Source organism: Brassica napus, chromosome A7, assembly GCF_020379485.1.
Source record: "Brassica napus cultivar Da-Ae chromosome A7, Da-Ae, whole genome shotgun sequence".
Lineage (NCBI taxonomy): Eukaryota > Viridiplantae > Streptophyta > Magnoliopsida > Brassicales > Brassicaceae > Brassica > Brassica napus.
Window position 1 is genome coordinate 8850929 of NC_063440.1, and position 121071 is coordinate 8971999.

The 121071-nt window shown below is 33.5% G+C and overlaps 11 protein-coding genes, 1 non-coding gene and 1 pseudogene across 21 annotated transcripts; 2 read left to right on the forward strand and 11 right to left on the reverse strand.

Moving 5' to 3' along the window:
* Positions 1–17892: 17892 nt before the first annotated feature.
* LOC106356241 (adenylate isopentenyltransferase 7, mitochondrial) lies at positions 17893–19601 on the reverse strand. Its single transcript, XM_013796031.3, has one exon. It carries the CDS (start codon positions 19223–19225, stop codon positions 18227–18229), a length of 999 nt encoding a protein of 332 aa, XP_013651485.2. The 5' UTR covers positions 19226–19601; the 3' UTR covers positions 17893–18226.
* Positions 19602–38041: 18440 nt separating this feature from the next.
* LOC125576850 lies at positions 38042–38148 on the forward strand. The gene has a single exon (XR_007315273.1). It is a non-coding gene; the product is annotated as a small nucleolar RNA R71 (small nucleolar RNA).
* Positions 38149–47375: 9227 nt separating this feature from the next.
* Positions 47376–49110, reverse strand: LOC106357866 (ribosome production factor 2 homolog). Its single transcript, XM_013797576.3, has 6 exons — positions 48931–49110; positions 48629–48832; positions 48192–48437; positions 47875–48117; positions 47722–47787; positions 47376–47650 (listed from the first exon to the last, which is right to left on the reverse strand). Exons 1-6 carry the CDS (start codon positions 48997–48999, stop codon positions 47531–47533), a joined length of 948 nt encoding a protein of 315 aa, XP_013653030.1. The 5' UTR covers positions 49000–49110; the 3' UTR covers positions 47376–47530.
* A 3002-nt stretch (positions 49111–52112) lies between these two features.
* On the reverse strand, positions 52113–53806 carry LOC106356243 (dual specificity protein phosphatase 1-like). Its single transcript, XM_013796033.3, has 5 exons — positions 53542–53806; positions 53058–53347; positions 52857–52977; positions 52637–52782; positions 52113–52379 (listed from the first exon to the last, which is right to left on the reverse strand). Coding segments are annotated over exons 1-5 (594 nt in total). The 5' UTR covers positions 53544–53806; the 3' UTR covers positions 52113–52344.
* A 954-nt stretch (positions 53807–54760) lies between these two features.
* Positions 54761–56742, reverse strand: LOC106357868 (endo-1,3;1,4-beta-D-glucanase-like). Its single transcript, XM_013797577.3, has 7 exons — positions 56408–56742; positions 56265–56286; positions 55865–55991; positions 55625–55715; positions 55433–55522; positions 55219–55319; positions 54761–55124 (listed from the first exon to the last, which is right to left on the reverse strand). The coding sequence occupies exons 1-7, from the start codon at positions 56553–56555 to the stop codon at positions 54984–54986; spliced, it is 720 nt and encodes a 239-aa protein (XP_013653031.1). The 5' UTR covers positions 56556–56742; the 3' UTR covers positions 54761–54983.
* Positions 56743–57190: 448 nt separating this feature from the next.
* Positions 57191–63465, reverse strand: LOC106357869 (non-lysosomal glucosylceramidase). Of its 2 annotated transcripts, none has more exons than XM_048736563.1 (19): positions 63127–63465; positions 62930–63040; positions 62739–62849; positions 62619–62675; positions 62450–62526; positions 62259–62358; positions 61951–62024; positions 61753–61853; positions 61568–61671; positions 61263–61316; positions 61132–61187; positions 61007–61045; positions 60175–60316; positions 59817–60001; positions 59453–59520; positions 59220–59292; positions 59036–59097; positions 57755–58955; positions 57191–57675 (listed from the first exon to the last, which is right to left on the reverse strand). In XM_048736563.1, exons 2-19 carry the CDS (start codon positions 63011–63013, stop codon positions 57423–57425), a joined length of 2841 nt encoding a protein of 946 aa, XP_048592520.1. In that variant the 5' UTR covers positions 63014–63040; positions 63127–63465; the 3' UTR covers positions 57191–57422. The 2 variants fall into 2 exon arrangements, with proteins under 2 accessions (XP_048592520.1, XP_013653032.1); XM_013797578.3 differs by having other exon boundaries at positions 62930–63045.
* Positions 63466–64482: 1017 nt separating this feature from the next.
* Positions 64483–70268, reverse strand: LOC106357870 (mediator of RNA polymerase II transcription subunit 33A). Of its 4 annotated transcripts, none has more exons than XM_048736562.1 (12): positions 69788–70268; positions 69574–69705; positions 69054–69398; positions 68613–68932; positions 68427–68518; positions 67849–68161; positions 67533–67743; positions 67169–67283; positions 66923–67084; positions 66193–66850; positions 65901–66107; positions 64483–65797 (listed from the first exon to the last, which is right to left on the reverse strand). In XM_048736562.1, exons 1-12 carry the CDS (start codon positions 70057–70059, stop codon positions 64680–64682), a joined length of 3945 nt encoding a protein of 1314 aa, XP_048592519.1. In that variant the 5' UTR covers positions 70060–70268; the 3' UTR covers positions 64483–64679. The 4 variants fall into 4 exon arrangements, with proteins under 4 accessions (XP_048592519.1, XP_013653036.1, XP_048592518.1 ...); XM_013797582.3 differs by having other exon boundaries at positions 69574–69684; positions 69788–70267; XM_048736561.1 differs by having other exon boundaries at positions 64483–65800; positions 69788–70266.
* A 12370-nt stretch (positions 70269–82638) lies between these two features.
* LOC106357872 (ribonucleoside-diphosphate reductase small chain A) lies at positions 82639–85149 on the reverse strand. Its single transcript, XM_013797586.3, has 9 exons — positions 84938–85149; positions 84619–84779; positions 84462–84510; positions 83892–84018; positions 83733–83798; positions 83548–83664; positions 83318–83480; positions 83150–83220; positions 82639–83031 (listed from the first exon to the last, which is right to left on the reverse strand). The coding sequence occupies exons 1-9, from the start codon at positions 85098–85100 to the stop codon at positions 82917–82919; spliced, it is 1032 nt and encodes a 343-aa protein (XP_013653040.1). The 5' UTR covers positions 85101–85149; the 3' UTR covers positions 82639–82916.
* Positions 85150–85225: 76 nt separating this feature from the next.
* On the forward strand, positions 85226–87483 carry LOC106357874 (endo-1,3;1,4-beta-D-glucanase). The gene is made up of 7 exons (XM_013797589.3): positions 85226–85707; positions 85850–85871; positions 86178–86304; positions 86523–86613; positions 86733–86822; positions 86912–87012; positions 87168–87483. Exons 1-7 carry the CDS (start codon positions 85560–85562, stop codon positions 87306–87308), a joined length of 720 nt encoding a protein of 239 aa, XP_013653043.1. The 5' UTR covers positions 85226–85559; the 3' UTR covers positions 87309–87483.
* Positions 87430–93859, reverse strand: LOC106357871. Of its 5 annotated transcripts, none has more exons than XM_013797585.3 (16): positions 93577–93859; positions 92476–92520; positions 92263–92323; positions 91324–91405; positions 90939–91042; positions 90655–90781; positions 90320–90414; positions 89873–89996; positions 89690–89770; positions 89493–89591; positions 89225–89380; positions 89081–89135; positions 88936–89006; positions 88607–88651; positions 88215–88394; positions 87430–88116 (listed from the first exon to the last, which is right to left on the reverse strand). In XM_013797585.3, exons 3-16 carry the CDS (start codon positions 92268–92270, stop codon positions 87673–87675), a joined length of 1671 nt encoding a protein of 556 aa, XP_013653039.2. In that variant the 5' UTR covers positions 92271–92323; positions 92476–92520; positions 93577–93859; the 3' UTR covers positions 87430–87672. The 5 variants fall into 5 exon arrangements, with proteins under 5 accessions (XP_013653039.2, XP_048592521.1, XP_048592523.1 ...); XM_048736564.1 differs by lacking the exon at positions 93577–93859 and adding an exon at positions 92860–93481; XM_048736566.1 differs by lacking the exon at positions 93577–93859 and adding an exon at positions 92856–93481.
* Positions 93860–94060: 201 nt separating this feature from the next.
* On the reverse strand, positions 94061–96735 carry LOC106355092. Its single transcript, XM_013795105.3, has 10 exons — positions 96715–96735; positions 95668–95941; positions 95474–95588; positions 95261–95382; positions 95093–95156; positions 94888–94999; positions 94655–94812; positions 94466–94586; positions 94166–94366; positions 94061–94078 (listed from the first exon to the last, which is right to left on the reverse strand). The coding sequence occupies exons 1-10, from the start codon at positions 96733–96735 to the stop codon at positions 94061–94063; spliced, it is 1206 nt and encodes a 401-aa protein (XP_013650559.3).
* A 1677-nt stretch (positions 96736–98412) lies between these two features.
* On the reverse strand, positions 98413–100434 carry LOC106355093 (annotated as a pseudogene).
* Positions 100435–103135: 2701 nt separating this feature from the next.
* LOC106357875 lies at positions 103136–109140 on the reverse strand. Of its 2 annotated transcripts, none has more exons than XM_013797591.3 (22): positions 108826–109140; positions 108137–108318; positions 107011–107334; positions 106822–106923; positions 106686–106745; positions 106369–106598; positions 106164–106287; positions 105858–106067; positions 105622–105770; positions 105432–105534; positions 105265–105360; positions 105102–105157; positions 104881–105004; positions 104721–104783; positions 104583–104642; positions 104344–104505; positions 104196–104269; positions 104020–104113; positions 103793–103929; positions 103642–103722; positions 103446–103551; positions 103136–103339 (listed from the first exon to the last, which is right to left on the reverse strand). In XM_013797591.3, the coding sequence occupies exons 2-22, from the start codon at positions 108311–108313 to the stop codon at positions 103259–103261; spliced, it is 2613 nt and encodes an 870-aa protein (XP_013653045.1). In that variant the 5' UTR covers positions 108314–108318; positions 108826–109140; the 3' UTR covers positions 103136–103258. The 2 variants fall into 2 exon arrangements, with proteins under 2 accessions (XP_013653045.1, XP_013653044.1); XM_013797590.3 differs by having other exon boundaries at positions 108137–108356.
* Between the last annotated feature and the right edge of the window lie 11931 nt (positions 109141–121071).

Here is a 121071-nt window from a genome sequence, read left to right on the forward strand (position 1 = left end):
TGGCCTATAAAAATATGTTCCGTAAAAATAAATATATATTTTAGATGTAAAATGATAAAATCACATTAATATATGTAGAAAAGTTTATTATAAAGTTAATTGTGAATAAAAATAAACTATACAATATATTATGTATATTTATATAAATAAAGTATATTTTAATATAAATATTTATTATTAACACTTCCTACTCATATGATTTTATTAATATTTGCATATTTATTGTAACAAAGATTTAAATATTTAATAAAAAAACATAATGTTAAGATCTCAATACAAATTTGAAAATTAAAAAAATTAAGATCTCAATAATTTTTCAATGCAAATTTTTAAATTAACATATTAAATATATTTTATATAATTTAATTTAAGTGATATTAATATATATAATATGAATATCTATTAATGAGACTTTATATTCATATGCTTTACAATCATTTGTATCTTGGTTGAACAAAAAATAATGTTAAACCAAAGATGACAAAATTTTCAATGTGAGATTTTTACCATTTTTAATAATTTATAGCCATTTTAAAAGTTCAAAATAAAAAAGTATAAGATAAAATCTAAAAATTTTTATTATATGCTTAATGTGATTTTTCTATTTCTTTTAGTAATATATAATTAAACAAAAAAAGGAGAGGATACAAAAATTGTTATCAAATATGTATTATTCATAATCATTAATTGGTATATATATGTTAATCATATTAGCTAATTCTGTAGCTTTTATTTAAGGAAAGAATTGAGAAATTCTTTCGTACACAACTAATCAATTTAATAGTTAGTTTAATGAAAAGTATAATACATATTTATATGGACCAATTTAATTTTCTAAAGATTATAAAAATCATTTTAATGATACGTGGCTATGGAAACATGTTATAATGCTCGGATATTAATTTGTACGGGATTTCAATACTCTATTAGTTCTTATCACTTTTAAGTTTTAAAATGGGCTTTTATGTTAGCAAGAACTTTAGACATTGTTGGTCATGCTCCAATATGAAAATTTAATTGAACTAGTGACTGAGGAAAGCCCACCAGTAGAAACATCGTAGGCAGTGGAAAGTTCAGTCAACAATGAAAATACATGATCGTTAAAGGTATGCCAACTGAACTAGTCTGGTTCAACCCGATACCTAATTCCTTAAATGCTGTAGATATTAGAGTATGGATTAGTCTGGGCCGAAGTAAAGTTGAGCATATATTTTAAAGTCAGGTTCAATCTTAACAGGACTATAAAGTTTTATGTGCTTTTGATTTAAATATCTAATGAAAATAAATATAAAAACAAGCTATTTATCAAATAAATCTACATCAAAATTTCAACAAATTAAATAATTTCAAAACAAACTTTTAACTAAATAAATTTAAATTAACTATATTATCAAATAAATAAAAATAAAACACATTAAGTGGTGGAATATAGGTTGGAATTTTCTTATTTTCAAAGTATTAATTACCGAATACAAATAAAATATAAGATTGTCAAAACATAATTACAGAAAATATAGAAAAGCATCCCAAGCCCTTAAAACATTAAATTCTTAAACAATTTTTATTCAATGAATATTTTCAGAGTTTTGGACTGATCCGAACCTAGTTAGATTAAACCAAAACACATTTATCTCAAATAGTATAATTTGAGCTAGATATTTTTGAGGGTCGAGCTAGACTAGACTTTGTGTTTTTAACCCTAATTAGCATTTCTAGCTTCATTTATAGAGAATCAAAGTTGCATAATCTCATACCATTTATTTTTGACAATTACCATTTATTTTTGACAATCAAACAAAATTGACTAGAAATCGAGTCCCAAGGTTGCCGGTGGCAGTTTCTTATGGCGGTGGCGTCTTGAAAATTGTCAAAACCCTCTTTATGTGAAAAGTGTACTTGAGAAACAAAATTTGTGACTGGGTCAGATACGGACTACGCAAGATTAACACAGATGATATACCAAGGATTTTACCACTTTTAGACTATGGTATATGACCTATTTAGATTATATTATATAGGTTTGGAGTATGTTTTAGAGTGTTTTCAGATTCAAGTACGTTTTGGAAAACTTTGGTGATTATGGAACTTTTGAGGTGCAGAACTGCATAGATGCGTCAGATGTTTAGATATGAATGGAAACCTTCCCACGGTGACATTGAACCCATCTTTTGATACAAGATAGATATTTGAGTTAGCTTTCCAATTCCACCGGTTTGAAGTCAATCAGCATCCTATAGCAGAAGTTATGTTCGTTTTACTGAAGAGTGGTACGTCTGCCTCGCGAGAGAAAGTTGTCGAAGAGATGAAGGAATGTCAATCGACGGTGAACCCTTGGTGTCGATCCCGTCGATTGACAGTGATTACAGAATGCGGACTAAGTATATTTCATGACCGACTTAAGCCCATAAGAAACCATAAATTACCAGAATACCCATGGACGACCTAAAATCATATTTATGTGTTTTCTAGGCCATTGTTGACGGTTACGGTTTATATTCATTGTTCTTAGTTCTAGGTTAGGAGAGAAGAGAGGAAATCCTTCATAGTCCTCTTGGAACTCCATTGGTTTGGTTTTATAATTTATATCTATTCATCTATTCTTTCTATGATATATGTGACAACTATCATGTTTGGGTAGATCCACCTGCTAGGTTTAGGGATTTTCTAGGATTTCTTATAAACTTGGGATTTATAGAAATGCTAGGGTGATTTATTGTATCCTTCACATGATTGTTCTTACTGCTTGTTTCTAGAGTAATTAACTAGAAACCTGATCATAGGATAGTTAGGCGCACACGAGAGCTAGTCTACTACCTGAATAGAATCCTGCTAAGCTAGGTTGTTAGATATACGCGAGAGCTGGTTTAGTTAATATAGTGAACATATCGATTAGGTAGTTAATGCTTGTCTAAGGAAGTGTCGATTGACACCCAGACATTTGTATCGATCGATAACTAGTACACTCGATCCTTGTTCACATGCGAGAGCTGAAACATAGGACTTAGTCATCTGATTAGTAATTGCATGCGAGAGCTAGATTACTTGCTTATTGAAATCGAGTTCTAGAACCAACCTTTAGCATCTTTATATTGAGCTCCAATACATGATTGAAACCCTAAGTCTAGCAACCATCCTTTCATTACAAACAAACTCTTGATTTACTGCTTTATTATTTCCTTCTTTATATATTATTTGACCTAGCATAGTCTGAAGTTTAAGTCTATTGTGTGAGATATCGAGTCTCTGTGGATATGATCCTCAAGTACTACATCGAACCTCTTATTTGAGAGAGTAGGTTGAAGGTTAATTTGATCATATCAACAGAAATGCAAGATTATAATAAAAAATAACATCCAAAGGACTGAGATAGATAATGACCATAATATGTAGGCAGTGAGCCTTAAGCATTTGTTTGAAAAGGACTTTTCAACGGGTTAGTTAGAACCGATTTCCCTAAGAAGTTTAGTAAATATCGTTCGATAAATTGATGAAAATTTACGAATTATAAATATTAGTTACTCTCGGCAGAATTTAATTACAATATGTATATGTTTATGTAGAGACAAATCTAATTTAATTTAATTAAAATATACTATATTAATTTCATATTCTTATATATTATTTTCAATTTTTTATTCTTTTTGATCTTCATGTTTCTATAATTTTGATGTGGTCGATCTTTTTGATTTTTAAAAGCCTTTCTACAAGTTCATATATGTTAACATATGTGAACTTTGACAAATCTTCAAAATATTGGAAATATACTGCACATCCATCTCATCAAATCAAGGTTTATACTTGATTGTAGAGTCAAATTGGCTGTTACACCTGATTGTTTGATCAATTATACACTACCATAAATATTTTTAAATGGTAACTTGGTAAGGGATAAAACTTGAGACTGCAAAGTTCAAATAGTAATTCGTGTTACTATAGAAGAACATTTCACGTACACGAAAAATCAGGTAAAAATAATATTATTCACAAGGACGATAAAACATTATAATGAACGCATAAATCAGTAGTTTCAAGTTTAAAAATCACAAGGAAATATATATATATATAGTAAGACAAAAATTCCAAAAACATAGAATTTCCAACAAGTTCGTTTGTAAACCTTGTTGCAAAAACACCCTAAAACATGTAGACGTAAATATATTTTAAGTCCAAACTTAAAAATAAATAAATGAAAAAGGAAAAGTATATTTTAAAAATATAAATAAATAGATATCTCAAGAAAATTATAAAAAAACAATTCTCATTATAATTGAGATTTTTTCTCTCATATCATGATAAATTAACATGAGTTTTAAAATTTAAATAAATATGAATTAAGTTATCATAAACATATGTTTATATAGAGACTGATCTCACATCATTTAATACAAAATAATATATTAAAAATAATTTATAATTTTATTTCTTAGATATTATTTTAATCTTCCCAAATTCATTATAAATTTTTAATCTCATAGGAGAATATTTTTGAGTAAAATATTGAAGTAATATTTTTTTCAGTTGAGTTAAACTTGAACAAAACCAATCAAATAAAATTTCTATTATTTGATGGAGGTTATTTTTTCCATTTTGTTAATTTTTGGTATAAAATTTTAATTCTCTAGAATAAAAAGTTACTTTCACTTTTTCTCTTTCATTTCTTTTACTCATTTTCTCCAATCTTTATTGAAATTTTTTTTAAATACCATAAGTTAACTACCACCTTTCAAAAATACTAACATTTATTTAAAGGTTTAGTGATTATTGTTCAGGTTTTAGTATTTAGGGAGTGAGACTGAGATTTTAAACCTCTATAAATATTTTTAAAAATTCTTAAACATTTATAACTGATTTATGAAGGTTTACTTTAGTCTTTTCATCACATACTTAAAGTATTTATGTAAATAGTTATCTGTTAATGGTAAATTTAAAAAGTGGTATCAAATTGTAGCAACATTGAAATTCTCCCATCTTTATTCCTCTCAATTACGGAACTTTTACCTATTATACCTTTATCTGACCATAATTTTGAAATGGTTAATCTTTTCGATTTTTCTAAATATTTCAAGCAAATACTATTTTATTTCTATTCTTTTGTATAGACTTTTTTAATTGAGGGTGTATACTATAGACTGAAAAGTTCGGTTACGTTTTAGTTAAGAACACTAATCTGATCCAAAGTTCTTAGTGAAACTTAAGATATCCAATCCCAAGTTTTTAATAAAACTTAATATAGCCTAATTCCCTTATGGTTAAGAAACTGAAATTCAAAAATGATGAATTTACCCCTCATCCCTTTTTATCAGCAGAATACCAATGCCTAGTAGGTTTGAGCATTCGGATACACATTCAGATACACGTTCGGGTTCAGGTTGGGTATTTTGGGTTTTCGGATATTTGGTATAATGTGTAGAACCCGTTTGGATAATTTTACATATCACGCCGGGTTCAATTTTTTAGTTCATTTCGGGTATTTTCAGGTATAACCAAAATATTTTATTAAATTTCAATATAAATATTTGAAGTATACACATATTTATAGTGTATATATTGCAGATAAAATAAGTACTTTGCAGGTGCTTAAGAACGTGGAGACATGGAATATCGTAATGGCCAACACGAACACGAGAAGAAGTTACTTAGGATGTACCAACGAGATCTTCTTACATATCTTCATTATTTCTTTATTCATCTTAAGAATTCATATCACACAAACAAACACACGGTTTGATCTCTCTTGCAAGCAGATGCAGAAGAAAAAACAAACATAAAGAGACAAAAAAGTTAGAAGCTTTTCAATTTTTAAGTTCTCTCTCTCTCTCTCTCTCTCTCTCTCTCTCTCTCTCTCTCTCTCTCCCTCTCTCTCTCTCTCTCTCTCTCTCTCTCATCACTAGGAAAAATTTGCTGCAATCAAATTCTACACAACCAAATCAATCTCAATTTCAACTAGTCTTTGGCTTTGAAATCAACTATTTCAACCGACTGCATAGTCGGCTAAACTAAATGGAGAATGGGAGATGTAGATTTAGGGTTATATATATGTATGTTCGGGTATTTCAGATAACATTTACAGTATCGGATATAACTGATTGGATTCGGTTATCCGGACATGCTCATATCAAAATCCATTTGGGTATTTTACTATTTTGGTTCGGATATTGGTTCGGATATTTTGGGTCAGTTCGAATTTGGGTTCGGGTATCGGATAAATGTCCAAACCTATTGCGTACTGCGATATCACTAGATTAACGTATCTTGTGAAAGAAACTGAGATGATTATATAGACCTTCTGACTTACAACAAAGACAAATAAATGACTCTAAATTTGTGTCTATAAACCAGGCCAACTCAATTTATTATCCTAAAAACTTTCAACAAATTTGACTGATACAAACGCAGATTATTTGTGAATTTAACTAAAGCAACTAAAGGTCTTTATATCCTCCCCTTAATTGGAAATTTTCCTCCTTCTAGTTTAATTTGTGTTAAGCATATTTCCATCTTTTTCCTCTGTTTCTCATCACCGCCTTGGTCACGATGTCTGAGACTTTTTCCAGAGTTGAATAATATTCAAATTTGATAACTCCATCATTCACCAAGTCACGAAGGAAATTATATCTTACATGAATATGCTTACTTCGCCCATGTAGCACAAGATTATTTGAGAGTTTGGTGGAGCTGTTGTCATAGTAAGTTGTTGTTCCTTCAACCTTATGCTACACCGATTTCTTCAAATATATTTTGCTGCCACATGATCTGACAAGACCCAAAAGCTGCTGCTAAAATTTTTGCTTCCGTTATTGATAGAATAACAATCGGCTGATTCTTGGATGACCATGAGACAGCCCCTTCTCCCATCATAAACACATTGCCTGCTGTGCTCTTTTGGTCATTAACATCTTCTGCATAATCACTGTCTACATTATACCCAAGTAATCTTGTTTCATCCCCTTTCATGTAACAAATTCTCATTGAAATTGTTCCTTGTACATACCTTAGTATCCTCTTTGCTGCCATCATTTAATTCTCATTTGGTTCTTCTGAGATACCAAATTCACTGGGTACATAAATTTTGGCCTTGTCGAAGTGAGGTACCTCAGAGTTCTTACCAGCTGTTTGAACTGAGTTGAATCCACTGCATCATGGGCTCCCTTCTTTGATAACCTCTGAACATGGACCGTTTGATTCCTCACTGGATTTCGTTTTTCCATATACCAAACCTCACTAAAATATCTTATGCATACTTCCTTTGATTGATGAAGATACTATATTCATCTTTAATGATTTTTACCTCGATAAAATACTTCATTCGCCCAAGATCAGTCATTGCAAATTCTTTCATCATTGACCTCTTGAATACATCACGCATCTCCCTTGAGTTTCCCATGTAGATTATGTCATCTACATAAGTTCTCAAGACTAGGACACCTTCATATTTGATCTTTACAAATGAATTATGCTCACAATAGCACATTTTGAACTTGTTCTTCATAAGTATCCCTCTATCTTGATATACTTGTTGGATCTCCTGAAAATTCTAGTTCATTTTAAACCTCATCAGCACACTCACTTACCATACCTTCTGAGTGATTTTGTTGTCTACATTTTCCTCCTACTTTCATACTTTACTTTCATCAAATTTGACATATCTACTGATTATGATCATCTTTGCTTTTGGATCATATGTGCGGTAGGCCTTTGATTCCTTTTTCACTCCAAGCATCACATATTTTTTCTTTTCTCATCTAACTTTATCCTCCTTTCATATGATACCATTCCGTAAGCTATACACCCAAACGCCCTAAGATGTTTAACTGTGGGATTCAGTTTGCTCCACTTTTCTCCTGGTATGGCATCTCCCAATGGAGATACTGGATTTGGACTCAAGATATGGAATGTGTACTGAGCCGCTTTAGCCCAAAACCTCCTAGGTACTTGAATTTTCATCAGCATACATCTTGTCATATTCATTGTGGTTTTGCTTTTCCTCTCATAAACTCTATTTTGCTGAGAAGTATAGATTGTAGTGAGTTTTCTCCTTATTCCATGTTGTATACAATAGTCCTGAAAAGCTTTAGAATTGTACTCCTCTCATCTATCATATCATAAACACCAAGTTCTCTTTCTGTTGCAGCTCTAAACTCTTTAAACCTTGAATGGCTTCTAATTTCTGAGATAAGAAAAATGTCCAGCACTTCCTACTGAAGACATCTATGAAGTTGATTATGTACCTTTTTCCCACTTTCTGAGGTTGGTGAAATTGGCCCGTAAATGTCAGTGTGCACTAACTCGAATCCTCTGCTTGCTCGCCAACTACTTTTCTTTGGAATTCTTTCACGGTTTTGCTTCCCCATCATGCACATTGTTGTGAATGCAAATAAAGTCTTACTGAAATACCCTTCAAGTTCGAAGTGTTCCACCAGCGATGGGAAGGGAAGATACGTAGCAGAGACTGTCCGGAGATCCTGGAAGCTTTGGTTGTGGGAAGAGCATCCTCAAGATGACTTCGCGATTAAGGGTGTTGGAGAATTGTTTCCAAAGTCTCTCCCTAATGACGATACAAAATATTAGGTTGATATTCCTAATGGTGCTGCAAAGATTAGGTGGTGAATGTCCTAATGGTGAAACAGGGTTAGGTGAATAAATCCTAATGGTGTAACAGGTTAGATGAAGAGTATGGTTGGTGACTACGGCAGTACAAGATGTGTGCCAGGTTTCACTGGAGGTTGGAAACCAAGGGTTTGTGTGGTACTTGGTTTGAGAGAAGGTTTGTTGTGAATGCAAAAAAAGTTCCACATTGGAAATTTAGACAAATAATGTCTAGTATATAATAGAATGTCCAACTCTAATTAGTACGAAGCCTTTTGGGTATGAGTTCAAAACCAAATCTATGAGGGCTTTGCTTGTTCGGTCCAAAGTGGACAATATCGTACTAATCGGACTTTAGCAGAGTTGGACATGGGCTTGAAAAGCCCAACACACACTTCACTTACTGCAATATTTATGGAAACCAAGTTTAATCCATCGACCATTTCCTTCTAAATAGGAGTTTGTATTCCCATATTACTCCAGGGGTCAATCTCATGTACCATAAATCACTTCGATCATCATTGTATACTTGCAAGAAGTTTGATTCAAGGTACTCTTGAAGCTCTTTTATAGTTAAAAATACCATAAATATTATGTTCTTATACATACTAGAATGCATGATCAGTATTTTATGATATTTGTGTCATACCTTGGAATTATCTTCCTCAATGATAATTCTTAGTCTCTTTTGTTGAAGTTTCCCCACACTCAGCAAGTTGTTTTTTAGACCATGATCAAATGAAACAAGCGTAATGGTTTGAACATAACCATTGATTTGAATTCAGAAACTTTCCTTTCCTTCCACTATTAGTTTACGATCATCTCCAAACTTCACATTTTGGCGAAAGTTATCATAAAAATACAAAAACCATTTCTTGGTTCCACCCATGTGATTAGGCAACCAGAATCTAAAAACCATATTTTCTCATCTTCAGATTTCTTCGTGTCAACATGTGCCATCAGCGCTATGTATTCTACTTCTTCCTCGGCCACAAAGTTTGTTGTTTTCTCCCAGCTTGGACATCCGTACTTAAAATGCTTAATTTTATGACATTTGAAACATTCAAAAGTGTATTTGTTGAAGCTACTACTTCCACAGCCTCCAAAGCTTCTTCCATGACCTTGGTAACCTCCTCTTCCTTGGTAGTTTACTCAGTCTCTACCACTTTATGGTATGTAACTCTCCTTCTTAAGTGCATGCTTTTCTCATGTCCTTTTGTTCAGTTTCCCTCATGGCCTAACAAGGAACTTTAAAACTTATCTACTGAGAGTTCTCGCATGTCGTTTGACTCTTCAATTGCACATACAACATATGTAAACACGTCTACCAAGGTTCACATGATCTTCTGCACCATCTTAGTATATGGCATATCTTCACCTGAATTATGCATGTCATTTGCCACCACCATCACCTCTGAGAAGTAATTAGTGATTGTAGCTCCTTATGTCATCTCCAAGAACCCAAAGTTTCTCCTTATACGTTGAAGTTGTGCACTTTGCACCTTTTTATTCCCTTGAAAATTTGTTCTCATTGACTCCAATATCTCCTTAGAAATGTCCTTCTTGGCGATTGCCTTATCAGTGGAGGCGAATAGGTAGTTCTTCACTTTAAGATCTTTGAAATTCAGTTCAGCTAGCTCTCTCCTCTGAACTCTGGTTAGTATCACGTTCCTCTCGGGTTGGTTGAATGAATACAGTTTCAGTTAGATCTCCCCATTCCTTAGATCGCAACAATTTTTTCATGAACATTACCCAATGCTCGTAATATCCATCAAACTTGGGAATAATACTCAAATGTTTTTTTTTTCACTCATTCTTCCTCACCAAGATCTTTGTGCTCTGATACCACTTGAAAAAAACGGAGATAAAAATAACAATGATTGAGAGGTTACAATTTCTCTTATTAAAGCTCAATCTCAATCAAATCTATTATATAGACCTTTTGACTTACAAATAACACAAATGGCTCTAAGTTGTTTGCCTACAAACCAGGTCAACTCAACTTATTCTCTTAAAAACTCTAGAGAAACTTGACTGATACAAACCCAATTTATATATTAATTGAGAAGCATTACAACATTTTTTGGTAGCCACGTGTCATCACTAGGATGATTCTTAGAATCTTTGAAAAATAGGTTGGTCTATCTAAATATATATTGTATTTTTTATTAAACTAATTATCGAATTGATTAGTTGTGTACAAAATAATATTTTCCATTCTTTCCTAAATAAAAGCTACATAATTACCTAATACGATTAACATATTTATGAAAATTAATGATTATAAATAGTGAATATTTGATAACAATTTTTGTATCCGCTCTAATTTTTGTTTAATTTGTATATTTAAAAGAAATTAAACAACTACAATAACCATGTAATAAAAAATATATTTTTTCTTATATGTTATATTTTGAATTGTTTTAAACGATTATAAATTACTAAAAATGTTTAAAGTCCCACAGTGAAAATTTTGTGATCAATCGCTTAACCTTTTTTGTCATAACAAAATGCCAATGATTATAAAATTGTATGAATATGAAATCTCATTTAATAGATACTTATGTTAAATAAATAAATAAATATATATATGTCTATTTAAATATATTTTAAATCAAACTATATACAATATAAAATACACAAATATGTTAATTTTGAAATTTTCATTAAAAATGTATTGAGACATTAATATTTTTATTTTGAAATTTGCATTGATAAAATCTCACATTAAAATTTTTTTTGATTAATGTTTAAATTTTTTTGTTACATCAAATATACAAATGTTAATAAAATCATATGAGTAGAAAGTCTCAATAATAAATATTTATATTAGAAGATACTATATATCTATCTCAACGTCATTGAAATTTTATTATATACTATATAAAATAAATAATATAATTGTTTTGTTTTACTTATCAAAAAAAATTTGTCAATAAACAAGAAGTATTATTTTGATTTATTTGATTACTGTAATTTAATTATGTCAATTCTACATAAATGAACATAAAAATATTTAATATGTAAAAATTATTTGTATACATAATTTTATTCCGCATATAGCACAGATTTTAACCTAGTTCAGATTATTTGTGCATTTAACTAAATATATTAAGGATCTTCATCTTGGATGACTTATTTATTAATTGAAGTTTCATCTTGTATCTTGAATTTAGCTTCTTCTTCTTTTTTTCGTGTAACACTACGGTACTTCGGTTCGTATAGTTTTACCCCATGTTCGAAACTACGCTAGGCGTGAGTCGGGCGGCTGGTCCAAGCCTAGCGAGTTAACAGAAAAGCGGAGAGTAATCGGACATTAATCGGCGCTTAGTTTTAAGTGATTAACCAAATTATATAAATAAAACGGATATTGTCTTGTAGTCTGGTGGAAGGTTAGCTGCTTTAAAAGCATTGTTTCACGTCTTCAAATCCCTAGAAGCGTGTTTTTTAATCATTTTTTTAAAATAATGGCAAAACTGTAATTAAACCTTCTTCTTCCTTTACTGTCGTTTGGAGTTTCTGCAACTTTCACCATAGACATTAATTTAGATCCATCACCATTCACTCAAATCTTGCATTTTTCTTATTATTTTTTCATCAAACTCGTAGATCTAGCCTGTACAATTCGATTTAAGCATTTAAAATCTTCAAAAATCGAATTTTTTTGGTGAACCCGATTTTTTAACCGATTTTCATGAAATCGCCGCGGCTGACCTCCGCCGAACGCTTCGACGCTGCGTAATCGCTCTCCGCGCCCGCGTTTTCGAACGTGGGTTTTACCGAGTGTGAGAATATTATATTTAGTAAACTTAAGGAAATAGTATTTTCGAAATACTGACTTTTTTTTTTTTTTGAAAATTAATACTGACTTGATATACCAGGTTATTCTTGAGGCTGTTTATGCTAACTTTGAAAATTATTTTGAACGCGTTAGAATACATAGAACTGTTCCGACGCCCTTGGGGTCGATTTAATGATTAATGTGAATATTAAAAAAAATACATAGGACTGTGACATGCATGATAAACAAAAAAAGGTAACATGTACTCGTAAAATTATGATAAGAATTAGATGCCCACGGAATACACACATGCATAAGGACGTAACAGTGTCTCCAAGGCTCCCACAAAAGGAGAAAGATTACAACGTTACATGGAATATTTCATTCTTTGGTATAAATTGTTTTTGAAATAATTATTATCTCTACTTTTTGTATTTTTCTTGCATAGAACTGAAATTTCCAAATTGATAATAAGCTCCATTTGCAAAAATTGATGTTGACCTTTTAAATTCTTCTTGCACGTATGGAAAAGCTAATAATAATAATTAATAACCAGACTCATAAAAGCACAAAATGGGCTTTAAAAAGAAAAAGGCACATCTAAAAGAGACAAAGACATACAAAATCGAAGGCCTACAATTCTGCAACTGTTAGATTCCAGATAGCTGCGAACGTTGGGTCATATATTCATATTCCAATAATTTCATATTAGTTTCTTTTAGGTTTATGATTTTTATTTACTCATAATGTTGTTTTATATGTTCACTATCAAATTTCTTAAATTTTTTAATATATTACTCAGTGATATAAACTATCTAGTGTTATTTAGTTATATAAAATAATATTATAGTGAATAAAAATCAATTTATATAATAAGTCATATACCCACTTAACCTCTAGGTTTAGTAAATACGAACGATATATATCAAAATGAAAATTTTGTTGCAGATTCTTACTCTTGTAATAAAATAAGTTGGTTTGGAACAACAAACCACATTGAAAATAGTGGAAAGAATTTAAAGATAACTAACGCATGGTCCGACAAAAAATTAAAAAAAAACAAATAAAAAGCATGGTCCGATAAGGAATATGTAGAATGCAATACGATTATGAAAAAGATTATAAGGAAGGAATAAAAGAGTAACTCATTCAAGTTAGACCACTAAAATCTGAAAATTAATACCTAGCGCACCACAAAAAGACTGTTTATTTTTTATAAACGCTTTTTGGGAAAGATTCGTCATTTTCTCCAAAATATAATAGCACATTTCTATTTGTGTTACAATACGATAAGTATATATATATATATATATAGTCTATTGAGAGGTATATCGGACAAGAAGAGAAGGGAATAAATAAAGAACAGCTTTCGGTATTTGCAAGGCTCGATTTCAACCATTAGTTTGTCATTGTTCATGTTTTAATCCACATAACAATTCCTGTCTCGTTTTTCTTATAGTGGCAACATGGAGCCATCATCGTATAGTCATAACACTATCATCCTTATTTTTCTTATTGTTTATTAGTAGTATTAGTGTTTATTTTTTATCATCCTTATAAACGCTTTTAGGGAAAGATTCGTCATTTTCTCCAAAATATAATAGCACATTTCTATTTGTGTTACAATACGATAAGTATATATATATAGTCTATTGAGATTTGAGAGGTATATCGGACAAGAAGAGAAGGGAATAAATAAAGAACAGCTTTCGGTATTTGCAAGGCTCGATTTCAACCATTAGTTTGTCATTTGTTCATGTTTTAATCCACATAACAATTCCTGTCTCGTTTTTCTTATTGTGGCAACATGGAGCCATCATCGTATAGTCATAACACTACCATCCTTATTTTTCTTATTGTTTATTAGTATCAGTGTTTATAGCTAGAAACCATTTTTATCAATCTTATCAGAATTAATACTGTCCCGTAATACTTTCTGATTTAATTACTGATAGCCGACTATAGTCAAGTCACTAATGCGAATGAGAATCCTTCTAATATTATTTTTAATTAGTGCTTAAAGCTCCTCTCAAATTATTCACCTTACTAAATTTGAGTTTATTATAGATTTTTAACTTGAACTTATTGTCAATATTTTTTTACCATTTCCATATTATTTTATTATTTATCAAATTAACGATGTATATATATTTTTTATTTACCCTTCACTCTTAGGCATAAACATCTGAAGTGTAGCAATTGTAAGAAATATCAATTGAGTCATCTTGAGTGATTTTGATATCATATAAAATGTAGGTTTATCATGATTTCTTAATTCAGATTCATATTACAATAAACAGTCCGGTCTTTAAACTTTCTATATATTATTTTCTTACTTCCAATTATGGATACGAATATTTTTAAACCAAAACCATTTTTCTCAAATAAAGAAACAAAAATTATAATTTGTATCCCGATCTCACAGTGAAGTCACTTATTGATCCCACTTCGCGAAGATAGAATTCGCAAGCCCTATGGGATTTGATAGACCCTCAGGATGTGAAAATTATAGAAAGTATACCACTAAGCAGAAATCAGATGGTCGATAGAGAAGGATGGCATTTCACAAACAATGAAAAATTTACGGTCAAATCAGGATACCAAGTGGAGCGGATCTATCCGGATAGGGAACGACCATCATTATTGATGGGACCAACAGTTGATGTTTTGAAGGCATTTTGTTGGAAAATTCGGTGTCCACCAAAAATAAAACATTTTCTTTGGCAATTGGTTTCAGGGTGTGTGGCAGTTAAGAAGAATCTGAAGGCGCGAGGGATGCAAGGTGAGATATGTTGTGCAAGATGTGGAGCGGAGGAGGAGTCGATTAATCATGTATTTTTTGAATGTCCTCCAGCACTTCAGGTTTGGGCTCTTTCAAAGATCCCAACAAATCCAGCCATTTTCCCAACGAGTTCTCTTTTTATGAATATGAATCATCTTTTTTGGCGGGTTGTCCCACAGATGGAGGATCATCAGTTTGTTTGGATACTATGGTATATTTGGAAAGGAAGAAATAATAAAGTTTTTAGTAATTTGGATATGGATCCTAAGGATACTTTTAAGTTGGCAGAAATGGAATCTACACTCTGGGCAGAGGCACACGTTTTGAATGAACAGAAAATGGGAACACATGTACAAGTTACGTCTCTTCCGTCAATTCCCGGTCGATGGTGTTTTACAGATGGATCATGGAAAGAGGGTGATATTTTCTCTGGTCAGGGTTGGTTCAGTACTTTAGAAGGATTTGAGGGACTGTTGGGAGCAAGGAATGTACGTGCTACTCTAACTCCCTTGCATGCAGAGATGGAGGCGCTACAATGGGCTATGAAATGTATGAGAAACTTACGATAATTTCAGGTTACGTTTGCAACGGATTATTCTCAATTGGTGAATATGGTTTCGGAACCAGAAGAATGACCAGCTTTTGCAAGTTATTTGGAAGATATTAAGAATCTGAAAGAGAGTTTCATACGATCAGAGATTATTCATGTGCCAAGAATGCAAAATACGAAGGCGGATAAACTAGCACGCAGTGTCAGGATACAACCGTCTTTCGTCGTTCATATGGATCAACATCTCCTAATTTGGTTTACAGGTCAATATAAATTTCTAATGTTGTTGACAAAAGAAAAAAAAAACAAAAATTATAAACCAAAGGGAAAAAGGAAAAGAAAGACATCAGATGCTGCCTCCTTGTGACATTTGTTTAGTGCTACTTTCAGTTCATCACCTCCTTCCTTCTCCAAAGATGCCTTATGACTTGACGTCTGTACAATCAAATTTAATACATGGGTCCATGAATAATAAGAAACCAAATAATAATACTGAATTTATAGTATATATAGTTAATGGATACCTCTCATTCACAACTGTACGAACGTCATTTATGATTGATGCAACCTTCTCCACACGCTTTTGCTCTTGTGTACGGAAGATCTTAAACTAACTGCGCGTGCGATTTTCTCCAACTCGCTGATACAGACTCCTTAACTCACTTACAAGCCACGCGCCCTCATACCATTTCTCTTTTATTTCCTTATTCTTTCTTCGAATCTTCCCTTTCCCAACTTAAAGATCCCTCTTGTCACTTTTATACTATAATCGTTCAAGAATTTCATTTACTCTTAAGTCTTAACTGTCTCAAAGTTTGTAGCTACACGCGTGTTAGGTTAAATAGACATCTCAAAATCAGGTTGATTCACATAATATATGAGTATGTAACTTTCAAGTTCTAATGTCAAAGAGTGATTTGGATAGGATGCGAGGCCTTCTCAACTCAAAATTAGCAAGATGTTTCTGTCACTTTGACATTTTTCACAAAGATTAAGAAAATTATGTAATAAACTAATATATTTTTATTTAATGTATAATTAATTAAATGGAAATCATTTAAATAAAAATCTATTGGTTATTTAAAAAGATAAAATGTAAATTTGATGAACAAAGTTACATTAAAATTATAGAATGATACTATTTAAATAAAAACTAAAATGATACATTTATGAAACAGAAAGAGTATTAAATTTACCAAGATATTATTCATTTATATTATATATTTTAATGAAGTTAATGGATGAGTTTTTAGCTGAAATTACACTCCTACATCTATCATGGAAAACATTTGTTTCCCTTCAAAAACGAACTAGATCAAAGAACTGAATTTATTAGAACTTTAGAAATTTTCTAAAACAGATCAAACCTAAGTTTATAGTGTGTAGTTCGGAAAAAAAAATCTAAAATCTAAAATATTCTTAGTATAAATTTGTAGTACAATTACGTTTCAGTTAAATTAAATTATTTTTACTGTTCATAGAAAGGCAATTGTCTTGTGTGTATCTAATGAGTTTCTCAAGAGTTCTCATTTTGAAAACTATGTTCACTCTTTCTCTTCCCTTTTCATTATTCTCTTCTTTTTTAAAATTGTTAAACATTCATGTGAGAAATTTCTAATAGAGGTGGTCTTAGTTTGGACCATTCGAAAACTTATCAGAGCTGATTTCAATTCAGAACCACTGAGATATGTTTGATCCCATTACGGAATTAATCATTTTGTAACATCACAATACACATGGTCCCATTATATTACATTTAGGGTTACTATTGTCAGAACCATTAACACACAATTAGGATTCATATTTGTAATATTAACATGGTTTGTATACTATGCTAGAATTATTGATCTAAACTTGTTTTCTTATCTTTGTTTTGCATTTGCGTTTACAAAATTCTTCAAAGAGATTACCCAAAAAAAAATTCTTCAAAGATGTTTAGAACCACTGAGATATGTTTGATCTTAATATTGACGATACTTCTAAAACGTCACAAAAGGATACAAATTATAATCGAGGAAGGTCATAATATATATGCTTATAGCTTTTTTTTTTTGCTTCAATGCTTATAGCTTTGTTGTTTACCTTTCCTCAATAAGGCTTCATAATAGTGGCATATATACTAACTGTAAAATCCAAAAAACGTTTTCTTAGCTTCAACCAATTACATGAATGCGTAAATGTAAGGCCAAGAGATACCAAAAACAGCAAAAAGCAAATTAAAATATTGCTTTTATATTAAACGATACACATAAGTTTGATATCGTGGCACAAGGAATGATAACTTTCGGTTATCGTGAGCTCGTAGTCAAATAGGGGTATCAAACAATTAATATAAGCGAATATCAACTATACAAACATTAAAAACAGAAGAAAAAAAAACAGCTTTTCGTTATTTGGTTCCCGAGGTACTATATGTCACACACCTGTACGTTGCAAAAAACCTCCGGCGAATCACCACCACACACACATACGAAAATCTCACTTTTACACTCCAAAAACCATCACACGACCAAAAGACAAAACCTTCTCATACCATATTGTGAGCCCTACTTCCACTTCCTCCGCCGTAAGACGCCGCTCCAATGGAGGTCAAACAGTGCTCAACATCATCATTTTTCATCACTTGGTTATCGCAGAACTTATCAACTATTCTCTTGGTCTGTCTCGCTACTAGATTCTCCCAAGCCTCGTCTGCTTCTTCCTCGGTACGTTTCAAGAACACTTCCGTTGCGTCCACGCGGTGCATAGACAACTTCCACTTCTTGCTCAGACGTTGAATTTTAAGTAACTGTCGACAAGCTAGAATCTCTGTGTTCTCTTTAATCTTTTTAACCGCTGCGTCAAGCATCTTTCTCTGTGTACCACGGTCCACTAGAGATTCGTAGCATAAGTACTCGTGAAGCTCGGGGACACCGATAGCTCGTCGTATCCCGACAGAATAATCAGCTTTCGGATCGTGTACTTCTCTTACTTCCTCGAGTAATCCTGCTTCCATCATGCGATCGACACGTTTTGAGACGAATGAGTTAAGAACCGGTAAGGAAACGTCGACCCAAATAAAACAGCATTGGTACTTGTTTAACAAGAATCCAGACGAATGATTCGCAAGTGCTTCGATGTATGAGTTTGATCCACCGGCTACGATAGGAAGCTTGTTGTTAGCCGAGAGTGTTGAGATTTCTTGTGACGCAAGGCGGCAGAAGTCGGTGGCCGTTAGGTTGCCAGCTTCGGAGTCAAACACTCCGAGCAAGTGGTGAGGCACGCCTCGGCATTCTTGAGGTGTTACTTTATTTGTAAGGACGTCGAGGCCCTTGTAAACTTGGATCTTGTCGGAGTTTATGATCTCTGTCTGAAACCTAGTTGCTAGGTCGATGGCGAGCCGGGACTTACCGGAACCAGTGGCTCCCATCACGAAGACGACTTTTTCTTGGGGACGGAGGAAAGAATTGACGTTGACCATCGAGAGTTTGTTCTTGAAGCTTAAGATTGGTTGTACCTGCTTCATTGCTGAGATTGAGAACTTCATGATGTATTTTGACTTTTGGGTGGGAGAAAAAAATATATGTTTTATTGATTTGTCCTTTTGTAAAAGCACCTCAACGAGTTGTAACAAACTTAAAAGATCTGCTTCGAAAGATCAGACTTGAGAGAGAGAGTGTTAGAACAAATGGTGAAATGTACAAAATGATTTACAGGTTTGTAAGTTTTAAGGTGCACGAGGGCATATATATACACACGTAAACATACCGTGTTTTCTTTGACTCTTAAAACAACGTATTAAAAATAGATTATAGAGGCCCCATCTATAATTCCACCTAGCAATTTTTTTTTTAACGCTGATTTATTATGATATTACAATTATGATATGAGAAAGATTACACAGACGAATCGACAACCGACAATACCACCTGCCTTATGAAGACCTATGCCTAACTGCATCACCTGAGCCGTTCTATGAAGATCCACGCCTGACCAGATTTACTTGCACCATGTTGAAGATCCCTTGTAAGCCTTTCTTCCGTAGTCTGCATAATTGTTTTAATAAATCGCTCTTTCCGAAACTTGAAACCTGGATTTCCTGTAATTTACAAGAAATTACGTAGTCTGGGATTCGAACCCCAGACCTGGATGTAGAAGCCTTTAAACCTTAACCACTAGGCTACGGTGCTTCCAGAAATTGCATAGCAGTTTCTTTTTCTTTTCTATATGATAAATATCTGCTTAGTAGTTTGCAACTAAAATTTAACAAAAATACCGGAAGGAAAAACAAAACATGTTGGAGTAAGCTTGAAATAGCTCGGAGACCAAGCTATCCTAATCCTTAAGAGTTATGGTTTAGGAAAAGGATAAGGAAAAGGATATAAAGAAATAAAGAAATATGTTAAGTTCATAGAGATTGAGAGATTATCTATTCTTATATAAGGAGTTGCAGAATTGTTGCATCCTTTAAAATTTTTAGATTGTTTGAGAGAGCTTAAGGTTTTGAGAGATTTTTCTTAAGATTAATAAGAGAGCAAATTCTTATTAACGTGTTTTTACAATCAATTTGTGAAACTATAAAACACAAAACTAAAAAAGCCCCGTATAGATTTATTGTTGGTTTTTCTGACTATTAAAATACAAGTTCAAGCATGATTGTTTCTAATAAAGTATTTTAGTCTCATATAGTTTGAGAAAAATGTCTAAATTAGAAGTGAACATACAACAATAGTAGAAGCTAAAAGAGAAGAGATAACTCAGAGCAACATTATTGGATATGTTCTCAAAATGAGGTTCTTAAAATATCATTATTTTAATACATTGTAAATTAATAATGAATTTTTGATTAAAATTAAATAATTAGAGAAAATTGTCACAAATACCACATTCATAGTACCACTTTTCATGTTTACACTAATCATTTTACCTTTACTTTTAATGAATGGTAAAAGACACTTATACCCTAGGGTTAACTAATCTAGACTTAGGGTTTAGAGTTGAGGGGTGGGGTAGCATTTTTGGAATGTGAAATTTATGATTCTAATAAATATATAAATAAATACGTAAAAAATATAAAAAAATTTTAAAAATAGTTTCAAACATAATTTTTCGATTTTTAAAAAGAAATTTTGAAAAAAAAAGTTCGAATTTGAAAAAGTATAATTCGAAAACTTAAAAAAATTATTTATTTATTTATTTTAAATTATTTAAATAATAATTTATCATATATATAAATAGATAACAAGGGTATATGAGTCTTTTGCCATCTAATGAAGAAGATATTTTTGAAAATGCCTCTTTTGTGATGGTAAAGATGAAAAGTGGTATCCTGAAAATGGTAAACATTAATTTTCTCCAATAATTAGACTAATTGATTGCTGCCAAGTGGAGCAAGAGGTTCACATGAGTCTCTTATAAAATCTAATTTGAAAAATTATTGTTACTTTCTCTCCTAATTTCATGTATCGTCCATAATCCCCTATATATTAATAGGGAAACATTTAAAAAGTTATAACATGTAGTTTGTACTAATTAAAAAATTATCATGTTAAGTTGTCACGTAATTGGAATGCTAATTTTGCTTACATGGCGGCTTGAAAATCAATTGAAAATTTTGTTAGTCCAAAATTAAATTGCTAGAGAATGTTATATTATATAGTATGTCCATTATGGACCATTCATTTATCAAATTAAAATTATTATATATTTTTCCTTAAATAAAACCTACGGAATTACCTAATTTGATTAAAATAGATAAGGCAATTAATGATTTTAAATAATAAATATTTGCTAACAATCTGTATACTCTCTATCATTTTTGTTTAATTATTTATTATTATAATAAATTACACAATTACATTAATCATATAATAAGAATTTAGATTTTTTGTATATGTTTTATTTTGAATATTTCAAAATGAGTATAAACTACTAAAATTGTTAAAAGTTTCACATAAACTTTTGTGATCAAGGTTTAAATATTTTTTCTATAATAAGATACAATGATTATAAAATCATATGAATAAATAATTTTATTTTAATAGGTGTTTATGTTAATATATATATATATTTCATATCGTTTAAATTAAGCTATACATCATATAAAAATACATGTTTATATTTTGATATATGCGTCGAACATATATTGAAAAGTTAATATTTTAATTTTGAAATCTTCATTGTTTTTTTAATGATTATAAATTATTGAAACCACTAAACATTCCACAATAAAAAAACATTGGTGTAAAATTTTGTTACATAAATATGCAAATAATCATAAAATCATATGAGTAAAATCCTCATTTATTAAATAAAAATATTAAAAGTATACTATATATCTATGTTAATATCATTGAAATTTGATTATATATCCTGATATATGCGATAGATAAAATTGATTTTTTAATTTATTTACCCTAAAATGATTACGAATAAACAAGAGCAGTCATTTGATTTTTATGCGCACGTCAATTTATTACATAAAGTAACTGATTTCTTAGTTATTTAATATATAATTATTATTTTATTATTATTTCATAATATGCATAAAAACATAAAATAAGTAATGAATATAAATATTTATTATGCACAAGACACGGATCTTAACATAAGTATGTATCTCTTTAATAATTTTAAATCTTAAACATTTTCTAAATCTTAGGCCAAAATAAAATAAAAAAATGAAAATAAACTCAAAAATCAATATTTATATTGAGAAATAACAAAAATAAACCACGCTCACCGCAAGTAATTTGTTTTTCCATCTATATTCATGATGATAAATAAATTTAAGATTTCATCAAAAAAATAACCCAAAAAAAAAAGCACACAAAAATGAAAAAAATATTGAAGATAGATAGGATTGACACGTGAACATAAACTTCTCATCACCATAATTTAACCTTTAAATTGCTAAATCATGATATAAAACTGAATTGACATAGTTTCATTGTAACCAAATAGTAGGCCTGAGATTCTTCGGCCTAAACGTTAGGTTCTTATGTGATAAGTGATTTTTTGGCCTAAAATATTTTTAAAAATGAGATTAGCTCATCAGTAAACAAATTATGTAATTAACAAAAAAAATTTTAAAAATTGTTTAAGGGCCAAAAATATTAATTCGATCAAGAATATAAATTTTATTTTTCATACATATTTATTAAATAATTTTCATATAAATTCACTATGCACTTGGCCGCAAGTAGGCTCGTATGTTCTGATGGCCACACACGAATGATCGAGACAGGATGGTCAGGAAGGGGAGAAAGGCCACAACTGACAAATTTTGAACTCTTGTCAGCGATATGGAATAAAATTGAGAAAATATATAGTACACACAAGTTATGAGGCAGTAAGGCAACTAGGAACAATAATGCACAACACAACACCCCAATTATGCTATCGAAGGAATCATATCAGGTATTATAATATAACTCATTAGATCGAATAAAACTATTCAGTTTTGTAAATTTTTCGCCAACTGACAAGTGAAACTTATTTAAACTTGTGCCCATACTTCACACAATTGAATGAAAAATGTATAGAAGATGGTCATGCCACACCCAATCAGCTGTTCAGGTCGGTTCACATATTGAAAAAGATTAGGTCTTGTCGAGCAGCTGGCCAATATAACTAAGGAAAATATGTTTTTTTGGTCACGAGGGAAGTATGTATAAAATCAAGAGAGTACACTAGTTTAAGACTCTTTCAATGAATTGCTTCTTGTATGTGGGTGAGTTAAATCAAAATTGCATAGCTCTATTCTTCGTCGCAGATGTTTTAACTCTAACTAGATTTTGACCCGCGCTTAAAAGCGCGGGTTTGTTTTCAAAATTAAATATATATTTAAATGAATTTCTACATAATATATAGTGTATAGGTTTGTGTACATTTATCCCAAACCGCAAACTAAACAGTAGCAAACTGAAGAAGAAAAACGAAACCTACATTAAACTGACTTTCATAAATAATCGAGCAAATCCTATATCTCTAGAACCAAAAAACTGAAACCAATCGTGAAACATTGAAATTGTACGAAAAAAAAAATTTATTTTTGAAAATGATTTAACTCCTTTTAATAGGAATACATATGTAGTTTATTGACGAATTAAGATATAAACATTGTTATCATAATTGATTCGGACCAGTAAACTGGTGGCCGTATATAATATAAACTGGCTTATATTCTTCATGTAATATTCTATCATGATTATACCAACTGATATGTTTCCACAAAATTCAGATTTAAGGAAAACCTATTAATTAAAAATCTAAAAAAAACGAAAATCATGCCATTAACCCGTGAACCGACACAGGTTGACCCGATAAAAACTTTGTTAATATTTTTTAAAAAATTGATTATAATTTTCATATATTTTATAATAATATGCAAAACTTAAAAAACTATTTGATTTGTCATCTACACGTAAGATTTGTGTAGATGAGAATGAGGCTTACCAATTATGAATGACAAAATCTTCAATAATTTTAATGATAATGTGAATTCGCAAGCATATTCTCGTTTAAAAATATTGTAAATTATATAATTTAACTCATAGAAGGAGTAAAAATAGGTGAATGATATAGTATATAATGTTATTGAATATTGAGTTATTTATTGTTAGAGATAAATAAGGGAATACCAAAAAAATGTTAATCTAATGGAAGGGTCCAACAACCTTTTATAAGTAGATTTTTTCAGAATGTTTCTCTTTTAATAGTATAGATTTAAAGAAAAACCTGAATACCTCCATTCATTTGTATAAAATATATTTTCTAAGACTGATTAAATATTTGAAGCAATAGAAAATGTTTTGAAAAAAGGACAATGTCAAAAAAATTTAGAGTAAGAGCCCGGTTTTCTATTATTTCTTGCACTTTCTATCTAAGAAATAAAATAATTTTTTCATTGTATTGATCAAGTTTTAGTCATTTTGTAATTTATTAGTTCCTGATCTGACTTCAATAGATAATTATATTTGAAACTAATTTTTTTACAACTTAAACTGTCAGCAAATATTACACACTATTTGAATAAGAAAAAAAAAGTGAATAATATACGTTGTGTGGGCAGCGTGGGTCACTTTCGCCGTCCTAGTCGAATCTTGAACACATGTGTACCTGTACGCGATCAAAATTTTCTTAATTTTTAGTCGATGTTTCTTCGAGCAACTTAAATCGGAACATGCAACTGGTTGTGCGACATCAAAACGAAAAATAACTTGCGACTTGCGACCAATCGCGGATTACATGACAGCAAAGCGAACAACAACATGGTCGCAGGTAGCGCGACAGGTAAATGAATGGCCTATATACCCGTGTGAATATGTCACCATGTTTGTTTTAGTTCCTTTTCTTTTCTTTTCGACCGCACAAATTTGAAGAGGAATTAAAAGAAATTTTGATCTTTATAAAGAAACAAAAGACGGTGTCGTCTTCCGTCATAATTTGGAGGCTTTACGTCATATCGAACGCAAAGCTGTTTTTCCAAGCTAGAGTGGGACACCACAAAAGATTAATCAATCAACGTTTAATAATATATAGATCTTTAAAAACTATTTGGATTGTACTTTTATATATTGTTGTCACACGAGCGGCGACGGTGCGTACCTCATCCTATGGCCTGTATGCAAGAGTAGAGAGGTGATGGCTACTTAGATGACTACAAATCTCAGTCGAAGAGTTTAAAGCTCCAACACCAACAAACTTTAGTATTTTTGCTACAAAAAGAAACATTAGTATTTTTCTTTCAACCTTCCGGCCAACAAACTTCAATTCTCATAAACCAATATATTACCTTGTTTGGCTACTCTTTTTGCTGTAGTGTGCTAACCATTTTTACCATTTGAAAGTAATCAATAAAAAATATTAAGAAAAGTTCATAAACGTAATATAAAGAAAGGAAGGTAATACAATATCCTCAAGGAATAAGATTTTCTTATGTTCTTGCCATCAATTTTTGTTGTGAGGCAGTGAATCTATTTATGAACCAAACAAAACTGAATCCTAAAACGTCTACCATTTTTTTTAACTTTAAAACATGTACCAATTTGAATTGAAGGGAATTCAATTTATATGGTTGGTTAAATCAACCGGATAATTTTTAATTTATCAACTAAAACAAGGATTCTCAAGCTCTCAATGGATATTTTTATTACTAGTTTATTCAATTTTTTCTTTGTTCTATCCGTAGAATGAAATTTGCCTACAATTTGGCTGGACTTGATATATTTGGAAATAAGTGGAAAACGAGAATCTAATCTTTCGTTTAGTGGGTTCTGATGCTTAATTATTCTTATGAAAGTTAAGTTGTTATAGTGTATGTTTTATAACAAATATTAAATACTTTTACATCAAAGTTATATATTATATTCTGGCTAAAGACAAAAACAAGACATAGATTCTCTATATTTCAAAATAATATGTTTTAGAGTTTTCATACATATTAAAAACATTAAATTTTAACTACAAAAATATATTATCCTATATAATTATCTATTTTCTGTACCTTACCAATAAAAATTCAATAATTACAATTATATTTTCAAAATTTACTGTTTATTATTATTACTTAATAAAAATGCATACAAAATATAAAAATCTGCTCACTACAATAACTCATGATCTCTTCCGTTGATGTTTTCCAAAGCTCCAGAATTCCTCCCACAGTTTCACCGCTTATAATCTATGTTTAGACCTTAATTCACACATCATTGTGAAGACACTTAAACCACCAAAGATCCAGCCAATAAAATTCCAACATGAGAAACACTAGAGACTAGCCATATGCCCAAGACATAAGAGAAAGTTTCATGCAAGCCGTGGAGGTTATGCTCGCCTACCCAAACACCCAACTCAGTTTTGAAGTTCACCAACGGCTCTACTAGATTGCCATCTCAAAAAAGACAACCGAACCAGGACAAGAAAAAGAACCATATCCTATACAAGTCAGTCCATATGAAAATACAAATGGATGGCCGATTCTCAAACCAAGGAAAGAAGTTTCCTTGTTCACCATCCTCCCACTTAAGTGAAACTAAGCACTTCACCTAGACATCACATAACAAAACACAATACTTCAAGATGTCTAGGTCAGTCTCGACTCATTCATTGCATGGTCAACTACCAAAAATATTAAGCCCAAGGTAAAGAAACCGTCAAAATTAATATTTGAATTGTTTTGGCTAATCTCTTATGATTTCTTTGTTTACCTTTGTGATTTCCGATACATGTGTAGCCAATTAGCTTCTTAGAATCTAGTTTCTCTTTAATGCTATTTTGCTCGAAATACCCCAAGAAAGACAATACTGATCGAACCATTATATAAGGTTCCTTTACTAACCATGTATTCCTGACCTTTTTATGAAATAAACAAATCAAGTTTTTGCCATTGCAAAACATTATTATCAAGTGTTTTGTGTGTGTGTGTGAAGCACCTAAAGAGCAAACGACTTATCAAGTTTTTGTTCATAGAACCTTGTGGCATCATTCTTTCCACCCATCAACCATCATGGCATCATCCATCCATCGACTTAGGCTTAGGAGTGTTGAACAATCAATAGGTATGATCCCATCTGATTATCCATCACTCACCCACTGGAAAAAAAGGAGAGTATTGTATAACCAATGTTCCATTTCCCATTGATCATCGGCTCTTGGTAAACCAGCTCCTTCATCCATCGACCACAACCCGAAACCTCGACCATCAACAAGTCCGGCTTGGATCTCACTTTGCTTATATCTCTCTCTCTACTTTGTTTTTTTTTAATGATTAAAAGGTTTTGTGCACATAGGTCCATACATTTTCGTATGACGCGCGAACCCACACCATATAATTTAACCTTTTTGAAAAATAGATCATTTCCAACAAAATTTTAAAACCTGTGATCTCCAAAATTCCTACTAGAATAGGATTTAATGTGACGAAAGTAAATATATACCCCAAAATAAATACCAGCTAGCAGGGAAAAAACGACTCAGTATTGTTGAATTTCAAAATCGTCTAATATGTTCGAATGTGATGTAGCTATTAGCATCTTGTCCTGACAATTTTATCTTATCGCGACAAAAGTGTAAGCAAGGTTCACTTTATTTTGTACCAATTTAATTATTTATTCTTCCAGTACATTACATTATTTTTATATGTACTTTTTAATTGGTGGTCTAAGTCAACTCGTGTAGACTTGCTTAAGATATTGCACACTCGACATATATAATGCGACTCCGACACATTTCTTTATTAATGCTAAGTATCATTTCAAAATTAGCTATAACAAATATCATATTAAACTCGTAATGGAGCATAATCATTAGCTTATGAACCGTCAAAGGAGTGGTTCTAGTTACTTAAGGCTGTTTGCTTTAATTAAGATTATCTTCTAATCTGATGGTTTGTCCTCCACCTCAAGAGTGATTATTATGCCCTTTCGTTCGATAAGCCACTTCTTTAAATCCCAATTTTCTTTATAATTCGAAAAGAAGTTTTTGGTCTATTCAACTTTATAGAATACTGGAAAAGAAAATCATAAATTAGGATTCTTCAACTTCGAACGATGAAATTCAAACTCTAAATTAAATATTGAATATCAGAGAAAAATAGATTGTGATGGTCCATATTAAACAAAATAAGAAAAGCGTCGAGAAAACCCATTCGTTAGGCACATAACTATTTTAGCAGAGTAGTAACTTTTCAAGATTTTTCAGTTTAGCAATAATTTACAAATTCTACTCTTAATCGATTTAACTAATCTATTATGAGGGAACTTCGGCTAATCGATTTAAAAAAAAAATCTAATGAAACCAATTGCTTAACTATGATCACAAATGACGTAAAACTATTACTTTGCATAGCATCATATAGTAAAAACATGAGAAACGAAAAAGGGTAAACCAACATCCAGTAAATGCAAAACATGAATCATACTTAATTTGAGTTCAACTTGCAATTGAGAAGCTTAACATTTCGACCCCAAAAAAACTTGCAATTGAGATTGTGAGTCGTAGAGACACAAACATGTTGATAAGTTATGGAGTTTTTTTTGGATTGGCTGCTAAATTTTAATAATTACGAAGGGTTAAGTTATATATAACATTTATCAGAAATTTAGTCTTTTATTTAAATCTTGAAGACGTTTTAGTTAAAAACATAGATTTAATTTTCACCAACAAATATTAACAAAATATCAACTGAAATCATTTAATAAATCGGCAAGAAATGTATAATTGTCAAACCACAAATTAACCTAAAAATATGAAAACATCTTATATTTTTGAACACTAAATATTTCAATTTAATATTTTTTTTTAAAACAGAAAATGTAGATTTTAATGGTATATTGTTTTAGAATTTTATCCATCGTCATTATTGTTGCAGTTTGTAAAGTAAATAATTTTTTAACGCTTCAACTTTTATCAAAGTCATTTAAATAAAAACTGTAGGCATTTCAGATCTCTGGTCCATAACCTTTCATATTATTTGAAATTAGTTTAAAAAAAATTCTGATTTAAACAATAACACTTCTTAAAAGAATTTGAAATCAGGATTGAAAAAATAACTCATATATTACCTAAAGGGAGGCAACATTTTGATTTAAGGTGAAAATTGCAATGTGGAAAATAAAATTACTCTTACATAATGAACCAACATAAAAGAAATGTATTCTTCTCATTTTTACTTGTTTGTAAGTATTGGTTGAGATCTAAATCTTTACAATATTAGTATTGGTAGATTTTCACAAAATTAAAAATATAAAAATAAATAAAAGATTACAGAATCATTTTATATTTTTAATCCTAAAATGTTGAGAGACTCTTCAACAAAATATTTTTAATTGATATAAATTTTAAAAATTAAATCTTAATTACATAATTGAAATATCTTGAATATTTATATTAATATTTAGAATATATTTTTAAGAACTCACCAAAATAGGCTCTTAGATTCTGAAATAAAAACATTTTGTATTTCCAAAGTTATATCTTTTTGCATAATATTTTTTTCTCCAGCCATTGTTAGGCTATCCCTACCAGTGTACCTAAAAGAATCAGTAAGAAATGTAGTTATGCGATTGAGGTACTAATTAAAGTTTGTTATAATACATAGATTGATTAATTAAATACAAAAAAAAAACGAGAAAGAATGGATGCAAAAAGCACAAATGATAGTATCATACGTGTAACCACACAATCTAAGCATTATGATTATTAGTTTCTGTGCAAAAAAGTATTCGTCTTATATTTCTATTGGAAGAATCATTAGGAACCTTTTGCAACATCATCTATATTATCTATTCAAAACAACTTGGCCAAAATAATATACTTATCCATATAATATACTTCTTCATTATATTATTTATACAAAAGGCCTATCAGTATTTTAGGTTTTATATCGGAGTTTTGGGGAAACAAAACATGTAGTTTATTAGCTTCCTTGAGGAATAATCAATAAGGTTGTCTCAACATTATGTACTGATGTTTAATTTTGTATCACCCCTCTTTGAATTATTTAAGCTACTATTTACAGTATAAATATATCATGACGAATTTTTATGGCATTGTGAAAAGAAAAACTAAAGTGGAAGTAACATTATATTGCTACTATATTGTTAGGCGATTTTTAGAAAAAAAATATATTGTTAGGCGATGATATTGATAATTGGAACGATAAAGATCCATTATACTGTAATAACATATTACATATCTAAATAAAGATTGCTTAACTTTTGAAGGAAAAAAAAAACTCTGATGAGAATTGTTGGTGATCATGATAATAAACAACTTATGATTGCGCACGTCTTTGCTCATTGTTGCTATGAGCGTGCGGATTAGTCATCATTAACGAGTCAAAAGTTTGAATTTTGATAAATTGCTGAAAATTTGTGACAAACTAAAAGTGATGATGGTGATAGACTGATAGTAACAACATTCTTAATATATGTGTGGAGTATGAAATTTTTCAATGTTCTTAACACTTAGACCAAAAAAATTTCAATGTTTCAAATTTTGCATGAATAAACCAGTAACCAGAATTTAGAAAAGTGAACATATACAGAGTAACAATTTGTACGAGTGAGCACGGATCAAATATCCAAGTTTTTGGAGGTATTCCTGATCCATTATGTTTTGTTTGAAAACTCATTTATCTAATTCGATTTGATCCGTAGCCATACCAAATATCTGCAAAATTTTAGATTTAAAATCGGATATCTGATTCGATCTGTGCAAATAAAATAAAAATTTAAAATATAAATAAAAGTCCAAAATAATATAAAATAATTATATTTTATTATAAAAAAATATTTACTTTTTAAAAATTCTAGTAACTAATATAATAAATTTAATAAATAAAATATTGTAAAAATTATATAAAATATAATATTTATATACATTATATATAAAATTCTTTAACTATGTTTATAATGGATCGAATATATGATTTTAAAAATACTAATATTTATGATTTGCTTTATTTCTTATGGATATTGCATATTAGTGTTTGATTTTATTCATAGAGTTATGGATATCGGTTCAATTCAAAACGAATAACAAATCCAATCAAAATTTACGGATATTTTGGCCAACCCTAACGGTTAGTGTGTAATTTACTATTAAAATTTTAATGTTAAACCAAAGATAATAGCTCATGGGTTTCTAGAAATGAAAATCATCAACATAAACTTTACTTAGACTCTTTCTAACCAATCAGCAGTGAGATTTAAAAGAATAACAACATTTTGATATAAATTTCATTATTTTTTATAATTTAAAAATATAAGATCTATATATATTAGAGCATCATTAGCGATAAGTCTCTTGTATAAAGTCTCTAAACAATATTTAATATACTATTTTAAAATTAGTTTTATCATCCAGTTAATTTTTAATCAGTAAAAATGAGATAAACCAATTAAAACTGAACACGTGGTAGAAAGTCTCTCAACGTTTGGGTGAAAGTTTCTTGTAGTAGGTATGTTTCTTACTTTTTTCTATCATCTCTTTCTTGTTTTTCATTTTTATATTATTATTTGGATGTGAGAAACCCTTTGAAAATCTATAACTGCTGCCCGTCTCAAAGCAACTACAAAAGAGAGTTACCGTTGAGCATTAAAAATATAAGAAAAATTAAAAAGTATGAAAGAGACTAAAATAAAATTCTCAAACTATTTTTTTACCTCATTGGAATTACATTATACATTTGGCAAATTATGAATATATTTTTTTAGATAAGAAAATTAAAATTTAATTAATTATTTGTATTAACTTAAAATAATAATAAAAATTTCTTAAGAATCTTGAAATCATATATGTGTTGATAAGGCAACCTTATATGTGAAGTATCCAAACCGAATATCTCAACCAAAATATATTGTTATTTTAATACGTTTTCATTTAACAGCAAATTTTTATTTTGTTTTTTAAAGCAACACTAATTGAAAGTTGACACATGGCGAGATGAGATTCTAAAAAAGGTAAATTAGTTCGTCTGCGAGAAACAATCTTATTTTGTTTCTCTTTCACGCTTTTTATATTTTTCATTTATTTTGAAACTTTAGATACTCTAATACAACTTTTCAATAAAAGTTCTCTAAAGATGTTTTTAGTTCTTAAAATTTGAGAAACGAAACTCATGGTTCATTGGGCTATATGTCAATGACCGATTCTGCTAATCATATAATTAGCATGACACATCACAGAGATATAGAAATCCAATAAACACGAGGTTCACCGAGAGTTAGAAATCCAATAAACTTCAATTTTCTAATCACTGAAATTTTAAATTTGATTAAGAATCCTTATGAAAGAGATGTTTTATTATATTTTTCACTAAGCTAATTATTTGCGCAACTTTCTATAGATTTTTTTGTATAATTGTTAAATTTTATTACTAAGTTTTTTTTACAGAAGAACATAGATGACAAAGAAACAAAAAATGCACAAATGAACTAAACACATACTAATACTAACCTAAGACCTGATCTAAACTAAGCATTGCTTACTACAAGCAGCGCAACAACCTAGAGGATACAACAAAGTTGGAACAACCACTTGCCACAAAAGAGACAGTGCATTAAGCACGAGAGCTGAATCCAGTAGAATTCGACAATATCCGATGACCAGCTCTAAAGATCAGCTCCTCAACAACAGCTAGCTTGTGAGAGACCTCCTAATCAGCAGCCACCATGGAGAGAACACCCGAGCAAGCACCAATTCAAGCCGAAATCCCTCACAGAACACAAAAAATAAACACGGGTTGAGAAGAGGCTGCTTCGCCTGGTGGTCAGTTTTGACAAACTTTTGAATGGGGTCCCACTTAAAAAATCTTATATATGCATTTGTGTTTTTGGTATAATAACATATAAATATTAATGGTAAACCAAAACTGAATAAAAAATTTAGTTGCTAAAAATGTTTAAAATATATTAAATATGTTTGACATTATATAATTCAGATATAAATGAATAATATACTATAATTATGTTTTTCTAAATAAAAATTTATTTACAAACTTTATAAAAATATTAAATAATTAATAAATAGTTTTTTAATGGGACTCCGAAAATCACAAGACAGCTATGTTGGTGGTGATGAGCACCTGCAACCAAGAAGAATGGAGACCCTCCTATCGAAGACTGCCGAGTGATGTTAAGAGTTTTCAAGGCTCCTAAGACAAATGTTGTAGTATAAAAGATTGTCGAACCAGTTCTGAGGGATATCAAAGCACCGAGAATGCAAGTACTCACTTAATCTAAGTGCAACCAATGATTTAGATGGGTTTTAAGCTATGACTAAAACTAAAAAGCAATAACAGAATGATACTTTCTTGACTAAGGGAAAAGAGAATTCATGGGCATAGGGATTAGACCTTGGGTGATCAAGTATCGAACTAAAGATGGCAAATGATCAATCAAACTATCAACCTTAAGCCTAGACACAATTCTAAGCAAGCTCTATGTCTAGATGAATGCTCATTTGCTAACACATCTCAAACATCAAATGTCTTTGGTTGAATAATATGAAAGCAATCATTACTAACAAGTCTATTAGCTATCTTAGCACCTTTAACAACAAATGTCTTTGGCAAAGTATACTAAAAGCCTAGGAGAGTTGTCTCGGGCATTTCATCGAACACCTTTCAGGTGAGAAATGCCTAAGGATCAACAACTGAGTGGCCAACTCAGAAGATGCATTATGATTACTCTACTAGCAAGGAAATATGAATGATCTACACTAAAACATCCTAGCTCTAACCTAATCACCCTTAATCTCCCTAACCCATGAATTCACAAAGTGATTACTCACTAATCTCCATGATTCCTCTTAAACCCATATTGGATTTCAGATTAATCATGTAGAGAAATAGATAATAAATCAACACAAGAACATAACAATCAAAATCCAAGAGATGAACTTCTCAAGAGAGTTTTTGTGTATTTCTCAATAGATAAAAGATAATCTGCCTCTGGTGGCTTACAAAGTCTTAAAACATAGGTTTTTTAGAAGTGCAAAACGTGCCTTCAAATTGCAAAAAGGTCCCCGAGAAATTGTAATTTTCGGCAGCAAAATAACGCGGAGCGACTTGCAGGTGTCGCTCCAGCAAGTCGCTCCAGAGCCACTTTTAATGTCTCCGACGGCACAAACGCGAGCGACCTTGGTGTGTCACTCCAGCAGGTCGCTCTGAACATCGGGAGCGACTTCAGCACGTCGCTCTGGAAGGTCGCTCCAGGGTCAAATATGTGTGTCTCCGGATGTGAAAACGCGAGCGACTTCGTGCAGTCGCTCTGGATGAGTCGCTCCGGGATGTGGTGCACAGCGACCTCATGTAGTCGCTCCGAGAAGTCGCTCCAGGCAGTGCTCGTCCAAAGACCACTCTAATCACCTCCTTTGAGCTCCAAATGCACCCAAATGTCTCCAGAAACTCTATGTGGTACTCAAATACCTGATAGAGACATATGTATGCAAAATGCAACCTAAACATGTCTAAATCCTAAACTATATGATGAAAATGTTTATGAATGAATGGATAAAACAATGTAAATATGCAAGATATCAACTCCCCCAAACTTGTTCTTTTACTTGTCCACAAGTGAACTTTCTAGAACTCATAGGGAGAGAGGTTGAAGGAGGGAGCACATAGCCAAAAGAAACACAACTAGCACACTCTCTTATTACACTCTAGCTTCTCTAGGCCTATCTTAACTCTTTTTGTTCTTACACTCATCATCAAGCATCCACACATTCAAATCAACCAACTCTCACATTCATTAAGCACAAAACATCAGGTGAATTCTTGCAAATGGTCAGTTGGTCCAAGTCATTTGGTTGGGTAAGGAAAGGCTTTTATTCAAGTGATTCAAGAGGTTCAAAACATATGATCTTTAAGGTGGTTTACTCTCAAAACAAGTAGCCTTGACATTGCACATAATATATCTAAGAAAGGGACCAACTCATGCATACAATGCTCAATCTCCATTGTTCTACCCTTTTCCCAAACATACAAATCACACAATCATTTCCCAATGTCAAACCCAACTCACATCTCTCACCAAAAGATCCTAAGAACTTTAACTCCTTCTCTTTGAAATCTACAAGGGATTTTTCACAACCTCAAAACATTTCTTAGCTCCTAACAACTTTGCTAGCCCCCTTTTTCTTTTCTATTTTTTTTTTTTTTTCTTTTCTCTTTTTTTCCGTTTTTCTTTTTCCTTTTTTTTTTTTAGGCTGGGGGCCAAGACTTTTCAAAACTTGAGCTAGAGGCTTCTATACTGGTCCCAATAAAACAATTCACTTAAGCACAAAGAATCTATTCTTTTCCTTTTTCATTTCTCCCAAATCATAATCACAACACTCACCCCCACCTATAGCTAGACAATAGAGTGCCCAATCTAGCAAGAATGAAGATCAAGCATTGTCGTTCCCGATACTCTCAACATTATGCACATGTAAGACTTTCCGAAAAAGGCCTCACTCATCAAACAATGAAAGCTTAAAAGGAGGAAAAGGTTTTGGGAGTGGTCTACCACTAGAGTTTGTCAAAAAAGATTGGTATAAAAGATGTGACAACTCAAGTGTGTATAGCCATGACTCAGTACACAAGGGACCATGAGCAAGAAGCATTAAGTTCGTTCAGTTCAAATAAGGTCGTAGTTGGCTTCAAAGACTGAGTTTCAGCAATCAACAAGTTTCAGGAAGAGTTTTCAAGGCTCGAAACATACAAGTCTTTTTGAGAGGTGCAAAAGCTACTCAGGTGCAACGTAGTGTTCTTTACAAGGCATTCAAAATCATTGCTCCCAATGCAAGTGAATGCAACCTATATGCTCTAGACTCTCCTAAAAATGCAAATGATGCAAACTAAATAATTGATTTTTTTTTTATCTATGCAAATAGGTATGCTATGCATGACTCAATGAAACAACATCAAAGCAAATATGATCAAATACTTGGTACCTCCCCCAAACTTGAGTTACACAGTCTCTGTGTTGTCAAGTAGAGAGAGAGATACCGAAAAGAAGACTAATATGCAAAAATAAAATGGTATATACAGGGGAGTGTGGTGGGTTACCTTCTATGGGGAATGAGTAGAGGGAGATGCTCCCTCCTCGTCGTCTTCAGGTGGTAACTCTTCAAGGTGCTCATCAGCAGGAGTGGCCATCTCTTCAATGTAGAAGGCTTGCCCGAACACAGTTGGTTTCCTCATTTTCCCTTTGATGTCAAAGTGGAGGATGTTCTCTTTACCCAAATGGAGATCAATCGTGCCTTCCTTCACATTAACAATAGCTCCTGCTGTAGCTAAGAATGGCCTTCCTAGAATCAATGGGTCTTGAGCCTCCTCACCCATCTCAAGCACCACAAAATCTGTAGGTATCTCATACCTTCCAATCTTCACAGGGAGGTCCTCTAAGATGCCCACAGGATACTTCACTGAACGATCAGCTAACACCAGAGAGAGTCTACACTTCTTGTACTGAGTGAATCCAAGCTTCTTTGCAACAGACAAAGGCATCAAGCTGACACTAGCTCCCAAATCGCAGAGACTTTTCTCAAATACCATAGGTCCAAGAGCACAAGGTAGTGTGAAGCTTCCTGGATCCTCTAACTTCTCTGGAACATCAAGCCTCTGGATGATGGCACTGCACTCATGGGTAAGAATCATCATGCCTTCCATCTCCTTCTTCTTTTCAGCTACAACATCTTTCAAGAACTTGCTGTATTGAGGAATCAACATAAAAGCATCGATGATGGGCATTGCAACCTGAGCTTCACTCATTTGCTTCTCAAACAGAGCCTTGTACTTCTCTAGCAGCTGCTTCTTGAATCTACCAGGGAATGGAAGTTTGGGTTCATAGGGGGGAGGAACAAAAGAACTCTCACTTGCTGGAGTACCAACTTCATAATCTTTTACTGTCTTCTTCTCTTCTCCAACCTTTCCTTTACCTTTGGCTTCCACTATCTTCTCCAAGATCTCGTCATTGATCTTCTCATCAACAATCACCACTTCATCATCTATGTTGATGGCAACCCCCTCACTTAGTTTCTCAGCATCCTTGGTGAGGGTTCTAGGAGGTAACTGCTTACCACTCCTAAGGGTGATAGCCTTGGCCTCCTTGGAGTTTTGGTCAGACTTTCCAGGTAGAGATCCTTGCTGGCGATTCTGGTGAGTGTTCAAGGAAGCAAACTGATTCTCTAAATTCCTGACTGTAGAAGCAAGGTCTGAGAATTTGTTGTTGAGCTCATTGTAACTCCCATCAATCTTGGTATGAAGGTTCTTCAACTCATAACCAACATGCTTCTCACTTCTAGTCTGAGACTCCAAGATTTGTTTCAGTAAGGTATCAGTGCTGCTCTCTTGAGGAGCAGAGGAACCAGACAAGGGGTTTTGCTGAGGCTGATAGCTGCCTTGCTGGTTGTTTCTAGGCGGATAACCACTCTGTTGGTTGTTGGGATAGGATTTCTGTTGGTAGTTGTTGTACTGAAAATTTGGCTCCTTTTTGTACCAGCTAACATTGTTGTTGATGAAACACAACTCCTCTTGACCTTCTAAACCCTCAACCTCATTGACAGCAAGTGGATCTTCCTGCTTGGAGTTACCAACAAACTTCAGCTGCTCTTGGGTTGCTTTTTCAGCAATGAGTAGGTCGATCTTGTCTTCCAAAGCTTTGATCTCTTTCCTCGTCTGCTTATCATCTGTTCTACTGCCTCTGTCGTGGTCTCCACTGTAGACTGCATCACTCTTTACCATGTTGTCAACCAGCTCTTCTGCATCCTCCTCAGTTCTCCCCAAGAAGAACCCATTGCTAGCTGTATCCAGTCTGGCTCTGTACTTAGGAAGAGCACCACGGTAGAATGTGCTCAGCAAGCTCTCCTTAAAAAGCCATGGTGTGGACATTGAGCTTGGTAGCCCTTGAATCTCTCCCAGGCTTCACTGAAGCCTTCCAAGTTCTTCTGTTGAAAGCTGGAAATCTCGTTTCTCAGCTTAGCAGTTCTTGAAGTATAGAAGAACTTCTCCAAGAATGCTTTCTTGCAGTCATCCCAAGTGGTGATGGAGTCGCTGGGTAGAGACTTCTCCCACTGACGTGCCTTATCCCCCAAAGAGAAAGGGAATAGCTTGAGCTTTAAGGCATCTTCGGACACACCATTGGTTTTTGACAACCCGCAGTAGCTGTCGAACCTGTCCAAGTGATCAAATGGATCCTCTAGAGCCAAGCCATGATACTTGTTGTTCTCGATCACGATGATGAGTCCTGATTTGATCTCAAAGTTGTTGGCTGCCACAGCGGGTGCTCGGATTCCCAATCTATGACCATGAATGTTGGGGCGGTCATAAGTGCCAATGGGTCGAGCTGCTCGCTGTTGGTTTGGTGGAACGTTGTTAGCTCCATTGGCGGCAGCATCATCCTGAGGTATGTCTCCCATATCAGTATCCAATCTCTGCAAGTGAGCCTGTTGCTCTTCTTCTCTTCTCTTTCTAGCACACTCTCTCTCTAAAGCTCTAATGTCTGCAGCTCTTGGAACTAGGTTTGATGGACCCCTGCTCCTCAAGTTCTTACACCTGTAGAGTAAAGGGAGGTGAAGAAAGAGAATCAGTAACAAAAGAAAATAAAAATGACTTAGTCTCAAGCAAGTGACTAAATCTCAATGTTTAAATCTACTCAGAATTTGGCAACGGCGCCAATTTGATGTTAAGAGTTTTCAAGGCTCCTAAGACAAATGTTGTAGTATAAAAGATTGTCGAACCAGTTCTGAGGGATATCAAAGCACCGAGAATGCAAGTACTCACTTAATCTAAGTGCAACCAATGATTTAGATGGGTTTTAAGCTATGACTAAAACTAAAAAGCAATAACAGAATGATACTTTCTTGACTAAGGGAAAAGAGAATTCATGGGCATAGGGATTAGACCTTGGGTGATCAAGTATCGAACTAAGGATGGCAAATGATCAATCAAACTATCAACCTTAAGCCTAGACACAATTCTAAGCAAGCTTTATGTCTAGATGAACGCTCATTTGCTAACACATCTCAAACATCAAATGTCTTTGGTTGAATAATATGAAAGCAATCATTACTAACAAGTCTATTAGCTATCTTAGCACCTTTAACAACAAATGTCTTTGGCAAAGTATACTAAAAGCCTAGGAGAGTTGTCTCGGGCATTTCATCGAACACCTTTCGGGTGAGAAATGCCTAAGGATCAACAACTGAGTGGCCAACTCAGAAGATGCATTATGATTACTCTACTAGCAAGGAAATATGAATGATCTACACTAAAACATCCTAGCTCTAACCTAATCACCCTTAATCTCCCTAACCCATGAATTCACAAAGTGATTACTCACTAATCTCCATGATTCCTCTTAAACCCATATTGGATTTCAGATTAATCATGTAGAGAAATAGATAAGAAATCAACACAAGAACATAACAATCAAAATCCAAGAGATGAACTTCTCAAGAGAGTTTTTGTGTATTTCTCAATAGATAAAAGATAATCTGCCTCTGGTGGCTTACAAAGTCTTAAAACATAGGTTTCTTAGAAGTGCAAAACGTGCCTTCAAATTGCAAAAAGGTCCCCGAGAAATTGTAATTTTCGGCAGCAAAATAACGCGGAGCGACTTGCAGGTGTCGCTCCAGCAAGTCGCTCCAGAGCCACTTTTAGTGTCTCCGACGGCACAAACGCGAGCGACCTTGGTGTGTCACTCCAGCAGGTCGCTCTGAACATCGGGAGCGACTTCAGCACGTCGCTCTGGAAGGTCGCTCCAGGGTCAAATATGTGTGTCTCCGGATGTGAAAACGCGAGCGACTTCGTGCAGTCGCTCTGGATGAGTCGCTCCGGGATGTGGTGCACAGCGACCTCATGTAGTCGCTCCGAGAAGTCGCTCCAGGCAGTGCTCGTCCAAAGACCACTCTAATCACCTCCTTTGAGCTCCAAATGCACCCAAATATCTCCAGAAACTCCATGTGGTACTCAAATACCTGATAGAGACATATGTATGCAAAATGCAACCTAAACATGTCTAAATCCTAATCTATATGATGAAAATGTTTATGAATGAATGGATAAAACAATGTAAATATGCAAGATATCACCGAGCAGCAAGCTCTGTTATTGGGATGGAGGAGATCCAAGGACGCCGTCACGGAATGAAATTGAGCTTCATTGACCACATTATTCTCCTCGAAAAACACCCACGCTATTCTCCTCTTAGAACAAGAGGAAGATTCTTCGCGGGTTGAGATGGAGAGACTCGGTGACAGAACGAGATCTACAAAAAAGTGAGAACGGGTAACCAAAACCCGACAACCAGAGAGGCCAACCTCCTTTGTGGGCTCACCGCCAGACATATCCGCAAGCCAAACCGAACAAAGACCAAAGCAGATAACACCAAACCGACAACACCAAAGCTATGACAGCTCCACGTGCCTTCGAAACCGCGACCTACACGCACCGCCGAGATACATATCCTGACACCGCCAAGAAGCTCAACACGACGCACGCCATGGTGTAGTCAAACACTGAGGTCCAGCTTGAGGGAAGGCAGCTCCTTGACGAGACACCAAGATGAAGGAGTGAATACCAACCACCTACCACACCGACAGAGACCCATCATACAGATCCAAGCCGGGTGAGTTTGATATGTAACTCACGCGCCTACACCTCTGGACAAAAGACAGATTGACGAAGAGATCTGAAAATTTCAATCCGCTTGAGAACCACCCTAAACGCCGACTGCATCCATGTCTTCCACGCCTCACCATAACTCCAGCAAACTGCCGTCAAAAGGATCCTTCTCTGATGCCCGGGTCTAGAGAACTAAAATCGAGCAGTCTGACCAGAGGATATATCGGAGAGGAATCGACGTAGCGGGAAAGGCAAAGAAAAAAATAGAGGAGGAGGAAGAGCCATTCCGGCGACAGCGAACCACCGAAGTTGAAAGAGACGCGATTTCACGATTTAGATCTAGAGAAGTTTTAAAGAGAGAAAAAAAAAAGAGGAGAGAGGCTTTTTTCTGAACAGGGGGTGTCCGCGCGTTGATAATTATTTTTCTTGAAAAAATGTTTTTATTTTATTTTTGTGTGCCATTTTGCCATTTTGATGCCATTTTTATTAAAGGTGGTATAGTACACTATCAATAAATGTTACAATTAGGAATTCACTAAATTGGTCGTTTTGTAAAGTTGATATTATTAGATTGAAATCATATTTAAATAATTATATTTTTTAAAATAAGTCAAATGTAAATATAATGCAAACCGAAGAATGAATGGTTAATAATATAATATAACAAATGGTTTTTTAGTATTTGTTTCCTCCAAAACCTACTAATTATTGGTTACAATATCACAATACCAATGTTTTCTATTTTATGTCAATCAGTTTACTTAGTAAATTCACTCTAGAATAAAATAAATATATAATTTGTAAATAAAATAATAAAAAATAGTAAAATAATGAAATAATAAAAATTTATGTTATTATTAGTTGTGAATAAATTAAATATTTAAAATATATTTTTATTAATTTATTTACTTATTATTTATCTTGAATTTTAGGGAACAATAAAATTGATTATTAAATTCATATAATAATAGTTAATGCGAAAAGGATTAGATAGTCCACAATTATTTTATTTTATTGTTATTAAGAGTATGACTTTTTGGATAATGTAATTTTGTGGTCGTTTTTATTTGTTAAGAACATTATTTAGTGTTTTTAGTGTGTTATATAGTAGTAGGTGATAGGTTAACATATTTTGTGTTTTTTTTTCCAGTAATGTGTTGTTGTTTGTATAGTACTTGTTAGTAGTAAATTGAGCATATAATGTAAAAGCATATTGAACTTCAGTAACTTCCATTTAGGCTTTGTCGATTTTAAGATTAATGGTTTCAGCGTAAAAATTGTATTTTATTTTTTTCATATTTTTGAACATTATAACTTTTAAGATGTTTTTTTTCTCTCCCCATTTTTGACCTTGAGCCGTCACCTCTCTGTTTTTCGTATATCTTTCTAGTGTGCGGTGCTTCTCACCATCACCGAAAAAGACTCACCTCATGTTCTTATTCTTCTTCACCTTCTTCGTCGGTGAGATTATACGAAATTTGTTGTAGATCGAATTTATGAGTTCCCAGTTGTGTGGTTGTTTCACAACGTTGTAGGTTTTTCCGATCAATATTGGTTGCTCCTCTTCTTCCTTAGATTTCGGTTGATGTTAGAACTGCATCTCCTTGGGTTGGGTCAGATTTTAGTCGTTTTTGATGTTGTCTTCCTCGTCGTTGGCTTACCGTCAATAGTCCTTGTTTGTTTTGGATTTCAAGATCTAGTTTTTGGGGATATAACTTATATGCTCTTTTTCATAGCTCGAGGACAGCTCCACAGTTTGCTGATTTTGTTTTGTCTCCCAATCCCTCTATGTTTTCTCATCTCGTTGAAGTTTTCATCACTGCTCGCATCTTTTGTAGGTTTCCCTTTCACCATGCTTACCACTCTAGGTTTGGATAATGTTTTCATTCGTGTGTATGCTATGTGAGCTTTGAAGGTTATTTATGCTCTCAAGCTTATTCTCTGATGTCACGGTGGTTGGTTTCTATTATCCCTCCCTCAGGTTGTTTCTCTTCATCCCATGTTTCTTTTGGTATAGGTGTGTGGAGTTAGTCTTTTGGAGCTTTGGTCCCTTCTATCAGAGCTTTGTGTTTCTTCACTTGCATGTGCGCCTTGTCTGTTCTTATTTAGTTTGTGAGGTGTTTCTTACCTTTTTGCTAGTAGTTGTGCTTCTGGTACTTTAGACATATATCTTTCCGCTTCTTGGTGACGTTGGCCTTCCGATTATTACTCCCTCTCTGATCCGCTTTTTTGGTTCTTTACGTTGGTGCTTGATCACGCTTATATTTGTTCGGGAGATTGCTTTGTTTCAGATTTTATCTTTTTATCTTTTTTTAATTTTTACTTGTTCTGGCCAAGACACTTCAATGAGGTAAGTTAGTCTTCGTGTTTGATCTCCTTTCAGCTTTAGACCTCTATTGAATTAGTGTTACTATGAAATTTTGTTTTCCGAGTGATAATGGAGGTTTTATATTTAAATTTTGTGTTGTATTCTAGTTTCTTATTTTTAGTTTGGTTATTTTATAACTTTAATAGTAAAATAAATATATAATTTATAAAAGAAATAATAGAAAATAGTAAAAATAATAAAATGATGAAAGTTTATGCTATTTTTAGTTAGGAATAAAGTAAATATTTAAAATATATTTATATTATTTTACTTATTTTTCAAATTTTAATGACCAATAAAATAGATTCTCAAACTATAATGATACTTAATGTGAGAATGATTAGATAGTGCACAATTAGAAAGTGATGAGACAAATTATAATAATTTAAAAGAAAAAAGATCTAAAATACAAAAAGAAAAAACATGTGGACACATGTTAACAAACCTCTCTTCCACATGTCATAAGAAGAGAACAAAGTCTATTATATATATATATATATATAGATTTACATTACGATTCTGTATGGTGACCATTTTGGAAACAAGGAGAACGAATAGGAAAAGAACGTAGAAGAACAAAATTGCAGGAATGAAAAGAAATAGTTGTTTCATCCCATATTTAACAAGAAACTAATTTAATCTTTATTTCTCTATAAAAAAGGAGTGGTAGGGAATAAAAAGAAAAAATTATTCCTTATGAATAGTGACTTTTTAAAGGAATATTAGGAAATGCATTTGTTCCTCGTCGTTCTTTGGTCACCATTCATACCTTACATGTTCAAACATACGTGTGTCTTGTCGTTGGCTAGAAGTTTATAAACAGGTAGAAATTATCATTTTTTGACATTAGAAAATGAGATGGAAGTCAAATTGTTTTCAAGTGACCACCGATTGTTCGTGTACGGTGCATGCATTAAGTCGAAACTTGTAATACGAATAGACTTGTCTTTCTACGTATACGCGTATAGGGAATAACAATGTTCCAAACAGCGTATTTAATACATTAGGGACTAGAGAAGGTGTTTGTCGCAATACTAGTTTATTATTATACATAAAATAGAATAGAATATATATCTATATTATTAAAATTAAAATACCTTTTGATATTGTTTGAAAAACTTATATACTAAATTAAATGAAAGTTGTTTAGAAACAAAGATAGCAGATTAAATATTTTTTTATTTACATATTTAGTCACTATATTTCTTTCTCATTTACAGATTCTATCGTTTGGAAACTTGGATAGCAGATTAATGAGAATTGTTTGGAAACACGGATAGCAGATTAAATATTTTTTTTTTATTTACAGATTTAGCCATTATATTTCTTTCTTATTTACAAATCGGCCACTTTACCTAAAATCAAAAATTTAAATTAATTAATTACAATAAATTGTTATTTTTTTTTGCTGAAAATAAAAACACAAACTATAATATATAGTATATATTAATCTGCTACAATACAATTTTCAAGAAAATCAAATATCATAAAATTAATAATAGATAAAAACCTACTGTAAAAATTAAATCATTTTTAAATACATAAACAAAAAAATCAATAGGTTAATATATGAAAATATTACAATTACATCAAATTGCATCAAGTTATAAGATTATAAATATAATATTACGTACATATAAAAAATTATTATCAAACATCTATATTATAATATAATATATTCTACACTAAATATATTTTACAAAACATAAAAATATAAATGAACATTTTATAAAATCAATGGTTTATAAATTTACGTTGAACGCAAATTAAATCCAACATCCGCGTGTGGGGGTACGGGTCTAGATCTAGTATATATATATTAATTAATGAGTAAATATTCTAAACTTTTAAGTGTGGATAGGATAGGGATTAGTTTCTGTCATTACAAAAATGGCTAAACATATTCTCTGTTTGTGTAGGTACATATAATTAATTACTTACGAGGCTCTCATAAGTCGATGCAAATTATAATACTTAATCAGGATAATTGCATTGTTTTACATTTTTAAGAATATCTCATGTAATTTTCTTTGTTTGTTCAGAAAAAAAGTGTGTTTATCATTCCTTATAACACGTAGTTTATTGAGGATTATTTTCAGTTGTGTGAATTCTCATTTCTTTCCCATCCATTTTAAATTTGAATATAAGACTAAAATGGGACAAATATTGATTTTTATTAATATTTTTTCTAATGAATATATATAATTTCATTTTCAAATTCATATTTTAACAAATTATGTCCTAAATTACCATTTACCAACCGCTAGATAAAAACAATCCAGTTTTTCTCCATTTGCAGCTCTAAACAAAAGCCTTGCTTCTGATTATTATATAACAAGAAGCAAGACTGAGGAGGCGTTCTAAGCAAATCGAAAACTGTTTCATCCGGCAGTCTAAACGAAAAGCCTTACTGAGTAAAGAGAACCTCATCCAAAGATTATCCTCAACGTGTAAGCAACAACGCTCATCTAACAAGTTTAGATCAAACACTAAGATGGGACCACACTAATAACAGAACTAATATTCTCAAAAACACTCTACCAACACTATGATATTGGTTTGTTTAATCGTTTTACTTGCTAAATTTTGTACTTTTCTTATGTATTTGAGTTTTGTTTGAAATCATGGTTCAGTTCAATGTTGTTTGGTTTCAAATGCGTCATATAAAACTTTTTAGAGAAACGGTGCTTAGGGGTAGGTTTAAATTAGGGGTGTTCAATCCGGATATCGGTTCGGTTTCGGTTCGGTTTTTTTCGGTTTTTGGTATTTCGGTTAGTAAAATATAACTACCATTCTAAATCCATATTTACTTCGGTTCGGTTCGGTTTATATACTGTCGGTTTTTGGTTTATTCGGTTTTATACCAAAAAACATAATTATTTTGTTTGAGATCATATTATATGAATTTTAGAGTCATATTGTCAATACAGTCATTTATTAAAAATATATTACATGTTCAAATAAATGAACAAAATAGTAAAAATGCCTCTACCATCAAATAAAATAATCAAATCTATAACTAAAATCAAAGCTTGAAATTTTGAAAATAAAAATATGAAACAAAATAGAAACATGAAAGAAAAGTTTTTCCACTCTTTCATATTTAGTGTTCATTAAAGTTATACTTTTTCAATTGAAAATTTCCATTAATTATTGTCTATCAAATTTATAATCTTCATATTAATTTAGTGAAGACTAAAATAAATAAAAAATATCAAAAAAGACTTAGAAAATAAGATGTATGAATTGCGATGTATTGTTATTTAGTTATAGTTAAAACGTTTTACAAATTAAAGTTTTTTATTACTATAAAATTATGGTAATAGTTATTAACACAAATTTAACTTAATGTAACAAATAGATTTTCATGTATTGTTATAAAATAGATACATATTTACATGTTTCTACTTTTAATCGGTTTTGTTCGGTTTATTCGGTTTAATCGGTTATATACCAAACCATATCCAAATCCTACGGTTTTTATAAAATTATATCCATTCGGTTTATATGGTATATACCAAAACCAAACCATATTGTCTATTTCGGTTCGGTTCGGTTCGGTACGGTTTGGTTTTACCATATTGAACAGCCCTAGTTTAAATTTAAAAGAAGGTATATATAAGCCTAGTGCGGAAGATGGAGACATTTAACTGAATAAAAGCTTTGTTAGGTTTTGAACTCGAATACGGATCAGTCAATATCATTTAAAAGTTGGTAGGTAAAAAGAACATACAAACTAATCATCATTTTAACATTTTGGACTTTCCCTCCTACTCTATTATAAAGCTTTGTTTAGGTTCAATTCTCTTTGCCTAAATGATGAATAATTAATTATAAGAACATAAGAATATTCACCCTAAAAGTGAGGAAAGGACGTGTTCTTATCTCCCATTCTTTTTACTTGAATCAATTTTACAACTCTCACATATTAAAAGAAAATGATGCTAAATGTGAACAATTTCAGCAGTTCCACTGGAAACCAAGTTATTGATGTTTGTGAGACCACGAAAATAAAACCATATCTTACATTTTTCTTAAAAATTTAAAACCGTATTAGTTATGAAAACTATCTTGTTCAAAGATTAGTTGAAGTTCGATACATACATTCCCTTTACCAAAGACAAAATTCAATTTCTATTGTAGTAATCAAAGAGAAAAAAAAATGTGTGTTTCAACTCTTAATAATAATAATACTCTTTCTTTGGCTGCGGCAACTTACCAAAACAAAACTATCTCGATTAATATAAGCGTATAATAAAACATTTAGAAATAGATTCTCATGAAGAAAAAAAACACATGTTACATTGCAAAATCGTCTCATCTTCCTCAACGTTGGAACACTGTCGTTTGATGCAGTGGGTAGTAGTGAGTTACTCAGACTCTTTTAGCTTTTTGGAAGCAGACCCTTCTTCCTTATTCTTCTTCACTTTACCCTCCCTTCGCTCTCTCTTCACTCCCTTGGATTTATCCGGCAATGGAATTTTCCCGACCTGCAAACAAAGAGATTGAAACAATCAGTTTTGGGAACCTGCTATGCACATTATGTATGTTCATTCTTTACCTCCTGCTCAGGAATATAAACCCTCCCTAACTTCCCTAGCACATCATCTTGATCAACATTCTTCACCTGTAGAATAAACAGAGTCGTTGGTCATCTGTTTCTACCAAATTCAAGGACACATGACAACAAAAGCTACGAAAATCTTAAAAGTACCTTCTTCTTGGGCTTATCTTTAGATGATTTCATAGCTTCTTTCCTTAGGCCTTCGTTGGGAAGACGGTTACGACGGATAACCAAGTCCATGGACGGACCTACTTCGACAAGCTCTATCCGAGGCACGATGGTCCCTGACTTTTTTAGCTTAATAGCGCAGTGAGTAAGGAAAACCTTAGTTGGTGATACCGCTGTGCATATGTAAGCACGGTCTAGTCCCGTAAGATTTAGATTCTCCACAACCTGCAGACCAAATAATCCAACTTCTTTCAGGTTCTGTTATAAGCAAATTACAATCACAAGAAAACAATATTCACCTCGCCTCGAAACAGATCAGTGAGGACTTCTTTAAGCTGCTTGAGCTCGGGTACATTCTCAAAACCTTCTCCAGTAAAGCAAATAAAAGGCTTTGATCCTTCATGAGGTGCTATCTTCTTGTCGTAGGAAAACGATAGCAGAGATTTGAAGTTCTCAATCCCAACTTCAATTAGATCATAGACATGGTGATCATACATTCTTCCGAGCACTAGATTGTCAGGCCTTTTCTTTGTGTGAGAGCCATACTGCCACATAACAACATTCACCCAAACAACTACAGTCAACATATCTTTAGCATATTCACATCTAGACAAGATGGCAGACGTCTAAGATAATTACATAACCAAAACCCTATGCAGAGAGATCCCAATTGTGACAACAACAATAACAAACAAGCTGCAACAGGCTTTTTTTTAAAACAGGACATAAAACTTACCACAAAGATGCTACAATCTGTTTTGAGAGAGAAGAACTCTAATGAGGTTTCACCTCCACTCTCAAATGGCCTAATGTTCTCATTCCTCCTAGAGTACTTGATGGCACCTCCCTTCTTAAGACGGTACAGCTCCATCAAGACAGAGCTAACTGTAGCGCTCGTCTTTGTTCCATGAAGTATCAGTGTCTTCTTCCCATTCTCAACCTGCACAGCCAATCAGATAACAAAGTGAGTAACTTTACAGAGGCCCATCCACAATAAGACAGCTCAAACGTATACGAAGGAGCTTTGAGAGAACTCACCAGCTTAGGAGCTCGCTTTTCGAGGACACGCTTGGCTTTGTGGGTCTTGGGAGTTCGTATTTCCATCATGACTGATGATTTTCCGGCAACTTCTGCAACGCGACCGACGGCTCCGAGGAAGAAGATGAGGTTTTTCAATTCAAGTGAGGAGAAGCCTAGGGTTTTAACTTCAAATCGTTTCCTCTTTAAATGAGATCCAAATGTATACACGATGGGCTCAGTCCAAGTATTGACGGCCCATTAAAGTTTTACCCAATTAGCATTTAGAATTTGTTTTTCTTTTGTAATTAATTTTATCATAAAAGATCACATATTTCAACCTACACATTTTTCACAGATATTATGATGATTTTTCTGTCTGAATTAAAATTAGTTTCAAACAAATTACATTAGCTATCAAATTTAAGTCAAAATTAGCATTACCCGAAAATGATTGTGGTCAATTATGTTAACGATAAAATGTATTGATGGCGAAATAGGCAATAGATTTGTCGGTATGTATATCTAGGTTTTGATTTTTACGATTTTTTTTTTGTTTCAGTAAGATCGATAAGGTTTTGGTTGATGCAATTGTTGTTTGGTTTTGGTAAGATCGATTCGGTTTTCACTTCTGAGATTGTTGTTTGGTTTGGTTAGATCGATTAGGTTTTGACTTATTTGACAGTTTCTTTGGTTTTGGTAAGATCAATTGTATGTTCTGAAAATTTTACAGGATAGCAAACTCTTGAAATTGTTGGGTCACTACAAGAAAACATGTGATTTCCGACCGACTGAATAAATAGTCGTTGACATGTACGACTGTTTGGCGACTGATGGACGACTGATTTGCAACTCAGAAAAATCAGTCATAAATCGGTCGCTAAATAGCGACTGAAAAATAGTCGTCATTTAGTCGTCAAGTTACGACTGATTTGCGACTATTAGCGTTGTCGGAGTTGCGTAGTCGCAATGTAGTCTGTATATGGACTATTTAGCGACTGATATCTGGGGTCATAACGTCGTCGCTAATCGGTTGGTGAAAACCAGTACAAAACAAGTTGTTTACGTTTTATGGTTGGTGTAACTAACTTGGAATAATTCAGTGGCCATATAGTCAGTATTTGGCGACTATTTAGCAACTGAGTTTTAGTGGTCATAACTTAGTCGCTAATCGGTTGGTATAACTAATTGTTTCTGAGTAGTCGGTAATTAGTCGCTAATAAGTCGGCAATTTTTCTATAAAATCTAAGCAATATCTTCCATACATTTCTGCTCAGAAACATATAAAGAAAGTGAACCATTACTAAATTACTCCCTATTTGAGACTATTTGATTCTTTCAACATGAATTTATTTTCAACACTTGAGAGGACCATCAATACCAAATTACTCCCTATTAGGGAATCATTACAATCTTTGGAGGAGTCAACGCAAAAAACTCTTGCAAAGACACTATCAAATCTTAAGCAGCTGCAAACTTTCTTGGGGTATAACCTCTGATCAACCTCGTATTGTGTTTGTGTCAGTTTGTTGTCGCGATCTTCGGTTTGTTCACATATTTCACCTTGTATTATATTTTGGAAGACATGAATTTTAACGAGGACCATAATCAATTGTGAAGTTGTGAACATTCATAAATCATATATGTATAAGATGATAAAAGTAATATAAATTTCTTCTAAATATTTTTAAAGCATGAAATGTGTACTCTTTGTTATGCTTACTCTGTATATTCATTAATTAGAGGATGAATGAAAAACTGAAACAATTTAGAAAATTTTATGACACTTTTTACCAACAAGACAAAAGAATGTTGAATTTGTTTCTTAACTATTTGTTTTGATTTTAGGCTGATATTTCTTGAAAAATAGAGCAAACAGTTACAGATTAGATAGATATATATATATATATATATATATATATATATATATATATATATTATAATATTGCATTGTTTCACAAATTTCTAACATGAATCTAAAACATGGATATATAAGAGCAATTAATCTATAGAAATAAGTTATTTTCCGTATATGAAAGCTCGATCTACGAAACTGAAAATTGTTTTTGATACTTGTATGTGTGGTGAATCCATCATAAAATCTAATCTTTATGTTTCATATTTTGGTTTTCTGAGGAGAATGCGTCTTTTATGAAACTTTGTATGATTCAAAATACTTTGACCTTTTGTAGTTCTTTCATCATATTTTTGAAAATTAAAATTATAATGATTTAGGGATATAAACTGAATTGGAGGATAATATCATCCAAATGTAAAATGAACATAAAATTTTGAAATTTTACATAATTATACATATATAAGAATATTATTATGTTTATAAACTTAAGGACCACATTCATAAAAGAAAAGAAAATTTACAAGTTCATAAAACTGATGTTGGATTGTTGCAACATAGAGGGACAATAACAGCTGTAGGCAATCTCACTAATAGCGTGGCGTAAACTCCAGTGACGGTAAATAATATGGACCAAATATTGGACTGAAAGAAGCCATATATACTAAGAACCTAAATAGCGCTTGTAACTGGTCAATCATAAGAATCTCAGCATATGTTTACTACTAATTAACATATAATAGAATAGTGGTTAGACTAAAATGAAGAATTTTACAAAAATTTTGGTGTCTCGCGGGACTTAGCAAACGCCATCCATTATTATCAACTGAATGTCTCCATATAATTATACAAGAATATTATTATGATCATGAATGTATCGTTATGTTTATAAGCATAAGGACCACGTTCCATTTCTCATTTCTTGAATACATATTGGATAGTTACATGTGTATTAGACCAAGTAGGATTCCAGCTCTAGAATTCTCTCTAGATATCTCCTTCGGCATTACACGCTCTGAGGAGAACGGTCCAAAAACCAACACGGTGTGAGTTTTACAAGTTTCTCTCAAAAGGTATCTTTGTGCTGACATTGTTCAATCCATTATTTCTTTACTGTTTTAGAGAGAGGAAGATCCAAGTAAGATGTATTTACATGAACTGTTGTTCCTCCACAACACTTTAACTTTTTCATCCCTCAACTTTGAAAGAGTGTAATGTAAAACTATTAGAGAATCTATATGTATACTGCTCAACAATAGAGAATCCAATGAAATGACTGCTAAGTCTTTCTCTAGTTTTCTATTTTCTGACAGTATATAACACAACACTATACATATATAGCATATGAAGAGAGGAGATGTATGTGGTTTTGTTATAATTCAAAATATTTACAGGTTTTTTTTTTATCTTTTTCTTTTAGTTCACTGAATAGACTATGACATTCATGAAACAAAGAAAATTTACAGAATCGTTTCCATGTTTTTCTTATCAAGTTGTCAAGGAGAAACAACAAAACATATGATGATGCTTCGTGTGAGATTTACAAGTTTCTCCTAAAAGGTACGATCTTGGTGGGTTCTTCACGCTTGAGATTGTGCAATCCGTTCTTGCTTTCCTGTTAAGATGCAAGTAACTAGAGTTATAAACATGAATGAACGGTCTTGTTCCTCCACAACAATTTGATTTTCGTCCTACGAGTCAGGTCACTCTCAGATCTTCATCTACTATTGCACTAGACAGACAAAGTAAAAGAGCCTCTAATTTAGATTCACCACCACAGACATGGTAAGAACAGAAGACCCCCAAGATGCCATAGACACAGTAAGTATGCATATGACTATATGAGTTGAAATACAGAGAAGGCATTATTACCTTGTAAAGACTTTTCGAGGTCTTGTAATTGCTTGATGAAACCGGCGTTGGGACTTGCCACAGGTCTAATGCTCTGAACATGTTGCAATGCTTGGGCTAAAGTCATTCCGTGTTTCTTCATGAGGTAAGCAACAACTACAGTGACACTACAAGGAGCAAAACATTGAAGAAACAGAGTGTCATAAAACAAAGCAAGTTCAAATTTCAATGAGAACCAAACCTGCGTGACTTGCCAACGAAGCAATGGACAAGAACGCTACCACCTAGCTTCTTGGCTTCATCAATGAAATCGAAACACTCATCGAAATACACTTCCAAATTGGTGTCTTCCTTATCCACAACTACAAGCAAGAAAGCAAGCAAATCCCATCACAAAGAGGCACAAGAAGGTGAGAACTTTAGAATATATATGGGATCATACCTCGAACAACCTTGTAGAGGAAATCATCAGGGTGAGCAGGTCTCAAGGAGGAAGCCACGGTTAAGATATGGGTAACGTTGTAAGATTTCAAGAGGTTCTTGTTGCAAGCTGCAGCGACGGATCCAAGATAAAGACCCTCTTGGATAAGGGAAGGGACGTTGTCTTCTCTATAGGCACGAGCGACTTTGATAACACGAACAAGGGCTTGTATCTGATTCTTGACGGTTTCGTTATACTCATCCATTGCTGGTAAAGATGATGATGATGATGATCCTCTGCCCCTAGAACTCCTGAAATTGGAATTGAATCATTCGTTCAGTTTGAAACCCAATGAACAAAATCAGGGTTCCTCAATTCGATTACATGGCACAATCAAAATCTAACCGATACGAAGCTAAGAGTTGCATTGTCCCGAGAAAGTCTGATAATAGATTGTAAACTAAAAACGAATTTTAACATCAACAGATGAATTGGAAGATCTTACATTGGAAGAGATGGCGAACAGGAGAAAACAAATCGTGGTGATTGGAATTAGAGAAGGTAGAAATTGGCAAACTGCATGGTTCTCCAGGTTTTGGGGAAGGAGAAGGAGGAGGCAAGATGGGGACAAATGTTAAATTGTCTTTTTTTTTCCAAGGACGAAAATATTTAAATATTTTTATCCAAGTCCTATAATTGTAAGAATAAATATTGGACTGCGAACCCATTGTAAAGAGATGTGAAAGTCTTTTTTCGAACCGAACTGAAATTTTCAGTTCCAGTTTACTACGATTAGGAGTTTAGTTTAATTCGGTACATCTTGAATAAATTTCGGTTATCAGTCCGGTTTGGCAATTAGATAAACGAAAGCATACCAACTCTAACCAAAATTCTGAACCAAGTTACAGTTTCGAACCCAACAATGGAAAACCCGAAAATCTGAATTTTTTATCATAACCATAACCAAAAACTTTAGTTAATTTCGGCAAAATTTTCATCAACCAAATAACATAAATGTTGAACCGAACCGAATTTTTGCTCTGTTTAATTCGGCAATCGGCATAATTTTGTGCTAACCAAAACTATTCATAATTTATTTTTTATTTTTTTATTGTCACTGTGCACAAGGGTAATGCACAGGAGCACAACCTCCATATCAATCCTCAGTGACTACAATGCGACTTTTGACATGAAGATAAGGGATATATAATAGAATGCAACAGTAATATGAGCATATATGAATAAGTGATTACCAATTCTCTGGCGTATATATGGAAGAGCAGAAACCTCTTGTTTTATAGGGAACAGTATTCTCAAAGGACCTCTTTAATCAATGGCAGCACTCTGATTTCAAGATACAAAAACACCAGCCACAAGGTTTTGTTAAGTGTGATTATGATGGATTAGCAGTAAGAAAAAGAAAAGAGAAACGAAACAATGGTTACAGCGGGATGGTTGGTTAGTTACAAATTCAAGTGGATGTCATAATGGTGCATGACAGATCAATCAAAAGATTTATGGAGGAATCTTGAGCTGGGAATTGAAAGCTCTCCTAATAGCAATGCAACATACATGGTCAAGAGGATATCGCAATGTTATTTCTGAAAGAGAAGTTAAAGTTCTTCATGTTTCTCTTATGATGTAAAGCTCCTGAACGCTGTTTCCCTTTCTTTGAAAATAGATTTTATTTTTTTTTAAAGAAAAAGATTTATATAGATATTTTCTTTTTCAGCAAATTAAGTTTCTTTTTTTTTGGACAAATGTTCGGCATCATAAACCAAAATCACAACATAGCAACATGCTTCCAAAGAGGCTATAGCCTAGCTATAGAGAGTAAAGACACCAACAAAGAGTTTCATAGTTCATCTCTCTCTTTATTTTCATTTACCAACACTATTAGTAGTAGTAGTAGCAGCAAATGTGATCACGTTAGACAACCTTTCTCATTCACTTAACGTAAGTCACAAACCAATCAAGCATCTCCTTGTGCGCTTCTTCTGCAGCTTTAACCGCCTCTGGGTCATCCGTCTTGTACCTAACTGTCCAACCGTGTGTCACTTTCGGGTGTATCTTCACATAACTATTCACCTACACATTCCCGTTTTTTCAAGTCAATTAGTTTTGTTTCTACAGTTTGAAAGAGATAAAACTCGTTGAGTTGCAGAAGAAGTAGAGGCTTTACCTCAGGTTTGGAAGCAAGAATCTCCTCAAATTGCTTCAAGAGTGCTGGTGGAGACAACTGATCAATCTCAGCTCCTAGTATAGCAATTGGTACCTTCCCACCTGCACCAAACCATTAGGCGAGGCATGAAACTCATTGTTACTCATGTAACCATGTTTATGTGAGGAATCAAGATGGAAGTATCTATGTTATCAAAGTACTAATAGTCACTTACCCTTGATATCGTCGACCGTGACAAAAGAAGGATGAAGCAAAACCGCTGCTTGAACAAGCTCTTGCTTAGACAATTCCACCACCACTTTTGCTGAAGATCCCATTAAGACAAGATAAGAAACATGCATTAGACACTTCCAGATGTTAGTAGTGAAAGATAAGAGAATGTCACATATTTTCACTACAAACTCACCACCCCAACACATCCCTGCAGCTCCAATAGCAGTTATGCCTTTGCTCTTTATGGCTTCAATTACTGGCTTTGTGTCTTCAAATCCCCTATCCTGGGAAAAGAGAACATGAAATGATTCTCAGATGGAATCTATCGAAACAAAAAAACAAGAAGACCATAACACCTAAGTGGATCCACTTGTGAACAACGACGTTATGGTAGAACACAACTGAATTAAGGATAAGGGATAGAGAAACAGACAGCGCCATGGTCTTTGAGCCAGAGAGAGATGGGTCTCTCCTGATTAGAGGCATCAAAAGGATCTCCATAGAAGTAATCAGGAACCACAACATAGAATCCAGAAGCTGCAACCTTATCCGCAAGCGCCCTTAAAACATAACATAAAGAATTCAAACTCCATAGAATCTCGAAAACAGCAAAGTGACTTGCAGAGTGTGCAACCAAACAGTGACTCAAAGCTTTTTTTCAAAAAAAAAAAAAAAACTGCAGCCAGTGAAACAGTCACATCTTATCCAAATGATATCAGATCAGATAACGCAAAGTTCGAATTCGTAACACTTTAAAAGACTTTCAACTTGTAAAGTGCAAAGCCAGTAAACCTATTTATGCAAAATCTAACGAGAGTGGAACAAACTATTACCTCAAGTTTGGAGCTTCATACCCTGAAGAAGAAAATAAACGAAGCACAAGTCAGAACACAGAGATCAAACGGGTCCAATAAAAATCATGTCTATGACTAAAACATATGAGAGTTTGAGATAAGAGCAAAGAAGAATGATTTACCAAAAACATCAGAGATGAGGATGACGCACAACTTGGAATCAAGAGAGCCAGAGACGTAAGCATCGAGCCCACCCAGCTTCTCCACATGACCCGACCCGGAGACCGGGTTGAGAGCCGGCGGGTTTTCGCAGCACTGAGGTCCCGACATGTGTTCTTCAGTTCAGATAGGTTAGAGAGACAGACAAAAATGACCAAACTCAATCATTACGTTTTCTTTTTGTAGCCTATTAAATAATGGCTATCGTGGTCATGATCTAACAACTACAGACAAAGTGACGCAGCCATTCTTCTCGATTTATACCAAATCGGTCTAAAAAATGGGATGTTTTTCTAACCGCTTTGACGACCGTTTAATCTATTTATTATTATTATTATTATTTTATTTTTAATAATATTTTTATTTATTTATTTGATTTAAAAATTGATAAATATAATTTATATTCATAATTTTGATGAAATTACACTATATTAAATTTATATATTCTATGTGTGTTTATATAGTCCTATACATCAAAATATATTAATGTTATATACAATTAAAGATCAACATGTTTTATAACATATTAAACAATCTAAAAATTCTGTCCCGAATAATTTTTGGTTAATTCCCAATTTTCTCTAGGTGCTAGGTCCAACTGGAGACAGAGTAGTGATTGATCGAATATTCGTTACAAGACAAAAAAAATTGTTAGCAAATAACACGAGATATATAAGTGATACATCCATTGGCTAAACTGAGAAAGAACCTGTCCTTAGCTTTCTTTTCTCTATGTACGAAGCAAAAAAGTCTTTAAAGATTCTGCTAAGGAAACTTGAATACAAAATGTTCTTCTGAGGTTATTAACCATGAAAAAAAGCAAACAAACTTATCATCTTCCTGCAAAACATTAACTCTCTCTCTATGAGCAATTTGTACCGCAACATTCTAGAAACGTTTCCATTATTTTTCATGGAAATATTTCCCACCTGTTAATTACATTACAGTTACAATCCAGAACATTCTATGTCCGAGTATTCAGCAGGAACAGCTTAAAGAAGAATCTCCAAAACACTTAGCTTTGTGTGTTACAACTCTGGAGTTGTGAGAGAATCTGCGGCTTCTAGGGGACATGTGAACTCTGTCCATCATGTTGATCTTAGGAGCATCAAGGATTGCCTTTGGCAGCGACAACGCCCACTGCATTCCCCATATTGCGAGAGGCCTCATGTATATCAATGACCTGTAATGCCCATCCATTGTCCACCCTTCCGGTGTCTGGAACCAGTATCTGTATCAAGTTCAAAAACAGGTCAAATCAAATCAAAATCTCCAATAAACCATCATGATCATGCTCGAGATAAACTTACCCGAAACCTTCTTCTGACCAGCCAGCTGTGAAGATTCCCTCAGCAGTAGTGAACCCTTGTTCTTCCATGCCAGAGAGGATCATAGTAGCTGCTGCTGCATACGTGACACCTGTCCATATCTCACGTGACTGCATGCATGTCTCATCCACTTTCCCATCAGGATGCATCCCATTTACAGCACCCATTCTCCCTCCTTTCGTCTTCATCACATTGAAATCAAAGATCTTTTGCAAAGTGCTTTTGATTTTAGAATCCTCGAAAATAGGAGGCAGGCCTGAGGATGCAGTATACCACTGACCCGCAAGCTGATCCGTCTGTATCGACTTGCTGTTGCTGCTCGCCCCGCTGTCATAGTTGAAGTACGTTCCGTTCCAGAGTTTCGCTTCCAATGCTGCCTTCGCATTCAAGAACTTGTTCTTACACAATTCCGCAAAGAACTTATCACCGATCTGGAGAGCCATTGCTGCTGCTGCCTGAAGAGCAGCAAGCCACAGGCAACCACAGTAGGCGCTCACGCCATGAACAGTCCACGTATCGTACGTCTGATCAGGGAAACCGTCGTTCTCTATCAGATCGTCGTTGTCTCTATCAAACTGTTCCATGTACTCCATAGCAGCACGAACCGCTGGCCAAACGTCTATACCAAATTGGTAATCCCCTGTAGCTGCGAAATCTCTATACACCTGAAGCACAAACTTTGGGTTAAGATCTTTCCACTTGCTTGTGTCGTGTATGTTGTAGGCATTCATTTCGTTCCACGGATCATGCATCCCTAGATCGTGAGGAACAGCACCTCTGACCTTGCGGATCCCCAAGTTCCCCTCTGCAAGGAACTTAACCTTCCTCCCATCCTCAGACAACACGGCTTTAGCGAAATCACGCTGGATGTTCAGTTCGATCTTTGGGAATAGCATAAGGAGCGCATAGGATGCGTAAAAGTGCACATCGTACGTGTTCCACATCACATACTCCACACCTTCCAAGTACAGAAACCTACCAACATCATCATCTACGTGCGAAGTGTCTACAAATAAACCATTGCTTTTGTCAGTAACTGATGCTTCCCCATTGCTTTCTATTCCATTACTGTCGCAATCATCACGGTTATTCTGTTGGTCTTTACTGTCAACTCCACCATCTGAATTTCCTAAATCTGATTGTTGAAGCTGACTATTCCCATTGGCACGGACTGAAGCAGAGTCTGCAACAGAACATGTTTGAGAAAGTAAATAACAAAAGAAGCAACAAAATTTTTAATCATATAGGCATATAGACGGGTACCTATCCAGACTGTACCACCGGCTACCAAAAAGTAAAGCTCATTGAACAGAGTGAACTTGTACCTAAATATCAAAAAACAATTCAGGGGGCAACGACAAGAGATCCAAGCATTAAAAATTCATCTATTATGGGGTACATGAATATGCATGAATTGTGATACAAAGAAAGGTTCCAAAGCAATTACCATTCAGGGAGCCTCTCATCTCTGAGGATGGGATTTTGCCATGCCTCAATATCTTCCTCCCACCTCTTATAATCTGAATTTGAAAACCAAAGCTAATCACTAATATGTAAGCACCGTTCTATGTATGTGTAACATGGAATAGTTTCAATTCAACAGTAGTATGCATCCATACAGAACAGTGGCAACTCAAGTGAAGCATAAGACGTTAAGAAATTGATAATATAGATACATACGTGTTAGTGCATCATGCACAAGGTCCACAGCTGCTCTTGGCGAAGTTCCATAAAATTTAGTATATCTCCTGCAAGACAGAAAATACAAATCAGACAGTATTTGGCATACCACAATGATATATTGGCTACATATCTTATATTCGAAAAGTACTTAATTGATACACCCAAGTCAAGCACAAGGTTTTATTTTTGCTAACAAACTGATACCACATTTCAAAAGATACACAGAAAACTTACGCAATGGAAGGATAAATAGCAATTTTCACGACAACATTATGAAACTAAGTTTGAAATAATAATCGACAGCTAAACAGTTCAATCTCTCAATTTAGGAAAATACCATAAAATGCTGTACTTTATTTACCTGTCATATGTGCTTCCTTTTGAAAATTTCACTTTTGGGGATGACCATGAAAGAGCAAAAGACACAGTGCACTTGCCATGAGCCTCTACCCATGCAGTAGCTGAGACTGCTGCACAAATAGTATCTCCAGCTGTTGAAGGCACGCTCGGCCCACTATTGAAGTTTTCTTGATCAAATTTCCCATCCTTTTATATAGAATATATATATGTCAGTCTCATTTATAAAACACTCCAGACATATATAAAACAAACGTTCTTCTACTACGACTGACGATTCAGAATAGAAAACACTTATAGTCAATAGCATGGTATGAAATCCACATGCAAAGTCTGAAAACGATGATGGAACGAAAAGTTACCTTTTCCATTTTATCCCACATATCCTTTGCTGTAAAAGAACTGTCTTCAGACAATCCAAAGCATGGCAAAACAGTCACATTCACATTCTGAGTCTCACAAGCAGAGATCGCAAATGTAACAGGAGGGTTTCCCTTGCCTGTCCTGAAAAATTATCAGCACATTAAAAAGAAGTATATTCGCTTAGAGAAAAAAACACAGCATTCTACTGTACCAAAAATATTCTACCAGATCAACTCCATTAATCGAGCGTGTGAACAGATATGCCAGTAAAAAATGTCAAACATTCAGAAAAAAAACAGCTTAAATTGGTTTAGCAAGATGATTTACTTGGAGATCCTTCATTTATTCAGAGAGTCAAGATAACGTGCATCCCACCCATTTAATAGAAGACACAGCAGAAACAATAAGACTACAATAAACATTCCATGCAACCAGGCACAACACAAGTACATGCTTCGTACCAGAAGCAAATTGCAATGGACAAGTTAGTATTTCGAGATCAATTGTCAAGTGTCAACTACTCACACAATCACATTACAAAAGAGTTCAAAAGATAAGACCGGGACATTAATAGTCTAAATACTAGTCCTAGTAGGAAACATTGTGGTGCTAAGAAACTAAAAAGGAATATTGTGAGTTGGTACAATCTTATTCACCGGATCAGTTATTTGAACACGTCAAGTGTAAGGAATGGAACGATGCTTTTAACAATAACACTTCCGGTATTGTCATTTCCTAATTGTCCTCCACTAATAAAGAAAGAATGGCAATGTCGACCACTACATATATGCATACCAACAGCTTTATAGCTATTAAGGTAAAGTTACTTACTTGTGATGTAAGAGGACGCCAGAGACCCCATCCTCGCCTCTGAAAGGAAGAAGGACAAAAAAAAATTACATTTCGACTTGAAGCCATAACCACTTATAGAAAAGAGGTCATATATTTCTCCTTACACAAATGGCTCATTCACATGACCCCCTAACATATGCGAAGTCCCACCAATTGAGTTCTGTAAAAGACAAAGCTGGTAAACATCTCCTCTTCTGGATATAATGTAATAGAAATGAATCAGATGCCAACTCACCGCCCATGTAAAAAGAAGACTGACTTTTGCCCTTTCCTTTCCAGTGTTCACCAACTAAAATAAAAGTAAAAACTCTTAGAAATTCCTCAGATTCTGGTTGCAGGAGATTAATACTCCATAAGTGCTACCACTTAAGACATTGAAATATAAGAATATGTAGACGTTCATCAACTAAGTCAAAAGTATCAAAACAGACCCATACATGTGGAAGGTGCACAGTCTAGATATTCCAAAGATTGTTTGACAAAAACATACATCCTTTCTTTCCATATTATGAATATCCACTAGATGAGTAGAATACTTACAGTATATACGAAAACAGCTGCTGGAAGACTACTATCTCGGTAATTGTTTGGTATAAAGGGAGATATTTGTCGACATGAAATCTTTAACTCTGGGTCAGGCTCACCTACAAACAGAAGCAACATTACAATTAATATACAGAGAGAGATATTATAGCCTTACAAGAAAAGGTTGTGTAGGTAGTTACCATCATATACAGTCCATGCCCGAGGAAATAGCGCATGATAAGTAGAGTGCTGGCCATTCAGATTCCAACCCCATGAAGAAATACCTTTATCACGCGTTTTTCTGAGACCATGAAACCAGTGCAAGGTACGTGAATTAAGAAGAAGAAAAAAAACTTGCATCGTTGAAACAGAGGATACTTTGTAAAACTGATACTTACCCTAAACTTCCATGCTGGCCTGGAGCCAAAACTGATGCATATTTTTTGTGCCCACCCTCTCGAGAAATAAAAATCTGCAAGGATGAGCCACGGAAATGTTACAAGTAACAAAAGTAAGGAGATTTGCAACTAAAGTAAGAACAACTAATGGGTACTTTCTCTGTTGCAAGATCCAGAAAGAGTAAAACAGTAAAAGAATAAAAGGCTATAGAGTATGGGAAGAAAAAAACAATGAAACAGTGGAAGTAACAGTCAGCGATTCCAGAAGCATAGATTCCAGGTCCACTAGTGTCAGTAGAAAGACTTACAGAAAACTGATTAGACATCATAGGTGATGGATCACACGTTCCAGGAGTAATTTGCCATTGCTTAAACTCGCCCCTGAAGCCCCTAGATATGCTTCCACTTCTGCAATTACCAGTAGCAGCACTGATCAAAAACCTAAGCTATGGATGATAAAAAACCAAAAGACAGAGAGAGAGTAGATGCTATATGGTACCCCATTCCTCCGAGGGGAACACCTTGGGATGCAGATGGTTTACAATTCTCTTTGGTGAAAGGATCGATAGGTGCTTTCTGCAGCATATATGAAAAACAAAATCTATAAAGTAACATTCACAGACAAAGGAAGAAGGTAGTAAGGAGCAGCGTGAGATAGAAAGAGATACCCTTCCATGGGAGGCTTCTTCTCTGACATAAGACCATAAACGTATCCCCAACCTTACCTGTAATCCCGCATTTAGCAAAACTCCAAAAATAAAATCACATAAAAAGAAAAGTATTAATACCATTTTGATGGCTTCTCGAAAGGTGATAGTGAACTCTTTCAAGATATTGGCATGGCAGTTCAATCTCCTCCTCCATGCGTGCGGTGGCGGAGCAGCACTATCGAAATCAAGCTACAAAAGCAAATTATATATACAAAGTCAAAATCCAAAAGGATTCTTCATACAAAAAAAGAGAGAGAAAGTGGAGATACTAATTGCAAAGTAGTTTTGGTGATGAATTCCTCAGGAGGCCATGAATGCTTCCTCCGGTGAAACAAAGTACTTGGCCCCACCATTTCCACTCTAAGTCAGTTCCTCAATTTCTACACTGATAAGATCAATATAGATTAGTTTTCACAATACGAACTCATACTGAAACACTTTGGAAAGAAAAAAATCGAATTTTTACATGGAAGGTGGTCTGTCTTTTCTCCTGATTAAAAGCAGAGCTTCAAATCGAAGAAGCAATCGCAGACTCAATTGTTGCTGTCAGATTCAAGGATTAAGCAATACTTTTGCAGATGATTTAAACGCATCGGAGATTCAGAAACCCAAACTGATTTTAAGAAGAAAAAAAACGAAACGATGATGGATGGATCGAAACAAATCAAATCGAATCATCAAAGAGGCGAATCTGGAATCAGAGTTGTGTAGGAAGGAAGGAATGGGTCGGTGATTCTTTGCGTTTGGTCAGAGAAGTCTGTACCTTCCTTTTAAGCGGTAATGAAACTCAACACTCCGGATGAGATGAGATCCACACTTTTTATACATATATCCAACGGTGGTCTCTTCTGGTGTGTAACTTAATTACCCTAAACACCCCTTCCCCCCTTATTTATTTTATTTATTTAATCACAAACCCAAAGCATCACTATTTTAAAAGTTGCCATTCATTATTAAAAGAATGGAAATTGATTATATAAAAGTATAGTGCTATCTAAAACGTTTTCGTATATACTATATAGTCTGCTCCACGCTGATGCCGCATTCATAATTTATTCCATGGAAAATTGTTGAAATTATGAATTTTGTTCAAGTAGTTATTTGACTTCTCTTCGTTTTACTTTCAACGCTAAAATTGAATCACATCTAAAATTGTGTAGAAAATATAAGTTTAAGATCAAAAGATTTTTGTTAATATAAAATTTCATATTAGATTATAACTTTCTGTTAATTATAAATTGAATGTAACTAATTTTATTTAATGTCAACAGTCAATCATATGATTACAAATATATTAATGTTATTTTAACGGATAAAACCATGTGGAACTAGACGTTCACGGTTACATATGATTCTTGACATTTACTTGACATACATATATGAAAGTCCGAATGTGCGTGTTCTGATGCAAAACAAGGGTTTGGAATTTTGTGAGGTAGAAGTGGAGGTAAGATCACGGATGCTCAAAGCCGCCAGTGATGGACTTGGTAAGCACCAAATTCTCTTAGTTAGCCTCTTTGTGGTAATGGTGCTTGATCATGGAGGTTTATGCCAATGTCTTCAAATAGAGGAGAGAGCATCCCTCTCCCTCGGATGCGGACTTGAGGCACTCTATTGCTATTTGCTATCCCAGCTGTGCTTGTAGTTGATGAGAGAAAGAATAAAAATATTGTACCAGGATTGTTTCGAGGATGCTGTCTTGTTTCCTAACTTTTAGAAACAATGTAGCAAATAACACAAAACCTCTGTTTTTTTTTAACTGCATTGTAGCAATAGACAGAAGGAGAGGGAGATCAGAATGCAAATTGCAGACTCAACAATCTTGCCAGAAAAAAATCTTATTTCTTTACAAGATTTGTCTTTTTTCCATTCCCTATACATGCTTGTTAGATTCATCACACTATGCTACAGCTAGAGGACAAGGCACAAAAAGGAAGCAGCACTAAGCAAAACATCTACCATCAAGCAAATCAACTAAAAAACTATCTGAAACCTGGAATAGATCAAAACCCTTGGAAGCTAGGAACGCAAATGAATGATGAAATCAACTGCATCTCCCATTGTTTCAACGCCTCCCATAGATAGCAACAAAATCGCCAGCTCATCTTTCCCCCACTGTCTCAGTCCGTTGCTCAGACTCTTCAACACTTCTGCATCTATCTCTGCCACCCAACGTGGCAAACAGCTCACCATTAGACTCACCAAACCGGAGACATAAGCCCGCCAAGTTGCTGTCTCGCATCCCACTGATATTTTACCGTCCAAGGCATTCGCGAGGAACTGCAAGTGGCTTCCCAAGATCCCTTGGCGGCGTTTTGATGCAGCTGATCTTGAGTCCACGCCCCAAGCGAATGCTCCACACAGGACCACAAAGTAGGCAAGGGCATGCCCTCTTAGCTCTGCAACTAGATCCGATGGTCTTTGTTCTTGGTCTGACTTGTCAACCGATAAGAACCAAGACGGGATGGTTTCTTTGATGAGTAGGTGGACCACACCTAACCCGCCGGTTAGCCATACCAATGATGCACTAAGCGAAGCAGCAAGCTTGACTTGAGTCATTGCCGTTGCTAGTGAGCTTTGTCCATATCTTGATCCGTTCTTCACTGTCTTCAGCCTTTTCAGATTCTCCTTTGAGAGCCTGTTCTGTGCAATATCCTCCACGGAATGTATCAGGAGGGAGAAAATCTCTTCCGTCACAGAGACGGTATCTCTGAGAGCACGGTACATGCGGAGATAGAGAATCCCTGGTGCTACAGGAGAGATCCCTCCGTAGAAATGAGAGCCAAACCCATGGCCAAGAAGAGCTCCAACACCACCATCATTTGACATGGGTGCAGCGTTTAATCCGAGAGTGGCACTGAAGCAGTTTCTGAGGAGCTGAACCACAGCGTCTGGGTTGTGAAGAAAGACGGTGCGGGAAGCAGAGAAAACAAGGAAGTCAAACCAACGTTTCGCCTTTTGGGTCCACAAGGAAGCTACAATGGGCATGCAAGGCCAAGGGCAGCCTGCAGCCAAGCACTCCAGAGCTGGACCAGCCAGATTGAGAAACCGCTCTGAAGCTTTGTCGATTTTGTAAGTAATAGTTAGGCTTACAAAAGCGGCTAGAGGTAAAGGAAGCGTTGCCGGAGAACTCCCTCCTGCTATAACACAGCAAGAACCAACCATAAGTTCAAAAGACAAGTGTGACAAATCTAGACAGGTAAAGCCACTCGTTGGTTAAACATGTTGCATAGTTTTTACCTGGAGCAAGGCTAGGGATGTCAACGCCTGTTGTTGCGAGAATTTTCTTTATAAATTCCTCAACGTTGGATAGATTTGCAGCAGGATTTGGCCAATCCATGCCGTTCATGAATACTGGCTTCCAAACACCTCTACTCACCTCAGCCGAGAAGTAGCTTACTATCGTTGCTAATGATGCAGGGAGAAAATCTGTTAAATCTTTCAGACCTGAAAGAACAACACAGTCAGACATCTCTTATTCATCTTTCTCTCTGGGGTAACAATAAAACAAAAGAAGGCACAGGACACAAACCTGTTGCTAACTCACGAGGAGAAAGCCTTCCATGAGTACAAGCTGTTAAAGCAGCATCTACAACATATGGAACGGCTTTGAGGATATCCCAAGCAGGAAACTCAGGTCTTGGAACGACATCTTCACTAGCAGCTCCCGAGGAACTGCTTGTGCCGGAATTAACTGGATTTAATGTCTGACTTCCCCTGACCTTTCTGAACATCATGCTGAGAAGTGCTTCAACTGTCTGGTGGACAGGAGATCCAGGTGTAAGTCCAGATAACGTGGACGCTATGCATCTCTGGTGCTGCCTATACCAGATCTTCAGCTTGGGGAAGGAGTCAACAAACACGGGTTGGCTAGATGCTGACCTTGCAACTTCTGAAAGTCTCTTTCTGTTGCGGTCTCTGTTAAGGGTCTCCGAGGAAACGAGATGAGAGTTACGCACTGAAAGAAGATGTTCAGGAGTGAGTTGGGATCCAACTGTGGGCACATCTCCTACACCATGCTCAATAGGAGGATGATTGAATCTCCAAAGCTTTAAAAGAAGAGTGAAAGCATTGGAGAAAACAGAATATGCTGAGATTTCTTCTCCAGAAGGTAGAGTCCAGGATACACTTGGGGTGTATGATCCAAACGCTTCACAGATTGGCATTAGTGAGCAAGCAAGTTGCGGAACCTAAAAAAGTAGTCATCAAAAACACATATTGTATATCAATTCCAAATAAAACATGAAGCATAACTTACTTACCATGCCATGTAAAGAGAAAATCTGAATGCTATCAACAGATCCTATCCCAAAAATAACAACATTCAGCATGCAGGCATAACCAATCAAGTGACTTTCAGCCCCGGAATAATCTGCTGGAACGGGTGGGGATAGTAATCTTGTAAGAAACTCAACAGTGTGTTCCTGTACATTGAAGAAGAGAAACAGATGAAGCAAACTAGTGTAGTAAACTCAACGGGATTTTCAGCGGTGGATGTAAATGCTAACCTGTATGTTCCAACCTCGTGTGAGAGATGCCCCACAAAGCACTGTAGCAGCAGATATCTTCTCATCATCCGATCCTTTGACTGCCACCTCATATACTTTCTCGATCTCTACTAAGCTTCCATCAAATTCATGAGCTTAAATTTCAGTTGCTTTACTCTCAGTAAATTAAAACAAAAAGACCATCTTATTATTCCTGGCTAAGAAACAAAAGGAGATCACTGACGAAAAGACAGAACTTAAGTCAAACTACAATGCATTGAGGCTTTGAAACTTGTCAAGATTTGCAGGGAAGACTGTGGACGAAGATTGTGTAGAGCTAATCGAGCAACAAGAAACAAAAAAAGGAAATAAGAACTCATTCTACCTTGAAGCAGGAACTGAAACTAAAGCATTCACCATTGCAGCATTTAGAGGGGCCCCTTTCACAAATGACGACCAGCAAGGTACTTCATTCGGAAGATTGTGAGGTATTTGGTTGATTCGACCATTAACATAGCCAGCCCACGAGTAGGCCGATGTATCCAGTATGTTTCTTGCAATACAAGCCTCTACTATCAGATGGCGCATGTTTCCAGCTACGACATGTACATACAAATAGGTTAGGTAAGAAAGAGAGCTACAACATCAACAAATAAAAACAAGTAAGAGAAATTAACAGAGCAAAATTTTGATTGACTTACAGCAGTTGATAGGCATGTCCTTCAGGTTTATGACATCAGAACATGACTTCCCAACATTTCCACCTGACAAAAACATGATTGCTTTTGTGGCAGCCTTGTTAGCAGCAGAAACAACGCACTGGGGAGGAGCCAGCAACCCAGGGAATTCACCAAGGACCTGCAAACTTGTAATAAGATCGTCTCGCAGCTTTTCCATGACAAATTCATTCTCTCCCTCTTCGATAAGGTTTGCGACCACGAGAGGTACAATACATAATGACATGCACAGCCTTGTGTCCAGTCGAGGAATAGGTCCTTCAATAGGATCCCTTTCCTGGAGATAAAGAAAGACCAGAAACTCAGACAAGCCATTGGATAAGGAAGGTCTAAATTTATCATGAGATGACTGACTAACAACCAAATTACACAGCTTCAGTATAGCCTAGTTAACTCAGGACCAAGTGAGTAAAAATGTCCTCTGAAACTGCAAGTTTTAGGTAAAGAAAAGGTTGGGGATCATCACAAGAACACCGGTGTAAGTAAATTTTGCAAGCAAGACCAAGTAGTGATGAAACCAAACAGTAAGAGACTAGTCTAACCCTTTGAACAAGTCTGAGAGCTGCTATCCAAAGACCCAAGAAGGTGTCATGCCAAGTGCTCCCATTTATTTCTTTAAGTGTTTTAGCTAGACCTGAAAATTTGAGTCATTTCATTACCAACTTGAGAGATGTCTGCTCTTTAGTACTTAAAGCCACAAGTGAAGGAAGAAGGAGTCTGCAAATTACCAGTAATGATTTCAATAGCACTAGTTGGGTTTACTTGATATCCATCCATAGCATCTTCAAACACCAAATCAAGAGGAAGCCAGAGCGAAGAGAGACTTGCTCCATGGCATAAGCCAGCAAAAGAAGCAAGAGATCCAAAATCCACTATTGCATTGGACTTGCGTAACGAAACTACTTTGCTGTCGTCAGAATACCCAAATCTTCTATTCGAAATCAACTGCAATAGGTCCCCAGAAGTCAGAACCTTTGAACTCCTTAAGGCCATTGAATTTTCTCCAAGCACCTGTACTCTCCGGACAAACTCATGCCAACTTGAAGCCCTACAAAAAAAAATAAATGGATAGCAAACATATAACACAAAATGATGATGATGAACCAAGCTTTACTCTCATGACTAATCATTGTGGAGATGATTTGAGATTAACTAACTGTTATGCATACCTGTTGGAGGACACCAAGTACAGTAATCTGGAGATCACTGTATTTCTGAGAAACTCTGCAACCATCTCAATAGCCATGATGGTGTTTAAAGTCTGTAACTTCTCGTGAGATCCGTTCTTTTCATTAAACCTCTCAGGATCATCAATTTCCATATCTTGAGACTTGATTAGCCACTGGGAACTCGAGTCTTGGCTTGGCTCTATCAAACCTTCATCCCTTAAGCATGCATCTAGCAGCAGAGACACCATCTTAAAGACAAACTCTACTAAAAGTACACCAGGTTTGCTTGTTTCCAGACGAAATAACTCTGGAAGACGAAGAATGTTGGCTACTGAATCCATGACACTGTGCAAAGAAGAAGGAAGATAAATTACCAAATCTATATTTCCATTTCTTCTAGGATCCAACCATGTTGACTAAACAAGTCCAAGATCAGACAAGATGGTAAGATCTCCAACAGAAACCAAACATACTAATGAAACAGTAGTAGCAAAGCAAAGTATGAATCAACAAGTCTCACTTCTCATAGTGAGGTCCAGTAATATGATCTTTAATCCTGAAAATATTTCTCTTAAGAAGCTCCAAGTAAATCCTATAAGCCGCTGATTGAGTAGACCGGTTAGGAACAACTCTGCAAGAAACCAAAGATGAACTATACAATAAAGATCAAAGCTTTAACATGAGGATTTGTCAGAAAACCAAGATTGAGTTTAGATAAGATTGAAAAGAGAAACCTGTGAGCGAGGAGAGCAAGGAGGACGAGAGGAGAGACAAGGTTCAAAGACATAGCTCTCTCAAGGAACTTCCAGAGAAGAGGGAGGTTGTTATCCCAGCAAATGTACGAGACGAGAACCTCCGCTAGCTCCGTTGACGGGAACTCAACGAAGGGTTTCAAGGTCGCTGATAAATGGGAAGCCCAGAGACGAGCATCCACGCACTGTTCTTGAGCCATCTTCGTCAGCTCGATTACTCCGTCCCAGACGGTTCTCCGTCCGGGAACCACCATCTTTTCCGATCAATCTCACTGTGAGGGAGAGAGGGCGGTTAAAAGACAAAACAGGGAAACTCTTTCTCTCAGATTTGATTTGGCAAAAGAGAGTTTGTGTGTGTGTGTGTGTAAGTAACTGTGTGGACGCGCCTTCAAAATGACTGAATAGTCCCTCTTCAGTTCGAGAAAGAGAGAAGACAGATTCAGACTTGGTGCGTGTGTGTGTGAACGTCCCAGTCTGTGCAACCTCCAAGCCTAGTGACTTTATTAAAATTTTATTAATATTTTTACATTGGAAAATTTTAGTTTCTGAATATGCATTTAATTATTAATTAGTGTATAGATTTGCGCAGAAAATCTATAGAATGTTCAGTAAATAAAAGCTTCAAATGTTATATGTAAATTTTTTTATAAAACAAATAAAATTGTTGGCTGTAGAGATACCTTATGAAAATTTTCATATTTCGTAATATGTATATAAACCAGTGTTTTAAAATATTATTCGCTAAATCTTGATTTATTTTGTGAAACTGTTTAATATTTGAAAATTTTAGTTTAAAAATGATATGGGAACCAAATATTGATATTCCCTTATCATTATGGGACTACATATAAATTTTATGAATAAATGAAATATGTAATAAAATTTAATGACCTTTGAAAGTTTATCTAACCAAAGAAACTTTTTTAAGAGTCAATCACTATTTTGACACTAATAAGTTTAGATAGATGGTGCTAATTAAGAGGTGGGTTACAAAGTGATAATGATTCTGAAGTATGACTTTTGGGGGCAAATTTGCATGAAAGACTAGTGCAAGAAGAGCCTTCATGTAATGATGCAAGAAAATTCCATTTTAGTCAAAATTTCCAGCTTTGGTTATGCGTCTAGTGGATAAACATTACCATTTGTTGCCAAGGAAAAAAAAAGCATTACCCATGTTCTATGGATCTTACATTTTCAACATATGGTATAGTCAGAACTTATAGAGTGATAAAGACTGGACAACAATATGATTTAAATGCATCTAACTTTATTTATAAAGATGAAAAACTTATCCATGACATTTTGAAAAGCCAGTATTTTAGGAGGTTTTAAGTGGGTTTGCCTGAATTTTATTCAAATATACAAACGATAGTTAAATTGGTAAAAATAGTTGCCTCTAAAAAAAAATCGTTGCCACTATGTTGGTTTTCACTAGCTTATATTTAGATATGATAATTTTATAGATGATAACAAAAATAAGTGACACATCGAATAGTGTTGTGGAGTCTTAAGATAATAAAGTAAAATTGTATAACAGGAACACAAATTTGCATAGTAATTTAAATGTTCATGTAAATGATAATATGTTACCAAATGTATATGGGTCTTACCATGTTTCGATCACACATATAAAAATGTAGTAAATTTTGTTTACTGGAACACCAAAACAAAAAAAAACAGAAATCGTTGCCAGTAAAAAAAATAAAAAAAAATCATTGCCACTATATTGGTTTTCAATTTTCAGTATCTTATTCCACACATCAATTTAGTGAAATTGGATGAGTTTGGAAAGATAGCATGGGGAAGATCCAACTTATGGGACACAGAATTTAAGAAGGCGTGAGACAACATTATATTCGGAACTGGAAGCGCTAAAATGGATAATGGAGAGTATGCTACATCATTCGACCTGTCAAAGATTTAGAACAGATTGCAATGACATGATTGCAATGATAATGAACCCACAAGCTTGGCCAAATTCTCAACTGAGCTGGAGGTCATTCAAATTTTCCATATGTGTTTTTCGGACTTCAGGATCAGCTACTTCCCAAGGATGCAAAATGAAATTGTTCATTTGTTAGCTAGGAATGTCCGTTCTTTTCATAAATCTCTTTGTTTTATTGGTTGTTATATTCCGGTCTGGTTATCAATGTCACCTCAAGTTTGATTAATAGAATAGTCGTTTGCTGCAAAAAAAAAAAAAAAACAGAATTAGTCTAGAGACAACGCATGTTAGGTCTATAGTTCACATAGGCTAAATATACAACTTATAAACCAAATGGATTTTTGTAATCCTTCATGATATTATTAGTACTGGATCATAGATGTGCACATGCTTGACCATTTTCAAATTCATTAAACATTATATCCTGACATTGGTTAGACGAGGATAAGACCTAAAGATTTAATTACTTGAAAATAATATAAAGTTGATATAAAATTTATGAACTGAGAACTTTAAAAGAAGAAAAACATTTCAAGTCACGTAGCTAAGTACTGGCGAGAGTTAAAGAACTAATTTAACTCATTTTGCTTCAAAAACATATTACAAAACCCAAGTGGTGGTAGTTTTATAGTAGTCTCTTGGGAATTGGTGTGTACTCATATTAGTTATTGATTTGATTTACAATATAAACTAAATTATCACTATTTGATTAGTTTGAGCTTGAGTTTCGGTCTAACTGGTTTACATGAGTAGATCGTAACAGATGATCGATTCACCTCCTAGCAATAGTTGAAAGATATTCAAATTTTGATCAGGCCGTGTGGTATGCTTTCGAACTAGTCTATTTAGTAGTAATAAATGCGTTTTTCCCAGAACCGACCGTACCTATTTATCAAAAAAAAATATTATGAACATAAAACCTGATTTATTGGTTAAGAAATCTGTGTCGATTGAACAAAGTATAAGTTATAACATTTAAGTTGGACTTGTGTGTGTCTTTTTTATTAAAATTAAACGCATTTTGATAAACAATTTTATGAGACTGTATATATTAATATCCAATCTTTGTATGCCATCATATATACATAAAATTTAAAAAGCTTTAAATATATCTTTTTATAAAAGAAGTTGTACTGGAAGATTTTAATCAGAAAGAAAGTACAAAAGATGCGAACCTGTGGTTGGTGAATTGAAGAACACGATAAATGATGGATGTGACCCACATGAATCCAGCTTTTATATTCTCTTTATAGTTTATTCTATAAACAAATGGGACAAGATCATCTCTAGATCCAAACCTTGGTGTTTATCAGGTAGGTAAATGGTTAGATTCAAGTACCAGCCTTTCATTTTTTAATTGAAACTTTTAAAGAACCATTGCATACGAGGATTTTATTTAGTGGGTCAAGGAATTTCAAACTCCGATACCATTTTTTTGTAACCGAGATATTTCTTACTGACACTGTTTTCTCTGTAAATTTTATTTAACTTAAGAAACAAATCAAAGATAAATTACAAGATTGATAAACTAAACTGATGTATACGTTGAAATTCCCTAAAACTAGATCCAAACAAAGAAAGAGTAGAAACCAGCATATAAACTGAACATCATAAGTATAAGAACACATTCTAAACACACAAGCTATAAAGGTAGATGACTTTCAATACAACCCTCAAACAAAAGAAACAGAAAACATAGATAAGGGTAAACCAACATATATCACAAAAGGAAGAGATAACGGTACATTGGGATGGTGCATTGGGAAAGTGGTTTAACGTTTGGAGTCTATTCCATTGTACCCCTAGATTCTTGTTGGAATGGCATGTTTACGTCGTGTCTCGGTATTACCAACTGCTACGCTTGGTCTGGGAGGATTAGTAGGCCCGGATCACCTACCGATTATTAAAAAAAAAGATAAATCTCTTACCGGCACTTTTATATCACGTGATTTCTATTTTTTTATACAAAATTCGTTAGTAAAAGTACTAATTTTCCTTTTTTAAAAAATTGTGTTCATTGTCTTTTATATTAATAATATAATCAAGAAATATTTTAATTAATAATAAATTAAATAATTTTGATCATTCTCAATAGCAATAATTTTAGCTATATTTTGATTATTCACCACTGATTAATAGGAAACAAAGATATTTTTAAAGTTTCATAAAAGTAATATTTTGGTATAGATAAAAATGATTCAAGATGTATTGAGATAATTTCCAATTAACAATAATTCTAACTATATTTTGATTATTTCTCACTAACTAATGATAAATAAAAATATCTCTTGAAGTTTTCAGCATCAATATGAAGTATCAACGAGATAGAAAAAAAAATATAGTTTAATATAAAATAAAGTTCTTTTATAGTGTGAGACTATATATACAAAATTTTAGTGAAATAATATATATATATATATATACATATGTTTATTCATTTTTAATATATGTAAAATTAGTTTGGTTTTCAATTTTTGTAATAAACATATTTAGTCTTATTTGAGATAAAAAAATTGATTTTAAAAGTATAACATGTTCACTATGTTGAATTTTATATTGTAAAATATTATAATATCAACTATTAGAACGTGACAAAACCTTTTTTATTTAAAAATAACATCTTGTTTATGTATATGATAGTTACTATTTCTCTTGACAATTTTTTTTTCTTAAATATATAGTTTCATACAATTTTTAGTTTTGGTTATTGATCAAATTTTTTAGTAATAATAGTTTTTGTTATTTTAAACAATAATTTAATATAAAATTGAATTACATTAAATATATAGTTTCATACAATTTTTCGTTGGACTACTCTAACAACCACTTTGCTCGGCTCTACAGCTTCTCCGGACTGGTCCATCATGGTGGCTTCTCTGAAGCGACAGCGTCGAAACAAATGTTATTCCGTTTAAGATGGTCTTTCACACTACTATGTATACCACTTGGCAAGAAAGAAACTTGAGAAGGCATCAGGGAGTTTGGTTGACAACGGAAACCATGATTTGTCGCATTGATAAAGCTATCAGGAATAGGATTTGCTCTTTGAAGTACAAGGGCAACCATAAGCTGGAAGGTGTGCTTCCTCGCTGGTTTGAGGTGTATTCGAGATGTTATATTGATTAGGAGGTCAATTTCTTTTAGCTCAGTTTTTATCTAAATCCAACTTTCCATTTGTAAATGCCCGTTATTCTTTGATTAATCAATATAGAATTTAATCAAAAAAATAATTTAGATTTAATAAATTATTTTTAAAACATATTTTTTTTAAAAAAAAATATTAAAAAATATTATGTATAAATTTGTTAGACGTAGATTTAATATTATTATACTTAATGAAAGTATTAAAAAATTAAGGGCATATTTGTAAATAATATGTTAAATTAAAGTTTTTTGACATCAAAAGGCTATTATATTATTTAAGCTAAAAATATATGACTAATGGATCCACAATCATGTTTTGTACTCAAGGTTGGTAAACAATCTTGAAATCTTGGAATCTTTCTCTTAGAATTGTTAACTTCTCCAGGTCCATTGAAAATTTGGGTCATGCTGTCTGTTGGCCCCAATTTTGGTCAATACCATAATGGGCCTCGATCAAAGGCATGTGCCTTAAAGGGCCTGAGCCCATAGCAAGAACACGAGCTCGAGAGGAAGTCGCCGAGATCGTGGGGATCGCGCAACAAGAGACAAAGATCTCGGAGCCACCACAAAGATCTCGAGGTCGACTCACTATAAAGGAAGAAGAAGAAACACAGAAGATGACACGTTGAAAACCCTAGAGAGAGCTACACATCCATATCGACCTTATTGTCTTCCCACCTTTTAGATTCTTTCTTTACCGATCTCATTTGTATCACTCGATCTAGTTCAATTCATTGTATTCGATCTTAGTCATCAATAAAGTCCATTTTCACCTACTGGAAACTATTTAACATCGTTTGTGTTCTAAAGATATCGTTGCCTACATCATTTGTCTTCCTTAAATCAAACTCCGATCACTATCAAATACTTTGTGTAGATTTTAGGTTCTACACTGTCAATTAGAAATCATTGAAATCAAATCATTTCAGTCCGTTCAAAAATGTTGACAGATTTAGTATTGTAACATACTTTATTTTTCTTAAAAGTGCTTACAGCTTCATATCCAGAAATGACATGCACCTCTTTTGGTTCCTTATTCTCACAAGTTGGTCATATCAAGAAAAATGTTTTCAAACCATCCACTGAACTACGATTCATGATCTATCCACCATACAAATGTTCTGCAAGCTTACATGCATCTTTAGCAGTTACTGGATGATGTAGTGATTGTACCTCTGCTATGTCTATTGTATTTGAGTCAAACCAAATGTGGCATTCATCTTCTATGTGCCTTACTAGTTCTAAAGGATCTCTTGTGATTCTTTTAAATAATTTATCATTTTGGGCTCTCTGTAAATATCATATTATATGTGGATAAAAAATTTATATCCAACTCCAAGTCTTTGATATGGTTTTTCCGCCAAAACATATAGTCCAAGTTGGTATAAACATTTAAAAAAAAAATGATGGACATGATTGTGTATATGATAATTCCTAAGGTTGTAAAGCTAGTGGACATTCAAAAATATCATGATTTACAAATTCATCTATATTCTTACATCTAAGACAATGATTATCACATCGCATAGGACGACATATCAGTTTTTAGCTCTATATATCATGTTACAATCAGCCATATAAGATGACATATTTTCAGAGGAACACTAATTTTCTAAGAAAAAACTTGAGCTTAGTGATGTTAGACTCTATTAATATAGCCTTATGTTTGTGATTTAGAATATTGCTAACCACCCAATATCTTGATTTTACAGTATACCACTTTTGTATAACATTACCAAAACTTATCATCTTCAAGGGATTGACTTACAGCCAAACTCCGAATAAGTAGTAGTATATCATCTGATACGATTACATTCTCCAGCATTTTCACATCCCATTCTTTAGACTTATTATGAATAAAGTCACTAACGTCACCCTTGTGTGGATTACCGGAATACTAGGCCGAGCTGGCCGAGCATGAATCATTGGAATCTATGAATTTTTTCAAACTCTAATCTCAAAATCAAAATGCATTTTTTGTCTAATATACATGGCGCTAATAATAGTCTACCTACTGATAAACTTGTCTATATGTAAAAAAAAAACATTAGTATTTTATGATTTGCATAAGCGAACTAAATCTATAATACATGTTAAAAAGGTTAATTTCATATAATGCTTATATTTTAATACATCAGATATAACATGAGATTGTTGTATTTTTCTTTAAATAGGGTTAACAAAGTGATTGTATTTGTTGATAGTAAAAAAAAACAGAAATAGGATAATATTGACAGAAAAAAAGAATGAAAAAGAAGATAATTGGATTAGTGGTTAGGAGTAGGTGAAGATGTTGTTAGTGGAGGTTGGGGATGGTCCATCACGGTCAGTTTCTAATTGAAGATAATGAAAGTCCTATCGTTTGCTTTAATCAATTGACATCTCGAATGGAAATGCAGCATGTATCTCTAGTTACCTTTTTGTGAAAGCACAAAATCAAGCAATGTTTTATACCTTACTGGTCCACTGTTCAACAAACTACCATCATATTTTATAAACTTGAATGCGCAAATATTTTTCTTATTAGAACTTGTTATATATTGTTAACTCACCTTAAAACATGATACATTTTTAGGGAGTCTAAACCAATAGTTTATTTATTGGGCACTTGTATTTGGCTGTTTTACTTTTAAAGCCAACAAATTAATCTACATTTTTAATCGTTTTTTTTTCAAATGATCAGAGGGTAAAGATGCTAATCAAGATTTAGATCAAGAAAGGGCAGCTTGTTAATCATAAATAACATGTTGGAGAAAAACGAAACACGATAATTAGTTCTGATTAGTATTAGTCAAATCTCCAAAACTGTTTCAGGGAGATAAGTGGATCGGACCCAAAACAAAAAGTCCCTTTTGATTCTGTTAACTAAAGGGTTGTTTGGTTGATGTCTCCTTCGAGTAAGAATCATATCTTGGTTGGTGAGCACACACACATACAAACACTAGTCACAATAGTGACGTTCATGTTCTTTTGTCTTTCTGTCCAGCTGTCTGAAAACGATGGCGTTTGTGGTTTCAGATTTAGACTGCCCACCTTCCCATCTTTACACCAATTTTATCAATTTTCGTTGTATTTTTCCTCCCATGATCCAAGATTTACTTATTGATCATTTGTATGTTACAACTAGGTGTCTTGTCCGCATATGTGGACTTAATCGTTTTATAAATATTTATTAGTTTATTTTTTATTAACTCAAAAACAAGCATAATAACTTTTTTTTTGGGTCAAACAAGCATAATAACTTATTATTTATATTTTCAAAGAAATTAAATCAAACATATATATATATATATATGACAAAAATCTAATTAAATATATATGTTTAATTAAAATTTATTAAATATAACATTGATAATTAAATATATATGTTTAATTAAAATTTATTAAAGATAACATTAACTTTAACCACTGAATTTATTATAATTGTTTTATATTTTATTTTAAAATTTTATAATTGAAAAATATGTTTTAAGATAACAACACAATATATAAGAATTATATTATTTAAAAAAAAGTTAATATTATTAATAAAAATTCGTTTTTTTATATAATTAATTATATATAAAACTTATTAAGGATATTATAGATATTAACAGTTTTAACTTTCAACGTGAGAACTCCGTTGTTAAAATTTATTTCGCAAATAATAGTATAGATATTTGTTGATATAGTTAGGTGTTGTTTTGTTCTTATCTGTCTCTATAAATATAGAACTAGATTTTGATCCGCGCTTAGAAAGCGCGGATTTATTTTTTGAATTTAATAATTTTTAATATAAATTTTTATATAAGATAATTTATAAGTTTGGCCATATTATTCGGAACCGAATAATCAACCCGTATCAAATTGAAAAAATGAAACCAAAATTGAACCAAAATTTATAAATAACCGAACATATCATATATATCTAGAACCAAGATAAATAGATACCTGAATTTTTAAAATATAAATTATATACCTACAAATATTAATTATATGTAATTTCTAAATAACCAAATATCTTAAATATACTATTTATAAGCTGAATTATCCAATAAAAACAAATTACTCAAACATGTTTTTCAAATATTAGAAAAAATATCTTAATAAGTCCTCAACATTCAGTCTAATTTTCTACTAAAAGGAACTAAAACACCAATAAGTGGTATCCACAGTCAAACCAGTAAACGCAGTCACCATATATAATCTAGTTTCAATTTAATAAAAATCTATTATTTAAAATCCTTTAAAATCTAAAACCCATATTAACTCGTGAATCTATACCACATGACATGGTAAAAATCTAAAATAACATGATAATATTTTTCAAAATTTGATTAAATTTCTCATATAAATTTTACTAAGATATAAAATTGAATAAACTACATTTTTTATGTTATACATTCTAGTTTATAGGTTTTATAATGACTATATTAAGATTAAATTTTTGAGTTTTAGAAATAAAATTATTATTAAGTTGAGTATAGTTGGGTTACCTATAAATGTTAAAAATAAATAATATATTTTATTTAAACATAAAAAAACATTCTAAAAATGCTATAATTTCCTGAGAAAATATTTATACAAAACTCTTTCTCCTAATAAACCCAGTTGTAAAAGATATTCATCACAAAAATGACCTAGGAAGGTTTTCAAAGAAAAAGCTATAATTTTGAAATATAATTAAGCTTGTTGTTATACTGTGAAGTATTTCTCTAATCGTAATTGGAAGTTAATATGTTTTGACCGTCGAATGGTATCATGTTTTTTAACTTTCTGTTAACCGTACTTGCATCATGTTTTTATGTTAGTTTGAGTCATAAAACATTTAATATGAATTAAAAGTATGGTATTGTTCAGACTTTAATTACCAATAAATCCAAATATTTTTATTAAAGAAAAATGATCATGGGTTGTATGATTATTAAATCAGTTATAAAATAATCTGTTTTTCTTAATAGGTTTAGTGGCACAAAAGTAATATTTCAAGGAAAAATAAGAGTGAAATATATCAATGATTCTGAATTAATAATATTGATGTATAAATCTTTGGTGTATTATAGTAAGTTGAGAATTAAATAAGAGCATTGGTTAGTTTATAGTGAGAGAAATATAAGATAATTGATTAGTGTATAATTAGAGAAATATAAGGTGAGGCCAAAAAAATAGCTAAGTTTAATGAATAGGTCTAACAACATTTCATAAGTAGATTTTTTGGGACTCCTTCCCTTTTAATAGTATACTAGATTTTGACCCGCGCTTAGAAAGCGCGGATTTGTTTTTGTAATTAAATATATTATAAACGAATTTCTATATAAGATAGTGTATAAGTTTGAGCACATTTATCCAAAACCACGGGCTAAACCGTACCAAGCTGAAAAACCAAAATTGAATTGAATTGCATAAATAATATAGCAAATCATAAATCTATGACCGAAAAATTGAAACCGAACCGAGAACCAAATGAGTACCTGAATTTTTAAATAAAAATTATATATTTAAAAATATTAATTACATTCAATTTTTAAATAACCACATATCCTAAAAATACTATTTATAAACCGGATAACACGAAAACTTGAATTACCCGAATATTTTTATTTGGTTGATAAATAATTTAGTTAACCAAAAGTATAATTTATGTATATAATTATTTATTTCAAATATATATAACTATGTTTAATATAACACATAGTATCAAAACTATTTTCAAAATAATATTATGTTTTAAAATAAGTAGATTTTGTTCTACAACACAATTCTACTGCTAACATGTTTTAAAGTATCGATATAGTGTTAATAAATAACAAAATGTTTTCAAAGTTTTAGAAGTTATCACTAACTGATTTATAATTGGTTAGACTAAATATCTAACAGAACCGAAGATAAATAGTCATTTTCTGAAAATATAGCAAATGGAAAGATTGAACCGGTTTTACGTAGACCATAATCATATCTATGAATTTTTATAGGAACTGGTTTGGTATTAAAATAATACAACCAACTTGAAATATTAAGTTGTGACAAACATCGTTTAGTTTGTGAATTATAATGTTGAAGTGTTCATATATATAACATGTTTAATGAAATCAGTTTAGTTATAAGGTTAGTATAAAATAATGGTTCATCTCTGTAAAAAATGTATTTTTTACAATGGATATTATATTTTGTTTATAGTCTTCGAAGGTATTATCTATTAAATAAATCACAAGTAACCATATACTATATAAATATAGGATGGACATTATTTAATATTAGCTTAAAATATTTATGATGGAATAATGCGTATATAGTAAACGTATAAGTAGATAATTAGGTTAGTATCATTTTTTATGACTGATTTGCTTTTAATGAAGAATAATTAAGTTAGTAGTATGAGAAATAATACGAATTCTAGTTAAATGAAATGGTCCAACTATGACTTGTTTTAAGTAGATTTTTTAGGACTCCTTCCTTTTTAATAGTATTGATTAATAGTATAGATGAGTTAGTTGGACCAAGTAATCCTAAAAATAAATATTACTATTTTATAGTAACTAATAAGGAAGTAATTTAAATATCTAAAAGACTAACATAATATAATGATCGATTAATTAAACTGCAGTAAGTCTATTTATTTTTAATTTTTAATATAACTATAAAAGTTAATAATCATACTTTTTTAGTTTTTAAAAACACACCAACAAATAAAGAAATGACTCTAGAAGACCTATTTTCAACAGAATTATTTAGTAAAGTTTACAAAAAACATATTACTGTATAAATATTTTTTTCTCATGTAATTCTTGCATTTACATCAGATATAACTATATTAAAAAAAATTATAACCAATCATCCACAATATTATTCATTTACAGATTTTATTTGATTTTTAAGTTAATATATGATTTGTAAAATTTAGTAAATTTTAATTATATTTTAATTAGTAACTATAGATGGTAAATTTGTATCAATTTATGTGTTTGTATATAATATGTAATACTTTTAAATTTCGTTAAAATTCCCTTTAAAATCAAATTTACTACTAAATTGTATGATTGAATATCAATAAATTTAAATAATATTTATAGAACAGAGAATAAATAACATGTAATTTTGATAATAATAATAATAATAATAATAATAATAATAATTATTATTATTATTAGTCTGATAACCTATAGTTTTGTTGGAGATAAATAATTTTACTTCTAAACGAATTAAAACAGAGATAGATGACAAAAGAAAAAACGAATACAAACAGATAAATGCTATAATTTTTAGCCGAAAACTTTTGATAGACTGCATCGGATAATAAAGGATGATAAACAAAGACTTTATAAAGGTTGGCCAAGTGGGAGTTTTTAAAAAATGTCAATGGGGTTGTAGAGTTTTCTTAAAGTATACAGCTAAGCCGCACCATATAATATAAATTATTCCATGTTTCTCCAACGAATTGGAGTGTTTGGACTATAATAATTGTTGGTGGTATGTTAATTAATTTATTAATACGGTTTTCACTGTCACATGGTGAGCCAGATTGATAAACGACACCGTCACATATGTTGGCTTCTTGCATGGGAAGTCATAACTTGCTCGCGACTATATATCAATTCATTATTTCAGATATTTATAGAAACTGATAGTATATGTCCAAGTCCTAATAATACCATTGCTTTTGTTGTTAAACTTTGTTTCAGTTTCATTAATGCATTGTAAACGTGTTTAATTATTATTACTACCAAACTAGTAATTGAAGACATTGATTGACAAACCCATTGAAACATGTTAACAACAAATAATAATGATATCTCACCATTTTAGTTGAAAATATTTCTTAGTATTTCAGTTGTATATTAACTAAGATGTAATATTACACATTAAGGAAGGCACAAATAATAGTAACATAACATCTATTGCTAAGCCAAAACAAAAACAAATGGTGATTTTAAGTGAGTTTGTTTCTTCTTCTTCTACTACTAGTCGACTACACTGTTCCCATTTTTGGAGTAACTCATAAAGAATGAGATGAGAGCCCTTCCCAGAGTCAATGGTGAATTTCATTCAAAAGTCCTCATCAATCTTGAATTCGTAGTTCTTATTACCTTCTTGGAGGCTTGACATAACAGATGCCTTCTGATACTCTCCCACTCTCTTCTCAAAGAAGTTTGTCTTCCCTCTGTCATATAAAATAGCAAAAAAAACCACACTTAACAAATGAAGATAAATAACACTGTTCTTGATCAGGTTAATGCATCTTAAGTTGAGTGAAATTCAAAAGAGATATAACTACTTACTGGAGAGATATGAACTCCATCCAGTCAAATGGATTATCTGCTTTGTATCTCCTTTCACATCCCAATGTAACCTACAAAAAAAAAACGAGAGACAAATCCATGAGATTGACACAAAAAGGCAGTTCATGCTGTAAACAAGAGGGAGAATTAACATTAAATCCCTTATACCAGAAGACGGTCTGCGACAAATTGTATGTACTGACTCATGAGGTTTGAGTTCATTCCAATCAGATCGCATGAAAGGGCCTTGCAGACAAACTCTGTCTCAATTTCCACTGCCTCATGAACAATCTGATAAACTTTCTCCACAGGAAGCTGCTTCTGAAGCAAACTGCACAAAGTTTGATAAAAGGTGAATGGATCATATAGTCCAAAATGGCCCTGAGTCTCATTCTCACCTGTACAAGAGACAAGCAAAGTCACAGTGGAGCCCCTCGTCTCTCGATATAAGCTCGTTTGAGAAAGTCAAACCAGGCATAAGACCTCTCTTCTTGAGCCAGAAGATGGCACAGAAGCTGTAAAAAAAGAAGTCATGTAACGCTTATACTCGAAGTCTGCTTGCTATAAAGAGCTACATAGATACCTTCCGGAGAAGAAGATTCCTTCGACGCATGCAAAAGCAACAAGCCTCACAGCAAAAGACATAGGACTGCAGCAGACAAATGGTATAATATACTGATTAGACAGATGTTTCTTGGACCAAATAAATCCGAGCAACAAAAACAAGAAGTTGGGTTGATACCTTTGAATCCAATCTAAACACCATTTAGCCTTGTTGGAAATACAGGGAATGGTCTCGATAGCATTGAACAATCTGTCCTTCTCCTGCGAATCCTTTATAAACGTCTCCAGAAGTTGGCTGTACATCTCTGAAGTTTCTCAACAGTAAAAAAAAATGCTCTAAATCAGTTTTACTTGGTATACTCAAAACCAAAAAACCATAATGCTACCAGTTATAGAGCAACTTGCAAGACCAAAACGTAGGTCGTAGTCTTAGTTAAGTTTACCCGGCTAAATCTAGAAAAACTTAACCATATCAAAGGTCAAACTGGATACTGGCTACAGCAAGTGTTATGGTTTTGGTCCTCAGATGTTAATGTTAATCACCATGACAATAGAACGTAATAGTTCAAGCATCCCTACGAAAACGTACAATCTATCTATCTATCTAACTAAGCTTGTTTTCATCCATCACTTAAGGACATGTCAGAGTTTGAATCAGAACTGAAAACATTAGAGAATATGAAAGTAATAATACACAACAGTATGATGTAGACTTTGACAAGCTTGTCTACTAGCAAAACAGCCGTACCAGAATGAATGTTCTCCATGGCAATTTGAAACCCATAGAAAGCACGAGCCTGAGATAAATCAAAAACACAAAGTGTCCAGCTTCAATATATTAATTCTAATCATGTTCATGCCATGTGTATGTGATTAGAGTATATATATATATATTATATACTCACCTCAGGGACTTGGACATCATTCAAGAATCTAGCAGCCAAATTCTCCAAAACAATCCCATCCGATGCCGCGAAAAAGGCCAGAACATGGCTGATAAAATGTTTCTCTGAATCCGACAACTTTTCCCAGTGCTGCACATCCGTCGATAGATCAACTTCTTCAGCTGCAATACCCATTCATTAAAAAATACTATAAAACAACCACTACGAGAAACAGACCAATCACATACACACGACATGATTAAAGTTGCATTAACAAAGTTGTGAGCTTTCTTAATCAAATTGCACCATTCAAAATAAAGAAAACAAAGAGAGGACAAACCAGTCCAGAAGCTGGCCTCAGCCTTCTTATACATCTCCCAAATCGACTTGTACCTAATTGGGAACATAGTGAACCTCTGGTTCTGCGCCGTTAATAGCGGCTCCTCCGATTCTTCTTCTCCTCCCTCCAAGTCTCTTCTTTGACCATCCTTGAGCGAACCCATTATCACCAATTCGTCTCTCAATTCCCTATTCTTCAGTTCTGTTTGGGCTCTGAGGCTGAGAAACAGAGGATAAGATACATAGAAAGAAAAAAGGAGAAAAACCCTAAAGGCCCTAAGACAAAAACCCTTGATAAGCAAACCGACAAGACAAAAAAAAGCCAAAAAACAAACCTGTCTTGTGTTTTTTTTTTGTCTCTTTGGATGGCGGAAAGCGATCAACTCGTGATCTTCTTCCGTCGTGCTTCTCAACGCAAAATATTTTAACCACAGCAAGAAGGAAAGTAAAAGTAAATAAATACAAAAATCACTTTTAACTATTTTTTAACCTTTTTTAGTTAACGCACGTGTGCATTGTTAGGTGGAAGATTTATATACGCACGTGTGGGTTGTTAATGTGTACCGTCCCTTGCTTAAAGCGGAGGGAGCCTTTGTTCTTGTCTCGGCGAAGAAAGGAAAGAAATGTCGGGTCATCAGTGTACGGAGAACCCGCCTAAGCTGGATCCAAATAGCGGGTCGGGTCATGTAGAGAAGCTAGGCGGCCTCGACAGTTACATCTCTGGTTCCACTCACTCAAAGCTCGCCGTTGTTCTTGTCTCTCATGTTTTCGGTGAGCCTTTTTTTCACTACTTTTCTGACTATTTATTGAGTAAAGTGTTCTTCTCCTCTAAAGAATCAATCTTTCTGAACTTGGTTTGATTTTTGAGAATCTAAGAGAACTTACCCTTTTTGTTTTGTTTGGTCCTCCGCAGGATATGAAACTCCACAACTGAGGTAGTGTACTTACTGTAGATGTAGATGCTTACTAGAACCCCAAAGTGGATATGTTTTCTTGATTGCTTATCAAGTGTATGTATCCCTTTTGTTGATTGGTAGGTTTGTATCACATTTTGGTTGGTAATAGAACCCAAAGAATCTAGTGTCACTGGGCAGTTAATTTTTGTCTCCTTGTGTTAGCTTCTAGATCGTAAATGATATAAGAGCGTTTTGACTTATGTCTTTTTTGGGTTTCTCTATGACTCGAAATAAGTTTCCTGTTGTAACTTGGATTGGGTTTTTGCTTTTTTTTCTGTGAGACAGGAAACTTGCTGACAAAGTTGCAGAAGCTGGATTCTATGCGGTGGTTCCCGACTTCTTCCATGGAGATCCCTATAATCCCGCGAATGAGGATCGACCACTCCCTATCTGGATAAAAGATCACCCACAAGTTAGTTAACTCTTCCGTTATCCAAGTCAGTTTTGTGTGTTTTTTTTCTCTCTGAGGTTTGTAGTGGTCTACTTTTCCATACCTTCTCAGGATCATTTGAAATGGATTACTGTTTGATTGTTTTTCATTGATTATTGCAAAGCTAGATTCTAGTCACTGCTTTATCCTTGTTCTGCTTTTATCCTCATTTGAAATGAGTCCATGGATTGAATTTGTAGGACAAGGGTTTTGAGGACTCAAAGCCAGTAGTTGAGGCCTTGAAGAACAAAGGCTTAACTACAGTTGGAGCAGTAGGGTTCTGCTGGGGTGGTGAGTTTGGTTTTGCTTCTTCCCATCTTAACAAAATCTTATCTGTATTTGTAACAAAATGTTATCCATATTCTGTAACATAACTCTTTTTGTCTTTCTTCTTGGGTGTTTGATCACAGCAAAAGTTGCAGTGGAACTGGCAAAGCAAGAGCTTGTTAAAGCTGTTGTTTTGTTACATCCTTCTCGTGTTACGGTGGATGATATCAATGGTAATTCGATATCTGATTATGATTTTACTTGTTTCCCTTCTCTTTTGCTGCTAATGCTAATGCTAATGTGATGACCGTGATTGAACCAGGGGTGAAGGTTCCAATTTCTGTGTTAGGAGCTGAATACGATCAAGTGACTCCTCCAGAACTCGTCAAGCAATTCCAAAATGTTTTAGCTACAAAACCTGAGGTACTGTGCCCCGCTTATCCATATCTTTATTGATGATCTGTTTTAGGAAGAAAATCTCTCTTTAGCTTCTGTATATCTTTCTTCAAGTTGATAGATTTCATATTTGAATCTCCTGCAATCTGATTTTAACCATCAAGCGAATTATGATGTTGCAGGTGAAAAGTTTTGTGAAGATATTCCCAAGAGTCAAACATGGTTGGACTGTTAGGTACGACCCCAATGATCCATCTGAAGTTGAAGCCGCAGAGGAAGCTCACAAGGACATGCTCGTTTGGCTCACCAACCATGTCAAGTGAGGAACTTTGGCACGGTCTAAGGCTTTGGTTTACACAGAATAAAGTACTCGAGAAGCTGTAAGAAAAGTGTTTTTAAATAAATAATGTACTATCATCAATCAATCTTCCTTGAGTGTATTATTTAGAAACAAGTACTTTGCAAAGGAATAATTGAATCATCAAATGTTTGTAACAAGAGTAAGAGGATAAAGAACACCAAATACAGAGCCAAGAACCCAAACAATTTGAATAAAATCATAACCAAAGCCAAACAATGTTAAACCTATCATGACAAATCACTGAAAACAACAAAAACAAACTAGTTTTGGACATATATGCACGGACTTCACCAAATTCCCAAAATCAAATTTATCAATAACTGGAATCATTTGTTGTTTTTGAAGAAGTTGAGATCCCACTTACGTATTAACCCGTCAAAGACTTTGCCTGATGCGCTACTAGTACGTTCAACTGTCACTGTGGCCTTTGTATCTGCCGACATGTCACCGTTCTCTCTTTCCTCCTGGCTCGTGCAGCCAGGCACAGAAGCATCTACGGGTGATGTTAGAGAATCCGAGGTCCCATTTGGAGCTTTGGACTCGGAAGATGATGGTGCTACATCCCCGCCAACTGTTGCTGGACTGGAAGCAGTATCAGTAGTCTCTGACTGGTTTGCTTGAGTTGAAGTTGATTCTTTCCTAGAAAGAAGGGGTTCTTGTGCAGTTTGAAAAGAATTGCTGCCAAGAACTCTCTTCTCGGGAGATTCTTTTTTCTCAAGACTTTGCACTTCCAAGTCCTTTAATGACTCCATCACTGCTTTCATAAGCATCTGAACCAAGTAATAAGACTATGAGAATGCCGATAGAACATGAGACAATACTACAAGGTTTAGTTAATGTAGAATATCCACTTTTTTTTTAATCTCACCCTTTCTTCTTCCTCTGCATTAGATGGGATGTCCTCCAAGTGATACTCCAGATATTGGTCATCATCTAAAGCCATCGCAAGCTGAGGAGGGTACTGATCATGATCACCATTTGACAAATCAAAGCTTATCATATCAGGAGATGATGAACTGTCTTCACGGCCATCATGATTCTCTTTTTCCTGAAACGAAATCATTATGCCACATGGCGATCTTCATTTCCTTGATTTCTTTTCATTTTTTTATGTACAAGAATATAAGAGAGTCACCCTAACACATCTCTCTCTACTGTTGTTCATCTAATTACCATTATATGATCAAACGACCATATGCTTAAACATGGTGACTAGTAACTATAAACACAAGAAAGAAAATAATGAAACTGATCTTATACCTTAGTTTCTGATGGAGAACCGTTGGATGTGACATTCGAAGGAACCTGAACGAAGTAATAGACACCCATCAATACTACGATGAAGAAAGCTTGAAACTACAACCCACAGCCTTCTCTTTTACTATATTCATAAGCTTTAAGCTCTTTCTGTAAGGTTCTATAATCAGAATGCAATGAAGGAATATGAAAACTGGAATTTCGGAACGTTAGGTGAGCAATTGATTGCTTATCATCAGAATTATGGAAAACAGAACATCAAACCTATGCATAAGTGAACTGTATTAGACATTATCAATTAAAAAGACCAAGATTAGCCACGAATTACTGACATCTGTACGACTCATGGGTCTTTTCACGCGGACTTCATTGATTGCCTCAGAGATGCTACTCCCGGCTAAACCTGAATAGTGACAAAAGATGTCACCTTTGAGCTCAAATATCAGAAACTTAATGAGGAAGACCAGTATGACTCACTCTTCTGCACTGATGATTGTGGAATAGTTGTGTCATGCATAGTGCCCCAACTGCCCTGAACATAAAATAAACAACACTATTGACGTTTTTTGAAGCAGAAACAAGAGAGAAAAGTATACAGTCATAAGTGCCAGATGACATTACCTTTGCTAAGTACTCATCTAACGGGTCATAAAATGTCGGCCCCGTAACCTCTGGAGGACGAAGGACGTTATGGAAAAAGATATTTATCGAATCAAAATAGAACTGAGGCCGAGGAGAGTTGTGATCTCCCTCAAACTTGATGATATTTTTGTCACCCTGCCCATAGTCATAAGCAAGATGTTAAAGCATATAGAGGCTAGCAGAAGAGAACATATAAAGATGAACAATGGGCAAGATGAAGGAAGGCTAGCAAGAATTGGAAACTTACTACGTAGGCTTCATATATAAGATCTGAATGATGAGGGCGAATAAAGTCATCATCTAAGGCATGTCCAAATAAAACTGGAACAAAACTAGACTTTGCTACCTGCAGCATGAAAGATAAATATTTTACCAATCAAAAACTCTCCCAACTAGAAGGATGATCATGACAAAAAAGATAGACAATTAAGTAGAGAACACAACCTTAATGGTATTCAGATCCGTTATATCGAACTTTGCTTTTTTCTGAATAGCTCTCCGCATAAACTGTATTGCAAATTTCACCTGAACATACAATGAAAGAGATTAAACCATAGAAAAAAACAATGTGGAAAACTTTGTAGTAGAGAGAACAATAGCACCAGAAAGATTCTAACAATTACTTACGGTAAACTTTGGTAAACGGAACTTATATGTATCAACAAGTTCCATCATCAGATCAACCAAATCGGAGAAGGGGCTATCTAAAATCATTCCTGCAATGGAAGGATCCTCAGCTCCATACATCAAGCTGTAACAGAAAAGATGATCAAGACAATGACATCACAGTTTAGCACGCAAGACAAGTGATGGCAATAATAAATTGCTTATTTCACAACTTCATCTTAGCTCTTATGGTGGTTCAAGTGAGACATGTGTTAGGTATGGCTAATAACTGGAAAGTACCACAGTATCTATTCACCTCTCTAAAGCTACTGAAAGTTTCACAGCATAATAAATCGCCCGTACGATTTACTTTCATTGATACTGTTCCAAACCATTACTTAAACTTTATGCAACAAGGAAAAATGAATATGCTCTTATTAAATTGACAAATCAGAGACTGGAAGGAACCTCGTGACAGCACCCATTGAACGCCCCCATAACCCTATCAGGGATATATTTCCATCCTGACGCAAAAACTCAACAACAGCCTTCAGATCATCCTTCTGCAAACACTCACAACAGGTTTACCAATTGTTCAGAAGAACGATCACCAATCTCTCAGAATAAACAGTAATTTTCTAGGTGAAGAAAAAGACACAGAGAAACTGGTGAAGGACCAAAATCAAATGGAATATGTGTTCATACAGATAAAGATAGGATGCCTCTGTAGCGGATAAGGAAAATGCTAAATGTATTTTGAAGAACTAGAAGAGATAAACAAGAATGATGAAAGGAGCACATACTTCGTTCCAGCCTAAGGTGACATGTTCCCCGCCAGAGAGACCAGATCCCGAAAAGTCAAGAGTGAAAACTGTGATGTTTGAAGGCAGCAACATAATTGCGGCTTCACTACCATCCGCTCTACATCCACTGAATGACAAAGTTGCAGGGAACCATTAAGTAATGCTAAAAAATCACGATGGTCCTCAACAGGAAACAAAAGGGTAAAAGGAAATACTGTACAACGTTAACAAATATGATAGTTAATAGCACAAAAGATCTTTGTCAAAAACGTTCATGTACGTACCTGTTACCATGGCAATATATTACGCAGGGCAAAGGTTTTCCTTCAGGGCGTTCAACAGGCATGTAATGACTACACTGGAGAACATCTCCCCTACTGTTTTTAATCTGCCAAAAACGCATCCGAATAACACTATTCACTTACTAATGAGGAGTTGACAAACAATTCTGATCAGTTTCCCTTTAATAAGGTTCAAAAACTACATACACACAACTTATCTTTCAATAAATAGACTTTTGACTAAGAACAAACAACACACGTTTTTTAACAAAAAAAAAAAAAAAAAACAAACCACACACGTGTTGGGTTGCAAATCCCATATATGACTAGAGACATCCAAATTTTGTTTTACATAAGATGAGAAACGAAAAAAGAAAGATTTTGTTACCTCTAAATCTTTTCTTTGATACCACCTGCCTTTCATCATGAAGTCCTTTTCCAAGAGATCATGTTCCGGGTCATACTCAGCTCTGCATTCACAATTTCACATAACAAGTCAAATAAACAAAATGAAACAATAATCTGGCGGATGTTTTATAACATAGTAACGTCTCACAAGTCTTAGACAGTAATATCAAATATAAACAGTAGAATCTGAGTGGTAAAATTTCAGAAGAGAGCACGTGGGTGCCCAGTAAAAAAAAAATTGATTCTTCTGACTCAGAAGAAGGTCAAGCAAAAGTACAAGTTGATATGAATGCTAAGTAGGAAGAAGACAAACTGCAAAAGGGGTTTCGAAGGAAGCGGAAAATGACAAATCTAAAATTCAATGCCTACACGATTGAATCTAATACGGCCCTGTTCGTTTTGTGAATTGGATGAGAATTCCAGACGCGGCATCCGAGCGCAGTAATTGGATGCAGCAATCAGATGTCGTTCGTTCGTGATTCTGGATATTCTGGATCATGCGTCTGGAAATTGTATCTGGATGCAGTTATGTTCGTTTTGTATTCTGTATTTTGTATCTGGATGAGTTTTTTTGTCAAATGACCAAAAACTCTTTTTCTTCTCTTTTGGTCTAAACATGTATATAACTATATCTAAAAGTGAAACTAATTTGTAAAAAATTATGTTTAACTGCAAATGAAATATACATAATAAAAATAAATATCAAATTCTATTTTCATGTTTTATAACATTATAAAGTAACAATAATAAACATTAAACTCTATTTTCATGTTTTACAACAATGATAACATCAAACTCAAATGACTTAAAGTATTTTAACTTCTCTACTCAAAACATCAAACCTTGCGGTGTCTGTGTTTTAAAGAAAAATGCAAATTTGAACTATTGTTGTAAGAGCTTGAACTGCAACAATTCGAACCTGTGCATCCTCAAAAGATTAGTAGCCTACACTGACAGCAACACTGCATCTAGGACTCCAGCTGAAATGCCAGAAGAAAATCAAATATCAGATGTAATAAAGTAACACAGCTTATCACATCAGCTATTTTCTGTAACAGTTACAGCCACTAAACAGTTAGTAAAGCTTAGGTAAAAAGAGAGAGAGCAAACGAGAATGTTGAGAATGACTTACATCCTTTCCAGGGACAGATGCCATTGAAGCTTGAACAGATAGTCACTGAGACAAAAATAAAAACAAAAACGAGTTAAGATAACAAGTAAATAAAATGTCTAATATGATCATATAAAACAAGTGAAGCTTGAGCATATAAAACAAGTGAAGTACATTCTATGCAAACTCTTTTCTAAAAGGAAAAAGCAATGCACATAAGATATCAAACTTCAGCTCTAATAAAACAAGAGCTTCCTTGTATTAAGAGCTACGGATAAATGAAGGTGGGAAAGTAATCATTTTCTTCCCTCAGAACACAATGAAACAAGAAGACCATACTAAAAGACTCTTAAGCGCAAACTAACAAAGACACAGTCACAGAAAAGAGAACAGAGCTCTACAAACCAACACACAAGAGGCAGGAGAAGTCTTGCGTGTAAGGAGAAGCTGGCGGAGCTGCGGGAGAGGCAGGAGAAGTCTTGCGGAGAAGCTGGAGAGGAGCGTGCGAAGATTGAGGAGTCTAGAGAGAGGCTTAGGTCGATGGTGAGTCGGTTTCTAGGGGAAGAGATTGTTGATGACGAAGAGTCTGGTGTGAATAACTCTTCGCTCAATGCTAGGGAGATGGCTGAGAGAGTTGATGAGGTTGTGAACAGAGTGATTAGCTTGGAGGGTGCTGTTTCCTCGCAGAGTGCTTTGATAGAGGGGATTCATGGTTGAAGAGAGGTTGCAGAGAATCAGATTTGATTTCGACGGCAACAAAACAATTTTATTTTTTAGGTTTAGAAATCAAAGGCAAAATTTGTAATTTTTAAGATAAATTAAGGGTATTATCGATTTTTATTACTTTTGGATGAGTTTACTGTTTCTGGAAGCGTTTAAAAATCTCATCCAGAATTCCCGAAAAATCCGGATGAGTTGTGAAAATATATTTGGATGCTGCGTCCAACTTAACCGCCTATTTCGCACCAAACGAACATCGGTCCGCGTCTGCGTCTGGATGCCGCGTCCAGTTCACGAAACGAACAGGGCCTACTTACGATGACAATTCCGAAATCAGGAAATCGAAAGATGAAAGCTTTAAAGACAAATCAAAGAGGAAGGAAGGGAGGAAGGTTGACAAACCTTGGAGGTCGAATGATGAAGTTGACAAGCTGCTCCATTTCCAGAATCAAAAATAAAATTAACACTCTCTTCTCATAATATATCTTTATCTTCTCTCGATTCGTCAACTCGAACCGAAATGATTCGATTAATTAAGAAAGTGCAATTTGGCCTGTAAAAAACCCAAAGTCGAAGAAGTTGTTTCAGAGAGAAAGAGAGAGAGAGATCGAAAGGGAAAGAGAGAAGCTTTTCTAGAACGGATTATTGTTGTTGAGGCTGGAGACTGTTTGTTTGTTTTTGTTTTTCCATTTCATATTTAATATATTAATTAATAAAGTATTTAAAACTTGTAAGTAACCAATATTTTTGCCCCTTACGAAATTTATGACTTATTTGGCTCTAACACTCTTATTTTTTTATCGTCACAACATGAGTATCAACATAAATCTATTTCAAATTTTGAAATTCAATCGGTTATCAACTTATTTCATTCTTTCAAATCCTCTCATTCAATAACAACACCCTATAAAAAAGCGAATACATTACTTTAGAAAAAAAAACTATTTATTTTTTATTCCATGCTATATATATGAAGAGACATTGTTATTACTAGAGCAGGTGGCGTGTTGAGTGGAGGATTCTTTGGTGGTAAATCTGCTGGTGAGACTATCTTGGTAGTGGTCAAAAACAGTCGAATGGAAGTGAAGTTGTAGTGAGCCACCTTGATTTTGAATTTCTTTGTATGGCCTATTGTATCAATAAAACACCGTGGCAGTGAAACTTTAAGCTCAGCCGCATCTCCACCATTTTCCTAATATAACAGAATACATTTATCAACTTGGTAGACTCTATGATTAAAATAAGTGTCAAGATTATGGAAATTATCATTTATCAACAGAACAACAATTACCTGAACATAAGTGTCGATCAATTCTGTTGCTTTCCTGCCTGTGAGACCTTTCTCAGCATCTCCGAGAATGATGAACGTGCACTGCTCCTCATTATCATAGACAGACAGCTCCACCCGATAGCTGGTTAAAAACCAAGTGATTAGTATATACATTGTCGATTGAAAACATATCTGAGAAGAGAAACTTACTTGGCTACTGCAGTAGCATTTTCATTCCTGCATTTTGGACAAAGCAATGTTGTTGGCCCACGGTTTAACTTGGTCTGGTAATCTTTGCAAGCAATGTAATACCACTCAGTGCTAAGCTTGACATCATCAATTGTGGCAATGCAGTCAAAGTAGGCAACCTGAAATCACATCTTAAGGGTTGTCAGCAACTACATTGAGAAAAGTGTTTGATTCTAATAACGGAATGGGATTACCTGAGCAGGCTGACGCTTGAGGAAGGCGGCAATCTCACTTATTGTGAGAGTCTCAGCTTTGACCACCTCAACAGAGTTCACCAAAGAAGTTACAGAAGGGTTCGTGGTCAACCTTGCAAAGAATTTTAAATCAGGCGACCATCAAAGGTGTTAAACACATAATAGACTAATCTATAGATTGTTTCTAAAAAAATAAAATACTAACCAGGCCAAGTATTCCTTGGTGGGGTCAACCTCTTCATCCAAAAACACTTTTGAAGGACATTGAACTTAGGCACAATTTCCCTGTCAATATAGAAACAGTTAGTGGTAGGTTTATCTAACTAAGTGTGAGTGATCAGGAATTCTTATATTGAGTTTGAGAGATTATCACCGAGGCTCTTAGGATTGACCGTTGTAACCAATAGAACAGTTGGAGTGGCTGCACTTGTGTCAAACTTCAGGCGAAAACTTTCTGCGGCTTTGTCCCATAGGTAGACGTTAATCACTGGACCGCTGTAGTTAACAAAGAGAAGATGTTTAATTTAAGTAAGAATCATAAATTAGAAAATGATATTTATGTATTGGTCGAACTACAACAGCTTACTCTTTAAGCTGCAAATGGACCATCACTTTCCGAGAAGCTGAGTCATCACTGGTGCACAAAACCGGACGCTGATGGAGAGCCTGGCCATCAACCAGCTTAAGGTGGCCAACAACATCTACAACAAACAGTTACACGCAATACAAATTTAACCACTTGGAATGGTTAAACATGATAAGAAAATATTTAAACCTTACCGTGAAGATCCCCTCTGAGATCGCAGTTGGCTTCAAAATCTGAAAAGGAATGGATCCTAAAGCGCTCTGTCAAAATGCCTTCAATGTCTTCTTCAACCTTCGATAAGGCAAAGGCATGGGAGATGCAAATTACCAGCCTCTGATCAGCAACATGGTACATCACCTTGCTGTTGGACGCATATAAGTTTGTCAGTGTGTAGACTCTCCCACGCTGGAGCTCTTTCTCATACTGGTTGCGACGGTTCTGATCGATGAACCCCTGAGCCAAAGTTTCCTACAGAACAGAAAAACAATACTGAGTCAGTTGAATAGCTCAAAGTAGAGTGTGTTATTTGAGAAATATTTTTTTTATTATAACCGCTCAATTAGAAAGATATAAGGCAACAAAAACAAAATTTTCAGTTAGAAAGATATAAGGCAACAAACACAAAATTTCAAGTTTCAGTATTACTCAAAGCCATGTTCTATACTAATCTAATCTATACCACAACACTATTAAGTGATTAATGAGAGAGGAAAACTCTATATCACAACACTATAAAGTGTTAATGAGACAGGAAAACAAATCTGGATTACGCTAATATAATTTCAAATAAATAAATCAAGTTTTTTTCCAATAAATCACCCCAATATATACGCTAATCTAATGAGACATAAAGATTAAAAGCGTTTAAGGCTACAGAAACAAACTTTCCAGTTCTAATCTCTATCACGCTATATAATAGGTACATGAACAACAATGAAACATGAAAACAAATCTAGGTTACGCTAATATAATTTCAAATAAATAAATCAAGTTTTTTTCCAATAAATCATCCCAATATATACGCTAATCTAATGAGACATGATGATTAAAAGCGTTTAAGACTACAGAAAAAAACTTTTCAGTTCTAATTTCTATCACGCTATATAATAGGTACATGAACAACAATGAGACATGAAAACAAATCTGGGTTACGCTAATATAATTTCAAATAAATAAATCAAGTGTTTTTCCAATAAATTACCCATATATATACGCTAATCTAATGAGACATGAAGACATACCTCCGTATCGATCATAAGCATCTCGATCCCAAAAAGGATGATTGGTCCTCCTTTGACATTCTTGCGAGCATCCCAGAAATGAAGAAGCTAAACTGCATGGTGGAATCTCATGGTCCTGGTGAAACATGTCAGAAGAGGAGAGGAGGAGAAGCTTCGCCGGTGCGGATTGCAGTCTCTTTCGCCATGATTAAAGTATAGAGCTAACGATCTGAGGTAAGAGAGATAAGGGTATGATCTGAGGTAAGAGAGATAAGGGTATAAATAGGGATCTAGATAGAAGTTGGAGGGGGATGTGGAAGGTCCGTAGGGATCTTGAGTGGAGGCTTTAAGGGAGAACATTGAAGTTCCAGCCCTTTCATCGGAGGCGTTATGCGGGAAGAGTTTGGGGAGACGAAGAGAATCGCCATGGGGGAAGAAAAATGGGGGAGACGGCGATTAGGGTTACTGAGAGGATGAGCGAGCTTTAGCTTTAGTTTTACGGAGACGGCGATTAGGGTTAATAAGCTGGGCTGCGAGATTTTTCTTTACCTGGTCCACCAGCAAATCGTAGCCAATTTTGTAAACAACGAAGCCCAAACCTTTTATTGCAATTTTAATTCGAAGCCCAGTCCGCTAGTGTGACATAGCAGTTTGATAGGTGAGAATTATTTTGCCCATGTGGTACCCTTTAAAAGCTCTCAAATTAGCCCCTTTTATATAGTCGGATTCTTTTTTTTTTACAGATTTACTTAAATTAAATAATCATTTCTTAATTATTGTAAAGCATGGGAAGAGAGTAGAAGATTTTATCCAAAATATAGGTTTCACATGAATCACATCATTTAAAATTTAATTACCACAATTCTTTTTTTTTTAATTACCACAATTCTTGCTATCAACAGATTATTCAGAAATATCTGATAGTTGCTGTAGATTTTATATGATCTGGTATCGATCAGTATAAGATCATATATCAAATCGAAAGTCTTACATGGTTTTCGTGTAAATGTTTATGATCTGAAATTTGAATCACACTTATAAACTATGTTAATCAACTAACATCTTCTTCACAAAAGTATAACGAACAACAAAAATTTGTTAAGTAATATAAAGATTTTTTTCTAAAATGAATGATATAAGATTTTGCAATATATTTTCAGATATTCAGATATGAAAAACACACAAATAGTTAATTAATTTCAATAACATTTTGATAATTTCATTTGCAAAAATGGTAACCAATAATAATCTACTAATAATAGCAATCCTAATTAATTCCAAAGGTTGTGAATTCCACTTGAAAGGTTGTGTCTTTTGTAAAAAATGTCAAGAAGAGTTGTGTCTTTTTAAAAAAAAAATCAAAGGTTGTGAATTCCACTTATGTTGAAAGGTTGTGTCTTTTATAAAAAATGTCAAGAAGAGTTGTGTCTTTTAAAAAAAAAAATCAATGTTAGAAGGTTGTGTGTCTTTTCTAAAAATTCATAGCAATCCTAATTAATTCTAAAGGTTGTGAATTCCACTTATGTTGAAATGTTGTGTATTTTGTAAAAAATGTCAAGAAGAGTTGTGTCTTTAAAAAAAAAAATGAAAGGTTGTGAATTCCACTTATGTTGAAAGGTTGTATCTTTTGTAAAAAATGTCAAGAAGAGTTGTGTCTTTTAAAAAAAAAATCAATGTTAGAAGGTTGTGTGTCTTTTCTAAAAATTCATATAAGTATCTTTTAAGAAATAAAAAGTTGTGACTATTCTTATAAGTATCTTTTCAAAATAACTACCTTTAAATTTGGAGAAAGTGACTATTCAAATTGAAGAGTTGTGACTATTCAAATAAATTTTTGAAAATCTATAAATAGTTTTTATACAAGCCCTTTCTCAAAATAAAATTTTCACTAATCTAATAAAATGGTGAAGAAAAAAAATTATGTGCAATTACTTGATTACAAAGTTTTAGAAAATAATATGAAGAGTTTTATGTGTTTGGATAGCCAAAAATTTACAACGAAACAATGAAATTATTAGTCTTAGTCTTGCAAGTTATGTCTTCTTATGTCCTTTAATTTTATTTTCTCTCAAGTATTTCTGGCAAATATATGTGGCAAGTGAGTCAGTTCATGCACGCTGTTCCCATACTGATGTTTAATGTTTTGTTGCCTGCCAAATAAACGATTATACATGGCCATGGCCATCGAATGGTGGTTTGTGAAAGCAAGTGGACCTTGGTTCTTAACGCGTAACCATTTATTCCAAAAAAAATTTGGATTATACAAATACATAGTAATTATAATCATCAAATTAATTCTTATATCCAATTAAATCGAAGATAAAATTTTGGGTTGTTTCTAACATAAGAACAACAAAGATTGAAATCTCCTTATCCTTTGGTTGAACTAAAATTTCATTGATATTTATATACCATGAAATTCTAGATTCAAACCTTAAAAATGTAATTTATTATCATTTATGCAAAGAGAACTTTCAGATGTATATTTTCATAAAACAGCTCATCGGTGTGAGGTAAATATAATAATTTGACATGAATTATTATAAAACATAACTCTAAAATGTAAAATTTTTTGTTATAGAACTCTCGATATAAGAATTCTCATATTTGTATGAAAACAACATGTAATGTATATATCTTTGTTTTCTATTTTATCCAAGTATTTAACTCATACAAATAAATAAAAATAGGACAAAAACGCAGATACATACTGAAATCTTGAAGAAAAGGAACAAGATTATGAAAATGACAATGTTAATGTTAATGTGTTAGGGCATTACGCAATGAGATCCGAGTACTAATCAAACCCCTAAACACTTTCTCACTCCCACATTTAATTTCAACGATCGAATTCTCAAGTTCCATCATGCATCTTCTTCGTTTTTCTTCTTGCTCAACCCAACCAACTCTTCTCCTCGACTTGCTTCAGCTCCTCGATCCCTTCACAGTTCTTGTCTCTCTTCTCTGACTGACCTCTTAAGAAACCCAACAAACGCCATTGTTTTACTCGAACGGAGAGATAAGTAAATGCCGTTAAAAAGCGCCACGGATACCAAAACAGTGACCTCGATGTCGCCACCGATGACCGACGCCAGCTCTGCTTCACCGTAAGACCCGTTCAAAACGTCCACGTGGCAGTGGTTGTATTTCGTCTTCGGCTCGTATATAGATGACGTCAGCTTCGCGACGTCTCGCGCGAGAGCGCGGCGAGATTTTACGTAGGAGGAGATTTTGACGTCGTCTTTTCTCCGGAGAGCGACTTGAGCGGCGGACTGGTGCTCGCGGAGGGAGAGGACCGACGTGCGGAAGATGCCGTAGGCGTCGACGAAACGGAGAAGATTCTCGAAGAACACGGGGCGGTTGCGGAGACTCTTGCGACTGAGGGAGGTGGAGTATGTTGGATAGCGTTTCTTGGACGTCTCTGAGGAGACTGAGACCGTCGGTGAGCCAGGCGGTGGTGCTGCGGTCGAAGGAGGACCAGGATTTGATCTGGGAGATCTCGTGGTTTTTTTTGTTTTTTTTGTGCACCTGAAGATCTTATGGTTGATGTGGGATCCAATTAATTGCAAGGGTCTTGAATCTAAGGGTTGTGAATTCGATTTCAGTTATTTTAAAAGTTGTGACTATTTAAAATGAAAAGTTGTGACTTTTCGTATAAATATCATTTTAAGAGGTATATGTTTTAGATTGAACATACTAACAAATTTTGTTTTTGTGATATGTACTTTTCATTGAACACATGTTTCATGTTCTATTTTTATACAAAATTTCAGTGATATCACTATAGTTTGTTTAAGCATCGAAATCTCACATTTAAGATTCATTTAATGTTTATATATACTCTTTCATTGTTTTATTTAATTTCTTTGCAAAATGAAACAATTGTTGGTTCAATTAATAGTAAATATATTCAACAATTTGAAGAGTATTTTGTTGAGAGAAACATTCTATTAATTAATCACTGATTTTGAAGTTTGGAAAACAACTGAAAATGATAAACTTTTGAGTCATCAATTATTCTATTAATAGTAAAAGTCCGAGGCATTGTTTTCAATTGCGTATTAATATTAATGATCACTTGATCAGTCAACAATTGAGATCCTTAATGATTCACAAGTTTCAATTCATTTTGAAAAACTTCAATTTCTTAACTATGACCAGTTTCGGTTGTTAGCCAATTCGATTAAGCAATTTCACGGTTGGTTTCAAATGAATAAAATAATAGAAACATATACTATGTTTAGGTTTATTTGGGTTAGATATTGTAAATGTTTCATTCAGGGAATTTTCCTGCAGTTTCTTTTGTATTTTCTCATCCATGATCAGAATAAACAATGAAAAACAGATTCCAAAAATTCGATCAACACATAGGAAGAAAGAAACATAACAGAATATATACATATATATAGAGCACTCAAATCGGTATTTATGGAATCAATAACCGTCCGATGTTAACTCCGGCTTGACATAACCGTCCGACGTTTACTCCGGCCTGACATAACCGTCACTGAGACACGGATAGAACTCTACAGAGAAATACAATGCCATTTAATGGCGAAAGGGCATGACTCTTCAAAAATCGCCTTTATGATCGCACCCAGAACCATGCATGTGTTTAAAAGAGAACAAAACAGTCTCATCTTATTGATGGAAGTATTGATAAGAACTTTGAAATCTTTATCAATTGAAAAGAAGATGAAAAAAAAAACCAAATAAAAGAGGAAAATGGAACCACTGACAGAAGGCCGGTGGTCCTAGATCGTGACTCTATTTTTCATCAGAACCAATAAGGAGTTGTCTTTCATTCGTTTTTATATCTATTTTTATATACATATATAATATTCAGTGATAAATCATTACAAGTTTACAACTATGATAAATCTTGCAACTATTGGCAACAATAGACTTTAGTGATGAACCATTGCAACTTTTATTTTTAATCCTTGAAACTATTGGTAATGATAGACTTTAATATGAACCATTTCAATTTTTAATGCTAACCATTATAACTCTTAGTTAACCATTGCTTGGTTTTTAACCATTGTAAAAAAAAAATCTAAAGATATATCTTTTCATCAATTTTATTTATTATACATTTAAATAGTCCAAATAAATATATTTTCATGTGTTTCTTTTTTTAACTTGAAAAATGATCTATGAATGTGTCTTTTTCTTATTTGTTCAATGTTTATATATTATCATTTTATATACTATATATTTTTTAAAAGTAATCTAGAAAATAGCATCTACTAATCAACCAACTTTCACAAATTAATTTTAATGAAATATAATTTATATTACCGAAATAACACAACTCTATATATGTTTTAGAATATAACTTATCATTTTTTATTTATAAATATTCATTGCAAACTATAACTGTGTTTTTCCAAATCTAAGCATTCTAACTACACATGTAATCATTTTTTACTGTACATGCATTTTTATATGGTTTCAAAAAATTATGAATATAAAAATCTCTTAACTTTATAAATTTAGTAAATGAGTAGACATATATCTTATTTGGTCTTGATATATATGTAATTTTGTTACAACTAATATTGTTACCAATAAAGGAATATAGATCTAAATAAGATAATTTTGTTACACATGTATTTTTAAAAACAATTATATAAAATATGGCATATTTTTCTATAAAATGAGTTCCTGTGCGATATCGCACAGGTTCTTTACCTAGTTTAGATAATAGATAAGTTAAGGATATGCATTTTGTTGTTTGTTGCTTGCAAGTCTGCAAAAACCTGCTGACTGACAACCTTTGCATTCTTTTAGGTGGAAATAGAGCTTGGCGTTTACATCATAAACAACCTACTATTTTTTTTCTTTGACCATTAAAAAAAAACTAAGTACTAGTTTAAAGATTTTTTTTCCAATGAAAAGGTGTAACGAATTATGATAAATTAAATAATAAACATGCTGATAACGAGTTCTTGGTCAGAGAGACTCAGAGATAAGATCACAAGGTTTGGCTTTTTTTTTTGGTAAAAAAGGTTTGGCATTTTGGGACAGTATAGATTGACATTTGAGTGTACGCAACAGTCATGACGAAACTACAGCATATCTCATAAAGACTTAAAGTACCTAAGAAATGTAATTAATATCATGCAAGTCATAAACGATACATTCATACAGAGCATGTTGTGTGTAACGTGTTGGTGTATTGCTTCTAATTGATTTTATTTAGGTGAACTATAGAGTTTGGCAATTTCATGGTAAGGCAACACTGTACTAAACTTTATCCAGTGAAGTTGACAATAAATCTTTTGGCACAAATAAAAATCACAAGGTTAAGCATTTTGGTTTTTGTTCAAAAAAAAAGGTTAGGCATTTTGGCCTATACAATACTAGATTGTACATTAATCAACCATGTAGCCTAGAGCATTTTTACAGGCATCTTTTTTTTGTGGAGTAACTTTTTTTTGGTGCAAACAACTTTTATTTTATTCATCAAACTTTCACATTCAACACAATAAATAAACAATCATAGTTTTTCAGATTGATTGTATAAAAAGATCGAGAAGTAAGCAATGTAATCTTTTTGCTCTCAGGCGACATAATAAGCAGAAGGAAATCCCTTGTATGAATCAGCGAATGCAGCTACGTTCCCTGGACGCGAGAACACCACCTGCAATTTAATTGTAATTGTTCACACAATAAGTTAAAATACCATTAAAAACCTCATTGTGGATTGAAATTAAGAATCATGCTTATTTTTCTAGTATATCTTTTACCTGGTAGTTTCCAAGGGTAAGAGTCTTGAAACCAGCTGCGCAATAATCAAAATAATACTCCCATGTCCTTATGAACTTATCATCAAATCCTAGAGCCATGATTGGCCTGCACAAAGTAGTATTTTTTGTACATGTTAGTAAGCAGAAGAAAGCAAAAAGAGTAAATCAGAGAATAGATTTTCAATATTTGTATTACTTTTGTCTGTCCAAGAAGTTCTTCCTCCACATTCTCAATGTTTGGTAGTAATGAATTCCAATATTCTCAACATGTTCAATGCTGTAATACTTCATTGTTAGATATGTTTAATAAATAGATAGCAAAATAAAAGAACACAAAAAGATTTTACCATAGCCTAGAAGAAGAGGACATGGCAGAAGTAACTCTTGCTAAGGAAGGAAGGCATCCACCTGGGAATATGTATTCCTTAATGAAATCTGAGCTTAGTCTATACTCATTGTAACGCTCTTCGGGTATCGATATGAACTGTTATGATCAAAACATTATAAAACCATTAATGCTTTATGAAAACATTAGAGAATGTCTTAACAAGTGAAGAAACAAACTATTGTGAACCTGCAAGACCATTAGGCCGTTTTCTGCAAGCGCAGCTTCACAGCGACTGAAGAACATCTCCATAAACTCATGGCCAACTGCTTCTAGCATCTCACTGAAACATCCAAATTGCTATGTCATATGCTCATAAAACATATAAGACATTTATATACAAGGGACAGGAAAAAATATATTACCAAGATATGATTCTATCATATTTGTGAGCATCAGATAGTTGACGATAATCGCAGAGCTTAAAGGTGATCCGGTCCTATGATTCAGAAGTTATATCATTAGTAATAGCCTAGGAAATAAGAAACAAGATCAATAGATGATTCTTCAGACCTCAAGTCCAGCTTCTTTCACTTTCTCTTCTGCATATTTAAGCTGTTCAATAGATAATGTGATGCCAGTGTATCTGCATCCAGTTCTTCTCACAACTTCTATGGCCAAAGTTCCCCATCCACATCCAATTTCCAAAACCTCATGGTGCTTCTCTACTCTCGCCTGAAATTGTCTCTCTCTATGGTTATTACAGAACAGAGAAGTTCTTGTTCTAAAGCAAGAACATGTTCTTTTCTTACCTTATCAATTAGAAGAGATATTTTTCTCATCTGAGCAGCTTTCAGATCCTCATCATCTGACTGTAAACAAAAGGTTGAAGTCAGAATCATAAGTAAGGTAAGAGAAGTAAAAAAAGAGGGAGTTGTTTTCATGTTCACCTTGAATACTGCAGAGGAGTAAGTCATGGTATCATCCAAGAATAAACCGAAAAGCTCGTTGCTCTGTGAATTGATGAAGCAAAGAATATGATTATAGTTCAAAAGAGAAAGGAAACGTTCATCTAGGTTTTAAGAGAAGGGGAGATGTTCAGTAACATACAAGGTCATAGTGACGAGAAATGTTCCTGCGAGCTTGTGTTAAAGTGTTCTGTCTAGAGACATGCTTTAGAAAATACTTAGCAGATGCTACACCGGCAGTTAGAAACATTGGTGTCCACCATCCCCTGAAAGAACATCAAACCATACAAGTGAAAGTTTAGGAAATGATATTTTGAACAGAAGTTATATCTCACTTATGCAGAAAGCTATATAAGCTTATACCTCTTCTTAGCAAGATTTGACTTTGGTGAGGCAAGATCTCTGTTGGCAATGAGAATCTGTTCAAATATAACCAAGAAGATAAACATTAAAACTAGCACAAACGAAACAATAATGAAGAAGAAGAATAGACTCAGTATCTATGTTTCTGCTAGTATGTATGTACCATCATGAAATTCAAAAGTCCTGAGTCTCTATCAACGAATGAAAAATCTCCATTGATATAAGCATCTGCAAGTCCCAAATCTGCTTGTGTCATAACCTGAGAATAAAGAATAAAAAAAAAATCAGGTTCTTGAGCTATAGATAGACTAATCATAACTTTTTTCATACCTTCCAGTAAAACTGAGGACTGTGAATCTTGAGGACAGATTTCAAAGGACAAGTAGGATCTTTTCCCTCAAAGTTGAACATTGTTCCTCCTTCTTCTAGTATCCTGTTCAGTTCATGGAGGTAAGTGTTAATGTAACAATTTGTGAAACATACTCTAATCTAAGTTGAGTAGAGATCAGGTGAGACTCACGTTACACAACCAGTTGATATGAACTGTCCCAAGAACCTAGTAACAAAAAGTCGTGCTCCTGTTTCGGTTAGAGAAGGAACCATATGTCTTGGATTGTTCAGAAGAGCTGCTTCTTTCCCTAGCAAACCTCGTGCAGCCGCCATACCAGCCTGAAAACACATATCAACAGAACTATGAGTTACAAATGCAATATCAAGAGAGAATGAACATTAAACTAAGTGGAATTAGATCATTGCCTTTAGTCCATCTTCATGGAAGCCGTAACCTTGATATGCACCACAAAACCAAATGTTACGTTTGCCTTGAATCTTGTGAAGCTCCTGTGAGGCTGTAAATGCTGCAACAGAAGGCACAGGATGGCCAGTGGTCCATTTGAGCAATGTTTTCTTTGGAGTCTGATCTGGGTTAAGTGTCACGAAGAACGGTTCACGGTCGTCCCCAAGGTTCTGCACCGTTACACATCATCAAGATTTAGCTTAAAAAGCTCATAGTTTTCTTGCAAAAGGTGGCGTTAATAAAGTATGCAGATTGTGGTTGTATACCTGAAGTATGTTGAGCCAGTATGTTACACATACTTTCTTTTCCGTGCTTCCCAAGAAATTCCACGCGCTCCATGCTGCTTGGTTCCGCGGCATCAAGTCAGTGTCATGATGAAGATATATATCACTGAAATCAAGGATGAAACCTTATGAATTACTTTAAACATTTTAGACCAAAGAAATGAAAAAAAGGGTGTGAATTATAAACCTGTAAACGTATCGGAAAGCGCCAAGAACCCTAGTTTCATCAAATGTGACTTGCTCGCCAAGCAACCTCAGAGCATCTGGAGCGTGCATAGCCAGTATGCACTTATCAAATACTTCTTCAGACCCGTCTCCACTTGTTACAGTGACACGACCATCATCAGATGTCAAAACAGATTTTATGTCGCAGCTTGTTCTGATCTTGCATCCTAGTCGCTCCAATTCTGCCCTAACCTGATAAGCAAGTACCAAGTCAGACTCAAATGTATATGCACCTTACACTTAATACATCTAAAACACATCATAGGTTTAGTTTGGAACCTTTGCAACATAAGTCTGAGAACGTCCTGCCACAGTTAGCCACTGTGGCCTCCCAAAGATCTAACACACAAACGAAAATAAGGTAAAACACCAAGAAGATTGTTTAAGGAGGAAGTGTGAGAAAAAAATTAAGAACCTGAAGAAGGTGGTGGTTGCAGCAAAACGAAAGAACAGAGTAAGCAGAGAAGCTTAAAACACCATCGGATGGACATGACCATATCGAGCCACATATTGGAACCTACCCCCACAGATATATAATGTTACGTCTCGTCCAAGTAAACTTCGAACATTCATTTTAACGGAGCAAGTAAATAAGAACCCTCACCAAGTAAGCTTTCTGAAACATCTCAGAGTATCCACGACCATTGAGGAACTCTCCTAAGGTTTCACTTCGATCGATGTCAGGGTTAGCCTCGAGCTCTTCGATGTATCTTAAAACGTCTTCTTTAAACTTAACGATCTCTCTGATCATTTGCCAGAAATAAGGGTTTAGAGCGTTCTTCTTCTGAGCAAATAAGCCAGACACACCGTTGCGGCTTCCCCATTCACATCCTTTGCCATTGTCAAGGCTTACTGCGAAAGACATGTCTGAAATCTCCATGTCTACTCCAAGATTCTCGAAGAACTCCATCATGTTTGGATATGTTACCTATCAAATAGAACATATGTATGCTCAACATCAAAAGTTCAAGCAAGGAAAATCATATATAAACAAACTTTCATATAAAATGTTCAAAGATTCAGATTTGTTAACTTATATTATAGTTTCATAAAATATTGAGATTAATTTTGTCTGATATGAATTATGTGTGTATCATCACTAATCAACTCTAACTTGTTTGTTATCAGATATGGAGAAAATTCCAACGTGAAATTGCTAACAATGGATAAAGGTGTATATAGAAAAAATGAATGGTCACAAGATGATTATGAGCTGTTCTATCGTTTTCATGACATTTTTTTTTTAAATCACAATTGTTTTGTCTTATAAGAACGACAAAAACATCCTATCAATAAAAATCCCTAGTTGGTCTTTATTTGAATACCATGTAGGCCAGACCATGGAAAACAGTTGTATCGTTATAAAAACGTTGGTGAAATATAAATTTCCAGTTAGTAGATTTGGACAGATATGTAAATTAAAAGCACAATAGTAATGGTAAAAAGGAAAAAAAAAAGGTTTTAGAAAAAATTGATTATATATTAAAAAAATTCAAATAAACACACAACACTGATATGGTCCATCTTTGGCAGTGGGACACATAAAGCAAATGCCTCCATTATCATCAGTCATTTTTCACGAAAATGGAAAATTCCAGAGATATATATATTTTTTTTGAACAAAAAATCCAGAGATATATAATACCTTTCTATAGTGATTTATTTCTATAAAACAAATATATTTGATCAAAAAGAATTAAGAAATGAGCGAAAGGGAGAGGGATACGTACACGATTGAAGACCATGAATCCAAGGTCCAAGTCAACTCCATCACAACGCACCGTTTTAGCATGACCACCTAATGACTCTTCTTTCTCGTACAAAACGAGTTCTTCGACTCCTTGAGTAGCAAGAACGTAGGCGCTTCCTAATCCACTTATTCCACTTCCTATCACCGCCACTTTCATTTTTCCTTTTTACAGAAAAATATATTCAATGAAACTTATCAGCCTGCATTGTAGAAAAATAAGTTACATTGACCTGATACAACGGATTAGATTCTCAACGGATATGCGAAGACCAAGTTTTTCATTAAAGAAATTGCAAAAAAAAAAAAGATATAAAAGAAATTATAAAATTCCCATTTTCTTTTTAAGAATAAGCAGACTCGAATCTTTTATTTAACAAAAAGGAGAAATGTATTTCCATTCAAGAAGATGAGTACAATGGCAGACTCGAATTTATTAGTGACCCTTCTTCTTCTACTACTACCATCACATCTAATATTTGCATTAAAGACGACAAACAACAATGGTAGACTCAAATCTATAGTGACCTTTCTTCTTCTATCCTCTCATAACACCAACTTTTTTTATTTCATTCCGGAATTTATTCATATATGTACAAGCATATGCATGTGCAGAGACTGACCAATCAATAACTTTGTTTAAAGAAAGAGAAATGTAGTTAGAAATGTTACCTCTTCTTTTTTTTTTCAACTTGGAACACAATGGATTTCGATCTGGAAATGGATATTCAACAGTTCACTGAATGAGTCTAGAGTAGATACGAAGATCTCCGGATTTCTTGGAATTGAGAAACTGAAATTGTGTTTTTGTTATTTTTTCACTTAAAATGGGATTAAACTGAAAAAAAACAACAACAACAGCTAGACTAAAAGTGAAGAGAGAATAGAGTGAGATTGAAGAATTTTGGAGTAAGCAAAACTATTGGCTGATTTTGAGGGGAGCACTTGTGCCAAAGAGATAAGCCAGCCACAGTTTGTTTTGTATTCATATGGCAATGGATCGCCATATATATATATATAGCCCACAAGTTAAAGCCATGTTTGGCTATTGACTTTCAAACACTCGACGTTTGGTTTATGTAATTAATTATCTCGTTTTCAGTATTTTAATTAGTTTTAATTAATATATTCCCTATCTTTTATTCAACGTACTCGGATGCTTCTTGTTTCTTATTTCCAATTGGGCCTGAGAATCTATATACAATCTTGTTTCTGTTCTTACTTTCTTTATTTACCACCATTACTTTTTAATGTGATTCAAAATCCTTTTCTTCGTCAACATCACTCTAATCTCATTTGTTAGTTTGAGTCTGATTAATGATATTTTATTTGGTTAAAAAGAGAAAAGACGTTGCATTACAACTACCAATAGTTTTTTTGATCGGTGATGATTAAACATGGACACATTTTATAACATCCAGAGCTACGATATATGTAAAGACTTAAAAAAACTAATTTGATAACTTATGTTACTGGAGTTGACTTACATTTTCATCACACATCTGTTCAACACTCCAAAGTTAAGCGTGTTTTGGCTGGAATAATGAAATTATGGGTGACCTACCGGAAAGTGATTCGCGATAGCGTGCGAGTGATGTCAAAATACAGGAAAAGGTCATGTGGTGATTGCATGGTCAGTAAAAAAATCTTTCGAGGTTTGGAAAATTAACGCACCTCTTGTCGGATGGGATGGGGCCAACATGCCGAGTGAGCGGACGTGGAAAGACTATTAGTATGCGGTCGGGGCGTTACAAGTGGTATCAGAGCTAGATTAGCCATTCAGTTATGACCCGAGAGGCGTCTTGAGACATGTCATGAGGTGCAGCGAGGACGTTGCGTTCTTTAAGAGGGGGTGAACTGTAACATACGGAAAGACTTAAGATAATTGATTTGATCACCTATGTCACCAAAGTGTACTTACTTTTTCCGGTACATATTCGTTTAGAACTCCAAAGTTAAACGTGCTTGAGTTAGAGTAGTGAAATGATGGGTACGTATCGGGAAGTGATTCGCGATAGCATGCGAGTGAGGCTAAAGCACAAGGAAAGGTCATGTGGTGATTACAGGATCAGTAAACAAATCTTTCAGGCCTTGGAAAATAAATGCCGCCCGTTAGCTGGGATGGAACCCACATGCCGAGTGAACAGGCGTGGGAGGTCCATTATCCATAGGCGGCCGGGGCGTTACATATTTATTCGAAACTACAAAACTGAACCGTGCCAAACCGAATTTCATAAATAACCAAACATATATTATATTTCTATAATAAAAAACATAAAATTTAACTGAAACTAAGCCGAAAACCAAATGGATACCCAATTTTAAAAATAAAAATTATATACTTAAAAATATAACCTATATTTAGTTTCTAATAGTAAAATATCATAAAAGACTATTTATAAACCAAAATACTCGAAATAAAAATTACGCAAATATCTTTTTATCCAACATATTTTAAAAGTCCGAATTACTCAATTTTTATCTGAAATACCTGATACTTAACTTGAAAAATCCAAAGTAGCTGATATTTTTATCCAAACTGAAACCTAACAGAAAATCTAACATCCAATGATGATATTATATTGGAAATTGCCAAAATACTACATTCATAATACCACTTTTCATGTTTATATTAACCACCTTTACACTTACTTTTAAAGAGGGAAAAAACATTTATAACTTTGGGGTTAACTAATTTAGACTTAGGTTTAGAGTTAAGAGGTGCGGTAGGTTTTTGGAATGTGAAATTTAGGATTCTAATAAATATAAATAAATACTTAAAAATATAAAATTAGTTTCCAAATAATTTTCGATTTTTAAAAAGAAATAAGTTCTTATTTGAAAAAGTATAATTCGAAAACATAAAAAAAAAAATTATTATTTTTATTTAAATAAGTATTTATTATATATATATATAGAGAACACAAGTATAAATATCTTTTGCCTCTTAATGAAGAAGATATTTTTGAAAATGTCTCTTTAGTGATGGTCAACATGAAAAATGGTACCAACAAAAAAGTAAACTTGAAAATTTCCCATATTATATTCCTTAGAATATTGCCATAGTTCTGAAACACAAAATCATCAAAATAGATAATATCATTCAATTATGTACAAATATATGGCATACTAATAACTAAACACGCATTTCGAGACTAAATTTACAAATTAGCATGTGTAATATTATATGGAGTAATTTTATTTTTAAATAAATTAAAATTTTAAATGTCTAAATCTGTCATATTCTTCTTTTTAAAAAAGTTACATTTTGTTCCTAAATAATACATGATTTTTATAGTATTTTATTATATAATTTGATATAATAATAAAAGATCCAACCGTCGGATTACCAAACACTAAAGACAGCACTGCTAAAAAACTGTGACGACTAGTTTTACTAAAATCTAAATAACAAAAGATCCAACCGTCGAAATCCAAATCTTCTCGGTGAAATTCTAACCCATTGAGTGACGAAACTTTCCACAAAATATCAGCCAGAACATGATCTGTTTGATCTTCCAAACCTGCATTGACAAACCAAGACAAATTTTGTTTTCTTCTCTCTTTTCTCTTAAAACTAATCTTCTTGAGTAATTTTATTTCTTGTATATATCTCTTTTTCTTAGTGCTTGCTAACCACAAAATTAGGTTAAAAACCTTTATATATTGTTTCATTAACCTTCAAAATCCAATATTAATCTCATAGACTAGTATTAGTTGTCCAACTTTGAAATTTGGTTATCACCAACCAAATTCATTGGATTTCTTCCATTTAGGATACAATAAAAGAAACATGCTCACTTAGATAATAGCCCATTGTTATACGATATCAGTTCTCTAAAAAGATATAAAAACAGATTCCAAATTTTATAATCGACGACAATTCTTATCAATTTTGTATGGTAAATCATTTAAAATTTTAATACCACAACTGAATTGGAGTCTGAAAGGTTGGCATACCCAATTTGAAATAATTTTCTTCTTTTCTGTAAATTAATCAAACGACAAAATTAACCCACAAAGAAAAAAAGAAGACAACTTACTAAAAAAAATATATTGTATGGTGGTGCTTTTTTTAGTTGGGGTTTGAAAGCTAGAATTATTAACCAACCCGTTTGATACGATTTCTAAATCTACTAATAGAGAGACGACTATATTTGGATCACTAGCATTATAAAACATAATTGTACACACGTTTGTTGTCTGGATGCAGCTTTAATGATTTATTAATACGTGCCAAATTGCATGAATGTTAAAAGAAAATGAAAATTTTCAACTAAAATAAAGAAAGGCCAAAATGCATGGATGTTAAAGGAAATGAAAACGTGTGTTGTAATAAGACCATATACGCATTTTTATAAAGATGTGGAATTCTTTTTCATCGAACGGGTTGCATCTTTCCACATGGCCCAATCTCTTAAATGATATTTCAATTCATAATAAGATTTTTATCGAATTCAAGGAACCTTCTGTTTTTGTCAACTACTATTCCACTCTTTTGACCATATGCAACAATCGTGGATGAGACATTATCGTAGAGATGTTTGTGAAGGAATAAATGAATTGGTTTGATGGGTCAAAAAGGAAATTCAGGGTTCATTATTGGATTATAGATATCTTGCTCTGGAAAATCGGTTTGATGAAGCTATTTTAGATATATACCGAGACAAAGCAACAAAGGAGCTGATACTTTAGCCAAGTCTATCATGCATGGTTAATGATTTATCTTTGGTTTTTCACGTAAATGTAGGGTTGCTCAAACCCTCCATGAAGATTATATTTATTTTGATTAATAAAAGTATGTTTAGATTTTTTTTATAAATACGTACACATTTTACCTTTTAATAATAATAATAATAATAATAGTGAAATCAATAAACAATTTAGTAAATGACAAAATAATAGTATGAGACAACAGAATTGATAAAAAAATGAAGTATGAAATTCAAAGCGTGACTTTATTAACTGTATACAATAATTAATACGTTAAATAATAACCTAGAACCTTAAATAATACTTTAGTTGCCCAATCAATAATTTAGATGACTACTTAAAACATTTCATATAATTACAGGAATTAACTGCATGTCCGGCAGACTCAATATTCAATCATAAATAAAATGTCTAGTATTCGCTGTTGTTTATTTATTTTTTTACATGAACAACGAATTTAACGCCATTTGATTTCTACAAATAAAGGATTGAAGAAGAATTATGTTTATTTCTTTGAAAATTTTAAATAGTTTTATACACTATAAATATGAGATATAAACCTAAAATTACACAATACCAAAAAATTTAATCGATAACAAAAATGTAAAAGTATGATCGTTTATAGTTTAATATCGATATAAAGAAGAAATTCTTTTACGTTTCGTGTTCAAATCTGTTTTTATAAAGAGTGTTATCTTTAATTAAAAATGTATAAAAGATGATTTCAAATACTAAGTTTCATAAATACTCAGTCTTAAAAATTCTTATATCATCTATTGTTCTCCTTCAATTTGAACAAAATCACTTGAACATCCACCAAAAAATTTAGTGAAGATATATACTACTTGTCCAGTCCTACAAACATATTTTGCCATTATGATTTCAACTTAAATATCATCTCTAATAAAATGACAATTAATCTCCACATGTTTCATTCATTCTTAAACACATGATTAATTGCAGTAAAAAACATAATATTCTTAGGATTGAATTAGTAATCTGTTAATAATAATAAAAATAATAATAATAACCATTTTGTTAATACGAATAACTGCTTCGACGGAGAATGATGGTCTGGGGTTTAAGGATATTGATCTGTAAGCTGATGAATGAGCTGGAGAGCTTGTTGGCCCAAGTTTACAAGGGACGATACAAGGCAACCAAAGAGTTTTTATACTATGCAACCAAAGAGTTTTTGGACTCTGGAAAAGGGTACAGATCTTCGTACGCATGGATGAGCTTTTTGTTTGGTCGTGCGCTCCTTATAAAGGTCTAATAAGCTCAATGGGTGATGGTCATAACAGTCGGGTTTGGTCTGATAATTGATATCTTGATCCATTACCTCGTAGACCAGTAAACAAACAAATTCTCTTTGATGTTCAGTTGAAGGTATCAAGTCTGCTGGATCATGAAGGTAAGTGGAGAATAGAGTTCAAGGAGTTGTTTCCTGATGAAGTTGCTAACTAGGATAATGAACTTATTTACGGGTAAAACAACAGATAAGAAAATATGGGCTTTCCTGAATCATGGATCCTACACGGTAAAGAGTGGTTACTGGTTGGGGGCGAATCACTTGTCTAGAAATATACGTAGTTGTGGGTCTCTGAAAGTTGCAAGCTATGAACTCAAAGCGAGGATATGGAAAATTTGTATCCTGCCAAACATCAGAATGTTTCGATGGAGGTGTTTATCAGGGCTTTGGCAGTGGCTGATAGTCTTAACTCTAGGGGACTGAATGTGAACAATACATGTAGACTTTGTCAATCAAGAGATGAAACAATAAACCATGTGTTGTTTCACTGTTCATATGCGCATGAGGTTTGGAGAAGGGTGGCCATTACAGGTTTACATGTGAGCTTTTCACACTCGTTAGAGGAGAACTTTCGCACTCTCCTAAACACAATGGAACTACATGGCCCAAAATTGACAAGAGAAAGGAAATCCCTTGGTTGTTGTGGATGATTTGGAAAAATAGGAATGTGATATTATATGCCAACACTCAAGTTTCATTAAATAGATTAGTAAAAGATTGGATGAAGCTAACTTATGGTTCAGGTTGAACCAATCAGAGAAGCAACAAGGGGTTCATCCCTCACAACAGTTCACTGAGAAATGGTCGCCACCTTCGCCTGGGTTTATGAAATGTAATACCCACGCAAACTGGAGAAATTCTTCCCTGCATTGTTGCATGCCATGCATAGGAAGAGACAGCAGTGGGACAGTATGTCATCATGCCTGAGATGCATTTACGAGCTATCCTAGCCGTTTTGTTACAAAGCTGAGAGGTATCATTTGGAGACTGGAGAGCAACAGAGATCTTGGAGTAGCAAAGCTGGTGCTAGCTTCAGACTACAGTGAAGTTATTGAGGCAATTAATGGTCCATATCACTGGCCACAATATCAAACATTACTAGAACAAGTTTTTGTACTTAAGCTGTATTTCACCAGTATTACGTTTGAGGTAGAAATTGTGCTGAATAACTCAATAGCGAGAAACATTGCCAAGAGTGTTCTTGGGGATGGTCGGCTCCAATCATATCTGGCGCTTGGAAGGCCGGCGTGGTTACATGATCGTCTCCTATGAGAAGCTACAGGAAACAGCTAGTTATTCTTTCCCTTAAGAATTATGTTGTTTTGTTCTCATTCCTTGCGGTTTTTGTGCAAGTGGTTTTTATGACTTTGTATCCTAATAAACCTATGATTCATTTCATCAATCACAGACGTTTAAAAAAAAAACCACTGTCTTAAATACATTTGAAGAAGTCAACTGTTTTTGATGATCAAATCAACAAAAGATTTTTAAACGAATTTGAGCCAAAAATATTTTTGTGAATTTTCGGTCCATCTTCCATAGCTATATATCCCAACTCTCTCAAATCCTTATTGTTAATCTATAATCTCTAGGAAAAAATATATATTATTTTATAGTATTTTTATGGACAAGTTATTGATAACGTAAAGAAATTAATAATTTATTTTATAAATATATGAACAATCACTTATCAAATTTATATTTTAAGTAATCTACGTTCAACATAGTTATATATAAAGACAAAAAAACAATATAAACAAAACCAAATAAGAATGTTACACGTCTTGATCGTATGATTAAATGGTTAATCTAATTGATTATTCATGGCTAGCACGGCTTCTGAAGTTATGGGTTCCCTTTCTGCTTGGTGGATTACTCTTGATAATCCTTGGGGATACATTGTGATAATGTTAATGCTTAGGTACTGTTCTAGTTTTTTTCAGTCGTGTATATATAAAGCATGTTACGGAAATCTATCTTTTTAATTGAAATCTTGTTTGTCTGTCAAGCTTTTGGTGTCCCATGTTATTTCCATATTCACAAACATCCTAAAAAATACCTTATAACACAAATAAATATTTGATCAACATTTGATTAGAGAGAATTCCCCATACTCCGGTGACTAATCGTGCATATAGTTTTCAAACGAATCATTTAAACACATCGACAAGTTAGTCTGATGGGGAAAAGGAATGTTATATTCGTCATAACTTATCAAATACTTTTGTGGAATTCTGCTATCTAACAAGAAAAACTGAGGAAGCAAAGTTGTATTTTGGAATTTCAGACGTGAAAAAAGGCAATATTAACCTAACCCATTTAAGCATTTCTTGTTTAATGATATACAATAATATTGAATATAATTTGTTTAATCAAGTTTAAATAATTACTGATTTATTTCTTTTTTCAAAACACTAATTTATTTTATCAAAGGAAAATACTAATCTATTTATTTTATTTCAGTGACAATTCTGACTTATGAGATCTATTATATAATTCAATCAAACAATTTATGAAGTATACAATGAAATGTGTCACGTTATCATATGGACTTTAACCAATATAGATTTAGAATTATTTTTGCAGATCCTTAGTCTATGTTACCGAATTATTGTGATCTCCTATCATTATAGACAAATTGTAAACAAACTTTGGAATGAATTGACTCTACGGCTTCGTAGGAAGAGTTTTTTTTTTCAAATATGATCTAAAATTTTAATTCAAACACAAAAATAATCCATGCTTTTTTTGAAATTTTCTTTTTTCCTATTCACCCTAGAAGTTCGAGTTATTTACGAAAATGCTATTATATTTTTTTCTTTTCTTTTTTATTGAAAATGATTCTTTTACTTTATCATCCTCATCTTCATCAAGTATTTACAATATTGTCATTGCTATCTATACACTAACCACCATGAACAACCAATTTAAAGCTCTTAATGCACCAAAGTTTCGATTTTTACTCTTCATTTCTCATTAATTATGCTATGCACACAAATAACATCTCTTCACTCTCTCTTCAAATTCATCCAAGAAAATTAAGATTTTGATTCCAAGCTTTGTAAGGTTCAGAGAGACATTGAAGCTTATGATTCATGGTCATTAACGACTTGGTAGCTTTTGTAGTGAAGTTTTGGGTGCTTGGAGAAGCAAAGCAAGTAATCTCACATGCTCAAAGTATGAAATCATTTTTTTCTCAGAAATGTTCGTGAAAACCTTCAGAAGACTTCATGAAGACTTTTAGAAAACTTCGCTAGATGTGTTCTCCATCAAAAAGACTTCTCCAGGAGTCTTCTAACTTTTCTTTATTAAGAAAAAAAAACCGAAAAGTGACTCTTTGATGAATTTAGTAAGACTTTGAGATTTCGGTTAACTAAGCTCATTTCTCCCTTGCAGCTCTAACCCTGGATCAAGTGTGGAGCTAGACACAGTATTGGATGATGAAGGATCAGAAGCTTTCAGGAAGTTCTATGTGTGTTTTGCAACCATCTACAAGTTATGGTCTATGTGATGTCGTCCAATCTTCGGTCTCTATGTTGTTTTATGAAATCCACGCTAAAAAGATAACCACTAGCTGTTGTGGGAAGATACACCTATAATGGCATGTATTGGTGGAGCATGAAGCATGTGGATTGATAGTTTCGAGAGATCACACAGAGGTTGTAGTCGGTTCATGTAGTTGGATTTTGAAAGATGTTGTAGTGACTGAACAACTTATATTGGTATTCTGAATGCTTGAGTTTTAGTGTATTGGGGATTGTAAACTCAAATAAAAAACAAACATCATTCATACTTATCAATAGTCTTGCCACAAATACAAGCACCATTCGTATTCATCATTACTCTTGCTACAAATACATAACACTACTCATACTTAGCTACAAATACAGAACAGTAGACAATACCCCATTCATAACTCAAAGACCTACTCATACTCTAAGTATAAACTTGGAAAAGACAATCATCACCAAAGAAAATCCGACAATGTTATTCAAGCTTTAGAGCTACATTTTGCATTCTCCAATCTCCTTATTAACCCTAGCCTCGCACACATGCGTCTCTTGTGCCAAATTATCGAACTCGTTCTCATGGACATTGAACCCCTTTTCTAAAGTGATGGATGTTTCTTCGAAGTTATCAACCTCTCAATTAACTCTTCAATCTCTTCAACCATACATATATCTGTTCATTTTAATGTATGAGACTAATCATTTAATGACAAATTGTAAGCTTATGTACTTACTAAACCTGAAATTGACATGTTCTTAATCTACAGAACTTACCCCATCTCTTCTATATGGACACGCGTGAAATAATCGCCATGGTTTCTTAGAAGTCTTTGATGTCTGCATTACAACATGCTCTCCACATCTACAAATCTTATGAAACCCTCTCCTTCGTTCATTCATTTCTCCAATCAAAACTTCAACAAAATGCAAACAAGTTTCAAGTTCATCTTCCACAATTTCATAATAGTTTTATCTAAAACTCAATTAGTAACCTATCTTATTAAAACATGTTGGACCTAACATTTAGTCATGAGTTATATTACATAAGCCCTATTAATGATTAATGAAAAATATTAAATTAAGATAATAATAGAAACAACATTATACTAATATCTATGTTTCAAAATAATACATTTATAATATTGTGTCCCAAACTATAAAACATTAGAATCCACTTTTAATAACTTTTTATTATTTTTAAGAATATTTTGATAAATTATGTAATTGATTAAATGCTCAAATAATTTATAAAAAATCAAAATAAATATATATGTTTTCAAGTTTAGATACTACAAATAATTTAATTTAATATTTAATCGATTAACTAATGAATTATTTTATCTAAAATTATCATAAATATAAAATTATATATATCTTATTAAAACATGAACATTGTGTTGACCTAACTTTTAAGGAAAATTACCAAAAACACTATATTCATAATACCACTTTTCATGCTTACATTAACCATTTTTACCATCATTTTTAAAGAGTGAAAAATACAATAATAATCTACCTAATCTAGACCCAGGGTTTAAAATTGAGGGGTGGAGTAGATTTTTAGAATATGGAGTTTAGGGTTCTAATATATATATATATATATATATATATATATATATATATATATATAAATACTTTAAAAATCTATAAAATATTTTTAAAAAGAAATTTTGAATTTCAAAATGAAAGTTTGAAAAATAAAATTCGAAAAAGTTCAAATTTTTTAAATAAAAATTTAGAATTTGAAAAAATATAATTCAAAAAAATATAATTCACCAAAATAAAATTTATTTTTTTAATAATTTTTAATTTTTTAATTTTTTTATATTTTTTTGTATTTATTTAAATAATTATTTATTATATATAGAGAAAAAACATGAGTATAAGAGTTTTTTGCCCCTTAATGAAAAAGATATTTTTGAAAATATATTTTTATTGATAATGAACATGAATAATTATACCAACAAAGTGGTAAACATGAAAATTCTCCTCTTGGTCCCTTTTTTTTTTGATAGACCATTTTTCTTTTGAACTAGACAATACTATGTCGTTTCATATGGACTCTAAAACCTATCAACATGTAGGTTTACACTTCAAGATAATATATTTTTTCTAATTAAAAATTGATTAAAGTTGTTGTAAAACAATAGATTTAGAGCTGAATGTTTCTGTATTTTATTAATGAATAAGAGATCCCTTTATATAAGGGTTACATGAGAGATAAATGGAAATACATAAAAGGAAAGATTACAAATCATAAACATAAAGGGAAAAGGAAATAGGGTTTCCTTTTCTCCAAACATCATAAGCCGCCTCTCTCTCTCTTTGCCGCGGCCGCCGCCTCTCTCTCTCTAGGGTTTGGGCCGGTTATAGACCGGGCCGGTTATAGACATTTATCACTTGATTTATAACAAAAGTCAAATAAATTTTATTAGTTTAGAGTAATATCAAACTAATTGACTATCGAACCAAACATTTTTTTTTTTGTAAACCAGTAACGATCGGTTAAGAAGCCTAATTGATAAGGTTGTTGAAGGACTTTAACTCCAAATGCCCTTATGGGAAAAAATCATTCTTCTTGTCCCCTCTCTTTTCCCATTATCCCTTTGTCTTTGAATTTCCTATACTAACCTTTCTTTCTTTAATATATTTCTTCTCCACCTCATTAATTCATTTAATTTTTCAATTAAATACACCCAACCAAACACAACAACCAAATGGGGTCCACAAACAACCTTAACCAATCAGATTTACCTTGGCCCACATGTCTTCATGTTCCCTCTCCTCTCTCCTCTGTCCGCGTGAAGAGCTCTTCTTCCCCTTCCTTCGTTGGCGATTTTGAAGCTTGAACATCAGGTAATTCTTGTCCCTTTTTCATGAAATTTTGTGTGTAATATCTTTTAAATGTTTGTGTAAACCATGGGTAACCTAAAAAAAGTAAGAATTGATGAAAATTTGATAGAGAAAAAAATGAATTTGAAAACTGTGTAGATGAATTTCGGGTTTAATTTATGTCCGTTTTTGATGAAATTTTTTCTGGAATACTTATAAAAATAAGTGTATATATCGGCTAGTGTATCAAAAGAAAGGTTGAATGCAAATTTTAAGAGATTTAAAAGGATTTTGTAAACTGTATTTATTGGTTTTAGGGTATATTTTATGTACGTTTTGAGCCCGTTTTGATGATTTTAATTTCATTAATATGAATTATATAACATGGGTAATGCGAACAAAATCGGACTAAAAAGTTGATTAATTAATGCAAGGATAATTTCTGGGTATTACTAAGATAACCCGTTTTACTAAGGCAACGTGGTATTACTGATACTACTGGTATTACTATGTTTACAAATATTACTAGTATTACTGGTTTTACTATGTATA

Bases quoted from the DNA above. Each gene is read 5' to 3' on its own strand.
- LOC106357872 (XM_013797586.3), bottom strand. From the start codon at position 85,100: ATGGGTTCGCTCAAGGATGGTCAAAGAAGAGACTTGGAGGGAGGAGAA. The intron at 84,780-84,937 runs GTTTGTCCTCTC...TGGGTATTGCAG, and splicing joins TGAGGCCAGCTTCTGGACTG to CTGAAGAAGTTGATCTATCG. The intron at 83,665-83,732 runs GTATCTATGTAG...CTTTTTTTACAG, and splicing joins GGAATCTTCTTCTCCGGAAG to CTTCTGTGCCATCTTCTGGC.
- LOC106357871 (XM_013797583.3), bottom strand. From the start codon at position 93,614: ATGGAGCAGCTTGTCAACTTCATCATTCGACCTCCAAG. The intron at 89,007-89,080 runs GTGAGTCATACT...GTCACTATTCAG, and splicing joins ACAATCATCAGTGCAGAAGA to GTTTAGCCGGGAGTAGCATC. The intron at 88,117-88,214 runs GTGAGATTAAAA...TACTTGGTTCAG, and splicing joins ATGCAGAGGAAGAAGAAAGG to ATGCTTATGAAAGCAGTGAT.
- LOC106356241 (XM_013796031.3), bottom strand. From the start codon at position 19,225: ATGAAGTTCTCAATCTCAGCAATGAAGCAGGTACAACCAATCTTAAGC.
- LOC106357875 (XM_013797591.3), bottom strand. From the start codon at position 108,313: ATGAAAGTGGCGGTGATAGGAAGTGGAATAAGTGGATTAGGAAGCGCC. The intron at 106,924-107,010 runs GTGAGGGTTCTT...CTGTGGGGGTAG, and splicing joins TGTTTCAGAAAGCTTACTTG to GTTCCAATATGTGGCTCGAT. The intron at 103,723-103,792 runs GTAAAATCTTTT...GAAGTATTACAG, and splicing joins TCCTCTTCTTCTAGGCTATG to CATTGAACATGTTGAGAATA.
- LOC106357868 (XM_013797577.3), bottom strand. From the start codon at position 56,555: ATGTCGGGACCTCAGTGCTGCGAAAACCCGCCGGCTCTCAACCCGGTC. The intron at 55,523-55,624 runs GTGAGTTTGTAG...TGGGATCTTCAG, and splicing joins TGCAGGGATGTGTTGGGGTG to CAAAAGTGGTGGTGGAATTG. The intron at 55,125-55,218 runs GTAAAGCCTCTA...GGGAATGTGTAG, and splicing joins TTCTTGCTTCCAAACCTGAG to GTGAATAGTTATGTGAAGAT.
- LOC106357866 (XM_013797576.3), bottom strand. From the start codon at position 48,999: ATGATGGAAATACGAACTCCCAAGACCCACAAAGCCAAGCGTGTCCTC. The intron at 48,438-48,628 runs GTAAGTTTTATG...GTTATGTGGCAG, and splicing joins CAGATTGTAGCATCTTTGTG to TATGGCTCTCACACAAAGAA. The intron at 47,651-47,721 runs GTAAAGAATGAA...CTTTGTTTGCAG, and splicing joins TTTATATTCCTGAGCAGGAG to GTCGGGAAAATTCCATTGCC.
- LOC106356243 (XM_013796033.3), bottom strand. The intron at 52,978-53,057 runs GTATGATCCCAT...TCTTGCTTGTAG, and splicing joins CCTCTACAAGGTTGTTCGAG to TTGTGGATAAGGAAGACACC. The intron at 52,380-52,636 runs GTAATAATGCCT...GCATCTTAACAG, and splicing joins CCTCGAAAAGTCTTTACAAG to GAAAGCAAGAACGGATTGCA.
- LOC106357874 (XM_013797589.3), top strand. From the start codon at position 85,560: ATGTCGGGTCATCAGTGTACGGAGAACCCGCCTAAGCTGGATCCAAAT. The intron at 85,708-85,849 runs GTGAGCCTTTTT...GGTCCTCCGCAG, and splicing joins TCTTGTCTCTCATGTTTTCG to GATATGAAACTCCACAACTG. The intron at 86,305-86,522 runs GTTAGTTAACTC...TTGAATTTGTAG, and splicing joins GGATAAAAGATCACCCACAA to GACAAGGGTTTTGAGGACTC.
- LOC106357870 (XM_048736561.1), bottom strand. From the start codon at position 70,059: ATGGTGGTTCCCGGACGGAGAACCGTCTGGGACGGAGTAATCGAGCTG. The intron at 68,933-69,053 runs GTATGCATAACA...TTTTTTTTGTAG, and splicing joins TACTTGGTGTCCTCCAACAG to GGCTTCAAGTTGGCATGAGT. The intron at 66,851-66,922 runs GTAAGTAAGTTA...CTACTTTTTTAG, and splicing joins TTTTCTCTTTACATGGCATG to GTTCCGCAACTTGCTTGCTC.
- LOC106355092 (XM_013795105.3), bottom strand. From the start codon at position 96,735: ATGCTTATGATCGATACGGAG. The intron at 94,813-94,887 runs GTAATCCCATTC...ATGTGATTTCAG, and splicing joins TCAAGCGTCAGCCTGCTCAG to GTTGCCTACTTTGACTGCAT. The intron at 94,367-94,465 runs GTAATTGTTGTT...CTGTTATATTAG, and splicing joins TGATCGACACTTATGTTCAG to GAAAATGGTGGAGATGCGGC.
- LOC106357869 (XM_048736563.1), bottom strand. From the start codon at position 63,013: ATGGTGGGGCCAAGTACTTTGTTTCACCGGAGGAAGCATTCATGGCCT. The intron at 62,676-62,738 runs GTATTAATACTT...GCGGGATTACAG, and splicing joins TTCGAGAAGCCATCAAAATG to GTAAGGTTGGGGATACGTTT. The intron at 59,521-59,816 runs GTAAATAAAGTA...TCTGTCTTGCAG, and splicing joins AAAGGAAGCACATATGACAG to GAGATATACTAAATTTTATG.